General features: G+C 39.7%; 1 protein-coding gene across 3 annotated transcripts; it reads right to left on the reverse strand.

Moving 5' to 3' along the window:
- Window positions 1-8,803: 8,803 nt before the first annotated feature.
- LOC139468329 (transducin-like enhancer protein 1) lies at window positions 8,804-89,540 on the reverse strand. 3 transcript variants are annotated; one of them, XM_071250431.1, is made up of 22 exons: window positions 89,084-89,540; window positions 74,543-74,640; window positions 68,488-68,551; window positions 63,438-63,482; window positions 49,177-49,239; window positions 41,453-41,494; window positions 38,149-38,338; window positions 36,408-36,424; window positions 27,945-28,052; window positions 27,533-27,583; window positions 27,061-27,222; window positions 24,771-24,891; window positions 22,811-22,908; window positions 22,413-22,477; window positions 20,149-20,329; window positions 17,991-18,059; window positions 17,711-17,812; window positions 17,008-17,153; window positions 16,408-16,519; window positions 15,625-15,707; window positions 14,396-14,576; window positions 8,804-13,626 (listed from the first exon to the last, which is right to left on the reverse strand). In XM_071250431.1, the coding sequence occupies exons 1-22, from the start codon at window positions 89,102-89,104 to the stop codon at window positions 13,519-13,521; spliced, it is 2,127 nt and encodes a 708-aa protein (XP_071106532.1). In that variant the 5' UTR covers window positions 89,105-89,540; the 3' UTR covers window positions 8,804-13,518. The 3 variants fall into 3 exon arrangements, with proteins under 3 accessions (XP_071106532.1, XP_071106455.1, XP_071106371.1); XM_071250354.1 differs by having other exon boundaries at window positions 24,792-24,891; window positions 41,420-41,494; XM_071250270.1 differs by having other exon boundaries at window positions 41,420-41,494.
- Between the last annotated feature and the right edge of the window lie 54,639 nt (window positions 89,541-144,179).

Below are 144,179 nucleotides of genomic sequence, written 5' to 3' on the forward strand. Positions count from 1 at the left end.
ACAATTTGACACGTTGTTTTTTTCAATTTCTAGAATTTGCAGAGTAAAGTGCTAAACTGTCTTCTAAGATGTGGAAAAAGGATAACCTGGTAAGAGCTTGTATGTGAAGGCGTTTACATCATCCGTGACGATAGCAACACTTTGTACGTCACATTAACTTGCAGCCTTGACATTAGCATCTTTATCCGTGAATATCATTGACCAAGCGTATCATTGCGAAAAGGAAACACTGGATTAGTCTTGAAAACGTTTACAACTTAATGCAAAATTGTAAGTTTGCATTAAAATATCAGCGCAAAGAGGTCAATGTCTGTTAGAAATGTTGCGTCAATAAGGAGTGTGATTTTGTTCGCGCGTCGTGAAATAACGTCATGAGACAATCTTTTGCGTAAATGTATACAAACACATTAGCAAACTTATATTCTATGTATTAGTTTTGAAAACGTCTACACTATAATATAAACCTGTCGGTTTGCATTAAAATATCAATGCAAAGAGGTCAATGTCTGTTAGAAATGTTGCGTCAATAAGGAGTGTGCTTGTGATCGCGCGTCGTGAAATAACGTCATGAAACAATCTTTTGCGTAAATATATACAAACACATTAGCAAACTTATATTCTATGCATTAGTTTTGAAAACGTCTACACTATAATATAAACCTGTCGGTTTGCATTAAAATATCAATGCAAAGAGGTCAATGTCTGTTAGAAATGTCATGAGTTACGTCAATAAGGAGTGTGCTTGTGATCGCGCGTCGTGAAATAACGTCATGAAACAATCTTTTGCGTAAATGTACACAAACACATTAGCAAACTTATATTCCAACCCGACGTGTGCGTCTTTAACAGTTTAATGATTAATACTTATAACGGGAACACATTAGTCATAGAAAACGTCAAGTGCGATATGTTTATCATCCCTTGTCAATAATTGCTCCATAGAATGACAGAGGGGTGATAAACAAAGCAGCCGTAAAGTGAGTGAGTATGGTATACTCATCGCGGCGGGGCACACCAAAAATAGGCTTCACACCATGTCCCCATGTTGCTTTCGGCGTGACGAGCGAACGCTGTAACCATTAGGCTTCGTCACAGAACCCAGCTGTAAAGGGGAGGTGTGACTGATAGGTAAATGTGCATGTATATCGAGTGTATGTCATTGATTAGAATTTGATTCCTATAACCAATATTCCACTTATATCACGGCGAGGGAAACCAAATACAGGTTTCATACATTGTACCTATCTCAGCCACGCCGACATTTTCGGCCGTACCTCAAGGATGACTGTGTAATAAGACGATGAGGTGTACGTACACACGACCATGTGAGTCAATGGCTGAATGTGTTGAAACTAGCGTTCTTTCAAGTGTATGAAGTGGTTGTAAATGTATAAACCTTTTACAGTAGCGTGTGCCAAGCAATCATGCCATGCCATTAACTCAGTATCAGTGCAATTCAGTACTAGTATTCAGTACTGCAGAAGTATTTATGGACCTCTCCGTGATCTTGTGGTAGAGCGTCCGCCCGGAGAGCGGAAGGTTCAGGGTTCGATTCCCGTCAGTGTCATACCAAAAGACGTTAAAATATGGTACTTGTTGTTACCCTGTCTGGCGCTCGGCATTAAGGGGGTATACTGTGTCTGAGTGAGGTATTAATGTTAAATTGCGGCATGGGATCTCAGTGGGCTAGCACTAAAAATTTCGGCGTGCATGCACGTCGGTATAAAAGTAGAATAATCTTGAAACGTTAAACCCATTTCACCTCACCTCACAGTTATATTTAGATGGTTTTTTTTAATATAGTTGATTTTATATTTTCCCCCTTTTGATAATAGGTGTAATGATGTTTCACTTTGAAACCTTTTATTTGAAAGTGGATATTTAACAATATCATGCTGCGTTACGCTGCTCTCGGCAATATTCCAGGTATGTCACGACCGTCTGAATGTAACCGTGTCAGACAAACCAATTGATGGGTAACACGATCTACCAGTCTGGTCAAGCCACTAAAAGGCTTCGCTTGACACAGTGAAAATAATACATCGTTGTCCTCAACATGTTTATCTGTTACTGCTGCTGCTGCTTCAACTACAACTGCAGGAGAATGATGATGGCGCCTTTACTTCACTGGCGTCTCCCTGTTAATTCCACAAAACATTTAGGATGATGATGATGACATGTATGGTGATGATGATGATGATGATGACGCGTAGGGTGATGCTGTTGATGATGCTGTTGATGCTGTTGATGATGATGATGATGGTGACGTGTAGGGTGATGCTGTTGATGATGCTGTTGATGCTGTTGATGATGATGATGATGATGATGATGGTGACGTGTAGGGTGATGCTGTTGATGCTGTTGATGATGATGATGATGATGATGATGATGATGATGATGATGATGGTACTGATGATCCAAGGGAGACAACTCCGGGGGATATGGATGCTGTCAGTTAGGTAACCAAGTGCAGGGCGAATATCTGTGATAATCCTCTTATCGTTTACCTGCGATAACAAGCGACATTGTGGAGGCCCCAACAAACACTGCGTCCTTTTTACATCAAAGGTCAAGCTCGCCCGTGTCTCCTCCAATCTTTTACCTAGCATTCCGCAACTGATAAGTCACTTGTGTGGATAATTGTGTTTAAATTGTCCCGAACTACTGATGGGGGTCAGTGTACACAGCGACAGAGGGACGGCCTTTCATCTTACATACACCTTACATATTGCCGTAGTGGAGCAGATGTTGGACAGTTCATTGAAGTGTTGTCCGATCTGTCTCAGGCCTTCAATTCAAATGTCAATATTTCCCTGATGAAATTCCAATATGTTTCCAATATGTTAATTAATTTTAATAACATCGTCATGTCAAGATTACACGATCTGGTTTAGCGAAGTAATAATTTTATTGTTTTACGCCCAGTTTAGCATTTAGTCAAGAGCTATAACGATCTAGAAAACTAATGGAAGGTTCCAAACTATGTAGTTATGTAGGAATAGGGGTGTCCAAAGTCATGTCAGACTACCACCCGCCCAATTTCTTTGTTAATTGAACCAAATGTGAGATACAAATAGGTTTTATCCTTTCATTCTGAAATTCCATGATTGACATCTTTGACATCTTTTGTTATTTAGAATTTTAAAAAATCACGATTTTGTTGTTTCAAATGGAAAAGAGGTACGTGCTTCTGAAAGGGTCGGGCTCATATGTGGAACGGGTCTCAAAACCTATTCCAGACAATTTGGTAACAAACAGACGGCCAAAAGAAAAAAAATACGAAAACTTACAAACGTTATCCAAACGTTACTAGGCTGCGAACAGTGGCGGAAACACTGCAAACTTAGGTCCAAACCACAACTATGATACCCCTGTCAAATACATCTCCATCAAATAACTATTTCTTGTTTGTTTCATTTCTAGCCACCACCAAACATGGGTGGGTGTATACTTCCTTTTGCCGGCAGTTTATTTAGTAAATTGTCTCTTTGAGCTTTTTTTAACATTAACTCATTAAATAGTGTTTAACGGAAATACATATACAATAATGATAATATTAGCTTCAACCCGGGATCTCAGTTGAAAAGCCATTCAAGACATTTAATGAAGTGACAAAACAAGGAGTCGGTATACTGTGTGTCCGAGGGCCAGCGTGCCCATGTTAAACTGCGGCATGGTATCTCAGGACCCTAGCACTATAAAACCATCATTAGTCCGGATAAGTGCAAGCTAACACACTGTAACGTTATGATTCCCAAATTGAATTAATATGTTAACCCAGAAATCTGTACGTAAAAATGCTTATTGTGAAACCAACAAACAACCAACAAATGGTATACAATTAATAATTGTGTTACAAAATTAACTTGGTAGAACAATATTCAATGGCAATATATGATATGATGGTAGCGGTCAGTATCAAATACAAAAATGCAGTGGTGATAGCAAAAGTCAGTGATAATAATATTTTCACCCAGAAGCGACAGTGGGCAAATGTGTGAGAGATAGAGATATCCCCTAATATACAGTCCAACTAGCTACTGGAAATTTCCACACAGTGCCATCACAACATAGAATATTCTACATGTTTCTATAACTGTCTATCACAATCCATGATATTCTGGAAGTTTCACATTTGCATCTAAGCACAGCAACCTCCTCAAACTGCTGACATTAAACAGTACTACATTCCCGACAACCAATCACTGTCCAAAAACAATGCAATTGTTCAACAATAAAATACACTGAAATTTCCACACAGTGCCATCAAAACATAGAATATTCTACATGTTTCTATAACTTTCTATCACAGTCCACGATATTCCGGAAGTTTCATATCTGCATCTAAGCACAGCAACCTCCTCAAAACTGCTGACACTTTTCACCTCCCATTACTATACTATTGTAAACAAAAACATATATACAACCTCAACGCCAGTGAATAATAACGTTTTGATTATCCAACCAAACATTTATTCCATGTACATGTGTATGTATGGCAGTTTAATGTGACACAAATCCAGGCTCCATGACCACAAAAACAAATAAGTGATCCCTTATAGTCGCCACATGTTGTGTGACACAAATCCAGGCTCCATGACCACAATAATAAAAAGTGATCCCTTATAGTCGCCACATGTTGTGTGACACAAATCCAGGCTCGTTGACCACAATAACAAGTAAGTGATCCCTTTTAGTCGCCACATGTTGTGTGACACAAATCCTGGCTCGTTGACCACAATAACAAGTAAGTGATCCCTTTTAGTCGCCATATGTTGTGTGACACAAATCCAGGCTCGTTGACCACAATAACAAGTAAGTGATCCCGTATAGTCGCCACATGTTGTGTGACACAAATCCAGGCTCCCTGACCACAACAACAAGTAAGTGATCCCATATAGTCGCCACATGTTGTGTGACACAAATCCAGGCTCCATGACCACAATAATAAAAAGTGATCCCTTATAGTCGCCACATGTTGTGTGACACAAATCCAGGCTCCATGACCACAATAACAAAAAGTGATCCCTTATGTCGCCACATGTTGTGTGACACAAATCCAGGCTCCCTGACCACAATTACAAAAAGTGATCCCTTATAGTCGCCACATGTTGTGTGACACAAATCCAGGCTCCCTGACCACAATAACAAATAAGTGATCCCTTATAGTCGCCACATGTTGTGTGACACAAATCCAGGCTCCCTGACCACAATAACAAAAAGTGATCCCTTATAGTCGCCACATGTTGTGTGACACAAATCCAGGCTCCCTGACCACAATAACAAAAAGTGATCCCTTATAGTCGCCACATGTTGTGTGACACAAATCCAGGCTCCCTGACCACAATAACAAAAAGTGATCCCTTATAGTCGCCACATGTTGTGTGACACAAATCCAGGCTCCCTGACCACAAAAACAAGTAAGTGATCCCTTATAGTCGCCACATGTTGTGTGACACAAATCCAGGCTCCCTGACCACAACAACAAGTAAGTGATCCCTTATAGTCGCCACATGTTGTGTGACACAAATCCTGGCTCGTTGACCACAATAACAAGTAAGTGATCCCTTTTAGTCGCCATATGTTGTGTGACACAAATCCAGGCTCGTTGACCACAATAACAAATAAGTGATCCCTTATAGTCCCCACATGTTGTGTGTTCCTGTGTAAGTGTAACTTACTTGTCCCCTCTTTTTCACCGAAGTCCGTCCACTGAAGTTACAAGAAGCAAGTAAAACTGCTGTCGGCGGGCTGTTTCAGTAGCACCACACACGATTTCGCCGAAAATAATTTAAACAATATTAAAAGGAATTTTGAATAAAATTAATGAAATAGGTTACAAACATAAATCTAGATATACAGTGAACACTTTTTGTATAACCAGACAGTGTAATTACAAGATTACATTGTGGATTTGTTGACATGGCATTTCCGCTGTTACGTGCTCACGGTAATGTCTTTGCCTTGGGGGAAAAAACCCATCAAAACCCATTATTCCCTTCTACACGGGTGTGTTTTTTTTGGGAAACAGTGCGCACTATACTCAAGAAAATACGGTACATGTTTTTCTTCTCCACACGAAACAACTGAAGCAAAAATAATGTCACACTACCCAGGATGATGTTATGAGTATGAGTGAGTGAGTTGGGTTTAACGCCGCTTTTAACAGTATTCCCGTTATATCACGGCGTGTCAGATTAATGTGGGAGGAGAGATCGAAGTGATGCAGGTCTCAGACGTTTACCACTTTGGTGAAAACCACAAACACTGGTATGGTGCTGACAAACCTAGGAACATAATTGGGGCTAACCAGGATTCGAACCCACAATTATAGATTTCTGGGTTGTCCAAGGGACGCAACTCTGCACAGCGAATCGCGGCGCCTTAGACGACTGGGCCACCCGTGCCTCCCTTTGATCCTAGGAACCAGACCAGGTTTGGGTGAAGATAATCAGAGAAGCCAGCCACTTGCCATCCGGTAATAATCGTGATCGGATTGTTTTGATAACAATATCATTTTCTCATAAGGAAATAGTACAACAATGGACAAAATACGTTCCGAGGCGTATTTTTTGTATATTTTTCGGGATGGTTTAACTTTTGTATACCTATTTCGTAGCAGTAAAGAGTGAGTGAGCATGATTTTACGCCGCTTTTCGCAAGATTCCAGCAATATCACGGCGGAGGACACCAGAAATTGGCTTCACGCATTGTACCCATGTGGGGAATCGAACCTGGGTCTTCGTCGTGACGAACGAACGCTTTAACCACTGGGCTACCCCCTCGCCCTCATAGCAGTAACAAACTTTATTATATGTTATTGTTCACATACTGATATATTTATTAGATATAATGACTTGTCAAAGAAAACATTTACACAGTCGCGAATACATCTTCCCTATGGCCTGTTGATAATCAGTGTTCCAGATAACAAACAGGGAAAAGATTTCAATACTTGAAACACCAAATAAGAAGCACATTAAAAAGCAACAAAGAAAAACGCACGTTCACAACCGAGTTTTAAAACTACTTAAGGGTATATTTTAAGAGTGTTGTTGATTGCTTTATGTAAGTAAGATATCCTATCTTCTATAACCATTCAGTACTCAAACGCCTCGTAGCACACGCCATGAAACACCACTTAAGTATATCCCAATAATAGAACTAATAACCTGCACAAGGGCGTCCCCTGCAAACTAGGGTTAAGTACCAATATAGACCCAGGGTAAAGTAATAACATTAAACCGATGCAGAGTAAACACCATCTTTAAATGATCTTCTAACAAAGCTTAGTGTGGGTAGTCGCCTTGCCACTGCTATGATGATGAGTCAAGGTTTAGCAATGTGGCGATTTGACAGCAACGCTTGCAATAAAGTCACGTCAAGACACGCATAAGTAATACAACCATGGGCGTGACAAGAGCTCCGGTACGCACACCTAACATTTCCGTGTTGGGTATTTCATTTCTCCAATAACGCGTTCATATTGATTGGAAATGTCAATAACTTACGATAAGTTTGTCAGTGTAGAGAGAAAGAGCATTGTTAGCAATAAACGCCCGAGCTTTGCATTCACAACACTCCGGGGTCGCTTCTCGTGCTGTGTCAATATTAAACCTCAAATACGACGCAATTATCACGGCGGTCAAAATGGAAGTACTTGGTTCAGAAGGAGCGTGTTGCATTCTGATGCTGTCTTTGTTGGCATAAACTGGAAGTGAGTTAAAGGTTAAGGAAAGTACTAGAAACTTGGCTAGATATTGAGAGATGGGGATGACTTCTCGTCAATTGGGTCCAGTGTCAATAAAGCTTACACGAAAATGACTTGTCTGTTTGCTTTCTTGCTACTGTTGAAACAGGAGTTTTAATGGCGTATATGGCCAGTAAAACGATTCACGTTATAATATTGCGGTAAAGTTGTAGAAAAACTATTTTTTTCACTTTTAACTTCGATGGATTGATTGGTGGTGCTTTTTCCCCCAAAAGCTAATTTCCTTAAGGTGATGAGGAACTAACATGTCTCCGTTTGATTGATTGCTGTATCGAACTCATAGAAATTATTCAACAAATCGGAAGTGCATTAAAATGCGTTGGTGGCCTTCCAGGCAAAGACGTCATGTGTCCATTGACCAGGAACCTACTAAAATATATGCGGCGAGGTAACAACTTCAACTAAACTACCGGACAAAAGAAAGTATTCACCCATGTTTCATGATGGCTAAAATCAAACAATGGTTATTCGACGCTGGTGTATTTGATACGAGAATCATTAATGTGTTTTGGACCTTAAGTTTGCAGTGTTTTCGAAGACCGTTTTCAGCCCAGTAACGTTTTGATAACGTTGGCCAAATCCAATTTTCAAGTGTACATACACTTTTTTTGCCCGACAGTTTAAATAATTTACTATTAATTAGTCCAGTAAATGAAAAAGTTGGGGAATACTGATATTCGCATGAAGCTTTTTTTCAATTTATAGGTCATGGTTGCCTTCACTGTGTATACGTTTGGCATGTGAGGGCGTGACCGCATCGCTGGGACCACTACAATATAATGTATCATGTTTCTATGACAACCAGACAATTTGATCTTGACCTATATGTTCTGATAACCTTATAGTTCTGATGCCAAGTATGTAAACTTCATTTCATTTAGGACGTTGGGACAACTATGACAGCTATTTTGTACAAAAAGAATAACTATTTTCAAAATAAAATAATTTGAAACATGTTTGGTTAATTCTAAGCAAACAGCAACAACACAATTTTCAGTTTTTAAATATTTTTTTTATTTCTTTATGTGCCAACAAAACATGTCTGCCTCACAGACTGTGACGATGCTAACACCAGTATTATGCTCGAAGGTCATGTTCCTCAACAGTACGATTTTCAGTATGCTCAAAGATTTTATGAGAAACAATATGATACAGTGTCATAACTTAATGTTTAGCGAAAGTAGTCAAGTAAGTATGGAGCCATTAATTTCTCCTGTCATATCACACGATTACATTACGTGTTCCAAAGTGGATGCATCACTTGAATAGAAGATGCTGCTGCATAATTGAGTGATGGTAATTCAGTTAATGTCATTGCATGACAACTGAAATATAGAGATTAGTGGGTTGGTGCCATTAAGTTCAAATTGGGTCTCAAAAAAAGTGGCCAATGGGGTGTACACACTCTCACCACAAAGCTGACAGTCAATAATTTTGATCAGAGCTGAAAGTTATCTGTCCCTCATGACAACCAGCTTGGGACTCCCTGCTCATATGTCCTTGAGACAACTTATCTTGGGACTATTCATGTGTAGTTGTCATTGGGGACCATACAATTCCTGCTAGATTTGTCTCTTTTGAAAAGCAAGCTACCATGACCAGTTGCGGAAGGGAAAGCAAATGTGAGAGTTGTAATAAGACAATTAACAGTACTTCCTGGTTCATTGCAAGCCTCAATGATGGCCACTGTAAGCCTAATAGAACCTTGCATATCTACTGATGTTCATTACCAGCACTGCGGTGTAGATTGCACCAGAGTCAGTGATGCATGAGGGGACTATCAATGACAGTTCACGACACCAGGTTGTTAATTGCAAACATAATAGTGTTCATTGCAATGACGTCACTTACAATGAATGCTGTTAGTTCCAGCAAGCTATCAAACATGTTAATGTCTACATCGTAAACAGTATAAAGATAGACAGTTCACTGGATCAATAACACCATATTAGACTCAACAGGGAACTGGAAAAAATTGATGGTTGATTTATTGTTGAACACGTTAAAATAATTCTTCAGAAATTTGGATGTAAATGAACAGGAGAAGTTATATGACATTGAAGTTACCACAACTATTGAAGTTACCACACCTAGAGAAAACTACTTGCTTACTTTTAAAACTGATAAAATACTATAACACATGTTTAACATGTCCTTACTAAGGATATTGGCAGTAGTCTCCCATCTTATCCAAACGCATTGTTTCCTTTTCATTCTTGTGGTTCACATCACCTAAAACATCGTCATTTCATATTGCATAAAATTACTTAATTTTTAAAACTTCAAAAGTCCAATTCAAAAACCCATTACATATTCAACTTGTTAACAATGTACAGGTGTTTTTTTGGCAAATGAGTTCCACTTTATATTGACAACCAACCGCACTTTTAAAACTTTAGGTAATTTGAAACTTCAAAAATGAAAAACAAGCCCATAGCAATGATCTAATTCATATACATTGTAAATATTTCAGACTAAAGTACTACTCAAGTAACACCAAATATATTCAATCTGACATACAGATATTAAAAATTCTGTAGTTAGTATCTGTTAAAACTTGATGAGAAAATGACAGGTATGAAACATTCAGTCATCCCAATCACAACATGGAACGATGCTTCCACTCTCATTCCTATAACACAGTTTAATACACTAAATGTATATTTGGCTTAACAAACACACTGATAACCACAGTAATGAATATTTCAACATTTCACAACATCTCCTGGCACTACAGAAGTCTGTGTACCAATGGCCACTGAAATAAATATAAACAATTCACAATCTCAAACAGATTTAAACAAAAAAAATTCTGTTTCTTAATATTTTGAAATGTGACTGATATTGATCATAAACACTACCATTGATACAACTCATATTTGTTAGATTTGTGTTGCCATGGAAACAGTCACAAGATAACAGAAGTTGATATCCAGAACTATCTTGATTACATGTAAGAATTTGAAACATAAAAGTATTTTCTATATGATCCCCCTTTTTGTAAATAATATCTCTTTCTATGGAATTCAATTGGAATTTTTTTTGCTATTTCAAAACATGTTACTGCTATGAGCAATAATCGTGCATGACTTATGTTTAAATATCATACCTCCAAACTTATTAGTGAACTTGTTGTTACATCCAGCGTTGGTTTACCTTATGTTTCATCATTACATTTCTTTCTCAATATAAATAAAATGTCAGTGCTGAAGAATAACCTTCTTTATCAGTCTTGATTATCTGCCGAAATAGATTCCAGATTCCTAAAACCCATGTTTTCAACAGTGGCACTGTCAATATCTGTTCTGTTGATGCTCTTTCTGGTTCAACATATATTACTCTTCCCCCTCATACAATGTCAAACAAATTGTCCTCTCAGGCTCAGGTACAGATTCAAATACAAATCTGAATGTAAACCTTTCATTATGTCATTCCATGTGGCACTTTCACTATCAAGACATACAAGACCTGCTCGGGTTCTCTGTGGTTAGCTTACTTTCACATTGATGGCAGTTCTCAAGCATATATGTTAACAAAACGAAGCATGTCCTGAGCATGAATAAGATTGGTCAAATCTATGAGATCACTGTAATGCAACTGATAGCTGATTAGCATGACATATAGCTGAAGACTATATACATAATGGTAAGTTCCATGAAACTCTTGAAGAATGGCAATATGTACCAGTCCAACTGTGGCACTTCCTGTTCATCCAAATTCAGCACTTCCCATTTGTCCATATTCGGGCAATGTTCACTTCTCAATGACCCAGGTTTGTCCAGCGGGTCTACATGCTTCATGACTATGTCCATATTTAACTGGTGCTTCTTCTTCATTTGGACCTTCAAAGAAACATGGCAACATCTACATCTGAAACTGAGGATGGCAGGGTCCAACATTTTTTAAACATGTCAATCTTTAGGTCCATGGAGAAGTCCATATGGTTGAAACATGTCAATCTACAGGTCCATTTGAGAAGTCCATATGGTTGAAACATGTCACAATCAATAGGTCCATGGAGACGTCCATATGGTTGAAACATGTCAATCTACAGGTCCATTTGAGAAATCCATATGGTTGAAACATGTCAATCTACAGGTCCATTTGAGAAGTCCATATGGTTGAAATATGTCAATCTACAGGTCCATTTGAGAAGTCCAAATGTGCCAACCTTCATGGTAAAGCCAAAGCCTTGAGGTGCGAGAATGTTGGTATATTCTTCAAAGATTTGAAGGGAACATGGTTTTCTGGTTCACAGTGTTGAAAAATATATAATGTTGATATCCTTTGTTCCAAGTGAAGGAGGTGTTCTCCAGAATCTCCAGTTCCTAAGTCATGCCCAGTAGATTACTGACACCTTCCACACTGAAGAGGCTCCACAGAGGCTGACTACAGACAATCATGTACAGTAGAGAAAAGTCCACTAAGCACAAGACAACATGTCAATGTCATCACATGTCCAACATGAACATCAAAATAAACAAACTTCGTCCATTGAACACATGACACATTTTTTTTAAAACAGGATGACTGTAGATTCCTGTGTTAAACACAGTCACACACACACACACATATATATATATTTATATACTATGATGAAACACTGAAATGCTGTGAGGCTGAATCAATCACTTGTCACTATATACAGAGATGTACATTTCACAATGTCAATAGGCTGAAATAGATGACAATATTTATGTAAGTGAGACACACAGAAGTCTACTAAAATGACACGTGAACATGTCCTTGTATTTTGACATGCAGCATTGTCTGCCTACTCCGCATGATGTTAGATTCCACATAGACTATCCCTTGTGCATGGCTCATGCATGCTCGTGTACCTTTTGACAGCATATCAAGTACATGCTCTTGAATATTTCAATGTCATAGCTTGTTTGTACCCTTGTATATTTCCATGTACGTGCCTTGTATCATTCCATGAGTGGCTTGTTTGTATCCTTGTATCATTCCATGACTAGCCTTGTATTTCATGAGAGACTCATACATGCCTTGTATATTCCCATGGTTTGGCGTATACATGCCTTGAATATTCCCATGGTTTGGCGTATACATGCCTTGTATATTCCCATGGTTTGGCGTATACATGCCTTGTATGTTTCCATTGCTTTTCTTGTACACACCATGTATATTTCCATGGCTTGGCCATGCCTTGTATTTCATGAGAGACTCATACATGCCTTGTATATTTCCATGGTTTGGCTTGAACATGCCTTGAATATTTCCATGCCTTGGCTTCTACATGCCTTGAATATTTCCATGCCTTGGCTTCTACATGCCTTAAATATTTCCATGGCTTGGCCACGCCTTGAACATATGTTGTATGTTTTCATTGCTTGGCTTGTACATGTCTTGTATGTTTCCATGGAATGGCAAGGATGTTTTGAAGAATCTGTATCAAGCCGCCAATAGAAATATTTGATGACAGTGCAAAATAAATCATTTCTATACATATACAACTCACACACACACTGTTTGAAACACGCTGTCTCGGAGCATGTCAATGTCTGATCCAGTCTTTGTGTTCCAGACCTCGTCAGCATGTTCTTCAGTTCACTGTATACGTAGCACTTAAAACACTTGTATCCACAATCACAACATCGTACAAGCTGCTCCCCCTCCTCGTCCTGATGCTTCTTGACGCTGTGCCAGTTGCTGCAACAAGTAGGTGTTTTAGCCAGGTAGGAAACTGCCATGGAGTCCACACATGTTGGTTTAACCTCATCCAATCAGAATATGACTTCATATAGCGTGGCTTTCTTGTCACCGGAGCCAGTAACGATGTACTTGTCATCAGCTGATATGTCACAACTCAACACAGAGGAAGACTCCTTGGACTGAAACAAGAGTGCAATACATATTTTATATAATAACAAAATACATAATCCTTCCTTCATATATACCAAATGAAACCTTGGTTACACTTATGAAATATAACACTGATCTAAACCCATAAAAAGAAATGATTGACTCACATAATGTGAACCTTGACTTAAACACATGAAATGAGACCCTGACCTAAACACATGAAATGAAACCCTGACCTAAACACATGAAATGAAACCCTGTCTTTAACATATGAAATGAAACCCCGACCTAAACACATGAAATGAAACCCTGTGTTTAACATATGAAATGAAACCCCGACCTAAACACATGAAATGAAACCCTGACCTAAACACATTAAATGAAACCCTGACTTAATGACTAAATGAGATACAGACCACAGAGGGCCTACATATTGTGATAATATCGATGAGGGAGCACTTAAATGTTAATTGATACGAGTACCCACAGTCCGTGTCCCTATACTCATCAGGACAGTTATGATCAATACATTAAATATTAAAAAAACCAAAAACAATATGTGCCAATATTATCCAAAGTATTGACTGTCATAAAAACTAAAGATTTGTCGTGATGATGTGATGATGAATGTGATGATGTGATGATGGATGTATATGTGAAATGTTCTTATTGTAGTGTAATGATAGTAAGTGTTAGCATGATCGTGTGCTTGCATACATGTGTGTGGTGTTTCTGTTGATAAAAGTAAATAATATTAAGTTGCCATTATATGCATACTTACTGCACTCTGACACATACCTGGAAAATACTTGCTCCATATGGCGTTCTCCATGCGTTGAGGAGATTGTCTTTACCCGTGCTAACGAACCACTTGCCACAGTAAGCAAACTTGAGAGAGAGGACACAGCTCTCGTGGAGATGAAGCTGGTACTTGTCTGGCTTGGACTGATGGAGCACCTCCACGTTGCTGCTCTCCATGCTGGCAAGTTAATGGGATTTAATAAAATCAATAAGGAAATTCAGTACAAATCACAAACTAAGGAAGATAAGAGGTCTTTGCAACACAAATGTCAGCTTGGGTTAGGAACAGTAAGTGCAGGGAGAGCTATGATTCAGGGGTTTAGTTTGGGGTTAGGGTTAGGAAGTGTTGTGGGAAGAATGTGTAGGGTGACCTTTGCATCGAGACTTGGGTCGCTTTCTTTGAAGGACTTTAGTGCCATGACTGTTTAAACTCTCCTCCTTTCACAGTAATTGATTGGGTGCTGGTTAAGTAATGTGATGGTTTTGACAGTGGAATAGTTGAAGGAGTTGGGATACGTTTGGTCTGTAGTTAGGGTCAGGTTGACGCATGTTCCGGGGTCAGTGGAGAAGGCGGCATGGTTATAGTTTCAGGTGAATAGGGTGAGGCTGAGGTTTCAGTGAGGTGATGAGAGAAGGATGGGGTCTGAGTGAGGTGTTAAGGAGGGATTGGGTTTCAGTGAGGTGTTGAAAGAAGGATTGGGTCTGAGTGAGGTGTTGGGAGAATGATTGGGTCTGATTGAGGTGTTGGGAGAAGGATCGGGTCTCAGTGGGGTGTTGAGGGTAGATAGGGTCTCAGTGGTGTTCAAGGGATTGAAATCAGGGATGTTCAAGGGATAGGGTCTCAGTGGTGTTCAAGGGATAGGGTATCAGTGGTGTTCAAGGGATAGGGTCTCAGGGCTGTTTCATGGATAGATCTCAGTGGTTGTGTTCAAGGGATAGATCTCAGTGGTGTTCAATGAATAGGTCTCAGGGGTGTTCAATGAATAGGTCTTTGTGGTGTTCAAGGGATAGGTCTCAGTGGTGTTCAAGGGGTAGGGTCACAATGGGTGTCAGGTTGATTTCTGTATTTTCAGTTTGAATTTTATTAAAAACTCATATATACTGACTGCAACCAACAATATATGGACTTTTATAACAATATTGATTATTTCTGAAAACCTTTAGAAATATATACAAAAAAAAAAAAAATTCACAACTGGTCCTTTATTTATTCATCAAATACCTACCCGACAGCAAGCCACTCTCCTGTAGGGCAGTACCCCAGGGAGAAGATCTGCGACGTGAAGTCATGCTGCTGTAACTGACGGCCCTGGGGACACATAGATTAGGTATGTTAACATCCATTAACATCATCCGACTAATATGGCCACAAATTCATAATGTGTTCCACAGTTTTCTCTCAGGGTCAGACCATAAGCCCAGCTAAATGTAATTACTTGACCTATCTTCCACCATCAGTCACAGGTGTGCAGGTGGATTATGTTTCTGATGTTGAGCTGTGACCTTGACATTAGTTTTTTAGTGTACTTGGCAATCATTTGATGTATTTGGATACTTATAGTTCCACAACGTGTTTTCTGATTATTCTAGGCTGCCTGTAAACCATGAATTTATGTACATGCTATATTCTTGCCAAATTAGATTCTGAAATTGAGCCTGTAAATGAAATTGTCAATAGTCATATCTGTAGCATGGGATCTCTTGTACATGATTGTATTGATTAATAATGTTGTGTGGTACTGCTGTCCATCTCTAAACTTACAATAGCAACCGACATCCACGCAACTTGAAAATAGCTGTAGAACCTGACACAAGTTTTCATCCACATACAGACAGGGCGCATTATGAAAGATAGTGCTTTGATAGACATTAAGAGTTTGGAAGAACATGAAACATTTATGGATAACAGCTGCTTAATTGTTTGTAATGACTTTCACAGAATGATAATATCTTTTTGGCAGTTGATGGATACTAAGATGTGTATCAGGATTACAGAAGTTGGTACCGACCTCCCTCAAGTCCCAGGATCGGACCGTGTTGTCCAGACCACCTGTCCAGAGTTTCGTTCCATCCGTGGATATGTCGATACAACTAGCGCCATCTGTGTGACCTTGGAATTGCCTGAAATTTTGTTCACGTATATTATTACACGCTATAAAAATATGAATTAATGGTTGATACTATGATCGTATTTTATGCATATATATTCACCACCTTTAATTAATGAAAGCACACTTTAGGGATGTGTTTGATTCTGACCTACTTGATTAGAATTTGGTTGAAGGTGTGTTTGTTTCCGACTCACTTATTAATATTTTTCATTTTGTTTCTGGGTCTATTGTACTATTGTGCTGTGTATTGAGATGAAAATGTTTACATTATGGTTTGTTAAGCTATGTATTATTCCAGTGTCTGGTTATGGCTGTGTTTGTTTGTGACTTACCTAACCAGTGTCTGGTTATGGCTGTGTTTGTTTGTGACTTACCTAACCAGTGTGTGGTTATGGGTGTTTGTTTATGACCTACCTAACCAGTGTGTGGATATGGTTGTGTTTGTTTGTGACTTACCTAACCAGTGTGTGGTTATGGATGTGTTTGTTTGTGACTTACCTAACCAGTGTCTGGTTATGGAGATCCCAGACCGCGATGTTGCCATCACTACAACAGCTGAAGCAGACCTTGCTGTCGGGACTGATGGCAAGGGCATAACATGCAGGGGCACTTGATGTCAATTCCGCCTTGATCCTTGGAGTCGACTACAAACATTAGTCACCAAAAATGAAAATCTATTTCATAACACCTATCAATATTCTAAAACATATTTTGTCATATCAGGTCTTGAATGACATAGAAACAAGTGCATTGTTCTCTTAATGGAACACCCAAGCGGTGGATAACAGTTTTTGCTACATATGTATCTGAGAAAGGGAAGTGATATTCCCCCTCATTGCTTGTACAACAACAAAGTTTACATATTCTTCCTGTTCCATGAAAAATGTTGCACCCAATGATATCCCCCTTGCTCCTGTTTGAGGAATATCAGATGTATGCACGCTCATGCTGTAAACATATCCTGACATGAAACATTTGCTTTCTAGATCTGTTTATCATACAACAAGAAAATATACTCTACTTCCATGTGAATAATTACAAGCATATCTGAAAGCTGCAGGAATATTCTTTCTTCCCCCTGAGTCTATACACATATCTAATATAATGCCATTATATAAACCTTTCCTTAATTCCATCTGTTTTCAACAGGAAATAATCGCATACATGTGTTCTAGGCTTTCACAAGCATGACTCTACTCACTGCTGCCAGATCCCATATTGATAACGTGCTGGCCTCGCCTCCCACTATCAGTGTGCGGCCATCTTGCAATAACTTGATAGATCTAATGTAGTTATCTCTTTGCTGGAAAAAAAAGCATCATATGGATAAAATATGAAAGTTCCAAAACATTTGATAAGGTTCAATCTTAGACACGTATCATTACTTATCAAAGGGTATTTTGTAGAACTACCAAACATTTGATATGGCTTAATCTTTGACATATATCGTTATTTATCAAAGAGAAGTTTGTAGAACTCACCAAACAGTCGAGCTGGGAGACGGGAGACTTGTTCCCTGGTTGACTGATATCCCAGACCTTCACACAGCCCTGAAAGAACAGTCAGACAATCCTGACACATCCATAAACATCGCATCCTTGACTATCATTACCGACATCATCTAACTGCAACTGCTTGCGTAATGTCCACAAGACTGTCTCACTTGCAAGTTATTAACCCAAGGCCACCTGTTTTACATTTCTTTTGTTTTATGGATGAGTCTGCCAGTCTGCAGAAGGAGAAAAGATAGTTTGAAGAAAACAAATTGTTTGATTACTAGTTTGTTTATTTCTAGACACTCTATTTGTGATAGTTTCAACTTATATTTGAAGAATATATTTTCCATGAAAAAATGAAGTATAAAATTCAATAGTCAGTTTTCAAAACTGTTACCTTGAATTCTTACATTATCAACTAAATTTACATGCAAATTTCTTTGAATGTGAACTTCAGTCAATCCTGCCCATAAAAAAAGGAATTAAGATTTGTATATGGGTGAACTGAGTTCACTTAAGTGTAAACAAAACACTCATATCTAATGGTAATAGCTTACTTTTCAAGTTTTTGTTGTGGTGTTTGACATAAGGGATAACTTGATGGAGGCGTGACAAAACATTACATGCCACGAGAGGTGATTTCTAACAGTAGTCTGATTACAATGTCTAGAAATTTCAAACAGAACTCCAATTACAATATCTAGGGGTTTCAAACAGGATCTGATTACAGTGTTAATAGTCTCACAGCAGAAATCTGATTACAATGTCTTGAGGTTTCAAACAGGACTCTGATTACAATATCTAGTGGTTTCAAACAGAACCCCAATTACAATATCTAGGGGTTTCAAACAGGATCTGATTACAGTGTTAATAGTCTTCAAACAGAAATATGATTACAATGTCTACAGGTTTCAAACACGACTCTGACTACAATGTCTAGAGGATTCAAACAGGATCTGACTACAATGTCTACAGGTTTCAAAGAGGACTTGACTACAATGTCTACAGGTTTCAAACATGACTTGAGTAAAATGTTGAGAGGTTTCAAACAGGACTCTGATTACAATGTCTACAGGTTTCAAACAGGACTTGAGTAAAATGTTGAGAGGTTTCAAACAGGACTCTGATTACAATGTCTACAGGTTTCAAACATGACTTGAGTAAAATGTCTACAGGTTTCAAACAGGACTCTGATAAAACAGCGTCCAGACCTATTCTGGTAAAGGGCACCAGACATTGGAGATAAAGTCTTTAACTTTTTCTGGCTAGATAGGCAGATATAGAGGGGGGTAAAGGGAGTGTGTTGTGATGTGTTGTCTACATTAAGGGTGTCACCCCCTTTTCATACACTGAGCCCTATTGAGTAGTTTTCCATATGGTGCAGTCCAGTACACTGGATGCCATGAAATGTCTATCTGGTCTACAGATGCCAAGATTTCAATGCTGAAATTTATTTATGTCTGAGTGACCAATCAATAAAATAATTAGCCCCAAGCGTACCAGTTTGAGCATGCATGATCATGCATTCTGTGAGAAGGTCAAGGTCTTATTTACTTCTACCAGACATGTGCACTGATATGACTCAAGAGTTCTTAAATTAGTTGAAAAGAAAAATTGATATGCCAGGTGCTTAGAGGTTGGGAGTTGGAACCATTCACACTCATTTGTCTACACATGGTTAGGGCAAGATGCCTGTAACCCTGATGGTGTACGCAGATGAATATACACATAAAAGTCAAGTTATTCAAACACTAAATGTAATACTTTTCAAAAATCAAACATAAACAGGAAGGTGGTAATTAAAGATACAGGACCAGAATATTATGTGGAGGATTTACTCTATAACTTAAGGTGTCATGTGGGTAGTCTAGTGGCTAATGTGTTCGCTTGTTCAGTCAGAGCCTGTGTTTGACTCTCAACATGGTTACAACATGAAAAGCACATTCTTGGTGTCTTACAGCATGGTAATACTTGAATATTTCTCAGAACTGCACAAAACATTAAAAAATGTCAGTAATAGAGAGAGATTTCAACTGAATTAAATTGGTAATGGAGTATGACATATAAATACAAAAACATGATACGCACCAACCATGCAGGTCACTTCTATTCAAATTTTCTACAACTAGTTACCATTCCTTACCTTGCCTCCTGTATACACGTGTCTGGTCGGGTTGCTAACTGTAACTGCACACACAACCTCCCCATGATTCAATGTGTTGATCTGCCGAGCATGACGCGGAATGCCTGGACCAATCAGAGCGTCTGGAGGAAAGGGCACCGGCTGCATCTGACCATCTCCACTTACATGAAAGGAATATGCTCTGGAATCAGACAGATTAATTTGACTTCACGTAAACTGATATATTAAGAATGAACTTCCATGGCATTTGTTTTATAACTGTGTGTGGTGACAAATGAACAGCAACAGAAGAATATGTCCAAAATATCTCCTAGAAGAATCCATACTAGCATACTGGTACATTGACAGTGAGGTCTCATGGTACATTAACAGTGAGGTTTCATGGTACATTATGGTTACAGTGAGGTCTCATGGTACATTATGGTTACAGTAAGGGTGTCGTGGTATATTGAGGTTACAGTGAGGTCTCATGGTACATTATGGTTACAGTGAGGTCTCATGGTACATCATGGTTACAGTGACATCTCATTGTACATTGTGGTTACAGTGAGGTCTGATGGTACATTATGGTTACAATTAGGGTCTTGTGGTACATCATGGTTACAGTGAGGTCTCACGGTACATTGTGGTTACAGTGAGGTCTCATGGTACATTATGGTTACAGTGAGGTCTCATGGTACATTGTGGTTACAATTAGGGTCTTGTGGTACATCATGGTTACAGTGAGGTCTCATGGTACATTGTGGTTACAGTGAGGTCTCATGGTACATTATGGTTACAGTGAGGTCTCATGGTACATTATGGTTACAATTAGGGTCTTGTGGTACATTATGGTTACAGTGAGGTCTCATGGTACATTGTGGTTACAGTGAGGTCACATGGTACATTATGGTTACAGTGAGGTCTCATGGAACATTATGGTAACAGTGAGGTCTCATGGTACATTATGGTTACAGTAAGGGTGTCGTGGTACATTGAGGTTACAGTGAGGTCTCATTGTACATTGTGGTTACAGTAAGGTCTCATGGTACATTATGGTTACAATTAGGGTCTTGTGGTACATCATGGTTACAGTGAGGTCTCATGGAACATTGTGGTTACAGTAAGGTCTCATGGTACATTATGGTTACAGTAAGTCTCATGGTACATCATGGTTACAGTGAGGTGTCATGGAACATTGTGGTTACAGTAAGAGTCTCATGGTACATCATGGTTACAGTGAGGTCTCATGGAACATTGTGGTTACAGTAAGAGTCTCATGGTACATTATGGTTACAGTGAGGTTTCATGGAACATTGTGGTTACAGTAAGAGTCTCGTGGTTACAGTAAGAGTCTCGTGGTACATTATGGTTACAGTGAGGTCTCATGGTACATCATGGTTACAGTGAGGTCTCATGGTACATTGTAGTTACAGTGGGGTCACATGGTACATCATGGTTACAGTGAGGTCTCATGGTACATTGTAGTTACAGTGAGGTCACATGGTACATCATGGTTACAGTGAGGTCTCATGGTACATTATGGTTACAGTGAGGTCTCGTGGTACATTGTGGTTACAGTGAGGTCACATGGTACATCATGGTTACAGTGAGGTCACATGGTACATCATGGTTACAGTAAGGGTCTGATGGTACATTATGGTTACAGTGATGTCACATGGTACATCATGGTTACAGTGAGGGTCTGATGGTACATTATGGTTACAGTGAGGTCTCATGGTACATCATGGTTACAGTGACATCTCATGGTACATCATGGTTACAGTGAGGTCTCATGGTACATCATGGTTACAGTGAGGTCTCATGGTACATCATGGTTACAGTGAGGTCTCATGGTACATTATGGTTACAGTGAGGTCTCGTGGTACATTGTGGTTACAGTGAGGTCACACGGTACATCATGGTTACAGTGAGGTCACATGGTACATCATGGTTACAGTAAGGGTCTGATGGTACATTATGGTTACAGTGATGTCACATGGTACATCATGGTTACAGTGAGGGTCTGATGGTACATTATGGTTACAGTGAGGTCTCATGGTACATCATGGTTACAGTGAGGTCACATGGTACATCATGGTTACAGTGAGGTCACATGGTACATCATGGTTACAGTGAGGTCTCATGGTACATTGTGGTTACAGTGAGGGATAACTCTTTCCAACCATTTTGGTAAATAGGAAAATTTTCAGAAATACTTCAAGTTTAGTATTTTTTTAGAAATGTTTAGTTAGTATTTCCTCGGATGTTTTTTTTCAACTTACGGTTTTCCCCCTGGAATGCTGCCGAGTGCTCCCCGCATGTGTGCCGGAGAGCTTTCAAGTCCTACCTGCACCAACAAAGAATTCTACAGTATAACACACTGTACACAGAACCAACAGTCTCAGCTGCAATATAAGAACATACACTATGGGAATCCTATCTAATACAGAGAGCCTTAAATTCGTATTTATCTGTCAGCTCTTGTTTTTCAGCAAGGGTGGAAACTGGACTGCTATAGTTAACTCCCTTGCCTCAAGAAGATGAAGTATATACAGCTGTATGATTAACTGATGGTGACTGATTTCACAGAGTGTCTAGTCAACGTAGGCGAGTGTCTTATGGAAACCTCTGGAGGTGGGCTTAAACATGAGAGATTGTGTAACAGCGGGCATATACTGACCAATGGCCTGGAGAAGGGTCCAGGAGACATACTGTTATGGAGGACACCGTTGAAATTGTTTGGGCTCAGCTCTCCATGAGGCAGGAATGGGTACCTCTCTGTGAGAGAAAAATATGTGTCAGTTTGAAACACATCAAGTACTGAAGACACAGAACAATCAAACGTTACGAGATTCTTAATGAGCTAAGTCTTTTATAAATAATTTCATAACTTTATAATTTAATAATTTTTCCATATAAGACACTAAATGGTTTAAGTTGTCTCTAGATTATCATTCTTAAAACATTGAAAAACAAATCACATGAAAAATAGCTAACAACTATTATTCATGTCTTGGGTTTCACCAAAGTGGTAAATGTAACATTTGTGCCTTCAGGCATCTTGGTATCACCAAACTCATGTAATAACTGGCACACACAAGTCATGACTGTATTCACCACACTTCTTATACCCGACTCCTGTTTCCAGTCTAGCACAGCCTAACTTCACATACCCATCTACCCTGTTTAGTTCTAAGACAATAGTTCTACAATCCTAGCCACTACTCTTTACATTAAGTCAGAGACTATTCCTTCGGTACATGGTCTCTGATTAAGTCGACCCTGTCTCGTTTTGAGCGACACGACAAGCCCTACATAACTAGCCACTAGACTTTATGTCTACCCTATCTAGTTCTAAGCGACACGACTAGCCCTACATTACTAGCCACCAGACTTTACATCTACCCTATCTAGTTCTGAGCGACACGACTAGCCCTACATTACTAGACTTTACGTCTACCCTATCTAGTTCTGAGCAACACAACTAGCCCTACATTACTAGCCACCAGACTTTACATCTACCCTATCTAGTTCTGAGCGACACGACTAGCCCTACATTACTAGACTTTACGTCTACCCTATCTAGTTCTAAGCGATACGACTAGCTCTACATTACTAGCCACCAGACTTTACATCTACCCTATCTAGTTCTGAGCGACACGTCTAGCCCTACATTACTAGACTTTATGTCTACCCTATCTAGTTCTGAGCAACACGTCTAGCCCTACATTACTAGACTTTATGTCTACCCTATCTAGTTCTGAGCGACACGTCTAGCCCTACATTACTAGACTTTACGTCTACCCTATCTAGTTCTGAGCGACACGTCTAGCCCTACATTACTAGACTTTATGTCTACCCTATCTAGTTCTGAGCAACACGTCTAGCCCTACATTACTAGCCACTAGACTTTATGTCTACCCTATCTAGTTCTAAGCGACACGTCTAGCCCTACATTACTAGCCACCAGACTTTACATCTACCCTATCTAGTTCTGAGCGACACGTCTAGCCCTACATTACTAGACTTTACGTCTACCCTATCTAGTTCTGAGCAACACGACTAGCCCTACATAACTAGCCACTAGACTTTGCATCTACCCTATCTAGTTCTGAGTGACAGGACAAGCCCAACATTACTAGCCACCAGACTTTACGTCTACCCTATCTAGTTCTGAACGACACAACTAGTCCTTCATAACTAGCCACTAGACTTTACGTCTACCCTATTTAGTTCTGAGTGACAGGACTAGCCCTACATTACTAGCCACCAGACTTATGTCTACCCTATCTTGTTCTGAGCAACATGACTTGCCCTACATTAATAGCCACTAGACTTTACGTCTACCCTATCTTGTTCTGAGCAACACGACTAGCCCTACATTACTAGCCACTAGACTTTAAGTCTACCCTTTCTAGTTCTGAGCGACACGTCTAGCCCTACATTACTAGCCACTAGACTTTACGTCTACCCTATCTGGTTCTGAGCGACACGTCTAGCCCTACATTACTAGCCACTAGACTTTACGTCTACCCTATCTGGTTCTGAGCAACACGACTAGCCCTACATTACTAGCCACTAGACTTTACGTCTACCCTATCTAGTTCTGAGGTGCTAGCTAGCCTCACAACTCCCCATACCAAGAGGATGGACTTTGGCACCTGGTTTCCCGGCAACAGAAGGGCCTGATGGTCCGGGCGTAGCACTTCCTGAACTTGTGGGGGTGGCCGATTTTGAGACGGGTGTAGCAGCCTTGTCATTCTGGAAGACAAATTCGGTTACAAAAACATAATATAGAAGCAACACATCCTATCCAAGAATGTAAGGAGGCTTATGCCATGGCAGTCTATGTTAGGCTACACAACAGTTGGACCAAACATACTGAGTGAGTGAGTGAGTGGTGTTTAACACCGCTTTTAACAGTATTCCAGTTATATCGAGGCGTGTCAGCTTAATGCGAGAGGAAAGCCCGAAATGATGCAGGTCTCAGACGTTTACCGCTTCAGTGAAACCCACGAGCACAGGTATGGTGCTGTCAAACCTAGAAACATGATCGGGGCGAACCCGGGATTCGAACCCACAATCATGGGTTTCTGGCGTGCCCAAGGGACACAACTCTGCACAGTGAATTGGGGTGCCTTAGAAAACTGTGCCACCTGTGCCCCCCAAACAGACTGAAATTAAACAAGGACAGACAAAGTCCTACAACTCCAGACTTGCTATTTTCTGCTCGTGGATTATCTGATCCTTATCCCAGTTAACTTCTGTGACGATACAATGGATGTGTGTTGGACAATCTACAAACAATCCTCACAGGAGGGATAACAACTGCGTCACAACTGATCCCACTGTCAATGCACTGCAATTGACCATGGTCAGGCCATACATCGAAGACAAATCAAATATCAATACTTCGTAATGAGTCCCTGGTAGAGTGTGAATAGTTTTGACATAAATGACATGAAACGCTATGAAAAATCAATTTTGACTTGTGTTATCATTGATTTTATCCAGGCTTTCATATAAAGTGCCAAATTGGAAGAAAAGAAATCACTATTTTCAATTATTTTTCATTTTTAAATTCTTGTTTTCTGAAATACAGAGATTTTTATATTGCAATGCAATGACATAATGAAAGTAAAAAAACATATCCCATTACTGGAGCTGTTATCAGTGAAAAGTCTTATTATGAGTTTGGAAATTCTTATTTCCAAATTGGGAATGTTTACTGACATTTGTTGCAGAATTGGAGCTGAATCTCAGCTTCTGAGGATCTCTAGATAAATCCCTGGTTACATACTGGTAGTACATTATTTACTTATCATTCTTATCCTAAACATTCTTTGTTGACACCACCTGTGAAGATCCAGGTAAGAATAGGTCTTCAGCAACCCATGCTTGCCGTAAAAGACGACCATACTTGTCGTAAGAGGCGACTAACATGATCGGGTGGTTAGGCTCACTGACTTCGTTGATGCATGTCATTGTATCCCAATTGTATGGATCGATGTTCATGATGTCAGTCTCTAGATTGTCTTGTTCAGACTTGATTATTTACAGACCACAGTCATATTGCTGGATTATTGCTGAGTGCGGCATTAAACAACAAACTTTGTTGAAACACTTTCCTGATATGACATTAGACTGTATCTATATCAGTTAAGCTCAACAAGAAACCTCAACGGACACTGGAAATGGCAGACTAAATCATTACTTTCACATTATCCTGAATATCATACATAAAGTCTGCACTGTAGGAGATAGATAGTCCTCGTCAAAGCCATACATTACTAATAACACTACAATGGCTCCTTTGTCTTTGGGGCGGTCGGGTAGCCTAGTGGTTAAAGCGTTCGCTCGTCACGCCAAAGACCTGGGTTCGATTCCCGACATGGGCACAATGTGTGAAGCCCATTTCTGGTGTCCCCGCCGTGATATTGCTGGAATATTGCTAAAAGCGGCGTAAAACAATACTCACTCACTCACTCCTTTGTCTTTGCTTGTCACTCCTAATCAGCAATAAAATAAAATATTACAAAAAGGAAATGGCACTATTTTCATCACAATCCAACAAAACTGTAAGTATGGCTACCACAATCACAAGTCTTAACACGACTTTCTTTGTTTTATTGTTGTTTAACTCCGCACTCAGCAATATTCCAGCTATATGGCGGCGGTCTGTAAATAATCGAGTCCGGACCAGACAATCCAGTGATTGACATCATGAGCATCGATCCACACAATTGGGATTGATAACATGCATCAACCAGGTCAGCGAGCCTGACCACCCGATCCTGTTTGTCGCCTTTTACGGCAAGCATGGGTTGCTGAAGAACTATTCTGACCCGGATCTTCACGAGTCCAACGACTTTCTTAACTGTGGCCACCATTTGTTTTCTTTTCTTTGTCCATGCAACACATTGTTATCACCTCTTTCTGTTTGGTAGACGTTCCACTTCCGTGAGAAGACGTGTCGCTACGAGGACTGCTTCTGTCATCAACTTTCTTATTGTTGTTGTTGTTGTTGTTGAGTAGGTCTTTGCTAGCCTTCTCCCCTGGAGACAAGTCGCCATTCATCGGAGACGTGTTATCCTGTATAATATCAAAATATAGATAAAAAGTTTCCCTCACCTTTATGTCCATTATAACATATTATCACGACTTACAATTAATAAGATTGTGTATAAATTTATGGGTATTGAATCATATTCATACAATTTGTTCACACAAAAAATGTCAAAACTGAGATGATTGAAATCATAAATAAAATGCATGAAAAAATTAAATCTGTAATTTCAGAGAACTAATATTTTCTGGACACATTTTATGTTCTTTCCCAAAACAGAACAATCACATTTAAAGAGATTTATCCACATATTGATCTGGTGAAACTTGAGCTTACATCACCGACATCCACGACTAATTCTGCATCACTACCCTCTCCATCGTTTTCCTGCAGATGTAAAAAAATGAAATGTTAGTTTTTCACCCAATGAAAAATATTTCACAAAGTCTTATTCGATACCAATTTCAATAAAACTCACTATTAAATCCATAAACATAAAAATTATTCCTGACAGTTAAACATTAATGAGCTTAGGAAGCTGCACAGAGAAACGTTTCTACTTCATCTCTGTAAGTAAAGCCTATACAACCTCTGGCTTCTTGCGTTCATTTTTTCTGTAGAATTAATTACCAAGCTCGTCTAATGTGAAATTGACACACGGCAGCCTGCTATCCCTTCTTCTGAAATATTACTCGTACAAACAATTCAATTTGTTCTAAGGCCTTCAAGCATACATTGACAATCATACCCCATTTTTGTTATCTGATCTTTTCCTTTTTGCTGCACGATTGTTAACTTCAGGCGAACGACTACGGTTGTGGAACCGGTTGCGATCATGTGGAGACGAGGATGAACGCTGTAAAAAAACAAGAAGGATTTTTAATTTCCTGTGCTATGTAACATTTCAATTAGATCTATTCTTGGTTGGATTGAAGACGATGTTCTGCTGAAAAAAATAACGGTTGTATCCCCATTCCAGGTCTACAGACACTGCATGAACATCCAGTGACATCTCCACATCTCCACGTGTGCCGTCAGTGATAACACTACACTGTACCTCTAAACAAATCTTTTGACAGAAATTATTCTACTCTTTTTTCCAAATGTTGTATTAGGCAAAGAAACTGAATATGTTTTCCCCCTTACTCCAAAGGCTCAATTTCCCTTTCGCGTGCAAGGACTGCTAGAGCAAAGAAGTTAGACGATGTTGATTTCAATGTTTTTTTAAAACTCAGCCACAGGAAGCTGTCTCATCTTCTAATGGATATATCTTTTTTTCCAGATTGTAAATGGCAAATCTACTTTACATACGCACACAGGCATCATTTAAAAAAAAATAAATCCACACATGGTATGTATCTTATATTAAGATATGATCATAACACTTGAAAAAAGGTGCTATCAAATTAACAACAGTTACACAATTCCATTAAGTACCACGATAGCATAGCTTACTCTTGAAAAAGATTGTTCTTTTCAAGGCTTTCTCGTGTGAAACACAAATTAATCCCAATAAAATCCCGGACAATGGAACCATCAAAGGTATGGGCAGGTCCCAGTATTTACTTGTGATCAGTCGTCTTCCATAGCAATGGGAAAGGGAGGTCAAGTGTTTTACATCACTGCTAAAAACAGGTTGATAAAAAAAAGACAAGGCCGAGTACAACACTATTTGACCTACATGCTGCAACTGCTCTGGGAATTCCTGGCTTTAGGTGCAACAAGAGAGTTGCATAGGGAATTATGTCTTTTTTCTATGGCTGATAGGACTTGAGCAAATTACATTATAAAAATATTTCACAATTTCTTAAAGAATTTCTTTAATAGTAGCCTGTTCCCAGCTGTCAACTACTTCCAACAACTTTATCCCCTGAAGAGATGCTTTTGATGATTTATTCTGAATATCTATTTTTAGACAATACCTGTGTTGGAATTCCCTTTATTTTGAAGAACTTTAGAGTGAGGTATTTGCATTGCGATAGGAATTAGAACTAATGTTATTGTTGTTTCCTAAAAATTGTGACTCTGACCCTTCCTAAATAAGTGAGTAAATATGGTCCTACGTCATTGCACATATATTCCCATCCACAAATGATAATGTCTGGTCGTCAACTTCAAACAGCAAAGATCCATGCCAACATGATACACAATCAGACAGGTCACACTGTAGGCACCTAATCCTCTCTAACTTCAATATGCACTACAGCAACCGAGTGAGTGATGGTTAATGCCACTTTAGCAATATTCAAGCCCTGTTATGGCAGAGGACATCATGAATGGTACACCTTTCACCCATAGGTGCAACCAAAACTAAGGGTTTGGTGTCACAAGCAAACACATGACCCACAGGGCTATCCTGTAACCATAAGACACTGGGAGACACACGAGTGTGTGTCTGCAGCAAGACATTGTACTTGCCTTATGTCATCAAGAAAAGGTTCATGCTAAGATTTAAGGATACCAGACTTAATCCAAAAGAGTAAAACATTATTGAATACCCAAAGAAAACTATCAATGCCCAATTTGAATGATACCATGGGAGTGAATACTCAATGTTTCAATACAACATCTGGAGCTCTGTGTTCATTCTAACATGACAGTAATATATAACTGCAGTGCCCTAGCATCTTCCCGAGGCAAGGCAGTTAATTGACTGTTAAAGTCCAGCTTCCACCTTGCTGAACTAGGCTGCAATTTTATAGGTTGACTTTAGCGCCACCAGTGGCAATTACGGGTTATGTCCCTTCTATATCCCTCCAATCGACCAATCAGATTCCACCTCTCATATCACTTGTAATTGATTCAAACAAAATGGTGGCAGCCACTCAAGACAATCTGATCAATAATCAGGATCTTTTTGGTAATAAATGGGTCTTAACTCGCGAAGTACATCAAACCAGTTGAGAACCTTGACGAAAAGCATGAAAAGTTTTGTCGATGCCCATTTGACAGTACACATGATCTGCAAATCCTGCCATCAACATGTCAGTCGTCATGTTATTTATGAAACATATGTCGATTTTGTTCCATGATTTTGATTTGACCATGCATAGATTCATCGGTCTAGCCAAAATATATGTCCATAATTCTAGCCTAGTTCGGCAAGGGTGGAAACTGGACTTTTATAGTCAGTTATCTCCCTTGCCTCGGAAAGATGTGACTTAAAGGATGGAGCCATCCGTGCTCACAGTACAGGAATACAGAAGTGAAATGCATAAATTGCATCTATGGATTTATTGTTTTTATATTAAAAATGCGTCACAATTGTGAAAAAAACCCACTTTGCTACAAAGACTCCCATTACTATCGCCCCCCTCATGGCTGGAATGTTGCTAAAGGGATGTGAAATGCTATTCACTCATACAATGTATTTACATATGTATCTGGTTTCACGGTACCTATTTTTAGAACACTACACCATCATCATCATCATCAACATCATCATCATCCATGTGATGTCAATGTAAGTATACAAGTAACATAATCAATATATACTGCAACAGGTGCCAACAATGATAAACTAAGTAACAGTTATTAAATCTGTGCGTTTATTGAATACTAGATTTATGATATTCATAACAATATGCTGCCTCATTAATATACATGTGATAACATCCATTTTATCAACAAAGATCTGCATTATTATTGTTTTATATTCAATATAACGGGTGCTTAAAAAGTGGACTTCAGAGGACATGTTAAAAATGCCAGCTATGGTTGATTTGTCAAAACAATTATTTGTTCCAAGCAAAAAGTTCATAGTACTGCTTTGGTAAAATATATGAAAAGTCTGACATTTTGGTAGTAAAATATTTCTTACAATCATGCACTACTTGTTCACAAGTCACTCAGTGAGAGGCAATTCAGTTGATAACCACTGCTATAAAATGGAAACAAATTAATGTCTACAGAAAAAGGGATTAAGTCCAGACATAGGCAGTATGAGTTGCATCTGTTAGGCTTACCAGAAACCAATAATCATTGGTTTGAATTAAAATTTGACTAGGTTTGTCTGTACCAATTCCTGCTTGTGGACTTTCAACAATGTGGGAAGTGTCTAAGACCTGTGTTACTGTGAGCTTTCATAACATGACGACAATGATGATGATGATGTTGATGATGATGATGTTGATGATGATGATGATGATGATGATGATGATGATGAAGAAAAATGTGGACCCTCATGCTGAAAATCTACAATAAGGTTGAAACAGGCATGAAGTGCATCTCTGAACCATACACATCAACTATATGTGAACCATTTTAAATGTCCTATTATGGAGTAATCTAATGCAACTCAACGACCCCATATTGACACCTTTCCACTTCAATGGCCAATGATAAACCCTAATCCTGATAACTCAATCCCTTTCTTCTCTATCTAAAAACAACAGCTACCTCCTAGAACTACACAATCACTAAACAACCGGATACAGTCCCCTCAGCAGGGGACCAAACCACTCGAACTTTCCAATGGCATTGAACAGTGCAACGCAGTAATGTTAGACAGTATATCATTGCAAGGGGGAGTTTTCATTGGACCATATTAAATCTGAAGGAGTTTGATTGGATATATTTCCTCCTTGTAATAGCATGGTAACAGAAATTAAGAAAGACATTGTAAATTCTCAGAAGTCCAGAGTGGCTGAAGTGGAGTGTCAACACTCCAGCTGTGTTTGCACTTGGGGGTCGTAGAAGGTGCTAGGATATTCAACTGACACATAGCTTCCTCGCTAGTCTCCCAATCTCTACCAAGTCAGTGAATATGGCAACTAGGGAATATATGAGTGCCTGAGTAGGAGTTATGGAAAGACTAACCTGCCATTAATATGTATGGAAGCTTGGTGGTGCCATATCATCTAAATGTGATACTCTGCACTGTAATATATACTCAAGCTGTCGCAGGGTCAGAGAACTGGGCACCTTTTATGGTGACCTCATATACAGAGGTCAGCAGCTAGTCCTTTTGTTAGTGGGTAGTAGAATTGTAGAGGGTTTGTTATCTTAAAAGATTTTTGTCAAAAAACTTGCATACACTCATTTCCTTTGGTCCACTGCAAGCAGAAATACAAGAGATCTTGCTATGCTATAATGTTTTGTAAAATATTTCTTGCATTTAAGATCTTGATTATCATATGCCATATCATCCTACAAGGGTAAAGTTCCTTAAGTGAGTGGTTGAGTGGTTGAGTGAGTGGTTGAGTGAGTGGTTGAGTGAGTGGTTGAGTGAGTGGTTGAGTGAGTGGTTGAGTGAGTGAGTGAGTGAGTGGTTGAGTGAGTGGTTGAGTGAGTGGTTGAGTGATGAGTGAGTGAGTGGTTGAGTGAGTGGTTGAGTGAGTGAGTGAGTGAGTGAGTGAGTGAGTGAGTGAGTGAGTGAGTGAGTGAGTGAGTGAGTGAGTGGTTGAGTGAGTGGTTGAGTGAGTGGTTGAGTGATGAGTGAGTGAGTGGTTGAGTGAGTGGTTGAGTGAGTGGTTGAGTGAGTGAGTGAGTGAGTGAGTGAGTGAGTGAGTGAGTGAGTGCATCTGAACAGTATACTATGGTCAGCTGTAATATATCTGCTTAATATTGGAGCGAAACCCAAAGTACCATTTCTTACTACGCTAAAACCCACTAGCACAGATACGGTGTTGACATGGATACGATGAGATTCGAACCACCACCACTGGATCATGGCACATACAGCGAGGCACCTTAGCTGACTGAGCTCTTTCCACACCAATTAGAACAAGGTAGAACTGTAATAATACCCACGCACAGATGCATCTTCTTAACACTAAACCATCTTATTTCATCCCAGTGTTGCCATCACAGATTTCAGAAATAGATCACTTCACATAGAATTCTGTCGACGATTTATTACCATAATAGGACGTATCATCAAACTATAGACATTTATCAACTGTTGTCTAAAAAATACAACACATACTATTGTCTGTTCCTAATTAGATACTGCCTTCTTTGATGTACGTAAAAAATATGGAAATTTGACTGTGACATTTTGAAACATCATTTGATAATGGAATAATTATGAATGAAAGTTATTATGCTGCGGCTGGCCAAACTGACTAGTCACTTGCATAGAGCTCCATAGTTCCTTATCACAATAATAGATATGTATTAATCAGTCAGTTGTGAAATGAATGATTGAAACACTCATAGTAGTCGTCAAAAGATATTTCATGAATATTTGAATTACCAATTCTATTCTATTGGGGCCCCATGAGTATAAAGTTAATAACTGAATAAAAATGAAAAATAAGTATTTATATGGTATTCAGATATTTAGAATTATTACAATTATTGTACTATTCATACTCAATGAAACACAACATCAAAAAATCTTGTTTACATATACCGTATTCGACGTAATAAGCGCCCAGGGTGCTCTCAAAATTAGAAATGGGGGGCTCTTAATAGAATGTTATTTTGGTGAAAAAAAAACAGCCTTGAAAGATAAATTTTGTGGTTTATGCTGACAGCCTGAAATGTTTATATACGACAGATATATTTTTCCAGAACTTAATTGCGTATTATACACAAATAAATAAGTCTTTTGTACATTGATCAATCAGAAAGGGTGCAAATTGGGATTGTTCACCAGCAAATATATTAGTAAATATCGCCATGGGCGCTTATTAGAGCAGGGCACTTAATACGTCGAATACGGTATACACATATATATACATATATATATAAAAGAAAGGAAAAAATTCAATAAAACTTTTATATACACGTGACTTATGTTACCATGAAGTTCATCGTACAAGTCACGACCTCCATTATGAAACGAGCACATCTGTGCCAAACAGTGACCGTAGCATTTATCACATATGATAATAGCACTTGTCACAATTTCCTATCACATATCATCCCTCAGATAATTCAATATCCTCGGGATTTAGATCATCTGTACATTTTTCTCTATTTAATCACAAAGCCTCCAATCAAAGGCAAACAAATATTGCCCTAGTCACTGATCCATCTAATTGATGGGTTAAGAAAAATAGCTGCTGGCAATACTACCCCACAGCACTCCCTCGGTCTGCGCAAACAGTAGGACCTTTAAGTAAATATGGTCGCTCATTGTACAAACAACGATGCCTTGAAATATTGTAATTCCTTAGTGTTCCTCCCCCCTGTATAAATGCATCATAGCGGTTTTATTTACACTGGGATTTCATTGATCCTGAGCTTGGCGTTGGCATTACTTGGACTTCAGTCTCCATCTAAAGAGAATCAATCTTGCCGATTCATTTTCAATCTCTACTCAGACAAAGAAATCGGAGAAAGAAAGGACAAGCTTATCGGCAAAGCACACCTCCGAGAATTTCTAATCTTTGCGGGTAAACGTGTGGTGCGGGCGGAAGAACAAGAGACAAAAAGCCAGCCAATTAGGGAATGATAGATGAAGAATGGACTTCCAAAGCTATGGTATTCTCGCTTCCCTGCGAGAAGCCGCACGGCAAAGCAAAGCTCCTCACAGGGTTAGATTACGTGCAATTAATGAAGGCACACTAATAGCCATGATGTTCGGCACTGATAAGAGTTATGAGTGTTAATGGATGTAATTTGAACAAACAGGACTACTTTCGAAGTGGTAATGTATTCATACACAATTATTTCATTTTCATGTTTATATTATTAATGAATAACATATGGTATCATTCTATCACCTAAACCTGGATTCCTAGAATATATTACTGAATTTCTTTTGCCGATTACATTGACAGGTTGTCAAGCTCTTAAATGAAACTTACCGCTGACATTAAGTAAATAATCTACAAAAAGATTATCCTTAAATAAAGGCATTTGCTTTTTGAGAAGGATACCCTTGTCTTTCTGTTTATACAGATCCTATGGGTAAATCCAGGGAATTTGAAACCCAAATGGAATATTTATACAATGCAAACATGTTACTCCAATCTATAGAAGTAAACTCATTTCGCAGTGAAACGAGAGTAATCTTTTGTCCCCTTGTGAACAAACATCCCCATGTGTACAGAGGCGAGCCCTGTGTTTACTGAGCGTCCCTTGCATTCAGGTTTTGTCGAACAATGTCGCAGTCGGCAAATCGCAACCCACAGACATCAAATATTGTCTAAGCTATGGCAGTGTAAACAGTTAATATCTAAAACCAACACTCTGCGGCAGCTTGTATTTACACTTCACACTCTTCGCATGCACTACACATCAACTCAACAAAGACACAAGGGAGAAATTGGGCAAGTTTTATTTAAAATGCCCCTTGTATTTGCATAGCAACAAAATAATTTTCCCCCGAGGGCAAACTAATTTCTGACTTTAGTACATGCAGATGGTTTAACGTTATTTGAGCAGGGTGACAAATACAGAATCAATAGTGTGCGTAATGTCGCTCGCAAATGTAAGCAATAAAAACAATGTACATTGTACGATATCGCACACACGGGCAGGGGGATAAACACAGTTCTATACACGTTTATTTCGGTGTTCACTGATCCAGGCTGTAATGTCATACATGAAATTGTCGACATGGTTTGTGAAGTCATTGTGAAACAAAATCAATACAAATTCATTCCACCACTAACCCACTCATAAGATACTCAATTATTACAGGAAATATTTTTTTTGAAAGGACGGGATATAAAGTAATCACTTATAGAACACTAAATACAAGGCGCATTAGATCCCCTTCCTGGTGAATTCCGTTTAGTAGAGCTCATCTTCTCCAGTTCTGATTTAAGATGGCATCCTCCATCCTGTTCTTAATTAATCATTTACTTGTGCCCATACTTGATAATAGCTTCTTTACGTTTCCCTTTGAAACGGTGTGTTTATAGGCGAGGTCATTCATGTGTGTCACTATTGATTTGGAGTTAAATTTCTAACATGCTCACAACCACATCTGTTACAAAAGGCTCTCCATGAGAAATGTGCTTGTTAGTTGTTTAACGCTGCACTCAACAATATTCCAGCTAATGGCCGCGGTCTCTAAAAAATCGAGTCTGATTGATATCATGAGCATCGAGCCTTGCAATTGGGATACGATGACATGCATCAACCAAGTCAACGGTCTGACCACCCGATCGCATTAGTCTTACAACAAGCATAGTTGCCCCTTACGACAAACATGGGTTGCTGAAGACCAATTCTAATCCGGATCTTCACAGGTCTCAGCATGTATGAAATATACTCAGATGTGGTTCTTGCCTGCTAAAAAACTTATACTTACATGTTTCTCTTCTTCTTCTAAGGCAGGAAATATGAAAAGGACAACAAACGCCAATGAGTGGTTGGTTAACCATAATTAATCGCTTATAACATGAAAATACACGCCTACGTAAAGTAGTATACAGAAATATATTTATTCAGTTTGGGCTAAAAAATAATAATCGTGGTTCTCAGGCACCACCTGCATCATCATAAAGTTCACCGCACGTTTTGTTTTTAATTCCATTTTTAAAAAACACAAAAAAATCCTTAATTATTCCAGGTCCTATGGAAGTCAAATACTGTATTCCAGTATTTCCCTAATCAAGGAACACATTTATGTTCCCAGGTTGATTGTAAACAATTGTGTTTATTTGGTTGCACAAATGTTTATTCGGTCACACACTAGTTTGAACAACGCGTCATGATGGAATGATGACCACCCAATCCATTTAGTTGCCTCTTGTGACAAGCACAGGTACCTGGGGCCTACATCTTACCCAGAATCCACACAGGTCCTAAAGAAGGACCATCGTCAAGTCAGTCCACCTTTAACACTATTAGCCTATAGTGTGGGGACATGGAGATAAACAATGTGTTTCTGTACAAACTACAATGTACATGGATTGTTATTCAATCAGTTAATTAATCATTACATCATACCAGCACGTTCACACTATCATTACTTCCGTAATTGTCTGCATATTTGGATAAATAAAATAACAGGTAAGTGAAGGTTTTTTTCTTGGTCCCTTGAAATTTTACTTTACTCAAGCGTATTCCACTGTAGCTAAAGCAAATACCGAATTTGACGTAATAAGCTCCCAGGGCGCCCTTAAAATTAGAAATAGGGGGCTCTTATTAGATTGTTACTTTGGTGAAAAAAAACAGAGTTGAAAGATAAATTTCGTGGTTTATGCACACAGCCTGAAATGTTTATATACAACAGATATTTTTCCAGAATTTAATTGCCCGTAATTAAGGGTGCATATAGCACATGAGTGCATATTATACGCGAATAAATGTCTTGTGTAATTGGGATTGTTCACTAGCCAATATAGTAGCAAATATCGCTGTGGGCGTTTATTAGAGCAGGGTGCTTATTATGTCAAATATGGTACATTATTTATTGAAAATATGACCAGGTGGAGAGTTTTTCATTCATATCACGTGTCCCTACTCTTTCCACATGTTTTCAAGCACTATAAGATACAAATCAAATTTAGTTTTTGCACCAAATACAGACTAAGAGAGGTCACTTTGTACATTGAAATCAAGTTTATCTTTGTAACCTATTAATGAAATGAATAAAAACTAAAACACTCCTCCCACCCTACCCAGTTAGTTTTAAAAAAGGTTATGAGAAATGCTCATAAAAAGCTTCGTAAGGTGAGGTGAAATTGGGTTTAACGTCCCACTTGAGATTATTGCACTTATATAGCGACGTGCATGCACGTGTGTGTGTGGCTGATTGTACTAGTCCGGACTGATGCCGATTTATAGTGCTAGCTCATTGAGATACCATGCCACAGTTTAACATGAATACCCCACTCAGGCACAGAATACTGACTCCCGAGCCGACCAGTCCTTGTTTTAGCCCCTTAATGCCAAGTGCCAGGCAGGGTAACAACAAGTACCATATTTTAACGATTTTGTTATGACGTGGCCGGGGACCGAACCCTGGACCTTCTGTCTCCGGGCGGACGCTCTACCACTAGACCACGAAGGCGGTCAATAGCTTCATGACCATCTGTGCAACTCACCACTGCGTTTCTCTTCCTTGTGAGCGTTGAGAACACTGTGAGCATGAGCAGCAAAGCTGGAGCTCTGTGACAGTGCCAGCAGACCCGACCCTGACACTGTGGGGATGGGGGGCTGCAGCCCAGTGGGGTGGGGCGGCATCGGGATGGGCGGGGCATGGGCGTGGGGGAGGTGCTGGGCCTGCATCTGTTGCTGGAATATAAAACACAATATCCATCAATACCATTCCACACGTGTTTATCTACCTGACAGAACAACAGCACTTAACATCATACATAAATCATCACAATAAAACGTTTCACAAAATGTTGTGTCGACCTCACAATAATGTTTATTTCCATTCAAAATAATTTTCTAATTTCGGCTGCACCAACCAAAACAGTTCGTGGTTGGTGCACTTCATGTTAAGTCCTGAAACCTAACACATCACTGTTTGTCCTAGTATAAAAAAACACATTGATTTTCAAAACTGTATATCAATTATATGAAAAAATGCATCAAATAGAACTCTTTGTGTTGTTTTTTCGCCAGCTGTGGCGGAACTGTTGGATGTAGATCAAGCATAAACAAGGTATGTGTCTGTGTGTTTCGCACCATGCTTTGGTGGCTCGAATCTCTATGCTGACTATTATCTCTGTGTGATTTATTCTTTTGTTATCATAAAGCTGTCTCTCATAAAAAAACAGGTTGAAAAGAGGCCCCAATAGGATGGTTTTGTACATGTTTATTCAGTAAATCAACAGTACAGTTAACACTGAAATAGGAAAATATTGCTTTTATGCATAGAAATAGGAATATTAGCCAAATCAATTTAGCAGTAATTTTTTTCAAATATTTTAATACATTTTACACAAATAGATATATTGTGCGTGTTTGCATTGTGAGTCAAACAGTCCATATGAAATTTCTGTATTGTCTCTACAGCTCATGTTTTTCTCACATGCAAATTTTCTGATTTTGTACGACTACAAGCTATGCTTATTTCGATGTTAAACACACCTAATTAGCGTCATTCATTGCTTCATATAACCAGCTATGATGTCCCGTATACACAGGAGGGGCGCTTAGTGGTTAAAGCGTTCGCTTGTCACACTGAAGACCAAGGTTTGATTCCCGATTCTTTGTGTGAATCCCCCTTTTGCAGGCTATTTATGGGCTATTATTGTCAGCAAGCATTCAGCTTAGGTTTGCTTTGTATAACATATCTTATCTAAGGAAATAACATAACAATACTAGAACAAGGAAGCAATTTGGATAATTTTGTCAACAATAATTTTCTACATAAATTCTAGAAAATATATGTTATTTGGTGTCAAGCTTTGTGGATGTTATTATCACAGGGGTATGTTTAAGTGAAGTGATCATAGCATTGTCACTATTGTAACACTCGTAGTTAACACAGACTCATGACAGTCGTAGCCCTGAATTGTTTTGTTGATTGAGTTGGGTTTAACGCCGCTTTTAACAGTATTCCAGTTTTATCGCGGCGTGTCAGCTAAATGTGGGAGGAAAGCCCGAAGTGATGCAGGTCTCAGACGTTTACCACTTCGGTGAAACCCACAAGTCATGTATGGTGCTGTCAAACCTAGAAACATAATCGGGGTGAACCGGGATTCCAACCCAGAATCATAGGTTTCTGGCGTGCCCAAGGGACGCAACTCTGCACAGTGAATTGCGGCTCCTTAGACGACTGGGCCACCCTTGCCCCCTCTAGCCATGGGATGTGACTTTGATCATGAGGAGGGAACAGTTACTACAAAGGGATTCATATGATTAAGCAGTACCCCATGCTTGTCATAAAATTTAACATCGAACTATTTTGTTTGTTGCTCAATGCCGCACTCAGCAATATTCCAGCTATAACAGACAATTCAATGATTGCCATCATGAGCATCGATTGATGCAATTGAGATACGATGACAATCATCGACCAAGTCAGTGAGCCTGACCACCCAATCCCCTTCCTAAACATACATTTTATTGTAGAACTAACTGAAACTTGAACTAACAACAGCCACTTGCATTAAAGCACATTAGCACTACAACACTCTTAGCAGAGTTTATTTTACATAAACCTTTAGTCGTCACAGACCAAAAAGACTTTCCACAAGGTAGCCTGGAGTCTCCCTGGGACGAAACAGCTCTCAAGCAACCTGACTGTGTTGGTGTGAATTTGAACTCATTGACAAGCATGTGAGCCAATGTTTCACCACGGCTTTGTTTGTTTGGAATGATAGTGCCGTCCACAGTCTCACATCATTTCAAATATATGGAAAATCTCACGGAACTGTCTTTTGATATCAAATATATCAACAGAAGTCAATAAAAGTCTAAAACACTGAGGCTTGCCTAGGAGTTTAGGATTTTTATTGATGATTGTTGATATATTTGGAATCGAAAAAAAAGAGGTTAAGAATCTATTTATCATCCAAAATCATTTTTCCTACTTTTGTAAACAGTAATAACCAGTTTAAATGGTACAGCTAACCAGCTTCACTGCCAGAGATTAGAGCTGTCATTTGATTGTGACGTTAGGTAATTGACATTGCATGAACAATACATAACACGGTGAATAATATCATGTATAAATGATGTCACCTTGACATGACGCCATGAATATTGCTTCTGCCATGAATTAGACAATCAGCCACAGGTCTGAGTACAACACATATAGATATAAAACATGAATGCCAGAGAATAATCAGTCATGCATATCTGCCGAAACGGATTCCATTTGGCGTAAAAGGCAAAATAGTCATGCAAATTATATGAATGGATCACTGAAAATCAGTGATGACACAAGGTGTTCCCAAACAGGGTAAGCATGTCCTGCTTTATTGGAAGCTCCACCATTCACAAATTGTTCAAATGTTTTGTTTGTTGTTTAATGCTGGAGTTGGCCATATTTCCGCCATTTCAAGGCAACCTGTATACAATCTAGACTGGACCAGACACACCAGTGACTGATATCATGAGCAACATCCTACATCCATTGGGGTATGAGGATGTGCAGCCAACCATGTCTCTGAATCTCAACACTCAACCCATCTAGTTGCCGCTTGTAAAATGCATTCTTAAACTAGGAATTAGAATGCGCAACAAATGACATGTTTACAAATATTTATATCTTTAAACATAACAAATGAAACACACTGTTTATATCTTTAAACATAAATATGAGCAGTCATGTTTTATACATAATACAAATATTGCAGAACAAATTGCTGTTTGAACTGACTTAAAGATGTGAACACAAAAATCGAGGTTACCCACCCCAATGATTGCGTTAAGTTCCTGCATTGTCACCTGTTTGGCTCTCTCAACTGCTGCTGCCACCTGCTGCTGATGCTGAAAACAAACATCCACCAATCAGAGACCAGCTTACAAGAACACTGACCAATAAGAATGAAGATGACAGATGTCTGGTAGCTCACCTTCACAGCAGTAAGAATTAATAATGTAAACACTATTAATAGTTGATTACAGCATTATCAACCATGTTTAGAATCCATGAGATGATAGCATGCTGCTCTCCAACCATTAGCTTTTGAGATGATTGAATGCTGAATCAATCACTGACATGGTTGAGTGTGGCATCATTAATGATACTGGAAATATATTTACATTTTTTGTTTAGTCAGATCACGAATGATCTCATTGGTATTACAGTTTTCATGGATGTTTATATATTTTTATAGCATACGAATTTGAGAATCCGATGTTACTATTTGGTGAAAACTCCATAAAGTTGACACACTTGCACACAAAGACATGTCTAAGTAAACTTCATGTTTTGCTTTAGATGTTTTCTTGCCAGTATATAAAAAGGAGGCAACATTAAACAAATAAAAACTGTTGTGAGTTTTTTTTACCTAAACCATCCCTCTTGAAAGAAATGTTTGGATACATATGCAGAGGTCTGGTCTATAAAAATGTATGAGTTGAGGACATTTAGAATTTAGAGAATGTATGATGTTTGATTATGTAGTACTACAGAGCTCGAGATAACCTGCGTATTTGCGTAAAATGTGCATTAAATAACATGAAATATGCAGACAAATCAAATCCTAGCATATCAAATTCGCAAGAAAAAATATAAATACACTATTGAAACAAAATTAATGTGTATATTAGATAAAATGATTGTGTATCAACCGATCGCGAAATTTCCTTATCGACAGTTACATTCAGAAAAGCTTATGCTACAGACATACTGATTGATTCCGATTGAAAAGAACATAATTGCCTAATCAAAGTTGTATCTTAAACAGTCTCTGAATGGTGATAAAAAAAAATAACGCCCTCATAGAATGCTAGGTTTTTCAAACAAAAACAGCTTCCCGGAGAGGGAGCCGCATGCAGACACAGACTGAATTATTACTATTCACATAGTTCTAAATGATTTACAGGGATTGTTACGAAACAGATTTTCAAGTTAAAATACCCAAATGTCAAGAAACAGGTGGATAAAAAAACTTAAATACCCTTTAAATGTTGTGGATACCCGATCAAAATCAAACTATAGTATATCTACGGCAACAAAAATCATAGTATATTTTCTAGCATAAATTTCATAAAAAAGTCACCCCGATTCATTCCACAGCGCTAGCTGCCCACACTCATCCACCTTTATGCTTTGAAATTAAGAGACATTAACGCCTGATGACTTTATTCTGAGGTGTCTTTTCCTTTCTGTTTGTTTGTATTTCCGTTGCAGAAAGAACATCGAGTACAATTTTTATATTAACATTTAAACAGGTATAAATGTTACAAGGCTCATTGAGTGTTTTAAGCTTTTAAGTTCAGAGACAAGCCAGCTCTGTGATCTCTTCATCAATGAAACCATATCAGAAACCGATAAGTTTAATACTGATAATGTTAAGATCCCTGGAGAGATCCCATGGAAATTATTCCATTTTGCCAAAGATATTAGCCAGTGATATGCAAGGTTATCAACAATATCGGCCACCTGTGCATCAGTAATATTTGCTGAATGATTTAATACAGTGTTAGGAGCTTTCATCCAAGCCAAGCTGTAGTGATTACAGACAACACCTGTCTGCGAGTGGGAGTGCTCAAACTAAAAGGCAATTAAAAGGCTTCCTAGTTTAAAATCCATCTTTCATTATTTTTATGCAAGAACATTGTTATAACTTCTTTTCTGCTGTTTGGGCTATCTTTCATTGAATAATACCATTAAGGGATTACAGCAATATTGTTGCAATGGAAAGTTGATTTTTCTTTCTGGTTTAATATTGTCGACTAACAGCTGGTTTTGTGTAGCTAGTGTAACCACGTTTCAAGCACAGTCAGGTTGATGGATTAGGATATAAATCATCTCACCAAGCTTTGTACATCACAATATGTTGCACATGTTAATGCTTTCTACGCAATTCCAATGTCATTAAATATATTGTTGTTTTGTTAAAATGATATATCGTTGTCATATGTTCAGAACAGTATACAAACACATGCTCTTGATGAATGTGGAAAGGTTTTATTTGGTTGAAAGTGTCTATAGTCAGATGTAAATAATGATTTCTGATTTTTCTGTCATGGTTGGAAGTGTCTACAGTCAGATGTAAATAATGATTTCTGATTTTTCTGTCATGGTTGGAAGTGTCTAGAGTCGGATGTTAAAAGTGGTACCTGATTTTTCTGTCATGGTCGGAAGTGTCTATAGTCAGATGTAAATAATGAATTCTGATTTTACTGTCATGGTTGGAAGTTTCTAGAGTCGGATGTTAAAAGTGATTTCTGATTTTTCTGTCAGGGAAGTGTCTATAGTCAGATGTAAATAATGAATTCTGATTTTACTGTCATGGTTGGAAGTTTCTAGAGTCGGATGTTAAAAGTGATTTCTGATTTTTCTGTCATGGTTGGAAGTGTCTAGAGTCAGATGTTAAAAGTGGTTTCTGATTTTTCTGTCATGGTTGGAAGTGTCTAGAGTCGGAGGTTAAAAGTGGTTTCTGATTTTACTGTCATGGTTGGAAGTGTCTAGAGTCAGATGTTAAAAGTGGTTTCTGATTTTACTGTCATGGTTGGAAGTGTCTAGAGTTGGATGTTAAAAGTGGTTTCTGATTTTTCTGTCATGGTCGGAAGTGTCTATAGTCGGATGTTTATAGTGGTACCTGATTTTTCTGTCATGGTTGGAGGTGTGCATTCTACTGTTGTGATTCAAAAACAATAGCCAACAGTCTTTTATGTCATCAATTCATCATTTTTTAAAGTGAAGTTTATACAATATACAGCTTTTCAATGTGATGAGAGGCCATCACATGACCTGACACTGACATTTATACAGTTTGTCCCCTGGCTATGAAACTTCATACTCCAATGAACTCGCACAAAGTGTAATTCCTAATTGATATATCTGTCACACCTGTTTATTGTTAGGGAATCTCCAGCTTAAATGTATTTACCTGATTAATTAATGTTCTGCAGACATAAATAAAATCAATATGATGCATTAACCAAGAAGTTATCACAAAGACAGAGTCACTAGGCTCTGTAGCTCACCCGATAGTAATAACATCAAATTGAGAATTCTCAAAAACTTGCAACAAATTGACCTTTTGCAAACAACACAGACACTTTTTTTCCTTTTAATTTATACACGAATAATCGCCTTGGTTGGATAAAGTGACCATGTTGCCATGGCAGCCATGCTTAAAACTGGCTGAACTAATCGTCCAGGTGAGCTTGAATAGATATCTGACATGTGTCCATATTTACAGAGCTGTCTGATGAAGCACATGGCAGGATGCTTGTGAGATGGCATCTACCATAATCACCCACTGTCAACTGCACTCGGGGAATGCCAATTAGCCACAAGCTGTTAGATGCATATTAAGCCTATGTCTTTTGAATCATACAATAGTCTCACACAAACAATGTCACAACATATACAATATTGTTTGGCTACAATGTACTGCTACCAACTGATAAAGTGACACAAACAAACAAACAAAACAATAAACACACAAACACATGTTATGTATGCAATGATTTATATGTTATTTACATTTTTTTAATTTTTTATTATGACATACTAGTTGAGATTTGATTCCAACTGTACATCAAGTATAATCAAGTATAATCAAGGTGAGTGAGTGAGTGAGTGATTGGTTGATTGGTTGATTGATTGATTGATTGATTGATTGATTGATTGATTGATTGATTGATTGATTGATTGATTGAGCGAGAGAACATGGGTATGGTGCTGACAAACAGAGAATCTGGGACTGGAACCCACAAAGAGATTTCTGCTGCACCTTAGAACCAAATTAATTCTGTGTTAAAGTCACCCAAATTTTGTGTTAAAAATATAACCATTTCCCCCTAAAAAATTAATACATTTACTTAGCCTTTTTAAAACAATTTTTAATCTCTTGCATTTAGACATCACAGGTGTGGTTTAACACGACAAGTACATGAACTCATATTACCACAAGAACATCTAAAAGTGAAAATTATTTATTTAAAATTTCGTTTTATTGTAGGATTAATATTTTGCCAGTATGACTTGCATGTTGAATGTTTGGGCATATGTGATTGCAAAATTTGATTGAAAAAGTTGAAAAATAATGTATTGATTGATAAAAAAAAGGCAATTTCCATGACTTTTCTGCAGTAAGTCACATTTTTTCTGCAAATTGCAGATATCATCTGGGACTGCTTGATGGAGTGATCACCAACCACACTCAGGGACACATGGGTCCATTTGACAAACTATCCACACCAAGCTGTCATTGTGGCCACCTGATCCCCAGTCAATCATGACAAGAGACAGCAGGCTAAAAGTATCTCCAAGTACTACATTATTACTGCTTCATGAAACAAGATCTGTTCTATTTATCAGTTGAGAGTATTCAGCTGTCTGTGCCATCCTCCATTTCCTTCACCCATCTTGATACCATCCTCCCATCTTGATAAGTATAGCCTAGATGGATAGATGTTCTAGAAAACCTATCAGTACACCATGTCTCTACATAAGTTAATGTCATTTCACTTTACGATCTTGTGTATACTTATCAGTGAACATGTACATCATGATTATAGATAATGATATCATTTGTGACATCAATTAAATGAGCGCTGTCAAGATGAGGCTGAGTGACAAAGGGATTGTGAATCATAATCATGTTATGCTCTTCCTTCCACACTTTGTTTAAAAACCAATCTGTAATACACACTGATACAGTCACGTTGACTTTATAGACTAGAATTTATATGTATGAATAGCTGTACACTTCTTGAATACAATGTACCACAATTTTATTGACATGACATGTATATATATGCTGTACCTGTTGAGACGCTTAAAAAAGGAAAGAAGAAGGAAATTAAAAAAATAAAAAATAAATACAAATAATCGTGTTATGTTTGAAAAACTCTTTTCTTTAGTTCTTTATTAGACGTTCAGTGTGCCAGAGAATATGTGCATTTGATAATTTTATTTAACAGGTGTAATAAATTTTCACAACAAATATGACAAAAATATTCATATTTAGTTGGTAGATACAAGTCAACCAACTAAATATAAATAATATGTTTATTTAGTAAATATTTTAGATTAGATTATGACTATATGATTATAGCAATTTCCTTTTCACTGAAAAAGAAAGTCTTGTGTGAAATTATCTCATATTGTTACATTGACTTGCCTTTGCATGTGTTATGATGGAAGAATATGCCAACATCTGGTATCATTGCTGTTTGGTAGCGATTCATAAACATATGCTCATAAAATAGTCGGAATCATACAATTGGAATCTGCTTTTAACAGATTTCTTATGAACATGGAAGTGTGTTGGTGGCATCCATCTACTTCTGAAGATATGCAAATGCTTCACAACCAATGAACTTTATACAAGCACGTTCAGTGAAACTAAAAACAAATCTTGACTAAATCTGACAATCTGGATGAACCCAATGATCCAGGCCTATCTGAACAAGAGTAACGAGCGAATGTATATATAAAAGCAACAAAATAAATTTCCAAAATCATAAGAAATCTCCACTAAAAGCAGAGTATATTGTACAATACAGACTATATGATAAGGTTGTGTTCATGAATCACTACGAACTGGTGACAATCATGAAGATAATAATTAAATATTAAAGCTAAACATTTGTTTAGAGGGCCTAAGTCATCTGTCTTACAGATCCTGATACCGGGTACAAATATATCAAATACAGCCCGTGCAAGTCTATAATGTTTGGCAAGTCTAGATTACGGCAGTATCGGAAAATGAAGAGAGTCTATGGGCTCCTTTTTATTATATTTTTATTAAGATAATTCAACGACTATTTTTTTTCTGTACGCTATGTTCATTTCAGTTGCTCATGTTTTAGTCTTAGTCAAAATGTTGCAGCTCGTGGATTGTGTGAAAATGGAACATTGTTTCTACATAATTAAGGGTAATGGTAATCATTAGGGTAACTGCAAAAGCTATGACAGATTCACCATAGCCATAGGAAAACATCTTTAGCTTCCTTAACTTTTTTTGAGTAGCATATATCATAATGTTTGACTTATCAGTCAAGCAACAGTATATTCTTAACCACTTTGATTTAAACTGTTAACTTAATAAAACTGACAATCTGCTGAACCTAGTATTTTGGGCATTTAAAATCAATTTGGTTTTCACAAGATCAATATCATGTATATTTTCTTCTTCTCCCTGATCTTTTGTTACTGTTGTCTTAGAGAAAGAAAATAAAAGTTAACACTATAGGAAAGCATGCTCCGGGACCATTGAAATGTGTTAAGAGTTTTACACTCTGGGGAAAAAAGTGTGTTGGGGCAAAAAATGAGTGAATGATTGAGTTTGATATAACACTGCTTTGAACAGTATTTCAGTTATATCACTGCATGTCAACTTGATGTGAGTGGAAAGGATGAAGTGATGCACTTCCATGAAACCATCAATCATAGACATGGTGCAGACATACCTAGAAGGTGAGGTGAAATGGGGTTTAACGACACGTCCAAGATTATTGCACCTCCGTAGCGATGTGCATGCACGTGTATGTGTGTGGCTGCTTGTACTAGTCCGGACTGATGTCGATTTATAGTGTCAGCTCACTGAGATACCATGCCGCAGTTGAACATGAATACGCCACTCAGACACAGTATACTGACTCCAAGACGACCAGTCCTTGTTTTTGTCATTAATGCTGAGCACCAGACAGGGTAAGAACAAGTACCATCTTTTAACGTCTTTTGGTATGACGCAGCCGGGGAACGAACCCCGAGGCTTCCATTCTCCAGGCGGATGCTCTACCACTGGACCACGGAGGCGGTCAACATACCTAGAAACAATCATGGTGAATCTGGGATTTGAACCCATGATTTCAGGTGCCTGGTATGTATCAGGGAGCTGGCATTGAGAGACCCATCCACTCCTTACATACCCTGATGTGTCCAGTGTTCAGGTCCATATTTACACACAAAGTCATGCCAAATCATGAACAATAAAAACAGCAAGGCAAAAAGAACATTTAGTGTCAACAAACAGATATTTGAACCTTAAATGTTTAAACATTTTATTATTATCCTATTTGTCTGAAGAAGATTCACATTAATATATTTCAAACATACCAAGACTAACTTTCCCCAAAAGTAGAGAAATGTAATTTCAAGACCAGTAATGCATAATACCCTTGGGGAATTATTCTAGCCTTACTTGTAAATACATAAAAAAACATGAGTGAGATCAATAGAGAGATATTTATTCAAGGTACTGTCAATAATTCACAATGTGATGAACTAACCATCCATAAGCTGACAGGCTAGAAATTGAAACAGCCCAGAAAGTTATATGCATAAGAGTACTGTATAATGTGGATACAATTTTCAAAACATTGTCATGATAATTATCATTTTGAATTCCCATATAGCCATGGATACAGTGAGTAAAACATTTGCATGATCACACATTCCAGCTAATCAAAATGGACATGGTCTTCTTTCAGCTTGGGTGGTTAGTTGGAAACAGAAATTATAACATAACCTGTGAACTTACCTCTTGTGATAAAAACGGGATGACTTGGGCACAAATTGCATTTAGTCTTTTCGCTATTTCAGTCTGAAAGCAAATATTGAATAAAAGTATTAACAATTCACTCACAGATCTAAGATTTCATTAAAAAAACATTGATGGAAAAAGACCAAAAAAATTCCCACTCATAATAACTGTAATCCATCACTGCCTTCATCCATATTTATAGGCCCTTTACTCCCAGGAATATTTCTTCTTTCCTGACTGTCACGACTTTATTAGATCAAACGAGAAAATTAAACAGGAAAAAACACAATAGTGTGTTTGGAATACAACAGACCCAAAAACAAGTTATTGCTTTTTCATTTTTTAAAGCAGAGAAAATCCTGTATGCATAAACTTGTGTGTCTGAGCCATTCAGCTGACTGGCCAGCTCAGATATACACAAGTCTATTATATTGTGAATTTAAAGTGCTTCATATCCTCAGGAAAACAACAGCGCAGTTTCGGTTTTAGAAGGAGGCTGTCAAAACTTGAATTACTTCTTGAAGGTAATGTGGGTAGTAATTTTGATCTTCCATATGCATTCAGTAATTATCCTACAGAGAAGAACCATATATTTTATACAATCCTTTAGAGAGAAAAAGACAACTGATTTTTCTTCATTCATGTAAATTCTTCTTTTTATTCATTAATAAACATATATATTCTTACTGCAATAAAGACATGACAATCAGATTTAAGAAACAGAATTTAAAGTACAAAATGAAATGCCATATGAATTGAAATTTACATACTAAAAAGTAATATTTCAATATGGCTATCAAGTATCATTTTTTGGCTGCAGTGTATGTGAATAACCTGCCCACAGCAACAGTGTATGTTTAAGAGTACAACAAGATCATGTTGACTCTTTGAATATTCTGTCACACATTATTGCATGAAGTACAGATGTAATAAACTTTATTTTTTATAAAGGTTCCTAATTACAAATAAAAGTATAGAACCTAGAAGTTTGGAGTATATTATTAAGTTTATGTAATCATAAACACAGAAAATGTCATCTTGCATCTTTTCTCCATCCAGACTTTTTGTGGGTGTGTTCTAAACACCCATCATGATGGCAGTGTCTCATCTGTGCCTTGCTCCTATATTCGTGTTTGATTGGCTGAGACAGATTGGCTGCCCAAACTACAAGCTGCTTAATCTCAAGATTGCTTGTCTCAGGTTTGTACTTGTGAATGTTTTATGACATTTTATTTGTGTACATTAAAAACTTGTGGAACTGATATCCCATCCTCACTGAATACAAGATTATCACATTTTAGAAAAGCTTGAATATTTAAGTTATTTTTTGTCTCCTGGCACATTTGGATTAATTTGCATTTTTACCTTTTGAAATGAAAATAATACCTATAAACTATTCAGTGATAATATGAATATATCTCATAAAATAATTACCATGGCAACATTTCAGAATCCTGCAATGTGATTGGACCTCAAGCAGTATCAGTATGGATTTATGCTGTTTTTAGCAATATTGCAAGAATGGGACTTAAACTGAACCCAATTGGTAAATTGAACACAGTTCTTGAGAGTGACGAGCCAATATCAACCACTGGGCTATACAGCTGCCCTTAAAGTATCTAAAGAATAATGAACTACTGCTATCCACTTAAAGAACTCCAACATACAACACAGTCTCGGAGTTCTTCCATCCAATTCTCCACACTGCTATGATCTTGCTTAGGAAAGATTCAATGGCACAACTATCATCCCACATTGTTCCATGCCAGATTGAAGCACATGAGGTTTTAGCATGCATTTTTCATGCACTGAATCATTTGAAACGTTTGCTTGAAATAAACATAGACAAAACTTCCACTGCAGCAATCAGTCAAATACTCGAAAGTATAGGCGATAAACCTTGTTCCCAGTAAAAATGAAACGTTTATCTGCTTTTATAATTATTAAGACAATTTCACATTTTCAACCTTTTGAATTCACAAAAATACTCCACCAAAGTATTAATTTAAAAAGTCACAATTTTTGCAAGGTATTTATTGTACTGAACATTATTCCTTTCATCTTTCACTTTCTAAAACAAATATAGGCAGTCTCCAACTTAAAAACCCAGTTTTGTAGTTGAAATGAATTTGTGAATTTGGCCAATATATGCAGCCTTTGCTTTTATTCTAAAATGCATAATTTAATCTCTTCGTTAAATTGCCTTTTCCTTTTTTACATTTGCCTAGTTCAATTTGTGGTAAATCTTCAATCTACATGTATGGCTATTTGATCTAGAACTCGGGAGATTTGCAATTCTATGGCAGATGATGGCCATAACTTTGTCTCTCTATCATAGAACGTACTCAGCGAGTAATCTAATTTTCTCGTTCTGTGCATCTCCTCGAGTACATCGCGTGGTCGAGACAGATATCATTTATTCTGCAATATTCAAATAGAAAACATTTGCTCCCTCTCCAGACGATCTTCTTTCACACCATTTATTCTGTGCGTAATCCATAGCATTGTGATTCCGAGCAATAGCCTTTCCTGACGTTTCGGTCAGACCTGGTCCCCAAGCGTGCCATCTCTAACAGAATTACTTTTCTGCTGAAATCCCCTTTCTCCAAACCAATCAATCATGTGGTGTAGAAGGCAAGCTATTCTTCCAAATCCCACGTCAAAATCCCACTTAAGCATCCCAATATGGGCCAAGCATTGCGAAGCACCATGCTGTTTCTCTGTAAGGTGACCATCGAAGTAACATTTGACAGTGTGCCAGAGAAAACTATTATTTGATCAAGTGGGGGAAAATGTACAGTGTAGTGTTTATTTCAGAGTTCGGTAATCAAGTGTGCACATCCCATTTGATGATGTATTAATTCAGTTTGGATTCTGTTTGGGGACAATAAATGATCAATCTATTCTGAACTTCACAAACAATCACCGTGACAACCAGAATGTGTGGGTAGGTTCGTTTGGTCCTTGGTGGTAAACGAGTGAGTGGGGCTTTATCCAATATTCTGCATCATTGGAATAAGTACCTGTGAAGGAATTAATGTCATGTTGAAGGTGTGTGTGTAGGTCAGAGGTTAAAGGAATTTATGTCATGTTTAGGTGAGGTTAAAGGAATTAACGTCATGTTGAAGGTGTGTGTGTAGGTCAGAGGTTAAAGGAATTTATGTCATGTTTAGGTGAGGTTAAGGGATTAACGTCATGTTGGAGGTGTGTGTGTAGGTCAGAGGTTAAAGGAATTTATGTCATGTTTAGGTGAGGTTAAAGGAATTAACGTCATGTTGAAGGTGTGTGTGTAGGTCAGAGGTTAAAGGAATTTATGTCATGTTTAGGTGAGGTTAAGGGATTAACGTCATGTTGGAGGTGTGTGTGTAGGTCAGAGGTTAAAGGAATTAACGTCATGTTTAGGTGAGGTTAAAAGAATTAACGTAGTGTTGAAGGTGTGTGTAGGTGAGGTTAAAGGAATTAACGTAGTGTTGAAGGTGTGTGTAGGCGAAGGTAAAGGAATTAACGTAGTGTTGAAGGTGTGTGTAGGTGAGGTTAAAGGAATTAAGGTCATGTTGAAGGTGTGTGTAGGTGAGGTTAAAGGAATTAACGTAGTGTTGAAGGTGTGTGTAGGTGAGGTTAAAGGAATGAACATAGTGTTGAATGTGTGTGTAGGTGAGGTTAAAGGAATTAACATTGCGGGTGTGAGTGCACCCGACTCAGACACAGCACACTGACTCTGAGTCGACTTGTCATTGTTTTATCCCATTTATGCCAAGCATCAAGTACCATCTTTTCACATCTTTTCGTACGAAGTGGCCGAGGATCAAACCACTGGCCATGTGCTTTCCCATCACAGTATTATCTCCATGGGAGTTAATGCCAACTTCAAATGCTCTGTTAACCAATCCCCAGTTGGCTGAACAATTGACTTGCCTTTACATGTGTTTGCACCGGTGGTGCAGGATAAGCTGACCCTTTTGCAAACACCTGATATACGTTGAATGTAATTTCAACTCCCAGCACCCAATTAGCTCTCTCCATTGCCTACCAAATCCTTTCCCATTTTTTGGAATTTCAAGAAAACAAACTATTTCCTTTCTGCTGTACTTTGTCTTGTGCTTTTTTGTCATCATAAAGAATTCAGGAGCTTACTGTTAAAACAAAGTTTTTAACATGAGACCACTCTCTGAAGCTTACGTTCCATTGGCGCTTTATACATCAAATACATTACCATTATTTGTTTTCTTGGTTCGTCAACATCAAAGGCATAAAATTTGCTTTTTTTTCAACCTTGAGTATGATCACATCACTTTCAAGAAACACATCGGGGAGATATGGATTTATCTCCCTTTAGTACGAAATGTGATCACAGTAATGCTGTTTGGGCAAGCTATTATGCCGTCCCAAATGCCTCCCATGTCTATCGGTAGACATCCCATAAATGTCACAAACCAAGCGCGCTAATCTGTGATCGGTTAAAACCTGTGGGTATCCTCTTCATGCAAACCGCTAGACAATATCAAATAAAACTCTACTTGGGCCCGTAACGATGGGTTAGACATGTGACTTGTGCTATCTTTGATTGGACGTTCCTAACAACACCGAGGTAAAAGATTGAATTATTTCTCGTAGCCAGTTTCACTTGATTACTCTCAGACTAATACAGTTGGAAGTGACAGCCATTAACGACTGAAGTCGAACAGGGATGGACCAATGATCATTGGCTGGATTCAATGCAATGAATCATGGGAAACATGGTTTGAACTTAGATTCGGTAATTAATATGGATTTGGGGCCTCTTAATTGGTCTCTGGAAAATTTTGTTACTTGTCTGGGAATAACAGAAGAATGTCTCTCAGACTCGCTTGATGAGACATACATTGACATTTACATTGATTTGAGGATTGGAATGTTTTTGCTTCTAAATCATCCTCTAAGTATAATTACTAAAGGACTCAAACATTCACATATGAAAAACAATTTTGGAATGAATGGCTCCTTGAAAGGACTTCCTTTAAACCACAAGAATATATGAGCGCTTGTGATAAGTTTGACAAAATCTTCATTACAGTCTCACAATATCAGTTGCTATTTGATCAAGATTAAGAAGCACACCTTCACATCATGAAATTTAAAAAAGTCATCCTTACTTTTTGTTGTTGAAATAAGTTGTGTTCATCTGCATACAAGATTGACTTGCACTCAACACCAGCGTCTCATTCCAAAGTGAAAACCAGAGCTAACTTAATCACCATGTTTGATAACTCATGTTTGGAATAACAAGACAATTTATAAAAATATTATTATGTTGTTTACAAATATGTTGCAATTTGTGCAGTATTAGATAAGCTTATCTCATTGTAAAACAAAGTTTGCACTTAAGCACTTGTCCTATTATGTGCACATTTTGTTTCATGGTGAACACATTAGTTAGAATTCATCTGAATAAACAAAATGGTGCTCTTTAGAATTTATCCTGTTCCCATTTTTCATTTTTAGGGGTCATCAGAATCCACAAACCACTTTTAAAAAAAAGGCTTTCCTTGGAATGAGTTCACTTCAGCATAACGCTAAAATTGAATGAAAGGGAAAGAAAAATTGTTTTACACATGATCCTCACCCACTCAGAAGGTGTTTCAGATCCTTATCCTTGCCTTATATGCGTGTTAATTTAAGTAGTATTTTCTCGAGAACTATTTCCAATAATCAAATCTTTCTATAAAATCATGAAGTGAAAGGATCCCTACTTCCATCCACGACATGTCTGACATTCGGCCATGTGTAGGCTGAAAATAATCCCTTTGAAAATCAATTCTTTCTCACAAACTCATCAACATGTATTACCATTTCTCCACACTAAAATGGCACGCAAATGCCATATTCATGACTGCAGGCATTCCACTTTATGCACACACTGGTCCAGAAAAACAAAGTTTGCCAGACTTAATCTTTTTTCACAAAACGATATCAGAGATCGTAATCCAATATGTATAGAATCATCTCTCTTTTTCATGAGACGTTGTCTTTATAATCTGCAAATCCATATATCACCAAAACCAGCACCACACACTCTGGTTATAGTGTGGCTCAAGGGAGGTAACTCCCCAAAGATTTCATCATAAATGCTATTTACAAGCAACCACTTGGGAGAAAGTAATGGAGGTTTATTACACAGCAGCTGATTACCAGCTTGCGAGGACAGTCATCAAGAAGATATCACGCCTGGGGAAAAAAGAGAATGAGACTTTTGTGATGATACGGTGTGGACAATTTCCATCTGCGTTAGCTAACATTCATGCTGGCGGCAAAAACGTAACATAGAAAATGCCGTGAAGACTTTGGGGAAATAGTGACAGAGTTAATGTGACTGCAGCCACTGACAGCTGATAGATCTTCGTTAGGAAAATAGTGCCACACTTACACTGCCCAATCTCTCATCCACGCATAAAAAAAAATCTCAATTACTATATAAAATCCCCAAAGATTTTTACTTATTACAAAAAATGGGTTGCTGATGGAAGTATTCTTATCATGACTACCACCAGCGTTAGATGCTTCAATTTGGAAATTCATCTTATGTCTGGTCTCACAAAATTAACAACAGATCTGCAGAGATAATACTCACCATTATCATTATTATAAATTACTATTACTTGGATCATTAATCCACCTGATCTGATCTTTTAAGAAAGTAATTATTTTTTTATAATTTTTTTTATTTCTCCACTGACCAAAGAGAGACTTCCCTTTTTACAGTTGTTGGCCTGGTATGGCATTGTTTAGTATGAAGCGTGGACAAACAGAAGTAAAAGATGTCAGAATAAATGTTTTTGTTCATAATGCTTTTTGTTTTGTCAGGACCATAAAAAACCAGGTCATTTGCTCTAGGATGAATTTTTCTTCATCTTTACATTCAACACGAGATCCACGTAACAGAACAGTTCGCATTACCATAATTATTGTTGTTATTATTATCCTTCAATTTATTCTTTATCCTCCAAATTCACCTCTGAATAAGTCTGTGATACAAATGAAAAGTTTGGCTTTTATTATCATCATCATTATTATAAATCAAAATATTCCTTTTCCTCAAAATGCTCCTTTGAGTTAGCTCTAACTGTACCGGTATTACCCTGTTCAGAGAGTTAATAGAGTTAATGTTGCATTGGCATTCACAAGACCGATACCTTTAATCAATATTATCATTATTAGATAGTTTCTTCTTTATTCTCCAACTGTATGGTTTCCTATCCCCTTCCTTGTCATCCTTGTCCATGTCGTCGTCGTCATCATCTTCATCATCAACCATGTCATCGTCGTCATCGTCATCATCATCATCATCATTATCATCATTAAAGAGTTTTCTTCTTTATTCTCCAACTGTATGGTTCCCTATCATCTTCCTTGTCATTGTTGTCCATGTCGTTGTCATCATCATCATCATCATCATCATCATCATCATCGTCATCATCAAACCTCTTACACAAGAACTCAAGGATCACAAGAGCTGAGCCTCCTTCACAAACTGAATCAGCTGCATCAATTGAGACATAGACACCAACTTACTTCAAGTTCAAGCATCACCCTAATCTAAAGCTCTTCCTTTAAAGAAACGGAAACTCTTTCAAGCCCCAGAACATGAAGGAACCGGCTCTTGGTCTTCACCTTCCTTTAAAAAGATGCTAATACAACACGCTCATTCAGTGCTAACTTATCCACACAGAAATTCTTTTCATTTTTTAACTATTTTTTTTGGTGAATAACAAGTTCTGACTAGCACAAAAGCAACATTTTCGTTGTTGAGGTGTCAATGCAATGCGTGCATTTGCACAAATGACAGACACCCAAACCACCCTAGTTTTGTTCCTTTATGGAATATAAGACTCTTTGATTCCTTTTCCCTCTAGACATTGTCAATACTTCACTAGGCTTGCATACACTACATTCCTCCATCGCACATGAAACCGACATCTGTGCTGTGTAGTAGAGACGCGTGTTTATTTGGAGTTTACTAATGAAACAACTAACTAAATTATGCCAATTATACTTCACAGAAGTCAAAGGAGGTCTACTCCAAGTACAGACTGTGTGAACTCAACTGTTGCCTGACACTGAAGCAATATGTGGAGTAGGTGTCCACAGGACGAGGACATATGTTGCACAAAAAATATTGTAACCTGAGTGTTCATTGGTCTGAGCCGGGTTCCATCTTGTTGGAACCAGACCATGGTACTAATACACTGTATGTATTCACAGGTGACGGCGGGTGACAAGCCCATCAAGTAGCGATAATCATCTTCGACAACAGCAGCAAGTTTTCTAAAAGTTGCTTTATCTAATGAGTATGAGTGAGTATGGTTTTATGCTGCTTTTAGCAATATTCCAGCAATATCCAACAGGGGACACCAGAAATTGGCGTCACACATTGTACCCATGTGGGGAATCGAACCCGGGTCTTTGGCGTGAAGAGCGAACGCTTTATCCACTAGGCTACCCCACCATCCTAACGAGTATAAAGCATTATCTCCTTATGTCAGGCTCCATCCCAAGATTATAATGCATTCAATCCCACAGATAATGCTTTACTACAACTTCAAACAATTGTATAAAAAACATCACATTAAATTTAAACCATAACCCTTTGTTGTTTTGTTATTGATTATTGTCAAAGAAAAAGTTCTTTTCAGGTTTTACCATAATTCAACATCACATGATGCAACCAGAGGCGTTTACATTTACCTGCAAAAACAGAAGCAGTCCCATCACTACCATTTCCTCAAAACTCGAAGTCTTTATGTACAACCCTGCATTTCCAGTCCAAACACATTACTTCCAGACCTTGACCCTAATTAACACAACTTCTTCAGGTCCAACAATTACCGATGTCTCAGGATAGCCCAAATAAAAGTGCAACAGTAACAATAAATGACTCAGCCATATTTCACAATAACCTCAAAGATGACCTTGACCTGTGATGACTTTGATGTGGTAGGATTTGACAAGATACATGCAAATACATTGTATTCATATTGTTATGTTACATTGTTAGCGGAATATGTTTTCTAATCATGTTTCTAATGTATGACTGATTCGAAATATTTTTATAAGCATAGTCTGGAATCGAAGTCACCAATTTGAAACTAGTACCGCAATGCTTAAGAAAGCTGCTTTCTTAGTGGCTAATGTTGACTTCCTGTTAGTAATTTCATTGGTTGGTCAAAGTTTGCGAAAGGTCGTTCTGACGTGACCTGTAGTGGGATGTCCTCAGCAGTAGTGAGAACTTTTATCCGATTTTATGAGATTCAGGTAATCTAGGCATGTGATTAATCCTGTTCTGTTTATTTAAAGCAGTAATTGTTTGTTAAGAAAATTTATCGCTGCATCCATGGAAATATACAGCTACTCGCCGACTCGTTTCGCATCAAAACACGGGTCTGTGTAGTCGCGGACAGATGACCATGGAGTAAGCTGATCAGTGTTGGATTAACGAGACTGATTAATGAGTGATTTCGGTAATTCCTTGCAAATTAGGTGTGTCGGACTGCAAGACTGTCGCATTAACGGGTCTAAATAGCACTGATTTAATTTGTTCCCACCCTTAGTGTCGGATAAAGCCAATTGTCGGATTAACGAGACTTGACTGTATAAGGTTTCATTCCTGAAGAAAGATAACCAAGACTCATATATTGACAATGATGTATGTTTTACAAAAGGCCAAAAGATGATATCTTATATTGACCAAATCCTTTTCAAAGCAGTACCCCATCCTAGAGAAGGTACATTACAAGTTTGATGATCCATGAATCAATACCTTTTTGAGAATGTGTAACGGCAAACTTAGTTTTTTCTCTTGCATGACCTTGACCTTTGACCTTCATGACATGTGCCAAAAGACTCTCCAGTGCCAAGTGGAAGTCCATGGAGGAAGAATCTCTGATGTCAATAATCTGTGTGCAGCAGTTATCAGGAAAATCACTGGAGGATGCAATCAAATTCCAAGAATAACTTCAGGCAGCCCCGTTTCACAGAGTTCTAAATAGTTCTTTGTACAAGACAATATTTCCAAGCATTGTTTTCATTCATGACACTATGGCAAAACCCTGTTCATTAGGACAGTAATGTCCCCAGGGAAATTGTTTGGATTAACATATTTCTGTATCAACTAATCATGGCTTCATAGAAATGTCCCTTTAATTAATTATAGACATTCTTGACAGCAAACATCTGGATGGCAACATCCAAGGTTTGTATTAAGTAAAAGACGTTTTAATGGTTTTGATCATATGGCCAAAAAAGACATCATGCAACATGCTTGTTAGATGCAGATGGAAGAAGATTTGAAGGACCTTACAAAACACAAAGCTCAGTAATTGATCTATTATACTAGATCAGAAAGGTTAAACAAGCATAAAGTCAGGTGAGCTAAACAGCAATATATGTTCTTTAACATTACTGTAGCGGCCATAAAATTTCCAGTGACTCCACGCCCTGCTACATACTACCCCGTCAACAGAGTGCACATCTCGGGATGCATAGTAGGGTACTGAGGCTTATTTTGCTCGAATTTGATATGAACGTGCTTAGACCCACGTTGGGCGCCAATGTAGCGGCCATAGAATGTCCCAGTCCCATGATGGGATTCGAACCAAGGACCTTCTAATCCGAGATCGGACGCCTTGTCCACATGACCAAAGAGGTTAAGCTGACAAGGTAAGGATGTCATCTGTGGGATGACTCCACGCCCTGCTACATCACCATGACAACTGCAAGGTACCTATTTAGACACTGACTGACAAGCAATAGGGGAGTGATTCATAGACACATGCTCCTAATACAGTCAGAATCGTACAACCAACTATGCTATCTTATAAATATAGAAAGGGTTTTGTTGCTTATATTTACACATACACAAAATGTCATTTCCTATTTGCGGATATGTTTTAGTATACGATCCCCAGATATTTCTTTTAGAACTTACATGAAAACATTGTAAATGCAATACAATTTTTGAATATTTCCATACGCTCTCTTTCTACTGTCATCAAACAGGGATCGAACCCTGAACCTTCCGCTCTCAGGGCAGACGCTTTACCACTACACCACGGGGGCGGTCTTAGATATGCAAAGAAACTCACAGCATTTATTCCACGTCTCACATGTCCAAGAAGTAGCGCAGACTGATACACCAGTCATACAAGAAGAAGCATTAAGTATGCGGAGATTCATTTTTAGATTCCTACAGATTATCAAGAAATATAAGATGATGTTTCAATCTGATAAACATGCACCTGTTGCATATATGTTGCATGTTTTTGTGTGCACCTGTTAAACCTCTGAAGAAACAAGATCAGCATCCAGATGTGTTAATTACTTTGTTTCTTCTGACGAGAAATGAAAGAAGTCAGAATCTAAACCCAACTTTTCTACAAATGCTGATATTAATATCATATATCATTTGCAATCGTGAAAGTTTTTACTCAAAGAATATATATAAGAAGAATATATATATATATATATATATATATATATATATATATATATATATATATATATATACATATACATATATATATATATATATATATATATATATTGTTTTATGCATCAGTTTACTAGGTGTTATGATTTTTTTGATATTTTTAAGCTGTTGGAAGAGTGTAATATTGCAACCTTACTACAATTGTAAATATGATGCTTGTATAAGATATCCAATGATTTAAACATGTTAAACAAGTATCAAAAAACCCAAATCAATAACCTTCAAATGACCAATGATGAACTAGTGTCTGAGAAGCACAAAACACCACTTTCAGAGAACAACCAGCATCAATCATCCGTTGACACAGACCCCAGCAGGCGCCAGGCCAAAAAATATCCAGGAAAAATCAACTTCAAACATAATCCAAATGTTTGTTTAAAGCACAAAAATTAAACATCTGTCGTTCAAACTTCAATTATATCGCTTCCTTTCAGTTCGCCAGACATGGACCTTTGTAACACTACACTGATACTGCTATTTAAATGAGATAGATGTGTCTCTTTACTTCAGCTTTCTGCTCTCTGGGATGCAGTTGCCTGCCTGCCCGCCTGCCTGCCATGCTATACCCATATGAAGACTCTTAATATGTGCTCATATTCAGCTGTTGTAATTCACAGGGTAAGCCAGACCAGGAACTGCAGCCACATTTGCGAGGTGTGTTTGATGATGCTTATATAAAGCTGAGCAAATAGTCTCACATATTGATTGTGTAATCTGGGTAAATTTAACATTGGCAGGGTCCATATGAGGGCTGGCAAATCAAAACCAGATCATGGAAAATGATAGGATTCTTTGAAGAAACAAAATTACTGTCATAGAGAAATATTGTGAGCTTGGAAATATTCTGGAAGTATTTGGTTTTTGCCATGTGTTTTTTCTGAAAGAAAGAAGCAACATGATTGTCAAGGCCATCTGAAATTGTTTTTCGGAAGATACCAACAGATCATACACACGGATCACATCCACTGAAGATATCTACTGATCATACACGGATCACATCCACTGAAGATACCAACAGATCATACACGGATCATACCACTGAAGATACATAACAGATCATACACGGATCACATCCACAGAAGATACCAAAAGATCATACACACGGATCACATCCACTGAAGATACCAACAGCTCACACACACGGATCATATCCACAGAAGATACCAAAAGATCATACACACGGATCACATCCACTGAAGACACCAACAGATCACACACATGGATCACATCCACAGAAGACACCAACAGATCACACACGGATCACATCCACAGAAGATACCAACAGCTCACACACACGGATCACATCCACTGAAGATATCTACTGATCATACACGGATCACATCCACTGAAGAGGCATCAGCATCAAGTGCCATCGCCCCCTGGCCATCGAACACGCCATACGCTTCCAGCATGTCAATAACACTACAACTCCACATTAATCATTCCTGAGACTCCTAATGGTAGCATCACTAATAGGCAACGTGAAAAACTGTTTACAAAATTGAGCAAATATTAACTAAGCCGCCAGTTTGGATGTTCACTGCCTCTTCCTCACATTTTCTGTTTTCATTTTATTCTGTTTGTTGTATGTCTGCAAAGTTTACCTCTGTGTACAAACAGGGGGCAACGTGCTTTCACCAAATTTTGCGTGTACATTTGGTTCGTGTTTGTCGTGCTTGAATGTGAAGAAGTCATATAAAATCAATTGCCTGTTACACATAGTGCGAGGCCCAAGGCTTTCATTTACATAGCACCTGATAAAGGTGATCTATTAAGCTGATGGCAAATATTAGCAATACCAACAAGAAACAGTTCAAAGTTTTACAAGTGTTTCTGGTCATACATGTGCTTTGTTGTCATTGATCTTGGGGCGTTCTCCCATTCCTTATATCATCATGGCCTCACAGCTGGATCTTGCAGCTAGTACTGATTGTAATGAAGGATCAGAAAATGCACACTGACGGTCATGTGAGAATAAAACTATTCAAGGAAGAATTTTGGTTTTGATTTATTGTTTAGTTATTCACCATAAACAAACATCATTTCCGCTGAATGTGTGGGTGGGATTTAAATTTTCATGCTGTTTAAAAACAATACACACAAATGCTGTCTTAGAGGTAAATATTGTAAAATGAATGTTGACAATGCAAGTTGCTTTTGAAGTTTACTTTTCTTTTATCAATCCTTATTTTGAAACAAGATAATGCTTATGTTAATATCAAGAGTGAGTGAATGTCTTATTTTGCAGGCACCAATATTCCAGACATATCGTCACAGCCTCTAACCAAATAATTGAATCTGATTCAGTTTGTTTGTTGTTGACGCTTGCACTCAGTAGTATTCCAGTTATATGGCACCAGTCTGTAAATAATCAAGTCTGGACCAGACAATCCAGTGATTGAAATCATGAGCATTGATCTAAGCAGTTGTTATACAATGACATGCATCAGTTAAGTTAGCAAGCTTGACCACCCGATCCTGTTAAGAGTTTCTTTCAAAATCTGATCCAGACAAACAACTGGTTGATAGCACTAGTAACGTGTCAGGATGTCAGACATTTTGACCACTGGGTCTGCATTTGTTTAGCGGTTCCTCAATACTAAATACACAATCTCACTAAAATCAGCTCTTAGTTCCTGCTACCGCTAAACAAAGATCTTTGTTTATCGGTAGCGCCAACTAAGATCTTATTTTAATGAGATTGCTAATTACATGAACACATATGAAACTAACATACCTGTTTGTGCATTTCCACATTGAGTCCGTAGGACATCTCATAGTACTGAAAAGAAAAGGAACAGCATTAGCCTTGAAAGTATGAAAATCTACAATATCAAATCAGTTGGACTGGTGGTGAAGGGCACTGTTCGTTCAGTGGTCTAAGATGCTATAACATGCAGATGACAACATATTACCTTTGATGCAGATGACATATATAGTCAACATATTACCTTTGATGCAGATGACATATACCTGGTATAGTCAACATATTACCTTTGATGCAGATGACATATATTGTCAACATATTACCTTTGATGCAGATGACATATACCGGGTATAGTCAACATATTACCTTTGATGCAGGTGACATATACCGGGTATAGTCAACATATTACCTTTGATGCAGGTGACATACAATGGATATAGTCAACATATTACCTTTGATGCAGATGACATCCACTTGGTATAGTCAACATATTATCCTTGTTGCAGGTGACATATACCAGGATATAGTCAACATATTATCTTTGATGTAGGTGACATATACCAGTTATAGTCAATATAATTATTATCTTTGATGTAGGTGACATATACCAATTATAGTCAACATATTACCTTTGATGCAGGTGACATATACCGGGTATAGTCAATATATTATCTTTGACGTAGATGATATTTTCACCATATTACTTTGTTGCAGATGATATATACTGTTATAATATTACCTTTGTTTCAGGTGATATATACTGTTATAATATTACCTTTGTCTGCATATGATATATATTGTCAACATATAACCTAACTGCAATATTACTTGTAATACATGCACATAATATATACTACAATAATCACTGGTTGTCACAGAGACATATTCTAAAACTAAACTTTCAAAATGTTTAAGTTTTCATTAGCAATAAAGGATGTAACAATTCATTGTTTGTATGGTGCTTCTCGATACTCTGTGATATGATACATGTACTATATACAAGTATTGTATCATGAGGTCATGTATCGATACAAAGCAATATAACAAATATCAGGTTGACATGTATGATTTAGGAAATTTCAACATAATGGACAGTGGTGTACAGGAGGTCTCAAGCCAATGTTTCATGAATTACATCACTAAATATCAACAGCGTTTGGTTTCTTTTCATTCGTATCGACTCATGACAAATAATATTGAAACACCCCTCGTAGTTACTTAATTAAACAACTTACTTTTAGCAGCCCAGAAAGATGTGGTAAAACTCTCATAATGCAGGGTATGTGACTACTTAACAACATTTTGTTTGTTTGTTGCTTAAGTCATACTCAGCAAAATTCTACTTATATGACAGCAGTCTGGACCAGGCAACGTTGTGATTGACATCATGAGCATCGATCAATGCATCAACCAAGTAGCAAGCCTGACCACCCGATCCCATAAGTCGTCTCTTACTACAGCCATGGGTTGCTAAAGACTTATTATCCGGATCTACACGGGGTACTGATCAATAACATGAAAAACACCACTATCATCTTTGTAAGATTAAAAAAAGACATGTAATTAATCCAAAGGTCAAATAATGAGAGATCTGTATCCAGGTAAAAAACCCATTACCTGCTCATCAAAAATTGAATTTCCTCATGAATAGTAAAACATAATGTTTAATATTTACGGTATATCCTGATATCACATTACTAAAATATCAAATATGGATGTATCTGGTACTGTTTTATGACTTCAAATTAAACAAAAAATCCTCTCTTTTTTTCTGAATGACACTGATAGGCAGTAGACAATTAAAAAGCTTACATCAGCAAGGCCCAGTTAAATATCTTAAATCACCTAGCACACAATATACACTATTATCATTATATTATTATCCACCTTCATCATTACAAACAGGTGTAATTCCTTCAATCAAAACCTATGAGGATGAGCGATGATCTGGGTTCGAACCCAGCTTGGGGCAACCCTCTCCACCGCCCCAGGCAGGCGACATTTCGTGTTAGGAACAAATTAATTCCATTTTGGAAGCCAATATGCACGGCCCGATATAATTATTGAGCTGACATGATTGGGTTGAGCAGGGAAGGAGAGAGATGAAAGCGACAACTAAAAATCAATATGGACAGCTCTGTTTAATGCATCCAAGACTAGCCTTGGCTGTAATCAGAAAATTAAGGAGAAACTCGGGCCCTCTGCGTTGCCGATATCGACAGCCGGGGTATGAGCGCTCGCCATCTACAGATTAGGCAAAACCAGGAAGGAAGGGAAGAGGAAATCTATCTAGACGCAAGATAAGGGGCCTCTTGGACGAAATTATCTCGGCTCATATGCAAGTTGCTACATCTAAAACAAGGCAGAGTTCCTAAATTATTCATTTAGCTCTTGAGATACTATTCTCACTGATTATAAGAACAGACGTGTCGTACACTGTAATCATGGACGAGGATGGAGATGGGAGGGGGGATTGATATTCCTGATTGGGGGTTGTACAAAGTGCCAAGGGGACGTCGAGGGGGCCAATCATGTAAGTGAGACGTAAAGTAAGTGAGACGTAAAGTAATGGAAAAGACGCAAGCTCTAAGTGATTGTATTCAGTAAAGCATGTGCTTCTGTTGTAATTACTGCTTTTTGAAATATCCACAGTAATTTTATAGAATTCATGACTCTCAACTCTGACAAAAAGACAGGAGTATGTGATAACCCCTTTTGGTTAGGAATACATTAGTACTAGGTCAGGGAATCCATCGGGATTTCATCACCAATCTTGGGTCATAACTACCTTGTGAAACCAATCAATTATTGATCATAATCAGTTGGTAATGTTTTCTGTAATCTAGCAATAGTATCTCAAAGAACAAGTTTTTCATTATTTGAAATATCAAGGATGTTATTCCATCAGTGAAAATAAATATGGGTTGCATATTGACATGAATGATTATGAACGATTTTTTGTGTAATTAATAACAGATCAAAGAAACGTATGGCTGTACATTTTGAATAGAAATTTTATATCCAAAAGCATTCATTTATACACTCTATTATGAGTGAGTGAGTATGGTTTTACGCTGTTTTTTGCAATATACCTGCAATATCACTGCAGGGGACACCAGAAATGGGCTTCACTCATTGTACCCATGTTGGGAATCGAACCTGGGTCTTTAGCATGACGAGCGAATGCTTTTTTTCATTTCATCGGTAGAAGGCACTGGATCAAGGACTGATTGTATCTGAATATCACTAATTAATATACTAAGTTTATAATGATATAGAAATTAATAGCATTATTTAAAAACAAGCCATATTTTCGAGAAATTCATATAAATTTGATCATTAATTATGTTAACTACATTGTCTACATGAATCAACAGTATTGCAATCTGAGATATCTTGCACAGCCTGGGTGATACTTGTAAAACAAATACATCCTACTGTAACTTTTTTACAAAACATTAGTCCAAAATGCACTATTTTCTTTTTGACAAATAGAAACTTATTTAAGTTTCATCACAAAGACATCTAGGGGTGGTCGGGTAGCCTAGTGGTTAAAGCGTTCACTCGTCAAGCCGGCGACCCGGGTTCAATTACCGACATGGGTACAATGTGTGAAGCCCATTTCTGGTGTCCCCCACCATGATATTGCTGGAATATTGCTAAAAATGATGTAAAACCATACTCACTCACTCACAAAGACATCTGTGCATACAAAATGTTAAACGGCCAAACTGCCAAGAAAATCTAAAATAATGATGCCAAAATGGCAACATATTCAGTTAACTACGTGAAGACAAAAAATATGGGACAAAAAATACCAACAAGGACATTGAATAGCACACAGATGTCTTTGGTGCCATGGAGGACAGCTTTGTAAAAACTGACTTTATCTGACAAGCTGTCGCTCTTATTCAGTGTTCTCTATCATCAAATCGCCTGTTCTGAAATCTGAGGTAAGCAAATATATACTTAATACCAATATGGAAAATATCTGACAGCTTCTCGCAATAAAAGTAATTTCTACCAGCCCTGGACTAACATATATGAATGTATGTCAGTAGGTTTCTCTAGCCCAGGAACAATGTTAGCTCCTGACATGAAACTGGGATCCATATCAAACCATGATCTTAGCAGCTTAGTGCTACGACACTTATAGGTCTATGGCATGGGAGTTACGACAGTCTTAGTGCTAAGATCACTTTGTGAAAATGGAACCCTGATATGTGCTGTATTGGGAGGTTAGCTGTCAATTTTTAATACAGTGAACCTCAGTAACTCAGTGGGTTTCACACAAGAGGGTTTCACATGACCTGGTTTCACACAACACAGGGTTTCACATTACCTAGGGTTTCAAATGAGTCTCACATGACAAAGGGTTTCACATGACAGAGTTTCACATGGCACATGGTTTCACATAACACAGGGTTTCACGTGACACAGGGTTTTACATGACACAGGGTATCATAGGACACATGGTTTCACATGACAGTTTCACATGACCAAAGGTTTCACATGACACAGGGTTCCACATGACCTGCGTATTTGATGTGGTTTTCATCCAATAGAGGCTTAATTATATGTTTGCAGAGTCATATTTGATACAACATATATATACCAGTCAGTACCATTTCCTACAGCAACATCAAAGGACTGACGCAGAAATTGTTCTATTTGCACATGTGCTTCAATCAACAGAATGTTTGATACTGACAGGCATTTCCATATTCATGATGGGTAGGGATGAAATAAAAACATATTCTGTTTGAAGTTATTTCTTGTTAATAATCTTGTAGGCTGAACATTAGCATGACTCTTAATTGTGTTCATGACTCTCAAACAATATGTAGTGAGTCATGATGACTCCCAGTGTCCACCGGTGAGGTGAAGGCCTGATAGTGATGAGAAGGTCTGGGCCAAGTCCTGCTATTGGCATTATGGTCCTAGGTCATTGCTCTGCTTGTCCCAAAATACTGATATATCTGATGGCCGTATTGACAATTGTGTCTTAAACCTAGGACAAGTGCAGATCTTGGGACAATAAAGGGACACAACTGCACAGTTTGTGAGATTGAATGCTTACCATCACATAATGTCTCTGCATCTCTGTCTTCTCCTGGGCCAGCTTCTCACACTCCAGCTTCAGGCTGAAACACGAAGAATTACATCAACTTCTGCACAATACATCAACTGCCAAACAATACATCAACTTACACACAATACATCAACTGCCAAACAATACATCAACTTACACACAATACATCAACTGCCAAACAATACATCAACTTACACACAATACATCAACTGCCAAACAATACATCAACTTACACACAATACATCAACTGCCAAACAATACATCAACTTACACACAATACATCAACTGCCAAACAATACCTCAATTTCGGCACTATACATCAACTCCTGCAGAATACATCAACTTACACACAATACATCAATTTCTGCACAATACATCAACTCCTGCAGAATACATAACCTTCCACACAATACATCAACTTCCACACAATACATCAACTCCTGCAGAATGCTTCAACTTCCACACCATAAATCAACTACTGCACAATACATCAACTTCTGCACAAAATATACAGGATATGGCCTGTATATAATCCAGTCGGGCCCAGTCAAACCAGTGACTGAAAATATAGGCAACGTGAACACCATTGAGGTTCGACAACACGCTGCCAGTCAGGTGACACAGCCAGGTGACACAACCAGGTGAAACAGTGAGGTGACACAGCCAGGTGACACAGCCAGGTGACACAGCCAGGTGACACAGCCAGGTCACACAGTCAGGTCACACAGCCAGGTGACACAGCCAGGTGGCACAGGCAGGTGACACAGTCAGGTGACACAGCCAGGTCACACACAGTCAGGTGACACAGCCAGGTGACACAGTCAGGGGACACAGCCAGGTGACACAGCCAGGTCACACACAGTCAGGTCACACAGTCAGGTCACACACAGTCAGGTCACACTACCAGGTCACACACAGCCAGGTCACACAGCAAGGTCACACAGCTTTACCACCAAATCCAATTTATGCCTCTTATGACAAGCAGGGGTAGCCATTGGTCATATCCAACTAGTCTGCAGGTCATTTAGAACTAGAGTCAAATAACTAAATTTGTAGAAAACAACTATTCCGTCTAGACTGTTTCTAGTCCCGGACTAACGGACTAGTGGCCGTGTTTATCCCTGACAAGTAACAGAGTCCTGGGGACCTATCCAACCAGGGTCTCTTACAAATGATAGATATATTTATCCCTCACATTTTGACAAATCCACCTGCAACACTCTAGGGGTGGGACGGGTAACTCAGGTACCCGGGTCGGGTGGGTACTGAGTAGGACCCAGGTACCCACAGGACTGCCCGGACCCGTGTTTTGTCACATGATATATTGTCTAATGACTAAAATAATCTAGAACTCTATCATGTCTATGGTTACACTACAATTCATTAATGTTTGCATTTCTTACTAACTGTGCACCCATTCCTTCTGATTTTTCATATGGTTGAATAAAGATATAACTTAAATCAAATTTAGTGCATGAATGACCAGATTGTTTAATACATGTATCTAAATACGTTTGCCAGGGTTATGCTAAAACTATTCCCAATCGGACCTACAGTGGGTACCCGGGTAGTGTCAGGTAATAGGGGAGGGGGGTGTACTATTCTATTTGCTTAGTTTTTATCAACCTTAATTTCATTAATTCCTCTGTGTATTCACAGAATACTATCCAAAGGACACGACTTCCAATGTTTACATTAACATCAGTGCCAATACCTCTGCCAGCTCCCAGAGGAGAATCCCATGGTAACTGACTGCTGTACACTGTCAATAACCCATGTTCACATATTTGTATGAACATCCCACTGGGTACCCATCTATACAACAATGTCAACTAATATCACTGAGAGTAAAAGAAACTAATAAAGCCAATATATTGGTTAAGAGCCATACATCTGGACTATGCACTAAGGATTGTAATTGTTAACAGAAATTATTCTGCAGTTAACCATCTCTTATTTGTGCAAGAATATATTTTCCAGTTGTTCAAATTCAAAAGCCCTGCTATCTGTGCCCCTCAATCACAATGTTATTGTCATGGCACAGCTGTGATAGATAGTCAATGTCGACATTAAATGTCCGTATTCCAAATGGTAAGGTATACCATGGCCATTACAGTATTACAACGTTCACAATCAGGTACTGCATGCCCTAATGCACATGTAGAAATAACCATATATCCCTGATGTCAAGAGAATGGACCATCTAATGAAACTAGAACACCATATGGTGCCTTCTAAATATCAATTTTGAAATTAGAATTTCAGAGTTTTATGAGGTATTTCAGGTTCACACTCAACAGAACACAGAGGGTTTGAATTGTAACAGTCTCCACAGTTTACATATCATTTTGAATATTTGAAAACTGTTTGTAAGAAAGCAATCAACACAATTGAAAAAAATTGTAATTTAACCTTGTTGACCTTGACCTTAACCTTGACCTTTAACATTAAAAAACTTAAATGTATGACCTTATGTATGAGTGAAACATAATAGATGATAATGAATAAGTTATGAATAATTCCTTTTATCTATTGAAAACAGACATATACCTGAATGGGCAGTAATGGACAGTGTCCTGTATAATCAGACAACTTGAAATAAATATTCCAAATGTTTAAACATTTAAATTCTGCTGACCTTGACCTTTGATGGAAGTAAGACCAATTCTAGCAAAATGGGGACCTACTTTGAGACCCAGAGTTTCAGAGCTGGAAAAAAATACTTTATTTTAAAACAAGCTATTTTTAAAGCTTCAAGCAAATGTACTAAACTTTACTAATTTTGCCAGAGAATTAAACTCTCCAACATGTGCAACCGACTTTCAGTTTGATTGTCGACTCAAGACAAAAATAGCAGTTAAATGAGTGAGGCGCCTTTAAGCTGCTCTTTGCAGTATTCCAGAAATACCTCAAAGGGCACCCAGAACTGGATTCACACATTGGATACATATGTGGGATACCAACCTAGACCTTCGGTGTGACCTATCGATGCTATATAACAAATACATGCAAGTTCGGCCCTATGTCCCACTTGGGTCACATTAAAGAAGAAATATCTTATTGCACATAACTGGTAGTAATACTTAGTAACAACATAGAAAGGAATGTCACTAAAACGAAACCTTATAAACTTTTGACTAAAAATGTTTCTGACACCATTCACTTATCCAGAGCTCCAGATAAGCCGTGTATCTGTGTAAAATACGCATCAGAAATGCAGAAATATGCAGTGAAATAAAATCCAAGCGTATCAAGTACGCAACGAACATTACAGATACGCTACAAAAATATAACTTTAGCGTATCATCACAATATTGTGAAGTAACTCTGCGTATTCGATTAGCAAATCAGCAACTTATTTTGAAATTATAAACGGGCATTCCCTCAACCTTGCCAAACTCCACGATGACAGTTACATCATGATCATTTGCCATCACACTTTCTTGTGGAAGTATCGCAGTATTTTTTAGTCCTATAAAGCTCTCGAACCACCACGACACCAGTTTGCAGGGACTAGATTAATAGTGTTTTTATATATTTATGTGTAAAAACTAGTGGGTAACAGAAATTTGAATACCCAGATAGAATTACTGATACCCAATGATTTTAATATGCATGGGTAAAATACCCATAACACCAAAAGCTTATCTGGAGCTCTGCTTATCATAAGATGTCAAAGTTAAACAACTGACAAGAGAACCTGGAAAGATTTGTAAACTCCATGATAATGTTTTCACTTGTAATCCATCAGAACATGAAGCATATCAGTTCATCAATGACTGGGCACCACAGAACTGAATACTGACAGAACAAAATGAAAATCAAAGATCCAATAGTGAGAAGTTGATATTTTTCAAAATGGTCACCTCATGAAAATAAGATCTCATTAAGTGAAATTGGATAGCAATCTCAAATTATGCCCTAAATCTGATGATGTGGCATTGAGAAGCTTGCAACAGTAAGGGATATGTTCAGTTGTAACTGATGACTAGCGCCCGATATCAGACTTCCATACATTCATCACTACTTCATACACTAATTTGAAACTAGAACCAGATTAAAAAAGGATGAAAAAGTTGCTTCTCTGTTTTCACTTATAGTTTTCATGAGCCCTAAATCTAACTGGCATGAATCAGCCATGTAAATTAATTTTAAACATTTACCAAAATAGCAAAAACTGTCATTTAACTGCATCTGAACCTGAGACTCTAATTCACTAAGAGTATAACAAATTAACCAAAGCGGCCCAAACAATTTAATTCAAAATCAATCAATAATAAACCTTTTTATTCCTAATTGTAATTGATTATGTTAAATTACTGAGTTCTGCCAATCAAATGCCTATTTGGGAAACTCACAACAAAATACGCCTTCTGCTTTTACCCATGATGCATCTTTTAGTCCCTTAGTGACCTGATCATTGATTTATTAGTCATGAGCCCAATTGCATGATTTGCACCAATGGACAATGGTAAGACACAACTCTGAAATTGACATGACATTTGACCTCCGCACCAATTTCCAATTCCAAATCGGTGGTCCGATCATGCATGACCGAACATGTCGGATGACCAATCACAATGCATTATCACACTGATTGACTCGTCTCTGTAAGGTAGCCGTGGAGTCGCATGTGGACAAGATTTACCGTTTCTTTGGCAGACCACAATTATTCCTGACTGATAGTTCAGCAGTGGAGACTGTAAGTGTTCCTGAAGGTCCACACAACATAGCCAAGCTTTGCAACCTGTCTGTACTGAATTACAGTAATTAGGCCCTGACAAGCATCATGGCGTTCACAGCCCTGGGGTTGTTATAAAGTCTGCTTCAGTGAATTGACCGGTTGTAACTCGACAGGGCAAACCTCGTAATAATGGCCTTTAGCTAGAAGATGTGAGTTCAATGCTGAAGCTGACAAGTGCTTCAAAAGAATAAACATGTTCTGCTCTGTGGGCTCTGGCGGGTTTTTCCCTGAGTGGAATCTTTCTCTGGAGTTCTTTATTTGATGTTCGCATTTATGTACATTTCAAAGACATGAAACGTGTTGAATACTGGAATCTGTGTTTAAGGGGTAGTTTGTTCATCACTGCAGTTTTACTTCATTCATTTGTTCCAACGGTTGGCGGTAGCAGATTCACATTGGCTAATGTACCAGATCAGTGTATTTTGACTTTCAATAGGAGTCAATATTTGGAAATGAGGCAATAGTTTTTGCATGATTACAAACATTGAGTACTTGCTCTTGATGAAGGTTAATCACACATCTAAAGTAATTATGTGTTTGTTGCTTAATGCCTTAGTCAGCAAAATTGCCAGTTTGTTTGATTGACAGTACATTGACTTTGATGTGGAAGTATTATTACTTCATGTATATAATGTAAAACTCCATCAACTGTGCAATATGTTCCAAAGTATAAAGCAATAATAAACCAAGTATAAACACTGATTTGTATAAAAAAAAATAAAAAATTGTATCAGTTGTCAGACAGTTGTTGATGAAAGGACTAGTCGATTCGGATTTAAGGGAATATATCACACACCTGATGTGCCCTCAACCATAAAAGTTGTTGTTTTTAGCTGTCTGACAAATAGAGTGTGAACAATCGATTCTGACCCAGACAAACCAGAGGTTGATAGTATGAACACCTGATTCATTTACTTTAGTTGCCTTTTATGACAAGCATGGATTGTTGAGGACCTATTCTAAACTGTGTTCCGCTTTAAAGGCCCACAACGGCTGATAACATTTATCAGCTTTTTAATCAAAAGCATTCATCAGGAATGTAATACTTTTTTAAGCAAATTAAAATCAAAATGAAAACAGCTCCTCATTTTTTAGGAAAAAAAGACAAATTAATAATCACATTTAATAACCTAACTCAAATAGTTTAAGAAAATTAATCTTGTTCATCAAACATGTCAAATTTTTATTACAATTCTTTGAAGACCCAGAAGCACTCAAAGATTAACTTTTTGTAATGGCGGCCATGATGAGTGTGTGATGATCATGCGGCTGTCAGACAGGGGCCATGCTTGTTCTTACCTGTGATACTGGGCTTGCAAAAAGCTGAATTCCTCCTTCACCCGATCACATGACTCCGACACCGTGAACTTGAAAGGTTGCCCTGGCTGAGGGGGACCCTGTAGAAGAATGAGGGAGAGCATTATTGACAGTTTACAAACGCATTATGTGTTATTAGCCTGAACTTGGTTAACCTTAGGCTCTATAATGAAGTCAAAGGGCCACAGTAAGATAGAGCAGGTCGTACTTATCCCTGAAATATAGGCACAAAGAGATTAAAGCTTGTAGGGTGTCAAGCTAGCGTTATGAACACTATACATTGTATAGGCCAATATGTTTGTATTGAAGGCAAGGATTCGATGGATCATGTGGAGTCCACACAGGGGGCTCATTATACCAAATCAACCGAACAGCTGTAAAAGGCTACTATACAGACCATGGTCCAATATATATCATCCGTGTCCCAGAGATTTCGAATACTATTTGTCAATGAAGCCCATGTTCCCAAGGCAAGGGCGTTAACTGACTATAAAAGTCCAGTTTCCACCCTTGCCAAACTATGCTCAAATTACAGAGATACATTTCGGCTAGACTAACAAGTCTATGCATAGTCTAATCAAAACACGTAACGAAGAAGACATCCGGTTCCTAAACATGGATTTCAACGTGCAGATTTCGGTAGACTGTAGGATTTGCAAAGCATGTGTACCGCCAACTCTGCGTTGACAGATATATTGCATATCTTTTCATTAAAGGTGCTTAATTGATTTGATGCATTTCGTGGGGTAAGACTCAATTTATTACAATATAGATCTTGATTATTGATCAGATTGTCTTGACAGGGCACTGCCATTTTGTTTGAAGCAAATGCAAGTGATATGAGTGATGGAATCTGATTGGTCAATAGGAAGGACATAGAAGGGACATAACTCGTAATAGCCACTGGTGGCTACGATCGAGGCTGGTAATTCCAGCATAGTTCAGCAAGGGTGGGAACTGGACTTTTATAGTCAGCTCCCTTGACTTGGGAAGATGATGAAGCCAGATAAAAGCTGTATATTTCAGAGTCAGTATTCTTGATCTATCAGATGTGCATGTGCTGTAAGGCTGTAACCACTCACTTTGTCATGACATTAGCATGACAACTCAACAACTGCCATGTCAGGAGACATGTTGCATCTTCAAATTGAAATAACAGTATGGAAATTCAAACAGAAGTAGAAGATTGTGTTAAATTATGAAAAAGTGGCTTGAGGCTTGTATACTAATGGATATATTTCCATTCATTTCAAACGATTTGACATGTCACCCCCAACAAACATCCCCTTAGGACCTGGGGAAGAATATGTCCCCAAGTCCCAATTTCCAGAGGACTACATTGATAACTCCTGGGGATTTCTGGTTAGCATTGGTCCCAACAACCCTAGACTGGCCGTTGTTTGTTTGTTGTTTAACACTGCACTCAGCAATATTCCAGCTATATGATGGCAGTCTGAAAATAATCAAGTCTGGACCAGACAATCCAGTGTTTGACATCATTTGTGTGTTGTTTAACACCGCACACAGCAATATTCCAGTTATTCCGGCAGTCTGAAAATAATCAAGTCTGGACCAGACAATCCAGTGATAGACATCATGAGCATCGACCCACGCAATTGGTATCGATGACATGCATCAACCAAGTCAGCGAGCCTGACTACCCGACCCCATTAGTGGCCTCTTATAACAAGCAGTTGCCTTTTATGGCAAGCAAGGGTTTCTGAAGGCCTATTCTACCCAGGATCGTCACAGGTTCGGCTGGTTGACGGTGTGTCATCATACCCCTTCCCACTTCACATCATCTTGTCATCCTGTACCGACAGAGGAAGAACATTGCTGTGTGTGTTTCCTTCCTCCTCTGCTTGATGAAATACAACATATTTAGTCCAGACACAGTGAGCACCCTTCATGGGATTCTGACACATGAACAGCTAAAGTACATAGATGCCTTGAACAGTTTGTTAAAACAAAATAAAACATTACAAACAAAATATATCCCATCTTACATTTTTTTTAAAATGTGGATGAAAAAAAATCATTTCCTTTTATCCCAGTCTGCATCCTTGGAGGAATGAATTACAAATATTACGCAGTTAAAGTGAAGGGAAGTTGCCAGGTTATGAATTAGATGAAAATGGTTTTAATGAAGATAAATTATTCAATAAGAGTGCTTCCTACTTTGTGACTATCACGGCCTATCTCTGGGTAGGGCTTAAGTCTCAATCTACATATCTAAAGCAACATCAATTATTAAGTATTACTTCCCCGAAAGTAGTGATAATTCATCATTTAGTTCGGGTCACTACGCTGACATACAAATCTTACCGCTGATCCTCGTCGTCTATTACGAAAAGCTTAAGTTACTGGCGACACATTCTACCCAGAAACCCCGGCGGTTTCAATGATCTTCACATGTCAGCCATGGCCTGTTTCTCCTACATGCAGTAGAGTTGTTATTTGACATTACAAGTAAAATGCTTGACAATACTATCAATGTGTTGCACACATGTGAAGCCATTGCATTCACCTGCTGCATGCACTGGCGAGACTTTGTCTAGTGGAAAATGATGTGGGTAAGCTTAGAAGCTTAGGGGATTGTTAGAAGCTTAGAGTGAGTGTGTGTGTGTGTGTGTGTGTGTGTGTGTGTGTGTGTGTGTGTGTTTGTGTGTGTGTGGGTGTGTGTACGTGTGGGTGTGTGTACGTGTGTGTGTGTGTACGTGTGTGTGTGTGTCTTGTATTTGTCTGGTTTAAAATTTGTTTATTAGTGCACTGAGATACCATGCCGCAGTTTAACATGAACACCCCACTTAGACACAGTATACTGACTCCAAGCTGACAAGTCCTTGTTTAATCCCCTTAATGCCGAGTCCCAGGCAAGTTAACAACAAGTACCATCTTTTAACATCTTTTGGTTTGACACGGCTGAGATCGAACCCCCAACCTTTCACTCTCAAGGCAGATGCTCTATCCACTACATCATGGATGCTGTCGTCTGTGCCTGGATTGCAAGCAGGTGGGACAACAGTATAGTAAGCTAACCTTCATGTTATTGTAGAAGCAGCAGGTAGCCTAGTGGTTAAAGCGTTTTCTTGTCACGCCGAAGACACAGGTTCCATTCCTCACATGGGTACAATGTGTGAAGCCCATTTCTGGTGTCCCCTGCCAGGATATTCCTGGAATACTGCTAATAGCAGCATCAAACCATACTCACTCATTCACTCATGTTTTGTGCTAGCAACAAGCCTGAGTTTTATCACCTTGTCCACATGACAAGAGGTTAACCTGTCATGGCCAGCTGACAATGTAAGAATGTCATCAGTGGGAAGACTCCACGCCTGTCTTGGTAAACAAGACAGAAAACAATATCAATAACAATTAGGAGATAGTCCTATGGCACCACAATCACACAATATTAGATTTCAACAAAATGATTGATATTCGTATAATAATTGTTACTTTTAAAAATATCACTTTTATTATAATCGTTATCATCACAATTATTTATTGTCATTATTACTAACATACTATTATCATCATTAGTTTTTAGTAATTGAAAGCAACAAATATATAAATAAGAACTATTATTTTTGCATTCATTTTTATTCTAGTAATTGAAAATATAAAATAAAATATAAATAAAAACTATTATTCTTCTTCAAGTAATTATCATGATAATCACATTTTTATAGCTATTGCGATATTATTATTACTATTATCAACAACGATAATAATAACCTCTCTCTCCCACAACCTCTGTGGGGACAGATTTTATATATAGGTCGTCTACTTTCATCTGATATGATCTCATCCAGAACGTTATACAGACATATCGTATTACCATCGCAACACACTATCACTGTGTGACGTAAGTGTTTCATCTGCTATCAGCTAATCCGCGGGTGATCATCTCTGTGTAACACTACGCCGATAGTAGAGTGATTAGACAACCGATTTACTCACTTGTTCAAGCGTGTCATTCCGCTAGAAAGAGGAGATAGCAACGGTCGAATCAAGTTACCGCTGCTTTTATCAGTTTAGGGGAAATTACCACTGATATAACGTTGTCATAATGTTCTCTAATTTCATTATTCATAATTCAATTCTCAGTTTAAAATATCGCCAGTAATAAAAACACACCCAAGGCCGCACTGTTGGATGGATGTCGTTAACAGAGAACAGACTGCTCGTTCGGAAAGTAATGTTCTTAAAACACTGGGTATAAAATTTATCTTTTGAGTCGAGGGGAAAATCAAGAGACGAAAATCAAATTAGCATAGCTATGAAGAGAGCCATTTCTGTTTAGATTTTTAAATTCGTTAGCTTTGAAGGATGAAAAGGGATTTAGAGTGTTAACAATCGACATATAAGAACACACGAATAAAACTTCAAACATCAATGGAGAATTTCAAATCGTAATCGCATGAGCTGAAAAGACCCCCGCTGTCATGGGTCAAATGAGGTAAACGTTGCATCAGTATTCATCCAGCTAACCTAGGAATCAGTCTGCCTACAGATGCCTCTTATACTCGTCTTGATGGTCAAATAGCTGCTATTTGTCGGCCATTCTTGCATACATTGTCCTCGTACAGCATGCCGTCAATGGTATGTTCGTGTATGTGAATAGTGGGAAGATCTAAAATGGCGGACACGGTTTCGCGAGTTACGACCTACGTATACAGCGAACACACTTCAACGGTGTACACATTTAAACAGTTCCGTGGAGTTTGTAAAACTCATGTTTTACTGTCACTGTCTTTCTATTGTTGCGTGTTTGATAGATCCCTACCATGGTCTAAGTTCTGGGCTTGTATTGTTTGTTTGTTGTTTAACGCCGCACTCAGCAATATTCCAGCCATACGACGGCGGTCTGTAAAATAATCGAGTCTGGACCAGACAATCCAGTGACTGACATCATGAGCATCGATCCACGCAAATGGGATCGATGACATGTATCAACCAAGTCAGCGAGCCGGACCACCCGATCCCGTTAGTCGCCTTTTACGACAAGCATAGTCACCTTTTACGGCAAGCATGGGTTGCTGAAGACCAATTCTATCCCGGAATCTTCACGGGTCTTCTGGGCTTGTAGTTGGAGAGAATATAATTCATTACATACGTAAAGAGGTGAAGAAGCCAGATACAAGTAAAATATACAAACGCAGCTTAACGCACTTGGGTACTTCGCCACTTTCACAAAGTAAAGAATTAAACAAAAACGGATGGCGAGAATCAAACGTTCAACCAACGGACATGGACTAAACAAGTCACTACATGTACACGGATTGAAATACTCAACAAAACGTTGACGGGTTAAGTGAGCTGGGTTTTACGACGTTTTTTTAGAAATATTGCAGCATTATACCGGCGGGCACACCAGAAAGTAGACGGATTGAACAGCTCGACAAAACGCACATGGACTGAACAACCTACCAAAACGTACCCGGACTGAACCACTCAGCAAAAACAGACTACGGGGATGAACAATTTGACAAAACGCACATGGACTAAACAACCTACCAAAACGTACCCGGACTGAACCTCTCAGCAAAAACAGACTACGGGAATGAACAATTTGACAAAACGTACATGGACTGAACCTCTCAGCAAAAACAGACTACGGGAATAAACAATTTGACAAAACGCACATGGACTCAACCACGAAACAAACCACATATTGACTGAGCCGCTTAAAAAGTGAACATGGACTGACCCACTCGGCAAAACGTACATGGACTGAACAAACCATACAGGGACTGAATCACACAACAAAACGCACGAGGAGTCTGAACAAGGCGGGTGAGCCATTCCGCCAACAGCGGAGGTCCAATGCACAGCCTTCATCCCGTCGTCGACTGAAAGCGATCTATGCGGCAGTGATAAAACACAGACCACACCACTGGCATCGTGTTGCATATTACCTACAACCGATAGCACTATCACATCGTCCATCAACGTCGCTCCCACATCAGAGCAACAGGTGCTGCAGCCTAACCCCCCAAATTGAAGGCGATCATAAATCGCAGAGCTATAGTCGAGAGCTTATATTCTCAGGAAAGCCGGATAGATCGGCGCTCTTAGTCATCGTTGAACTATGCTACGCTAAATTATACCTTTTGGTATTTGCAATCATTTTAATTGAGGTTCGTCGTTTTATAAAGTAACTTATTCTTCGCGCATTGATAACCATCTGAGCGAGGCGTGGGTTGTCATATCCCGCCAGTACATTAATAAATGTGTGTAATCGACGTTTTCATACGACTTACTGAGAGTGGCTTTACATTATGTATACAGATTGATAGCAGGAGGTCCTCACAAAAATCACGACCCAGTACGACCTCAGAATATATCAATATTTATTTGTTATAGTCAGAACTTCGAAATATGAAATCAGATTGCTTTGAAATGCTGACAAAAAATAGAAGGACGATAGAGATGTGTTGTAATAACGAATAGGTCCAAATATTGTCATAATTTGATAAGTCACACACCGAGAGACAATTTATTTCTGTAGAAGGCCACAGGCCCATAACACATTAATATGGCACGCTAAATCACGCATGCGGGTGTAAAGAACATGTATGTAACTATTTCATTCATGAAAAAAAGTACATGTACTTGGCGTTTCTTAATTTGTAGGCTTTTGCTAAAAACACACCAACATTAAGGACAAGATCATCACCTGTTTGCATTAGCTGTGTGAATTTCATAAGAGATGGAAATTCAGTGTAATACTGGATAGTTGATGCTTTGAATGGTATTTCTGTTATATCACGGCATGTCAGGTTGGCGTGAGGGGAATTCCCGATGTGAGAGAGGTATATTATAATAACTAGCATGGTGAGGTTGATCACGTCTGGATAGATTTCATATGTAGAGTGAAACTCAGGATGTTGGCTATGGTAACACAATTGGATGTTTGTTGTTTTACGCCGCACTCAGCAATATTCCAGTTCTATGATGGTGGTCTGTAAATAATCAAGTCTGGATCAGACAATCCAGTGATTGACATCATGAGCATCGATCTACGCAATCGGGATACGACGACATGCATCAACCAAGTCAGCGAGCCTGTTAGTCGCCTCTTACTACAATCATGGGTTGCTGAAGACCAATTATCCGGATCTTTATTGGACACTAAACAATACCATGAAGGCCACCAAGGGATAACACTGTTGCTTGACAGAGGGTCCGACAAGTGTGTATTGGTACGACATTTAAATGAATTATACATAGTTATGTGAACAATCCCTCATACATGTATCCTACCATCCCCCATAACCTTGTAACTCATTTCCTAGCGGGTTTTTTTCTGCTCCCAGGGTATTTCAGATTGATTTTCTATGACAGAATTTGGGTGTGTTGGTCAATAAGTTTAATCTTTCTCATTTTTGTTATTTAAAAACGTAAGTTGTTTACATATTAAAGACTACCATCTGACCAATTCAACCTCTATTTTAATCCAATATAATTGATTATTCGTGTTTAATAGCTCAGAAACGAAAATCTTGCGTTGTCTCCGTTTTGGGGCAAGAATCCCCAATATTCTTTTCAGCGTGTGCTGGTCCACTTTGTGTAGTCAATCGCCTGCTCCATGTTATATCGACCCCTTTCAAAGACGGTTTGCGATATTCAACCAAAAACGTTCCCGAAAAATGGTATATGGGACCATGGTATATGGAACCAATGATTCTTCCGTTCCCGCGTAGACGTAGGTACGACGGATCGACTGTAAACAGCTAGCGGTAATGTACAGAAGATTAACTCCACCTTAAAAAGTAAAGCCATTTTCGTATCATTTCATCCCATTAATCTTTAACGTTAATGTTGGAAAGATAACGACCATATCTATCAATTATTGCTGCAGTAATCTTGTATGAAACCTAGGCCCAATACGTCTCGGTGACATTTGAACGAGAACTCCGGATTTGTAATGTGTTTACAGCGAAAAAACATTGACTGGCATTAAGTGTCGCCATCAATCTAGAAACAGTCGATTTGAGTGGCCATTTTTTCGCGAATTACACACTCCATCACTACCACGTGCTTCTTGTTAATGACAAGATGGCGGCTCGGAATCTTCGGGGTTGTTCATTTCAATATGGAGTGTTTACAATTCTCGTGACCCACGTGGGTCTATTAAATAATAATTGGTCCGATTTTAGAGTAATAAGATTTTTTTAAAGGATTGTTTATATACAGTTGCAAAAATAAGGTTAACGCGTGTATATATACACTTCTGATGAAGGAGAAATATATATATATAGTTGAATAACTCTTGTAGCTAGCTTTGAAACTCCCGTTGATTCTAGTTATCACATGAGGGTTGTATCAATAATCACTTTATAAAGAAATTAAGTTACGATTGCATGAGACGCCCCTTAAATGTATCAGCTTTTATCAGGACAAAACGACTTATATCGTGTACATTGGACATAGTGTTAAAACACAATTTCTTTCCTTTCCTCTCCAGTAATAATTCAGACTGTATGATGTCTAACCAACAAATGAAGTCTAGACATGATTTTTTATAGTCTCCCCCATCGCAGGTTATGCTCTCAAAGATTTTACGATTAATGAACCTTCGTGTTTTGAGACGGCCCCCTGTAGTCGTGTCAATCACAGCCTGACATCCGTCCCCATTAATTAGGCAGCATTTATCGATACCTATATGTTATAGCGATTATTGGAATAGACGTCAACAGTGTTTTCTTGTACCAATTAATATATGATCAACAAATGTCATGATCAAAGGTCACAGACCTCTGATATTGATGAAAGTGATATACGAGCGCTGATAAACACCCATGTTGCTGTTATGACGGATTCAGCTGCCTTCTGATGAAGGAGAAATGAGAAAGATGTCTTTTATTGATTCGCTGTTGCGTATTTTTCAGAAGATGAGCTCTAGGAGTGTCTTAAATAAAAGTCGATGCGTTGCATGCTGCAAACACAAACCGTTGTCCATCACATATATATGTATTGGTATATGATATATTGGTATTTCTCCGTCCACGAAATTGACTGGATCGGAAGCGGAGGTAAAGCCGATAAGTGACTGACTATATATATTGGGAGACAAAATTAAATCAGTGGGAAAATTGTTGCGAGTGGAGTGCATGGGTGGATGAGAGAAAAGGGGTTTGATCAATATGAAATAGACTAAATGTCTGTTGTTTTACGCCGCAATATTCCAGCCATATGGCGGTGGTCTGTAAATAAACGAATGTGGACCAGAAAATCCAGTGGTTGACATCATGAGCATCGATCTACGCAGTTGAGATACGACGACATGCATCAACCAAGTCAGCGAGCCTGGCCACCCGATCCCGTTAGTCGCCTCTTACGACAAGCACAGTCGCCTCTTTTAGAGGAAGGGTGGTAGACAGTGGGTGAATGGTTGAATAGATAGATTGAAAACTAGATGGATGGATAGAAAAGGGTGTTAATAAATAGACCAGAAGATAGACAGATAAATGGATTGATGGACGGTCGGGCGGATGGACAACGGACAGAGGCAGACAGACATAAATGAATTCATAAATAAAAAAACAAAAACAAGTGGATTACTGCCACTTCAAACAAAAACCCCGACACTGTACAAGCGCAATCAACAATCAAGTGTCAACACGTCTGCATCAATCAACAGTCAACAACACGAGGTAAATATGTAAATAAAGAAACCGACATTATGCCGCGAGGCATTGACTGCTAACACAAACAGTTCCACGCACTCTCATTAAAGACATATGTTAATGCAATAGACATCGACCCGCTTTTGTTAGACACACACCGAGTGTAATCGATTTCACCCACGAGATATAGTATAGACATGTTGTGTGCAAACATTCAACACTAACGCATAAGAAATCTCTAGCATGTCACAAGATCCCAACTTGAACTCCAGATCGATAATCGATCATTGTGAGAAAGAATCAATCAATGTACATCTTTCTCTTTATGCATGCTTAACGGTAGTAGCTGACGAGAGTGAAGGCAAGATGGCACGACTGGCTGGTCTGATTGAACAACTCGTCTAGACGGGCTGCTTGAGCTGATGGGTGTCGGGGGGTGTTGTTGCGTCAACACGGATTGACGTGGGGGGAGGGACGGGGGTTGCGTCAACATGGCTGTATGAGGGTTCGAGTCGATAACGCTTGTTGTTAAGTGTAATTGAGGATGTTACGTGTCTGTCGGACAACAAATGAGGCATTAATAAAACGCATGGAGACACTCCAAATTTGAAATTAACATTTTATTGATAAACACTTATAATTGTACAATACAGAGAAGGAATAATTAAAATCATTGGGAATGTTATAATAGGGCAAAAATTCTGGGAAGACACTAATGTACTGTACGACAGGGAACGTTTTATCACTCCAGTGATCTCAAAATGATCTTAAACAATGATATTTTTAAAAATTTTATTTTATTTTTATAGACGTTTTTCTCTGCATAATAAAGGTACAAACACACCAAGAAAAAGTGCACGATGGATTAAAACGAAAGAATTCAAATTCATGTGTTTGGCAAGTGAAATGTCGGTGCTTTACACGTGTAAAGCAAGTTTGTGTAAGCACTTCAGAGAATGACCACACGCAGTAGACAGTGACTCGTCCGACTTAAACCTTAATCCCTTGTGCGTTCAATGACACTGGCGAATGGGTGCAAAACACGAATATAACACTTTTCTCGCTGACATCTCCTCTCGTCATCGATTACCTCATCAGAGCAATATCGGAAACCAATCGGAGGCGGTAATGGCTGATGTTGTAGATAACACCGCCCGAGACAGACGGACAGGGATCAATCACGTGATGTCATCACAAGCGTGCACCTACACTGAAGAAACATGACGCTTGGCACATACATGGCGTGTAGTTATTACATGTGTGGCGTGTATGACAGGCAACGGTCGTGTGTTCTTTCCAGCCATGCCAACAGTCACCTTCAGAACAACCACTGTGTTGTGTGTGTGTGTGTGTGTGTATGTGTGTGTGTGTTATCATACAACACCAGGTAGGTGTGTTGTAGATGGCAATCAATGACACGTGTGTTGTATATTGCAACCACTGACACGTTTGTTGTATATGGCAATCAATGACACGTGTGTTGTATACGGCAACCATGGACACGTGTGTTGTATACGGCAACCACAGACACGTGTGTCGTATATTGCAACCATAGACACGCGTGTTGTATGCGGTAACCATTGACACGTGTGTTATATATGGCAACCACGGACACGTGTGATGTATACGGCAACTGTAGACACGTGTGTCGTAGATGGCAACCATTGACACGTGTGTTTTATACGGCAACCATAGACACGTGTGTTGTATATTGCAACCATAGACATGTGTGTTGTATATGGAAACCCCCGACACGTGTGTTGTATATCGCAACACTACGCATGTTTGTACTCGTGAGGATTCCAGGTAAGAATATTGGTTCCCAGCAACCTATGTTGGTCACATAAACAACGCAAAGAGACATGAATGTTTATGTCATAAAAACAACTCAAGAGATCATGAAAATATGTCACATTGCCTAGAATCACGAATGAATACGTCACATATACAACACTAGAATCATGAATGTATCACATGAACACTAGAATATCATTAATGTATGTCACATTAACACTAGAATGAGGAATGTATGTCACATAAACACTAGAATGAGGAATGTATGTCACATAAACACTAGAATGAGGAATGTATGTCACATAAACACTAGAATCATGAATTATGTCACATAAACACTAGAATCATAATGTATATGTCACATAAACACTAGAATCATGGTTGGTCGGATGGTTTGTTGTTTAACGCCGCACTCAGCAATATTCCAGCTATATGACGGCGACTACAATCATGAATATGTCACATAAACAACACTAGAATCATGAATGTCACATACACACTAGAATCATGAATTTATGTCACATAAACACTAGAATCATGAATTTATGCCACATAAACACTAGAATCATTATTGTATATGTCACATAAACAACACTAGAATCATGAATGTATGTCACATAAACATTAGAATCATTATTGTATATGTCACATAAACAACACTAGAATCATGAATGTATGTCACAGAAACAACACTAGTCACGTTTGTTTGCGTCATATAATAACACTGAAGCCACGCTTGCAGGCCTCCACAAGAACACCACTATACATTGACATATGTCATTAACAAGACATCCCCACGCTACAGCCGTCATCACCTCATCTCCGTGTACACAACGCGACATATTGTTACATACACTGGAGAACCCTCAGCCCTGAAAGACGAACCTACACACAGGCGCTTACTATATTACACGCAGTGTTTACCACATCCGAGTCAGGATACTCGAAGAACCCGACCATATAAAAGAAGGAATCAAACACGAAAGAAAGGCGACTCTGGCGTATGTTACAACTGAAACCTACGTATCGAGATTACACAAATGATTTACTTAAATTACCAACATAACGTCTAAAGAGAAAACGTCAAAGATATTCATGGCCACAAGAGTCATATTTACGACATTTGTGTATATTTCTTGATGGCGATGAGGATGATTATGAAAGTGATGATGATTATGAAAGCGATGATGCATCACTGATTGGTACTCTGACGCTGGTCATCGCCAAGCAATATCATTCCCTTCATACAGTCAATATGACCTATATAGTTATTCGTGGATGGTGTTCACCCTTTTACTGTTAACCTTACAATGAACGAGCCCGTGTATGCAAGTACCGTTAGCACCTTCCTGAATGAACTCATCTGAGCAACATCATTGAATGAAAGGTCAATAACGCCCGCATGGATACTTCCCCATGTGCTACACATCACTGCCAGTCAACCAGATACTCATATTCCAACCAACAAGCACACGTGCGTGTGTGTATGTGTTAGGACGTCGTGACGAGTATAACAGTTTCTCTCTGTGCGGATGGTGTGATATAGTGTTGTTGTCATGGGCAACAATTCGCTGTTGACCTTTCAAACTGTGACACCCCACCTGAGACATGTGCCTTCCTCTTCATAAATCAATGTCCATCAGACTTCACAAACCGTCTGCTTGACCTTATTGAGCACCCCTCCTCGGATACGGTCCACGCCGTGTACACACGTCCAGTAAAGGCCATTTCAGTTATTCGCGAAGAGGTTACCATGTTTGATGTTTGTTTGTTTGTTGTTTAAGGCCGCACTCAGCAATATTTCAGCCATATGAAGGCAGTCTATACATAATCGAGTCTGGACCAGACAATCCAGTGATTGACATCATGAGCATCGATCCACGCACTTGGGATATGATGATATGCATCAAACCAAGTCAGCGAATCTGACCACCCGATCCCGTTAGTCGCCTCTTACGACAAGCATTGTGACCTTTTAGGGCAAGCATGGGTTGCTGAAGACCTATTCCAACCCGGATGTTCACGGGTCTGTTTGATGTAATTACTGAGTTACATACTCAACATCATAGACGTGTGTTCGTAACAGAAGAAAGCCATGTTTGACCGTCCAGTACACTGGTCAGTTATTCGTGAAGTGACCATATTAAATGTAATTATTGAGTTGCATACTTAACATTATAAACATGTGTTCGTCATAGGAGAACGTCACGCTTGACCGTCCAGTACATTGGTCAGTTATTTGTGAACAAGTGACCATGTTTAATGTAATTATTGAGTACATGCTCAAAATCACGAAACAGACAAACGATTTACATGACCGTGCTCCAAGCAACAGCGATTTAATCGTTGAAACATTTTATTTTAATTAAACCCATCTGCACGAGGAACGCTAACTACCTTTGCACTAACACTACATCAATCAACAGCAGCAAGTCATCAACAACACCGTCGTTCTCTATCAAGGTTAATACTGCTATTCAATAACGATCAATAAGTTGCTTGCCAGTTGCATATTTTCATGAATGTAACCTGCCTCGCATGAACGTATATCATTCGCTGACACCACTTGAGAACTACTCTTTGGCCGAATAAACGCGAAAAACACCAGCTATTAGTAATTGTATTGTTTTAAACAGGCAATCGAACAAGGCAATCATATTGATCTCTATTGATGACTGATACCGTTGCAGAACAATGATATCAGATATGAATGTTTTCAATCCTATTTTGGTATGCAGCAACGCGTTATTTATTAATAATTGCGATAGGTCAAAAACGTATCAGGAACTCCACCCATGTCACAGCACTAGTATTTGGTCCACTTGACTCATATTTGATTCCACTACTTCCGCTACAAGCCTACGGCCACCCCACATCCTGCTATCGGAGAGAAGCAATTACCCCACCCCTGTCCCCATACAGCGCAGTCTGCAGCAAAAAGTTCAACGAGGCTCCCGCATTTCATAATGTAAACACATCGGTTGTATCACATGATATATGTGCTGGAGTGTTTGGTTATAACAATAACACTCTCGGTTCAAAGAGTCAGCGTGCGGATACAAGCAACGGTGAGTGTTAAGTACTAGAAACCACTTACTGGGTGCCTATTTGGGTACATCTTGGAGGTAAATCCTGCCCGCGATGAGAGGGCGCCTGACCGCTGTGAATATCCCTCGATCTGGACCGGGTAATTTCCGTATCAAAAAGCCACTATCCAAGTCTGCCTTGCTTGAACCGCCAAGTGGCGTTTTTCAGACCTCTCTCGAGACGACAAGCTATATTCCACTTGCGTAAACAGCGAGCAAAACCAGGCCAAAGGTCATGATATCATCACCCGCATTGCAACATTATCGGTCACTCTCAGCTGCTTATACACATCGCCGAATCGGGTAGTCTGGCCACCCTGTACAATTCAACGGTGGTACATCCAAAGCTCTCCTCGTCGTCTCAGTGCCAGAATGCTTGTTTACGGTGCACAATACCTCTGCAATATCGAGCACTGCGATAGAAAATGCCGTGTGAACAGGCTGTTAAGATACCACACACATGAAGGTAATCCGCCACAGCGCATTAGCCCCAAGTTACAATGCCAGTCAGCAAATAGAACTCTCCATATAAGGGGACGAATGATTGGCCCTATCAACAAACACTGCCATCTTCCTCCACGACCCACGTGAGCTCATTACATATGCGTGTAGTTCCCACACATTCAGCCAGTGGTGTGATAAGGGCGGGGCTTGTTGTGGAAGTTGTGAATAATCAAACATAATGTGTGAATATATTACTGTCACTCAAAGTAACGTGACTGGTTCGGTTCTCGCTTGAATCGATATGCTTTAGGGGATATTTTTGCAAGTATTAGACAACTTGTCATAATTTGATTCCGTTTGCAACGGTGAACTTGTTTAGATTTTTACTTTGACAATGCTTTAAGAAAGGTGTTTACCTTCCAGGTCTCGTTTAGGTTTTGGAAAAAAATACTTGAACGGTCTCGTTGTGTATTCAGTATCTTGAGCAATACGACCATACTCTTTCCAAAAACTACGTATTTGAAACAAGCAACGTACCCAATATTAATTCTGAATAGTTTCTAGAGCCCGTTTCTTTGAGCCAGTTTCTACTGTTTACATTCTGTTCCTCGACGCTCGCTGTTGTAAAACAACAATCTGATTGGCTGGTTCTGTGTCTACTCCACGTGATTTTGAGATGTACTTGACAGCTAGAGACCCCGCCCTCTCACCGAAAACCGGGTTATACGAAAAGTGTGCTCGGATCAGCAGTGGAAATCGGATTAAATTTGTGATAACTCAAAATCGGTTTGAAAGCAGGCCCTTTCCAGTGACACACACCCTCCGCCGTGACCTAGAAGAACTGGCTATCTTAAAGACACATTGACGAATATGCCAAATATAACCGGCTCCTCGGTTGAACTTGCGACCTGATCTCCTCTTGGGATGGAATTGGAGATTCGAGACAACGTTTTGAAAAAAACAAAAACAGTAATTGTATTTGCAATTGCACACTGGAACACTAATAGCGAACTAGTTTGCACGTAATTAAGTCCATGACTTAATAATGATTATATTTACTTGTTTTTATACAAACATGCGTAATATGATAATAATAAAGGATTGATATTTCTCAACAATCATTTGCATTTAAATATCTTGTTAAACGTATTATTGCTAAGGTAATAATTGGTAAGACGCGTTGCAGTGGCCTCTTTCGAAATATACTTCTAAATACTTTTAAGTTTGAACCAACTTGTATTGTATGTTTTTAAAAAAAGGCTATTTCGTTTAAGGTGAAATACTTTTTTTCATGGGGCTGGTGATTTGCAAAACACTGTACGGCGGCAGGGGAACGGATCTTGATTGGCTCTAAGGGATTCCGCTACAGTCAGGTTCCTTTGTGATTATAGATCTGAAAACCTCGATTCCATTTTCACATTTTTTAGTATCCTCCGCGGTCATAATGCTGAATTGTCGCTAATATTGGCGTTGAAAAACTCACCCACCCACTCACTTACCCCACCCTCCCACTCACTCACTCCACCCACCCATTCACTCACTCATGCATTGTCATGTAGGATAACTGACAGAACCAATATAATAGCTGTATTTGGTTATGCGAGGTTCATAAAGGTATCCAATTATTATGCCCCGGACACACGAGGATGGTAAAGGAAAGAATAACGTAACCTTTCCACACACAGATTTTTTTTATATCAATCTCACAAACTCTGTCTTTATCATTCTAATTCGTGTTATTGACAATATTCATTTACATCAAATATCATGATTTATATTGCAGATGCCTCTTCAAGTGGAATGTAAAGCTTATCCTAAATGAACAAACAGAAGCCCGAAGTTCACAATACTTCATTTATTATACCACTTTGTACAACACCATATATAGATTTCCGACCGACGTCACAGTCTGTTCTGAATACTTGTTCATTTAGAAAACACGAATTCAGATTGTTACCTCATATATCACTCGAGACCCGTCAATGATTCTTTGTTCGTTCTTTGTTGCATCATTCCTACTTTTATATCAGCTCAATACCTTATCAGCGAAGGGCGTCTGTTACAACAAGTCTTGTGAATAAAACTGTCTTTTCCAAATGGATAACCATCAATTTCTGACATGATCGCAAAGAAGTATAAAAACCAGGTCGATTCCCATCAGCCTCCGAACAATGATTTTGCGTCCTGTCTGCTTTTTGAAGGCACAATACAATATCGAGGTATTTCTATGATCCGAAATCGACAGCTCAGACACGCGTATTTGATTTCAGAATTCTTGTTTACCATCGACCAAGTCTCAATAGTCAGTCGGCGAAACAGCACGCGCCACCACGAGCTTCTAATTGCAACATTTACATTGGATATCGATTTCAAACACACATAATATAACATATCGCTTCGGCGACCTGTTCGTCGCTGTTTGCTCAATTTTCAAAACAGCTTTCCAAATATTAGCTTTTCCGCGAAATGCATATAGCCTGTCATTTCAGATTTGTCTTGGTCCAATAAGCCGACCAAAGGGAACTCGTAAGATAATTTAAATCGTGGCTTTTTGTTCTCAACTAGCTGACCCGGTGCATATAGAGAGTCGCGTTGAGCACCCATATAGTGTGGATAGTTGTGATTCTATATTTGTATGTAGGCAGCAGTTGGCTGGGAAATTGATTAAATCTTTATGTCTATGTGACATCACATCTCGACGCTTTAGCTGAATTAATCACAGCGTTTGCTAGCTGTAATTGTGTCCCTTCACCGGAATTGATCAAGCTAATGGTCAAATCTGGCTAGCTCTTAATTAATCTTGCTGGTCAATAATAACTGACCATACACGAACAGCGTTCACTCTTTGAGGGACAGATATAGGTCATTAATAGTCCCATCAAATCTCACGATGACAGACTTGTTAGTTTTGCTCATGAAACTCCAGTAATTCATTTGCAGAAAAAATAAAACCATGGAATCAGTCTGCGAGCAGTATGTGCATATAAATGGAAATGAAAACATTTTTACGGGATAAACATCAATTCTTACAGTCAGCTGTAATGGACCGTCGAGACATAAAATAACACCACTTTACGTTCATAAAGGATGTGAAGTTTCATGTCTACCGCCTGGTGAACGTACCATCTCCGAGAATCTGTACATCTGAATTAAAGTTGGGTGAAATTTAAAAAGACAACACACGTGTAGAAATTTAGCATAAATTGAAAGTTCCACTACATTGATTTAAACTTGATATGTTTGCCGCATTCCCTGGGGCATTTAAACACGAAGCAATCTCTTTAATGGGTCTAGCAAATCTCCCCCTTCCCGCATAGTTACCATACATCACTGTCTGGCGGGGATCGGTGTAAATTCTTGTGAACGTTTCAAAAAATCGTTTTACGTTTTCCCTCACAGTGCCACGTGTGACATATTATGTTTTTTCATCATTGCATCTACAATATATTCGATGGTATCATTTGAAGTTTTTTAAACAACTTCAAAAATAAAGTTCATGTCTTCTTTATTGTTCTCTTATACGAGAAGCAATCTGCTTTAAACTTTTAATTCTACTCCATAATAAACTGAGCGATGGGAAGGGCTAAAAAATAAACCGAAAGTGTAGTGAACGGCTACATAATTAACCGAACGTGTAGTGAACGGCTACATAATTCACCGAAAATGTAGTGAACGGCTACATAATGAACTGAACATGAAGGGAACGGCTTCATAATAAACCGAACGTGATGGGTACGTTCAAAGAATGAACTAGACGTGATGGAAACGTCTAAATAATGAACCGAACATGATGGAAACGTCTAAATAATAAACAGAGCGTGACGGAAACGTCTAAATAATGAACCGAACATGAAGGGAACGGCTTCATAATAAACCAAACGTGATGGGTACGTTCACAAAATGAACCGGACGCAATGGAAACGTCTAAATAATGAACCGAACGTGATGGAAACGTCTAAATGATAAACAGAGCGTGACGGAAACGTCTAAATAATGAACCGAACATGAAGGGAACGGCTTCATAATAAACCAAACGTGATGGGTACGTTCACAAAATGAACCGGACGCAATTGGAACGTCTAAATAATGAACCGAACATGATGGAAACGTCTAAATAATAAACAGAGCGTGACGGAAACGTCTAAATAGTGAACCGAACATGAAGGGAACGGCTTCATAATAAACCAAACGTGATGGGTACGTTCACAAAATGAACCGGACGCAATGGAAACGTCTAAATAATGAACCGAACGTGATGGAAACGTCTAAATAATAAACAGAGCGTGATGGAAACGTCTAAATAATGAACCGAACATGAAGGGAACGGCTTCACAATAAACCGAACGTGATGGGTACGTTCACAAAATGAACCGGACGCAATGGAAACGTCTAAATAATGAACCGAACGTGATGGAAACGTCTAAATAATAAACAGAGCGTGATGGAAACGTCTAAATAATGAACCGAACATGAAGGGAACGGCTTCACAATAAACCGAACGTGATGGGTACGTTCACAAAATGAACCGGACGCAATGGAAACGTCTAAATAATGAACCGAACGTGATGGGAACGTCTGAATGATAAACCGAACGTGATGGGAACGTCTAAATGATAAACCGAACGTGATGGGAACGTCTAAATGATAAACCGAACGTGATGGGAACGTCTAAATGATAAACCGAACGTTAAGGGAGCGGCTAGGGAAAGAAAGATCTAGATAGCATGTGTTTTATACAAAAGTTCCATCAGATACATGGCGCTCAATCAGTGAAGCTTTTAAAGGCTAATGTCAGGAGTTTAAAATCTATTCCAGCTTTAAGAGGCAACCAATGCAGCGACATCAGTGAAGGAGTTATGGGTGTCCATTTTGAAGTTCTCGTAACCATATGTGCAGCTGTATTTTGTATGCTCTGAAGCCTCTTGAGCAGTTTATCTGTGATATTACCCATCAGACTATTACAATAGTCAAGCCTTGACAGGACTAAACATCTGGCCATGAGACGTGCAGCATCGTTTATGTTTGTTTGTTTGTTAGTTGTTTAACGCCGCACTCAGCAATATTCCAGCTATATGACGGCGGTCTGTAAATAATTGAGTCTGGACCAGACAATCCAGTGATTGCCATCATGAGCATCGATCCACGAAATTGGGATACGATGACATGTATCAACCAAGTCAGCGAGCCTGACCACCCGATCCCGTTAGTCGCCTTTTACGACAAGCATAATCGCCTTTTACGGCAGGTTTGGGTTGCTGAAGACCTATTCTACCCCGGAATCGCATCGTTTGTGAGCAGATGTCGAATTCTTCTGTGTTCCGGAGATGAAAGAAACACGTCTTGGAGATGTGACTTACATGCTGTTCCATTGTAAGGCCGCAGTCCAGATGAACCACAAGATCTTCCACTGAATCAGAGGAGGCAATGTTGGAGTCCCCAACCAGAATGTCGTTAACTCCCACCTGTTTAAGCTCTGAATATGTTCCAACCAGCATTGACTCCGTCTTGTTGTTTAATTTCAGCCTATTTTCAGCCATCAACGACTTGGTGGCTCTCGTGCAATCTTCGATCTTTGGAAGCTCCGTGGCAGCTTCAGATGGCTTGAAATTCATTACCAGTTGTGTGTCATTGGCATAGCAGTGGTAACTCGTGAGACACTTGGAGATGATTTGACTCATACCTTTCATGTATAAAAGTGAAAAGAATTGGCCCGAGAACTGATCCTTGGGGAACAGCACACTTGAGGACTATTCTTTCTGATATTGTTTGATTGATAGTGACTGATTGACTGCGTCCATTCAAGTATGAAGAGAACCATTTGAGAGCAGTTCCTTCTAGTCCTATGTGATGGTGTAAACACTCCATAAGTTTAGTGTGGTCTATAGTTTTTGTTTGTTTGTTTGTTTGTTGTTTTACGCCGCACTCAGCAATATTCCAGCTATATGACGGCGGCCTGTAAATACTCGAGTATGGACCAGACAATCCAGTGATTGACATCATGAGCATCGATCCACGCAATTGGGATCGGTGACATGTATCAACCAAGTCAGCGAGCCTGACCAACCGATCCCGTTAGTCGCCTCTTACGACAAGCATAGTCGCCTTTTAGGGCAAGCATGGGTTGCTGAAGACCTGTTCTACCCCGGATCTTCACGGGCCTGGTCTACAGTGTCAAATGCAGCAGACAGTACCAGTAGGACAAGGAAGCCTATGTTCCAGTCCGCTGATGTCAGGAGTTCATGGAGTACTCTCAGTAGTGCAGTCTCTGCGCTGTGACCAGAGTTGTATGCAGATTAGAATTTAACCATCTTGTTGTTTGCATCCATGGGTTCATAGAGACGAATTTTCGCTGCCTGTTCAAGCACATTAGAGATGGAGGGTAATTTTCATACGGGTCGTAATTTTCCATAAGATTTGGATTAAGTCTATGTTTTGTATAAGAGGTTTCACATTAGCCTTCTCGAACCATCGTGGAACTTCCCTAGATGAAAGACTTAGATTGATAATCTTTGTTATGACAGGAAGTAGAGTACCAAGGTGATCGATGCCTATCTTTGTTGGGATAGGATCAAGTCGACACGATGTTAATTTGGACTCCATTACCAGTTTCCGTAACTCTGACTCTGAAAATGGTTAACATTTCTCCATGGTGTTGCCGATTAAACCATCGTGCAGATCAGGGCTCAGATCCTTCGGAGACTCGCCGCATGGACAACTGAACAGTGTCAGTGTGACTGTCAGATGGAGATTGTTCATCAAAACTATGTCGGAATTTCTGTATTTTGCTGACAAAATAATTGCTGAAATCAGTGGCGATTTGTCGGGTGCTTAGTGATTTGGGTAGAATATTGTCAGTCTAAACCTGTAAAGATCGCCTCGGCGATCATCACTGTCCTTGATTCTCTGTCGGCATTAGGCACTTTTAGATGTTCTTATCTGTTGAGTAACAATATTACGTGCTGATTTGTAGATCTGCCTATCAGCCTATAGTTTTGTCTTCCGCCATTGCTGTTTAGCAGGGGGTACGGGTGGCCCAGTCGTCTAAGGCGCCGCGATTCGTTGTGCAGAGTTGCGTCCCTTGGGAACGCCAGAAACCTATGATTGTGGGTTCGAATCCCGGCCCGATTATGTTTCTAGGTTTTTCAGCACTTTACCCGTGTTCGTGGGTTTCACCGAAGTGATAAACGTCTGAGACCTGCATCACTTCGGGCTTTCCTCCCACATTAAGCTGACACGCCGCGATATAACTGGAATACTGTTAAAAGCGGCGTTAAACCCAACTCACTCACTCACTGCCGTAAAGCAATACGACGTTGGGTTTATGCATGCGCAACCGTTTCGCAGTACCAGGAAGTTGGCATTCTGCTAGGAGCTGCTTCTTGACCGCTGGTGAAAGCTGATCTAGTAGTTTGGTAAGGGAAGAATTGTAATATTTACAGATGTTGTCATATGACAATGATGAATCTGTTAGTAAACTTGGTTCTTCTGAACGCGATTTTGTGAGAGCTAAATAATGAACCGAGCGCGATGGGAATGTCTACAATGTGAACCTAACATGGTACAAATGACACCAAATGGCATACCCACGTTCATTTCATTCTGACATGTGTCAGTCAGGACGATTTCACTTGAAAAGGTACTATACTAACTTAGTATACTGTCCTGATAAACGGGCTAAACTGCCTAGATAAACAGGGTATACTGTCCTGATAAACGGGGTATACTGTCCGAATATATAGGGTATACCGTCCGGATAAACGGGGTATACTGTCCGGATAAACGGGGTATACTGTCCGGATAAACGCGATATACTGTCCGGATAAACGGGGTAAACTGTCCGGAAAAACGGGGTTTCGCAGTACAAAAGTATATACTTTGCCACAAATCACCCCCTAATTTACGATGCCAGGTTAACACGACGTATTTATACTCAAGTATTAAATACACGGACGTAAAAGCAACAAAACTCTTTCATCTTACAGAATTATGCGTTTGCATACTCTTACAAACACTGGCTCAGCCACAAACAAGAATATCAATGTAGCATCTCGGCGTCTGTTTGAAAAGACGGAACGTTTAAGAAAAACATTGATCGCTCTCCAAAACTGACACAGTTGCTCTCAAGCCAACGTAACATGCTGAATCATTACGCTTAAGCGATAGTCCGACATATTTTCCTATAAGAACACGCACGTATTTGCATCAGTTGTTGAGCTATAATGTTGAGTGTGTCAATGCCAAGCCGCTGCTAACCTTTAAACATCAGCTGCGTATAGATTCGTTCGTTACTCGGGCTGGCAATCATTCCATGAATATAACATTAGCTTCCTGATAGCTGTAAAGGTATTTTGATTGACAATATATCGACTTTCCGGAACGTTGTATTCTGGGCCAGTGGAACTTTAATAACCGGACAGGATGTTACACGCGCGTGGCATATTCAGTGAAATTGAGTCCATGTTCGGTGAATATGTCTGAAATTGACAACCAATGCTGTATGCTATAAACAAAATTTAAGAAACGATTATTCATGGCGGTGTTATTATCGGAATAAACACTATTGATGCCCTGTATTTGTTGCCCTCTGTAGAAATAAGATTTGGACTGATTAAATTTGTTTGAATGGATACTGCCACAAAGAAGTCTTCTTTGGAATGTTTTGCTTAAATCAGAACTCACTTTGGTGTAGAGATGTGTGACACACTGACGTGAAAGTTGGTGTTACAAACGTATTGTTTTGTCACACTTAATAGGTTTGTTTGTTGTATATCGGTGAGGTGAGGTGAAATTGGGTTTAACGTCGCGTCCAAGATTATTGCACTTATATAGCGACGTGCATTCACGTGTGTGTGTGTGTGTGTGTGTGTGTGGCTGCTTGTACTAGTCCGGACTGATGCCGATTTATAGTTTGAGCTCACTGAGATACCATGCCGCAGTTTAACATGAATACCCCACTCAGACACAGTATACTGACTCCGAGCCGACCAGTCCTTGCTTTAACCCCTTAATGCCGAGCGCCAGACAGGGTAACAACAAGTACCATCTTTTAACGTCTTTTGGTGTGACGCGGCCGGGGATCGAACCCCGGACCTTCCGCTCTCCGGGCGGACGCTTGTTGTATAACGACGCACTCAGCAATATTCCAGCTCTATGACGGCTGTCTGTAAGTAATCGAGTTTGGGCCGGACAATCCAGGGAGCTGTACAACCAAGATAATTTAACATTTTAGGATATTTTCTCACTGAACGTTAACCAATTTATGACGCACGTTTTTTCTAACTGTGTAGATCTTTCAAACATGAAACATATGAGAAACATGTAATTTGTTGAATGGATTGTGTAAGATGTGACGAATCGATGGCATGTACCATAAGTACCAGAAGTACCCTTGTGGTACCAGAAGGTTGGCCACCAGGAACTGTGTAGGAGGGTGTCTGATCATGTGATTCCCCAGGGTGACAGTTGGCAGCAATGTGTTCACTGTATGTATATGTATGCTTGGAATGAATATTGGCAGAAGCAGAATGAATAAGGCTTGACTGTAACATAGCCTTGAAGGGAATGTGAGGAAGGTTTGATATAACGGGTTAGTCATACAGGATGGCAGAGTTGTGTGCAACATTGTGAATGTCAGTTTCAAATTACCCGATGTCTGTTTTAATACCTCTTAATTATACATTTGAAACCTCACACGTAAGCGCTCGGTCTCAAATTAAAATAAGTGGTATCTAATCTACAGTTAGATTACCCAAAATCTCAAAACACAGAATGGTTTTTCTCCTTATTTAAAGTGTATACAAATGGTAGGCTTTTGTACGCATTCTGACATCATTTTCTACACTGATGACTTGTATCTCTTATTTAGAAAGGGGCGGTCAGGTAGCCTGGTGGTTAAAGCGTTCGCCACGCCGAAGACCCGCGTTCGATTCCCGACATGGGTACAATGTGTGAAGCCCATTTCTGGTGTCCCCCGCAGTGATGTTGCTGGAATATTGCTAAAAGCGGCGTAAAACCATACTCACTCACTCACTCACTCTTATTTAGAAAAGATTTTTGGTGTTACCAAGGGTATCTTTTGATGCTGATGAAATCATAGTCTTTGTCTCGACAAGCGAGTTTTGGGCATGGTACATTGTCCGTGTTTTCCACACTTGAAGGGACGAAATTTAGAGTGAAGACGTTTTTTGACGAGATTTGACATTTTTTCATGACAAAAGAAATAAGCGTTAGGGCTTGTGTTGACCAAAAAATCAAAATGTGAAATGTTTTGAGAATCTCACATTTATCGACGAGCGTTGATAAATTTGATGCCTAAAGACACGAAGGTGAGATTCTAGTTTTCATCCCAAATCGTATACCATCTTCTTCAGTTTGTAAACAGTAGTAACCGGGGTGTGGAGTGTCAAAAGCCAACCAGCTTCAGTGACTGAGAGATTACTGTTGTCATTTGATTGTGCCGTCATAGTAACGATGACGTTACAATGGTCTTCAAACCATTGTGATGCAATTTTATCACAAAAGCGATATCCCCTGTGGAAGCCAGTTTGAGATGATATGTTGAGGTTATCACGCGAGTGTACATTCATGTTAACTTACCACCCTATTAGTCCAGTAATTAAAAGGACCAGGTTCAACAAAATTGACGGAAAAGGTTTATTGCTGGATTTTGGTGCCTTGGCACCTATACATTAAAATAAAAAATAGTTTACCAAAATAGGACATGGGGAACCATCCGAAAATAGGTCAAATCCAAGATGGCCGCCAACAAAAGTAATAATAGTCATAAACGTGGAACCAATAACAAAAAACCCATTTATGATGAGTCTATCTATATTAGCTTGCCAGGATAAATGCAAAAGAATGTATATTTAACAATTTTGAAAGGAAAATTCACATAGAAATTTAAAATAATGCTTCAAAATGACGAAGAAGTAAATAAATTTGTTAATATCAGTAATTCTTGCAGAACATGAACCGATTTATTATTATGTTGACGTTTTGCATATAAAATCATGCAGTTTATTGTCTTCACGTAAATAATCAAGTTAGAAACAAATATAATTGAAAAAACCCAAAGTATTCCCTTCTTCAAAATGGCGGCCGAGCATACAATGTCTTAAAGATAGACCTCAAGAACATAAAGGTATGTATAAGCTATTTTTCTTTTATAGCTAAAATGAAAACTTGTATGATATATAGTTGATTGGCTCTAGAGAGGAATAACTGATGAAAATATGAACAAATATAAATATAAAATTTGAAACAGAGCCTTAAAATTAACATCAACATTTGTTTAAAGGAAAATCAAGGGAGATAATCCAAACTCCGGGAAGCAGTTATTTTTCTCAAATGGTATTAGCTTCTCAGAAACTTTATTAAAAGTTAATTCAGAAGTTATAATCAAGACATTTAGCACAAAAATCATTTGCTATAATCGGAAAAGCAACATTTGTATCTGGACACATGTCAACCATATTTCTATCAACTGTTACTATTCGCAGGTGACTATTCTCAACTGAAGGTGTCCTATGTAGATCACAGATGGCGACTTGTTTGCTATGTATGGAACCAGTTAACCTGGACAAACCCCAGGATTATGTGAAGTTGACAGCAAAATGCTGCTGTAAATTCGATGCACCAGACATCATATACAACTGTAGCCTGTTGGTACACAGACAGTGTCGAAGTATGCATAAAAATTCAAAGGCAATCAAAGTAGCTGAAACCTTTTGATCATATGTTAAAGCCTTAAATTTTAAAACTCACTGTTTTCTATGTAGTACTTGTATTGACCAGGATGTTGCATACAAACATCCATATAGAAGTGTACTTCAGCCCTGCGATGGCTCTTCAGTTACTCAACATATGTCTGCAACATACTGTGTCAACAGGCAAGATGATTGGACCAAGATGGTACAGTCAAGTATTGTGCCCATATACAATCTACCAGCTGAAGAAGCTATCCATCACCATGCTTGTGATAAGAATTTTCGGAGAGGGACAAGTATACCTGCAGCATGTATTGAACATGGAGAGGCTCCACCAAAGAAATGGAGACTTGGTCGACCGAAGTGTATGTCCTAGATGACAGCATTTGAGATTGCCATTTATTACTTGGAAGAGAATGATGATGAAACGATTCCTTTGGACAATTTGCATCACATTATGAAGTCAATGAGTGCACTGAGTGATAATCAACTACACACTACATCTCAGCTGAAAAGGGAATTCATGAATCACTATGGGAACAAGGTATTCATAACAAATCAGGCAACAACCTAACATTGCATCTCTTACGGCATATGAAAATGTTGCAAAGGTAGACAAATCCGACATGGACAGTTTGATTAAAGTTGGAGGAGGATACATTCATACGCAGGTAGAGAGCATGTCGAAAAATGTTGATGTGTATCTCGACAATGAGCAGATGCCATTGATTGACACCAATCTTGATTACCTCCCACATGCATTACGCATCTTCCTTCAAGCTATCATCAAGAGCTGAGCTGCGTCATTGGGTCAGGCAATAATGCATTCGAAATGTCCCCATCATTTCTGCCTCCTCGACAAGTTTGACAAAGTATCACACTATAACACATATATGGTCATCGTAATTTAGTGGATATGATAAGCCAACTCGGTTTCAGCTCCTCGTAAATTTAGATCAGAGACATTGCAGATACATTCGTGCAATACCAGGCTGGTTATATAGATCATGCCAGCAAAAGGTTTGATGGGACTGGCTCAATCCATGCTATGGGCGAGATGGTGAGACGGGGGGTACCAAGAGTTAAGGTGGACTTGGATGATGTTAAAAAAATCAACAGTGTCAAACCATTCTCACAAAGAAATCCAAAGGCAGTGCTGGCGAACATTATCTATTCACCAATTGGTGACTTCTGTCGTGATGAAAAGAATAGCAAACTAGATAATTTGTGGAGTGCGCCACTTCTGTGTGTGTTGACCACTGTGTTCCGGTTGCATGCAGTTGCTCCATTCTGACATTCCATACCCCAGGAAGAGCTCTGAGATATTCTTGTTGATTATCAACGTGACACCATGTGACGAATCCTGTGTCAGATCAATGCTGGAGTATGCCAGAAGACATGGAATCACACCGGTTATTACAATCGACCAGCAACTTTGGTGAATTGCATACATGATCTTCGAATCACGGCCAGCTGAGAGCCCCTTGCATCAAATAGCCCTGGTCTTGGGGGGATTCCATACTTAGATGAGTTTTGTGGGTACAGTTGGGAATCTGATGGCTGGATCTGGGTTAAAGGAGATCATCACTCAAGTATATTCAGAGAGTAGTACAGATCAGATGTTGTCCGGCAAATTTGTGTCACAAGCTGTGCGGGCTCATTTCTTGAGGAACCGCTTCTGCAATGCTCTTATCGTGTTTGATGGTTATTGAGGTGTTTTTTTTACCAAGGATGAGACCCATCAGAGAAGAACTGGAGGCCATCTTTCTTCAGACAAGTACAAAGATCACTGACATCTTCATCCTACAGATGATCCTTGATCCTAATCTCAGCCATTCTTTGCTCTTTGTACATGCATTGTCAGGGACCGACACAACATTGAGGCCATATGGCATAGGGATGGTCTCAGGAATATTCAAAGGTTTTCATGGTGACAGGTGGAAACCATGCAGAAATCGAGCAGGCTGGTAATCAGGCACTTGCAATCCTCTGCGGCTGTATGCCTGGCTTGGATTTGAATTCTGAACGTGTGACAAAATTCACTGAGAAGGTATCTATCAAGCTCAAATAACCTAACCCTTCGACACCTTCCACCGACATCAGATGCTGCCAGATTGCCCAGCCAACGAGTCTGACTCCAAGTGCAGACCTGGCTAGGCAACAATATGTATGCGACAGAATGGGGCTGGACGTTTCACAAGAGCAACAAGGGCACTATATTGAAACCAATCACAAGGCACCAAGCTGTCACTCATTTCTGTTGAAAATAATCAGATACAATTGCACTGGAAAGTGTGATGAAAACACATGCTCATGCAGAATTTTTTTGTCTACAATGTACCTCAGCATGTGGTCAATGCAAAGGGATGACATTTTCAAATGGACCAAGTCATGACTTCTCTGACATTACTGAATAATCGTCTCTTCATGTCCAATATATGAGTGTGACTGTCTTGAACTTTAGACATTTAAATTGATTGTAAGTTTGACTTGTAAACTGTAGTATTGCAGGGTTATTCCCTCTTTGCTCATGCTCATGCAGAATTTTTTTGTCTACAATGTACCTCAGCATGTGGACAATGCAAAGGGATGACATTTTCAAATGGACCAAGTCATGACTTCTCTGACATTACTGAATAATCGTCTCTGTGTGACTGTCTTGAACTTTAGACATTTAAATTGATAGTAAGTTTGACTTGTAAACTGTAGTATTGCAGGGTTATTCCCTCTTTATAAGGCCGTGTTAAGTATTTTGTAGTCCGATATGGAACAATTGCATTTTTTTCACATTTCGGGCAGCCGTAATTTATTTCTGTGTAGGATTTCACTTTAAAATTGTTAAATATATATTTCCCTGTCTTAATCTTATGAAGTTGATTATAAATAGAGTCATCATCCATGTTTAGATTTTGATTGATTCTTTTTTTTTTACTTTTTCGATTTTCGTTTGTATTGATGGCGGCCATCTTGGATTTGACCTATTTTGGGTGTTTCCCCAAGTCAAATTTTGGTAAACTATTTTTTTTTTTAAAGTAGACCTATCAAGGCAGTGAAATGTGTTAAAAAACCTTTTCCGTCAATTTTGTTGAACCTTCATGAAAAATAAACCTTTAATTACCGGACTATATACTGAAGACGTGAAAGTCAACAAACTCAAGTCTGCTTGCATGTCAGTGACAGCTTCGAACGAAGGGCAAGGTCACGACCGGAATAAGGAAAGACAACCGTGATCTACTCACAGCGTTTTAGGCTGGAGATAAGGAATGTTACTGTTCACATTTGGGATGTTTGGGGCCACATTAACAAAACACTTCTACAGAGTTTTCGAATGATTTGTATCGGAAATGTTCACTTTTAGTGATCTGGTCGTTCATTCATGAACAAACACCTTCGGAAGCAATGTCACAAAATACGCTGCAAATGGCGACACCGATGGCACATCCGGAACATCGAACGTAAGTCTAGATATCTGTCCAGATAGTTTCAACAGACTTCATTTCACCACGCTTAACCTTTTACGTTAAATCAAATTGAAAGTCGCGAAGGTGGTCGGGTGCGTCACGCTCATTGGGGCCTTTGATCCATCTGTAGACATTGCATATCAATATGGCTCGATTATATAATGTCTGCAGTAGCTCTATGCATAACTAATATAGAATGCAAAGCGAATTTATGCATGTGACGAACTTCTTTGGTTTAATAAAGTGTGTGTAAATGTCTCTCGCTTTCGTGAGATTCCCTCAACCCTGCCTTGTAGTTGTAAAAGTGAATGACGACTCGCGACCTTTTTATGAATGAAAAAGGTAGTCCCGGTGTGAGAGAGGTCACGGTTATCTAATCAGAACGAATAAAACGAGGTCAACCTTGTACGACAGACGTGTTATGTGCGGATTTAGTATCTCACCACCTGTATCTTCACCACGTGGGTAATAACATGGGGTAACTTCCACCACAACACACACACATACGCGTGGTCGAAAAACGTATTCTCTTCTCTTACAAAACGATACCTAATCATTGCAAATTATACTGCAAGGTGTGCATTAATGTATTACGTCACAAGGTCAATGATTAGTCAGTCGGACAGTTGAGACAGTAAAAATATACTGACGATCTTAAGAAGGTATACCAGGATAAAGTATACCAGTGTAAGTGGAAGTATGAAAGGTCAGATAGGTGATAGTATTGCTCGACAGAACAAATAAAAAAACCGTTGGTACGTTTGGGCAATGCTGCAGGTGTAAAATAACGCTGTGTAGCAAGTTTGCAATGCACGTGAAACAGGTATCCGTGCACATAAGGTTATGAAAACGGTCCAACGGCAATAAACAGTAAATTACCCGAGAAGATGGCAAGGCTAACTGCTGAACAACCACTACTGAGAAACGCTGAAACATCATCTGCAGCAATTGACGTGGACGTGTCATCAGTCGTCACACCCGACGTCGCCGACCTCGAGAGCATGGTATCAGGAACTATCGACCATTCAGAGGAATGACGTTGAAGAGAAAACAATGGCTTCGGCGTTTACGTTGGCCATGCCAAGTTCGACTTGTAACGTGTGTTACTCGTATTTTCTGATGTGAGCAGGTTCCAGCTGTAGAGCGCCGTCGGGAGAACAATGTCGTGGGAGAAAGAACGTCTCCTTGTTGTATTCAACCCCCACCCTCCCCCTTCCCCTGTATTTTAACCGTTCTTATAAAACCAGGATCTTGCACATCTCGTGTAATACAACGGTATCCGGCGACGTACAACGACGTCAATGATTGACATGGCCAGCCCTTTCTCCCATAGAACAATCTCATTAAAATCAGATCTTAGTTTTCGCTGCCGCTAAACAAAGATCTGAGGACATCCCATTTCGGGTCATGTCAGAACGACCTTTCGCGAACTCTGACCGACCACTGATATAACTAACAAGAAGCCGATTAAAACGCAGCTTTATCGAGCTTCACGGCACTCGTTTCAACCTGGCGACTTCCATTTCAGACTACGCTTGAAAAATATGTTGACACCGTTCTCGATTAAGATTTTGAAAACTGAACAAACGAACATTCCAGAATGTCTAATATATGGTTGAGATTGTATTGCAGTGCTTCCCACGTACTGTGCAACGCCTCCTCCGTTCAAATGTTTATCCCAACGTAAGCGAGAGATAGACGATAATTTTGACGGAATCAGTCGTACGGGCCGTAACTGTCGTTCGGAATACCCCGTGTTAACGTTTTCGAGGTTGCATGATTAGAAAACACATTCCGACTTTCACGATCTGGTTAGCGACGCTTTGATTGGTCGGAAGAAAGGTTGTTCTGACGTGACCCGAAATGGGATGTCCTCAGATCTTTGTTTAGCGATAGCGAGAACTGATGTCTGATTTTAATGAGATTGCCCATAGAACATCTTTGGCATCATCTTGACCAGAACATCACACGCCGTCCTATTCCTCCAATGAAAGGTGAGAAACCAGTTGGTACAAGCACTGAGAGAGGAATGGAAGGCAATTCCAGATGACGTCATTGGACGCCTGACGAATGTCATGTGCACGTCTGTGGGTTTGCACGTGGGGGTCATACACATTACTGACGCATTGGGATTCATTTTGTGACAGTCATGATCATATTACCTCACATGTCGTCCTGGGCTTATACTGTAAAATCGCCCATTTTACCCCCAGTGCTGTGCGGGATCAGTTAAGGTGACACTTGCTGGTCAATAGTGTGTTCATCAGAGTTTATATCTCGCCAAATGATTATATTTTCGTAATACAACATTTACATCAACATGTGGTTTGTGTTTTCTTTTATCATATTGGAAGACTGGTCAGTAAACATTCTTATGATAGTCAGTTTAGTTGAAACTGAAACTTACTTTTAAGACAGTGACGTAACATTCATGTAGGCAAAATAATCACAACTGCTTTCACATAGTTTTCAATGTCAGTGATCGCCTTTCGGGGCAATGGGTCCGCCCATTAGAGTACTTCGCCTTTGTCAAAGGGAAGCTATTCTTGTCTAACTGTCATAACGTTACGAAATGCAGTCAGATGTCCCACACAGACACAATGCGAAACAAGATAAAATAGTTGGACCAAATCCAACTGTTTTAAATTTTGGAGAAGACCCCAAGACATGGAAACTGCTCACACTTGTATAAAGGTCACAGATATGCCCTTGTTAGACACTGGTTTGTGGAACTTAAGCCATTTTGATTATGATAACAATTTTTACAGTTATTTATCCAGATCGCCGATTTTCACTTCTGACTCGATCGGTTATAGACAATGCCCCCCCCCCCCCCCCCCCCCCATCCCCACCCACTTTTTACATCTGATGACATGCGTATTGCCTACCATGATAACATGCTGATTTGATTGTTCAACAAAATTTAATATATGCTTTACATATAGTGATTTTGATTTTTTTAGGTACGATCTTGGGTAAAGTTTAGACACACGACACAATGAGTGAGTATGGTTTTACGCCACTTTTAGCTGTATTCTAGTAATATCACGGCGGGGGACACCAGGAATGGGCTTCACACATTGTACCCAAGTGGAGACTCGAACCCTGGTTTTTGGTGTGACGGGCGAACGCTACCCCGCTACAGAGAAGTGAACATTTCAGTGGAAGTGTGATGGGTTAGATTAGATCCCCAGCACTCGGTGACTTGGTTATTTGTGTGTCATCGTACCCCGGCTCCATGCATCGGTGTTCATGCTCATAATATAAATCACTGGTTTGCTGGTCCTGTTTCGATTATTTACAGACAATCGTAACACAGATGGACTCCTGCGCGTCGCGTTAAGCAAAACACTCAAAAAGAGCTCTCAGAGTTAAGCAAATAGTTCTTAAATATATCATTTCTGTATATACGGTTATCAAAACAATGTTGTTTAAACGTTTTTGGTGCTAAGGTTCTTTGAATGTTGCCCATGCTTGGTGTCTAATAGTTGAAATGGCTAGTTAGGGTCTCACATGCCGTGTGTTCTGTCTAGTGTTCAGAAGTAGAACGTTTAGTTTTAGAGTGTATAAACGTATTAATATATGGCCTCCAGGGGATCTCAGCCGTTTCCCGTTACTCCTTTAGGTAGACATGTGTTATATGACAGTGTATTTAATTGTTTAACAATGATTGTAACTGTTTTACATTGTTTCTGCTTAGATTCGGTAGATGCTCACTGCACTGTGTTTGGACAGTGAATCAGTTGTCAGGAAGTTACTATATTGAGAGGCCGTGTGTAAACTTCCAGTCCGGTGTATCGTGGACGATGATAGTGTGTTACCGAATTTCTGTAAAGTTTTCTGTTGTGAGGGCATTGTCATGAACTTTCCAGTGCCTGGGTAGGTTGTATATAAGGGGACAATAGCGTGTCTACGTAGCTGTCACGCATTTCATCGCTTAGGAACCAGCTTTCATGTGAGGATCGCTCATCATCGATGATAACCTGCCTGGCCCATCTCGGAAGCTAGACTACTGTCGCCGCTGGGTGAATATATATTATTATTACCGACCTTTGTATTTTTATTTTACCACTGACATCACATTAAATATGGCCATTGAATAGTGAACTACCACACTATTGTGTACTGCCATTGTAATTGCTGTGCAGTAATTTGCATTACCGGTAATTTGTAAACTGAATTTGTTGATTGAATACCACTTGCTGGTTGTTTGTGGGTTTCACACTAAGTTTTTTTTACGTACAGATTTCTGGATTAACATATTGTTTCAATTTGGAAATCGACACGTGACACAGGTGCCCAGTCAACAACCATCGCCAGTTTCCGCAAAATACGATAACTCTTCGGGACAATGACGACCTCCACGTAACAAATATAAAAACTGGACAAAACCAACAATTATTGAATAAAAATCGCTCACAACAAGTTTCAAAAACTTTTAATTTCTAATCACAATGACTACTGTCTACATTGTGAAATGCGACGTGTAACATTTTGATGTGAATTTCCAACAAAGCAGGATATAATTATGATACTCAACCGTGTCTAATACACTTGTCATATGCACCTTGTACATCCATGATATTAACAGCATGTTATATATACATCTCGCATAAACTATCCAATATGTGACAGTCGGCCACAGTCAAAGCTCAAATAACGTTAGACAATCCAGCAGCAGATTCATTTACGTGGAATATAAATTGTATGGAAACAGAATCCCTCCATCAATATGAACGTTAGATTGCCTGGCCTCCATCTGAATCAAGTGTATATTTCACAGTGAATGACATTTCCAACATGTAATCTACACACATCCATCATACAGACGAGTGATATGGATGCGATATGATGTCATTGCGATATCGGAGAACATGTGAAATTCAACTTTTCTTTCTCCTGAAATACATACACATTGACTTCACTCATGGAATTTGTGTCACCCATAATGTCATTTATTGCTTGAAGTTAGACGGTCTATATTGGTAGTCAACCCCCACATTGTGACGTCATCAGAAACTAACAGTTTTTGTCCACTAGTCCTTATAATGATAACATTTAAAAGGGCAAATGTCTACGAGTCTTTATGATGCCTTACCTATTGGGCAGATTGGCAAGGACCACAGGAATAATGCCAATTTCTAACGGTGCGTCACATTATTGAGCTGTGTGCATTTTGTAGTGACGCCACCTATAGGATCCACCTTGTCGGAAAACGTGTAGAAATTCAACCTGCAGGAAAGTTACAAGGTGGAAATATGTTCGTTTGATTGTCTGACTCATCGGCTACCAAATGACTGTTGCGTAAACACAGTCGCCTAGTTTATTATACAAGGAATGCGTATGGACATTCACCTATACACCTTCAAAACAATTACATTTCAAACGCCGCCTACTTTATGTCTGCGTGATTTCGAATATTGATGTATCCATTGGTAATATCAGCTCTGGTAATTGATCATATTTTTATAAATGTCTACAATACCACCGCTACCTGTACCCGGACACTGTATGTTTCTCCTGGTAGTCTCAGGGCTACGTCATCTGGTACAAAGATGAGGAAGCCACTGATCAACATTGTTTGTTTGTTGTTTAACGTCGCACACTGCAATATTCCAGTTATATGACAGCGGTCTGTAAATAATCGAGTCTGGACCAGACAGTACAGTGATTGGCATCATGAGCATCGATCCACGCAATTGGGATACAATGACATGTATCAACCAAGTCAGCGAGCCCGACCCCTCTTACGACACGCATGGGTTGCTGAAGACCTATTCTCTACCCGAATATTCACGGGTCCCTGATCCACTAAAGTGTCAACTAAGTAATGACATTGAACAGTTACAAAACATGGCTTTGGGTATTATATTTCGGTTTCGGTTTTGCGATATGAATATGTCAAAATGTAAACAAAAAAGAATTTGATTCGTCGGCAAATTATATAGGTTACGATTTAAAAAAAGCTATTTGATACGGAAATATATATACTGAACAACAAAAATTAGCGATCATAAATATTTTTTGGGATATAGTTTTTGTAGTGAAGACTGAGCACACAATTTAATAAAAAAAAACATATCCCTCATATTAATGATCCCGAACTTATACTGACGGAAATTAATAAGGGAACACTTAGTTTTTGACACAGTAAAATGATATGCTGTTATGGGTTCCGATCCTTGTCTACCAAATACGCGTTGGAAACAATGCACACAAACACATCTCAACATTTGATTCTGACATGTGTTGAATTTGCATGCGCGCTATTTCAACTGTACGGACAGTAAAGCTTATTTCCCTATATTTTTCACTGTTCTCTTATTCGTTTTCATTAGTTTTTATGTTCAGTATAGTATAGTATGCTTAACCTTAGTCGCCGATTAATGCTTAACTTTGCCACCGATATATGCACGCAACATTATATGTGATATTCTTGGATTTGTTGTTTAGGCTTCGTATATTTTCTGGACCATACAATCCAGTGATTGACATCATGAGCATCGATCTACGCAATTGGGATACGATGATATGCATCAAACCAAGTCAGCGAACCTGACCACCCGATCCCGTTAGTCGCCTCTTACGACCTATTCTAACCTGGATCTTCCCGGGTATGTCGTTGACTGAGATAGTTCACCTCTTTATGCACTTCAATAAATCCGTGAATAATTCAAAATAGGTATTTGACCATGTCGACTCTATTATAAGGGTAACGCTATTTTTCAGTCAACGACATACCCGGGAAGATCCGGGTTAGAAAAGTGTATAGCCATCCATTTTAGCTATAATAACGGTAACGCTATTTTTCAGGGCATTCTCATTTGCAGAAGACCTCGGTCTTTTCAACTGCCCCCCTTCGCCGGGCAGTTAATAGAAGACCTCGAGCTTCTGCAAATGATAATGCCCTGAAAAATAGCGTTACCCTTATAATACCACACGTGCAATCCTCGACTTAGATATATCATCGTACAATGAATGGAATAATAAGCTGACATGCAATGATATACATTGCACGTCAAGTAACAATGACAAAAGCTGCGCTAAATCCAACTAACTCACTCATAATGGCTCTATGGTAATAAGTAAAACAAACAATATCAATGTAATAGTTGTATTTTAGTTGTCTTTTTAGATTTGGTGCCCATGATACCAGTTACGTTCATCGCGTTACACGTTCTGAAAAGGGCAATTCACCAGTTTCATGCACATGCGCGTCTAACGGTTGACTCTCTGCACTAACGGTATTGCCAACGAAGGTCAGACCTCTCGAAGTATAATAGATCGTGTACTTTGCATTACATTATGTCTAAGACTCCTTCCGTTTACTAGCTTCCAAATACATGTAGTTCATTTTGGTTGTTTATATGTGATTGACCAATCAGTTAGCCGCATTCATCAGCACGTACAGGTTGTCGGTGTAGACAGAACGACAATATAGAACCAGTTTAGCATACGGTGTCCCTGACTTCTCTGTCATAGTGAAGACGAATGGCTGAACGTGTTACTTTATGAAGCCAACCAATAGAATCAGAGTTCACGGTCTGTATCGGAACACATCGGCTAATTGAACTCGTGGGAGGGGCAAGGTGAGCCGTCTGTTCAAGATTTGCAGTTAATAGCAGAAAAGATGCTGGTACTATTAGTTTATTGTCTGTGCAGCAGGCTAACCGTACATAATCGTGGAAGCGAACTGTAAATGCAATAGGGTATTTTTCTAACCCTTTTCTCTCAAATAGGTTTAATTTGATATAAAGGACGGAAAACCCATTCCACGAAAATATCGTGTCCTAATTGGTTTTGGATGTTTGAAAAAAGAATGTGATAGAAAATAGAGAAACACGTTACTTAGACTGGCGTCTTCTATTTAATGACATTTTATAAGAGCAAGTGATATCCCTGGTTATTATAGTTAAAGAAAACAGAGCGATCCTATTACCCGTGTGAAAGGATCGCTCACAGGCCTAAGGCACTCCGGTGTCAGCGCAATAATACAAATGACTTGCTTCTCCTCCAGGCTTTGTTACCAGAAAATTGGAAGCAAGATTTCTTTTGATGAGGGTTTCTTTAATCACGCCATCCTTGACAACCATCAAATGACAACATCAACACTCGGGAGGATATAACGGGGCCTCCCTCGTGGTGTATATCGATCTCCTTACTAGAAGAGTTCCATCCGCCATGACAGGCCAGAGATGCAGATGTATAAATGCCTTTAAAGCCCAGACAAGAGCAGGGGAAAGTCCTCATGCTGTCTTTTTAAAGAGTACTTCAACTGTCCTATCGGATAGAGAGCACTCCAAGGCCTACTGCAAAACGCCGATGTCTTGGGTCATTTGAATCGACGAGTTCGAAAGCGTATAAACGGAGCTCTTGCGCCATCGTTTCAATCAACCAGCGAGTCCCCAAGGCTACTTCTCGCGAGAAGTGTCCGCGCCCGAGATCTGAAGGGCTTCAATAGGCTCTTGCCCCAAAGAGAACCATTCTAGAATCCACACAAATACTGCTCTTCAAGAAAGAAGGGGCGAAATTAAGAAGATAATGATGAAATAGTGTGGTGGTCACGTGACGTCTACGGCACTCGACATTTATGTCAGAGCACTCTTGACATCGTGTTGGGATTAGCGGACTAGTCACGGGGCAGGAGACGCCAATTGAACCACCTCGCAACGCCGATGTCCGCGTCGTCACAGTTGCCGTTGGGTGAGGGTAACCGTTGCCGTTGTGACTATAGACTCATTTGGTCTTGAGCAGCCCGGGGGTAGGGGTGGGGCGTGTGTAGCCTCATCTAGTTAGCGTCACCCCGGGGGTTAACACAATTCTATCAGGCTGGACGCATGTCTGGCCCACGGGGGGTCGTTTGATCCGGTACGTAAAGCTTAATGTAGATAGAAGTGTCGACATCGATACTCGAGTGCATTGAATTGTAGGTGATGAGAATGGATTAGGATATCTAGTGTTCGGGACAAAGTGCTGCTTGTTTTATGGGTGTGTGTTTTTTAACGATTAATGATCTTCAGAGTGCGTAAACTCAAACCTGTTCAAACTATCTACAAATTAGTAGTCTACACCATTCGATTTCCCCTCTTGCCGTGGTATAAGATCAATGTATCTCGGCTAACCTTTATTATACTGTAGACTGGTCTGGGGAGAATTGCGGTAGTAGCGCGACTATTATTCGACTTCAAGTCAACTGTAAACAGAAGTCAAATAGGCCTGCTGCCTGGAGACATGTCTATAAGTCAACATCATCGCGAAGCCACAAAAGAAAATAGCTGTTAGTTTATAGGGTGCATTGCTGCACCAACAAAGGGGTTGCCCGTCATCATCTTCTGTTGTTAAATGGATGATACAATTAGTTATTTACAGAAACCGACACGTTTAAGTTTTTTACCGATTTTAATTGGAATTGTGAATGTTTGTCCTTATGTATTCTGGTATGATGGAGAGTGTTGGTGTTTTTAGTGAAAAAATAAATTAAAACAAAATAAAGAAACTCAAAACATTCAGTGCTTCCGTTGTCATGTTTGACTTGCTATGGGTGAGAAGTATGGTTTTAGGCCGCATTCAGCAATATCACGGCGGGGCGCACTAGAAATGGGGTACACGTGTGGGGGAATCGAACCCAGGCCTTCGGCGTGACGTATCCACGTGGCTACTAAACCTCCCCTGAATTACTCTGAACTGATATTCCTCAACCATTAGCTACAGCCTCAGAACCCACAGTCACACGCACTTCCGGGTTATTTTATAAGACATCAAGTTATACAGCTGTCAAAATGTTAAAGGTTTATGAAATACTCTCACGTTAATCTCTTGTAATTACTCCTGTTATTCAGTTTTGAATATGGAGAAAAATGACCGAATTAGCATAATACATACATGTATATTAAAATACAATACAAAAACAAGGAGCATAATTTAATCAAGATCTTGTTTGACACTGTTTTTGACAAATTTATGTGTTTTTCTTTTGTTGTTTTTTAAGAATGAAGGAGGTTTATTTGATGTTACGTCATTATACACGGGAAAGCGCAGTCCAAATCAAACAGCGAAGAGTAAGCTCCCTTTCTTTATGTCGAACCTGGCTTTACTGGTAAACAAAAAGAGATCCATCGTACCGGTTTTAACCAAACTGATTAACATGAATACACTTCAACATCATAGAGGGGGCGGTTGGGTACCCTTGTGGTTAAAGCGTTCACTCGTCACGCTCAAACCCGGGTTCGAGTCCTCATTGGTTCAGCATTTGAAGCCCATTTTTCGTTTCCCCGCCGTGATATTGCTTGGATATTGCTAAAAGCGGCGTAAAACCACACTCACTCACTCATGGAACACTTTTTTTCAGTTGCGCAGCTGATATGCGCCATATATGAGGACACAGTGAGTGTCTGAACGGTTTTCCAGTAATAATACCATGGTCTGTAATTATTCCAATACGGACCAGGCATACCAGTGGTCGACAGCATGAACGTAGAAACTCGATGACGCAATCAGCGTACCGATCCTCGTAGGACAAGCATGGGGTACTTGAGACCATTTCATTGTAACTGCATGTCCAAACCACAGCGTGTGTCGTAACAACACCATGCTTGCCATTAATCTCTACTAGCTATAGCATGTTCAGTGTGGCGACGGATGCCATTGTTGCCAAACTGCAAATTAGTGCCTAACTGGTACTTGGGGAATCCACCCATCCATAGCCTGTTATTAACAGGTAAGGTGATAATTGCGCTCGTGTTCAATACGTGCTGGCACGTGGACCTGTGATCTCACGGGTTATGTAACAGGTTAAGTTAAGTAGCGTTGGTCGCTGAGATTTGATGGATGGATCACCGCGTTTTTAGGGTGTTGGCCCTGCCCCACGCTAACGCACATGTAATTCTCCTTAGGTTAATGACTTTGTACGAAATATACCCCTGTTCACCGAGTAGGATGAGAAGGTAATATGACTGTTAACCTCCAAGCGCCTTACCGGCAACTTGGGTTGTATACTCCCCGGGGAGCTGAGAATGAAAATCGAGTGCACATCGTTGACAAGGGTAATTTGTAGCGCTGTGAGTATAGTTTAGGGTGTGGATTTGGCGCATAATAAATGTGCACGTTATAATTATAAATTTTCCGCCAACGTTATCGACAAGCACGTCTCCAGCGGCGCAAGCCACGTCGTTGGTCGACGTTATTACAGACGGACCCAGATGTGATGGGTATGCGCGACAACGCAGTCAGCGGTATGCAGAGCCATGCATGTTGGCTGGAGATGTGTCGGTCACACAGTCGCGGTCTGCACAACGACCTCATTACCATCAGAAAACACTTCCAACAGTCAGATCACCAGGCGTGGATGTCTTGGTAATGTTATGCAAATGGCGCTCATTGACGCAGTGACTGACCATTGTCTGGACCCACGTGTAGCGTCAATGGGGCTGCTACATTAATGGGTAAGGTAATGTTTGGGATGGTTAAACTGCTACATAATTATTGGACCCGTGAAGATTCCGGGGTAGAATAGGTCTTCAGCAGCCCATACTTGCCGTAAAAGGCGACTAACGGGATCGGGTGGTCAGGCTCGCTGACTTGGTTGATACATGTCATCGATCCCAAATGCATGGATCGATGCTCGTGATATTAATCACTAGATTGTCTGGTCCAGACTCGATTATTTACAAACCGCCGTCTAATAGCTGGAATATTGCTGAATGCGGCGTTAAACAACCAACCAACCAACCAACCAACCAACCAACATAATTATTGCATTGTTCCAGTAGATGACTTAATGCTACTGAAATAAACCCCTTCGTGATTCCTGCCGTTTCCTTTTTGCGTGGGAAGAATACTAGCAGTAGTAGTAGTAGTAGTAGTTTGTTTGTTTGTTTGTTGTTTAATGCCGCACTGAGCGATAATCCACCTATATGACGGTGGCATTTAAAAATCGAGTCTGGACCAGACAATCCGGTGATCGATAATGTGAGCAACGATCCACTCCGTCGTGGTACGATGATACACAATTAACCAAGTCAGCGAGTGTGACCATCCGATACAATTGGTCCCTTAAGAGAGGCATAGGTTGTTAGGGACCAATTCTAACCTGAATCCCTACAGACGTTTTAGTCGTAGTGGTAATAGTGGTAGTGGTGATGGGAGAGGTAGTTGTAGAAGGAAGAGTTGCGGTGGTGGTGGTAGTAGTAGTAGTAGTAGTAGTAGCAGTAGTAGTTGTTGTTGTAGTAGTAGTAGTAGTTGTAGTTGTAGTGGTAGTAGTAGTAGTAGTAGTTGTTGTAGTAGTAGTAGTAGTAGTTGTAGTAGTAGTAGTTGTTGTTGTAGTAGTAGTGGTAGTAGTAGTAGTGGTAGTAGTAGTAGTAGTAGTAGTAGTTGTAGTAGTAGTAGTGGTAGTAGTAGTAGTAGTAGTGGTAGTAGTAGTAGTAGTAGTAGTAGTTGTTGTTGTAGTAGTAGTAGTAGTAGTAGTAGTAGCAGCAGCAGCAGCAGAAGAGGCAGGATTGTTTAATTGGTCGAGAGTTATTGTTACAGCGTGTCAAGGTTAATTTGGGAGGAGCGAGTCAGTCTTGTATTACGTCACCGCCAGCAATATTGCAGCAATAACACGGCGGGGACACCGGGAATGAGTTTCACATCAGCGAACCCTTAATATATGTGGAAACCCGATCTTGACGCAGGTGACATGCAGCGTTTCATAATTTGTGCCAATATAAAGTAGCCATAGCAACAGTAGAAGCACTGAGTGCGTGAGCAGCTGTGGTGGTGGAGATGAATGTGTAAATGCCGCCTTATTGCAGTAACACCATCACGCGTCATGTGGGAGAAGTGAATGTGGTTTTAAACGCCGCCATCAGCAATATTCTAGCCATCGCATGGAGGGAGACACAAGGTTTTCACAAGGTGCACCCAACTTGGGAATCGAACAAGGGTTTTCGGTGTGACGAGCCAACGCTTTAACTACTAGACTATCTCACTACTCCAGTTGCAAAAGCATAAGACAACGATCTCTATTCTTGGTGCAAGCTCTTTTAAATCAGATCTTTTAATGGATAAAATATATCCCTACGAACCTCATTAGAGGGTCGCGTGTGTTGAACCCTGATCGAACTTTGACCGCCCAATCTAAATGCAGGAATCGTAAGTTCGTGAGCCAATCAGAGGTCAGCTTTATAAAACGATTGTTTCATTGATTCGTAACTTTAATACGGAAATGTCGATAACAGCCACAAACAAAAACACACAGAACACAAATATTCTTTCGATGGTAGTCTCTTTCGGGTGTAGACGGCATGACGCTCAGATACGACAGAGTGATATATAATATCCACTACAAGATAATGGCGCGGAATTTATTGCTTTCATTCGGAAGAAGCTGATTAACTTCGTTTTCAAAATGCCGAAATCGGACACGCGAGTCTGAATGTTTCGCTCATTCGTAGCAAGGATTTAGAAGCCTAGACGCAGATTGGATGGCGCAGATATAGAGGTGTCCTTAGATGTCCACGGAGAGAGGTTAGGTATCTGAGTAAAAGATCTGATTAATGAGATTGATTTGTGTCAAATGACATATTGCTAAAAGCGGCGTAAAACCCTATTCACTCATTTGCCAGCAGGTGTTTCATTAGCTACGTACGTACACGATAACAGTAACGGATGTAGCATGTGCTGCATAATGACAAGTGATGAGAGATTAACACCGCCCAAGTGAACAGTGCTATCGCATCATCTCTTATCACTGCAACCGTCAGTGGGGTAACACCGTACACTCGCCAGTTCGCGACAACGTCACGTCCCCGCACGGAATCCACGACCTGTCATAAACATCATTCCGTGCATATATCGGTCACAGCAGTGCCACTCTCACCGAACAGCTGGCAACGACGTCACACCCGAACAACGTGGCGTGCTGGTCGACAGCGTGGACGGCTACGAACCAACGCTAAATTAACTGTTTGCTATTGTCCAGATTCTCGACAGCATGTTCCGACATACGACCTCCGCAGATCGGTCTTTCAATAAGCATAAATTCTAGTCTATGCCACAAAATGAGACAATACGCATCACGCGAGAGAACGTAAGGGTCACGTGACTTACCATCACTGACACGTGACTGCACGTGCGCTATTCACGTCACAGTTGACATCTCATATTGTCTCAAGCGCGTGCAACGTGGTGATGCCACGTGACCAGTTAATTGTCGATTCCCCTTTGGTGTCTGACACGCTCTTGGAAGCTTGCCTGCAAAGCGGAGAGGAGAAATTGCGTCCTTAAGTGTATGGTATTGGTTCAAATCTGCCGCCGACGGCTGAGCGCTATGCAATTATCTCATAATAATCAAAACTAGTCGTATGTCAAATAGCATGCACGTGCCTCACGGGTCGGCTCATCTTGTGTTATCGAACAGCACGTGGGAAGAGTCAATACCCAAACAAAGCAGGTCACGACACACAACTGTTTACAATATACCTCGGAATGATTTGCTGGGACTTGATAGGTTAGGCTCCATTTACAAATTAAGTGATAATGATTCGCGATTTATTTGCCTGAGAGGGATGCCAAGTAGAGAATCAACATTAGATCAATGGATAAAAGCTTTTACGCTTCCCATTACCAAAAGAGGATCCAAGTAATGTCTGTGTTACTCAAGTTTTAACGCGGACAATAGACTCAACACTAGACTACGATGTATTATTTTGTATTTGCTTACTGATCGAGAGAGACAAAGAGAGTTATGTTACCAGTCTTAAATTATTCTCGCCTAAGAATCCATCCCTTGATTGCATGCACAGATCTTGTTCTGGTGATTTATCAGGGACATATGTGTCGTCACCTTGTTCTTGTGATATCAGGACCATATATACTCTGCGAAGAAAGAAACGCAAAGGTAATAAAATCGTAAATATTTGACAGAGTGTTGCCGACATCCATACACATTTAATAAAATTCCATTAAATCTAAAAATGAATTGGTCATTTCTGAATGGATTGGGATTGATTTGTGTGGAAAGAATAAAGTCCTGTAGAAATTTGGTAAAAGGTGGAAAAATCGAAACACATTAACATGACATGCACGTGCAACAACACTTGTTGAGCTATTAAAACGTTGGGTTTTCATTTGCGTACCATCACAATCTTACAGCAAGTGATCAGCGAAAACATGCCACGACTGACGGAAGCCCAACGCAACAATGCTATCGGCCGACTCCAAACAGGAGAATCATCTTTAGCTGTAGCCATGCAGGTTTTTCCACGTAGCCAAGCATCATTACAGGACTGTGGAACCGTTATTAGATACACGGAACAAAACGTGATCTTCCAAGGTCCGGTTGATCACGGGTCACTACTAGAGCACAGGACAGATTCATGCGGCTAGTTACGTGAAAGAACCACCACGGCCACCTCCACAACTGTGGCTAGGCGAAAGATATCAGCCCAGACAGTGAGGGACCGTTTCGCGCTATACGATCAGTTCGAGGTGTCAGTTAGACGGACCTGCATAATCGCCAGCGACGTCAACGGTGTCAAGGTAACGGAGTATGGCCACAACTGCGATGGAGACAAGTTTGGTCACCAGTCACGTTTTATGCTTTGATGTGCGGATGGGTGAGGTGGAATTGGGTTTAAAGACACGTCCAAGATTATTGTACTTATAGCGACGTGCATGCACGTACGGACTGATGCCGATTTATAGTGTCATCTCACTGAGATACCTCGCCGCAGTTTAACATGAATACCCCAGTCAGACACAGTATACTGACTCCGAGCCGACCAGTCCTTGTTTTAGCCCCTTAATGCCAAGTGCCAGACAGGGTAACAACAAGTACCATCTCTTAACGTCTTTTGGTATGACGCTCTTCGGGCGGACGCTCTACCACAAGACCACGGATACAACCTCGAAAACTTATGCATGGGGTATTCTGAACGATAGTTACGGGTTAAACGACTGAATCTATACAATCTAGACTATCCACCAGCCATTCCAGAATGTTATTTTGTTCAGGTTTCAATTTTGTAATCGAGAATTTGTCAAAATATGTTTCGAAGCGTAGTCAATATATCAAAATATGTTTCGGTAGCGAGAACTAAGATCTGATTTTAATGAGATTGGACGTCTCCCGCACAGGACCGCCTCCGTGGTCTAGTGGTAGAGCGTCCGCCCGGAGAGCGTCGATCCCCGGCCGCGTCATACCAAAAGACGTTAAAAGATGGTACTTGTTGTTACCCTGTCTGGCGCTCGGCATTAAGGGGCTAAAACAAAGACTGGTCAGCTCGGAGTCAGTATACTGTGTCTGAGTGGGGTATTCATGTTAGATCTGATTTTAATGAGATTGGGAGAAATCGTGTTTACAGGCGTCGCAGGGAACGCTATGCACTAAACTGCATACGGGAAGAGGACATATTTGGTGGTGGTAGTGTGATGTGTGGGAAGCCATCTCCTACACTGTTAGAACAGATTTGGCGCAAGTTCTGCGGAAGTTAACGGCACAATGTTCCACGAGTGCGATTCTTCGGCCAGGCGTCCTTCCCATTATGCAACAAGCGAACGTCAGTTTCCAACAATGCAACGCTTGACTTCACACGACAAGATTGACAACAGTATTTTTCCGGAATCACAACATCCAGGTCCTGCCATGGCCTTCCAGGTCTCCAGATTATAAACCAATCGATCTTTTATGGGATAGATCAACGACTGCGAGCACGTTAGCAACAACCACAGAACCTCCGACAGTTGGCACAAGCACTGCATGTAGAGTGGGTGAACATTTCCCAGGCCACAATTCGGGATCTGATTGCTTCCATGGGACGACGATGCCAGTCAGTTTTGGACTCTAATGGTGGCCGTACAAGATATTGAGAACAGATGACCTTCAACTTGAAAATGTACTGTCCCAAGTTTGCCGTATATAACCTGGATCAATGACAATGACATATGCCAAGTTTGAACAATCGATTACCATCTGTTGTATGATATATAAAATATACATAAAAAAACACAGTTGCGTTTCTTCACGGGGTCGGTGCTAGAATGATACACCGCGAGAAGTGGTTCCCCTCCTGTATGCATATAAAAATAATATAATAATAAGAATGATAGCCTCAGTAGCACTCTTCATGAACACTACCTAGAAGCAGGTTGAATTTCAGGTATAAAATGGCGGCCATATTTGAAATGGCAGCCATCTTGAAACTGGCGGCCATTTTGCTTGGCCTTATAGCCAAACATAATCACCATAGTTAAAGCTTAATTGTAACAAGTTTCATGCTTTTAACTCAAAGTGCACAATTCGGCCCTTTTCGACACTTAACCCCTCCACTGGTATAGGCAGGTCTACTTTGGTGTCCTCGAGACGGACAGATGACTGTGAGCCCCCCGCATTTGGTTATATCAATCCGGTTGTGTTATTACTATAACGACGCCCATGTATCCAAGAAGGGTATTGATTACAGACCCGTACACATGGGATTAATCATTGTTTCTAACTTATACACCATGAATCATAAGTATATGTGTAGACACAGTAATATATAACATTTCAACAGTACCATGTATATGGGATTGTGTTTTTTGTTTTGTTTGTTGTTCAACGCCACACCCAGCAATATTCCAGCTATATGACGGCGGTTTGTAAATAACCGAGTCTGGACCAGACAACTCAATGACTGATATCATAAGCATCAACCCACGCAATTGGGATATGACACGCATCAACCAAGTCAACGAATGAAGGAGTAAGCATATACACCGAAACGTTGTATTCTGTGCAAATTAGCGTAATATTAACGAACACTAACCAAGATAACCTAATGTGTGTTTATTTGTTTGTTTGTTGTTCAACGTCTAACAGCGTTAATCCAGCTATATATGGCGGCGGTCTCAGTGTAAATGATCGATTCTGGACCAAACGGGCGGTCGGGTAGCCTAGTGGTTAAAGCGTTCGCTCGTCACGCCGAAGACCCGTGTTCGATTCACACATGGGTACAATGTGTGAAGCCCATTTCTGGTGTCCCCCGCCGTGATATTGCTGGAATATTGCTAAAAGCGGCGTAAAACCATACTCACTCACCCACTCACTGGACCAAAAAGTCCAGTGATTGACATGATGAGCTTCGATCCACGTAATTGGGATACGATGACATGCATCACCAAGTCATCGAGCTTAATGAAAGAGTAAGCACATACTCCGAAACGTTACCTTCCTCATAATAAATTAGCTGACAACAATAAACTCCCTCAGTTACTTGTATCACTTCTAAATGCCATTCAAAGACTACATATTTAATGTTCCTTGTTCTAATTTACACATACACACGCACGTACATTCATTTCCCACGTACACATATGCCGTTTTGATACCTAATTTACACTCGTTCACATCAGAAGCAGGGGACCTGAGCCCTATCACAATAAATATTACCGATCTTGGTTTTAATAGAACTGAGTAAATCTAGACTTTTCGGTACGACTACCTTTCCCTATAACCACTACCGATTCAATAGCGATGGTGAAATCCCCGGTGTGTATCCTGCTGTTCCTTGCTGTAGCATGAGCCCCTAGATTAGAAGCATCGCGATGGTCGCTGGTGTCCTACAGCTCGGAGTTAATTCATTAGAACACACAGTTAGGATCAGTTAAATGTTTTAGATTGATCTGGTTGCGTGTTATATTTAATCTGTAATTTTCCGCAGTTTACTGCCCTTTATCGACAGCTTTTTAATATCATATAAAATGCTCTCGTCGCTTAAAAACTGAAAATTGCTGTTGTGACGTAAAACTTTAAGTGCAGACTATTCGTTTAAAAAAAAAGAAGCAATAATTACAAATTTAATCAGTGTGGCTTTAACTTATCTGTATTAACGCACTATCGGGATATGAATACGTGTTGTATTGGAAATCCTCTCTCGGCCTGTTGCGTTAAATAATGAAACAGTCTTATTGTAAACGAAGTATAACTTGACAAATGGTGGCTGCGATCTGAGTCATTTGTCGATGGCGTGTTTCGCGTAATTACAGTCGCCGCTACCCACGGGATTATTAACCCGACTCCCCGATGACCGCACTCCAGGCCTGGTCGGTCCATTCTAGGTACAGCCTGTCACAGATGAATGATGAAAGACATCTCTAAATGTGTGAATTCAATTTTGAAGGTGGAGTGGTGTTCTTGATGTGCGAGTCTGCCCCAGATGTTACAGATAATAGATTTGAAGAGTGCAAGATTGGCAGCACAGCGACGACCGGCCACGTTGTGAACGTGCGTGCACTCACAGGGGCAAGCCAGATGATCTGTCTATTCTTCTGATGAGAGATAGCTCAGGCCAACTCTGTCGATCGATGACTATAGTAAAAGACTTTGCGAGACAACGGTGAACTATTCGAATCAGACCAGGGTTCAGTTAACCTCTATTGAAAGACTCCAGTACTAGACCTCTTGATAGTTTCGCAAATATTAGCATCGGTGGTGTCGGGAAGATGTTGTTACCATGACTACGGATGAGGTCGCCATTGATCGCCCGTGCAAAGCGATCATGTCAATTTTGTGAAAAATGGCGTAATGATCGCGCCTCACCCGCCATAATAAAAGACCAATCGTGTCTCCCACAACTCGGCCATTTTGGAGAAAGTAATTGCTATACCCAACGGCAATTGCTAAGCCCATTTTGACACGCTGAAACCGTTTTCATGTCTATTTACATAGTCTGGGAGAAAATGTGCACGATTGACACTTAACGACAAGTGATCTTCCGCAAGCCACGACCCCTCGCACTAGACACAAAGACATCCTAGACATATCCACAACCTAACAAGAGGTAATTTTCATAAATCAGATCTCTACATCGATTTTCGCTTATAGCAGACATATTAAGATATTCCGCTTTTCCTAGCGGGAAATCCAAACAGCTCTGGAGAGCAGCAACCGATGAATTTAGTCTCCTGGGAGGGCCGAGAACGCGCGGGGGAGGGACTGAAGCACCCAGGCGTGACCAGATAGCATTATAATTACTTGAGGTCTCACGGCGCCGATCAGGTGTGGGGGATGTCAATCATCGCCAAACACAATGCAATGTATATGATTACTCCATTACCATGTGCATGTTTTTGATGTCGTGTTTCATTATTGGTGTCTGGCTAAAGGTGTTATTTCGCTTAGAGCCGGAAGGTAGACCGAAGTATTTTTCCTTTTATGTTTTAAAGTTACAGCCTGTAATTATGTAAGTACTAGAAGTGATAGTGATATATGTAATGTATAGGTGCAGCCCCTGGGACATTCAACCTCGGGTCTTCGTGGACTATTCACGAAAATTGTTTCCAATTTTGAAAGCTGACATGGCAAGGATATCATGTTTAGGGTGTAACAACGCCTCACTAATGTATTTATACACAGCATGTAAACTGCCGGGCAAATGAAAGTATACACTTGAAAATTGGAGTTGACAAAACAATTACACACGTTATCAAAACGTCACCAGGCTGAAAACAGTCGCCGAAACAACAATGATCGCCGTATCAAATACATCACCATCCAACCCATGATGATTCGGGTCTTCTGCAACCCATGCTTGCCATAAAACAACTATGTTTGTCGTAAGAGGAGACTAACGAGATCGGGTGGTCAGGCTCGCTGACTTGGTTGATGCATATCACCGTATCCCAATTGCGTGGATTGATGCACATGATATCAGTCACTGGATTGGAAAAACGATAGTTTTATTTTAAGTCTGTTATTTTACGTCACAGTCGGAAATATTCCAAATATACCACGGCGGCCTGTAAACAAGTCAAACCAGTGATTGAAAGCTTGAGCTACGAGCGACGTCATAGGAGCTCGGTGATATACAATCAGCCCGACTGCCGGATGCTCCTTAGTGGATTCTGACGACAAGCATTGCATATACTATGGACTCACGACAGGGCAATTTACTTATTAAATCACTTTCAGGGCCTGGATGGTGGACGTTTTCGGTGTTGACATTTATGATTAATATTTTTTTCGTTCTTTTGTTTTTTTTAAACCCATGTAGATTCAGAAACCCTGCTTTATACGCAATACGTTTTATGTATTCAACAGTACAGTAAAACTATTTTAATATTTCTTTATAGCAAATTCCAAAGATGCACAATCGGTTCCATAACTATACTGGCCAAAGACAGGGTAGGTAAGTCGTACTGGTTAGAGTAAGTCGCTTTTCGCTGGTTACATACTGATCCCCAACATGTATTGCCATATTCATCTATTTTTAACTGTATTTCGTCACGTTCGTAACCGGTCTGTAGCTTAGTGTTTATTGAGTGTTGTCGTTGTAAGTCAGGAATCAGGTCAATAGCAACCCACTGTCACATACATAATAACCAGTGTGAAAATTCTTTGTCAAATTATTCTAACTCAACTTCAGGAGACGGACCATAGATCAGTCCACTTTCACCGTTGTGTAGTATTATCAAGGGACCCGACAACACATGGTATTATGCAAGATAAGTATCGCCCAAACCGACACATCCCCCGGGTTTTCCTTCGAGTCTATCATCATGTATACATGCATTGCAATATGACTGTCTAGTGGCTAGACAGCTCAATTTCATTTCCATTTCGGCTGTCAGTTGTGAGACCGACATGCTAGGGACGTGCATTATTTATGTCACCGAGAAAGATCAATTATCAGGGGAAGCCACGAGCATTCTATACTGCGTGGTTATTACGTGGATGTTGGCGGGGGGTGTTGTGAACTTAGTAAGCACAGGTAATAATGATAACATTAATATTGCGTCATTTGTGAATACTAAATGCTGTTCGTGTCGGGATCACGAACGTACACACTGCACACTGGCATGAATTTAGTCGTGGCATACTGAGCATCTCATATATACCAATGCCAGAATTCCCCGTTATAATGATTTTACCCCTTTAAATGAATGCCGTATATGCAGTTATGCAAAGAGTCCAACAAGTGCTGAAGCTGTATCAGGTGAGCAGGATCCGCTGATCGCTGTTTTAATCCTTGATTTTCCATGACCATGGTGTAAGGTTTATCAGTGTGAGTGAGTATGGTTTTACGCCGCTTTTAGCAATATTCAATCAATATTATGGCAGGGAGGGCAGTAATGGGTTTCACACATTGTACCCATGCGGGGAAGCGAATCGGGCCTTTGGACGAGCGGACGCTTTAACCAGGCTACCATGGCCACCATGTTGCTTAAGAGAACCACACCTATACATGTGGTGATAGATGTCAGCGCTACGGTGGGGTTTTCTCCAACATTAAACTGACACACCGAGACTTAACAGGAATATTTTCAAACCGACGTTAAACCCAACTCAGGCACACACAATGGGCGATGAGTGTACCAGAAGCCATCCTTTCGCAAACCAAGAATATGTCTATGACACTGTGATCAGTGGCCGTAGTACGGTACACGCTGTATGGTCTCAGTGTCTGAAATCAGAGCTTGTTTTTTTGTTAGTTTGTTGTTGTTGTTGTTTAACGCCGCACTCAGCAATATTCCACATATATGCCGCCGGTCTGTAAATAATCGAGTCTGGACCAGACAATCTAGTGATTGACATCATGAGCGTCGATCCACGCAGTTTGGATAGGATGACATGCATCAACCAAGTCAGCGAGCCTGATCGCCCGATCCCGTTAGTCCCCCCTTACGGCAAGCATGGGTTGATGAAGAACTATCTATTCTAACCCGGATTTTCACGGGTCAGAGCTTCTAATGACATTTTCAGTTTGTATAATGGCATTGGCAAACCGTCCTAATGTGAAACACCCCGCGGGAGTATGTTAAAAGCGTACCTAGTATTACAAAAAAATGCTTAGGACCGAATGACCGCCATCCCAAGAAGCGTAAACAATTTCCTCTGAACTCCTTTATCACATTGCTCCGTGAAGCTTGGAGACCAAAACTGTCTGTCCTGGGCTTGACTCTTTTAGGTGTTTTGTTGATCAACATTGAATGCTCCGTTAAAAACAGTATTGATGTGCCAATCCCGAGGGTCGGTCCGCACGCTGATAGACTAAGTCGTTGGATTTGCCTGCTTACAGAGTTAATTTTAAGTCCGCTAGTTACGGTGAAAGGGTTTTCAAGTTCATATTGAGGGACACCAGTCGATCATTTAGACAGAGCTTCCGGTGAGTCCGAGGTAAATGATGCCGCCACCGGAAGCTAAGACCCTGTTGTATTTACCTTATTTGGCCCACGAGGCTACGAAAACGCATGACCTTGAGGTGGTAGCTCGAATGGTGCTCACTCTGCAACGCTCTCTTGGTAGGGATGGGAGAGAATTAATTTAATCTTCCAAACACTGTAAGATCAGATTAAAATCCATTTTCTGGTATTTTTTCCGTTATGTGTTCTCAGACGAGAAACTTAAATACATTTTCACATTTTTATTATCATTTAAAACTGTCGGACAGGGATGAATTGAGCCACGTCACCACGGCAACCAGGTCATGATTGAGTTCATCTTTCCGAATACCCGATCCCATTTTCTGCTGGAGGTGCCAGGAATGACGATCGTACAAAGAACATAGGTACCAAAACATCAAGGAATACCGCATCCAAAACACAGGTGCACTAAAATTGATTAAACTGCCGGTCCAAACAAAATACACCTAAAAATAGATTTGACCAAAATATTACAAAAGTTATGAAAACTGTTGCCCAAAACACTGCAAACTTAAGGTCACAACTCTGGCACCATCGACCCGGGTGTATACGTTCTTTTGCCCGGCAGTTTGAAGGGGTGCAAGGGACCACACCGTACTCAAAGGGTCGAGGAGATTACGAGATGCCACAAGGGCTCTCACCGTACCCAAAGGACCCAGGGAAAATTAAAAGTACCAAAACACTACCAGGGAGTACAGGTAATCGCGAGGGGTTAACGAGGTACCAAAAGGCACAAGGGTCTACAAGGGCCCAATTAATATTGAGGCCACTTGTAAAGTGCTGTAACTCCACGCCTCGTGGGCATACTCTTAGCGCATACAAAGACACAGTCAATAGATGTCAATATTGCTGAAATAGATGGGTCTTTAGTTGGAATTTAAAAGCGGCTAATGAAGGGGTGCATCTGAGGTGGAGGGGGGAGGGGGGGGGGGGGGGGGGGGGGGAGGGGGGAAGGGAATTGTTCCATAACAACGCGGCAGAGTGCTGAAAATATCTGGTACCAAGGGTCTGCAACTTGTAGGAAGGTACTGTAACGGTGAATTTGTCACCTAAACGAAGACTTCTCGAAAGCTTGAATATATATGGAAGGTAGATCTTGTGTACTGAGAGGTATGCAAGAGAAAGATTTTGAACTGTATCGCCTCCTTGACTTGAAGTTAGTCAACAGATTTTTCAGGACAGAATGGACGTGGACACAATGCCTAGTATTAGTGACAATCCTTGTATCTGTATTTTGTAACATTTGCAATCCCTGAAGTTTATGAATTAAAGATCATCAACTTTCACTTTACGACAACGTACCGAAAAGACTCGAATGACTACGATTCGGTTCCAGCATGATTCACGGCCCCACGATGGTACATTAAAGTAAGAATCACAAGCGTTCATCTCCACAGCATGATGCCCAGCAAGTGTCATGGCTGTAGGGGTGTACCATCTTGCCATTGTACATGCCAGTGGGCTAGATTAACTAATAATGCATTCATAAAACCAATTGTTTTGTTACAAATTCTAACAATTATTGTCTAACAACTTCTAACATTTATTGTCTAACCTCAGACGAATAATTTCGGGCTAATTCTTGATATACAGCATATTTGTTGTTGACCAAATCACAGCTCTCTCTCTCTCTCTCTCTCTCTCTCTCTCTCTCTCTCTCTCTCCCTCTCTCCCTCTTAATATATATATCATTCAACATCATTCTTTCAACTTTTTCAATTTGTAGACAGTAAGTAGCAGTGTCTTCAGTGTAAAAAGTACTGCAAACAGCTTCAGTAGCAGAGCCATTAGTAATGTCATTTGATTGTGACGTCAGGGTAACCAGTGACGTCACAATGGTCTCAAAGCATTGTGATGTAATTTCATTGCAGCGATATCTTGATCTCATCCAAGCGATATCTCCTGTGGAAGCCAGTTTGGGATGATAAATATATATATATATATATATATATATATATATATATATATATATATATATATATATACCACTTACTTGGCAATTTATCAACTATGTCAATATCTGTGACAGATAAATATTTGTAACAACGTGTACATCAATAATCAAAAACTTCTAACGTCATTTTACTGCAAACTAGTCCATAACATATTGAAAAATAATGATATCTTACGCGCCAGTGCTCTTATTCTCGAAAGGGTGAAGCCAACAAAAACACGTTTTGTGTAATGAACATGACGGTAAAATTCAAACAGTTGTTAATCTCCGACAGTCAAGCAGCTTTGCGTAATCGATTAGAAAAGTACGAACAAGAAAAGCCCTTCCATCCAATTAAGAAAACATGCGGCGTTTGTCAGCGACCGCGTTCAGAGGGGGTCGTTAACTAAACGCTAGGGGAAAACGAGACAAGGGGGGAATAACTCCGCCCGACAAGACCCGAGAAAGGGACGAATCTGTCCGAAAGGGGGCGCTGCGGTACAGCAGATGTGACTCCAGTAAAACCAGTTCCAAGTCGGTGTGAAATCAGATTGCCTTTCCATCGATCGTGGAAGAATCATAGTTGGCAAGTAATTCGAAACGTGTAATTAATAGTGATGTGATCACCGCTTTGTTGGACCGCGGCCCCATCTCTGCTGAAGCTTTCTTGATCAATACGGAATCAATGCGCTCGAGTCGCAGGGCCATGTTGTCTCAACTCCGGTCTTATCCAATTTAACAGACGGGTGCCACGATCCAAATCGTTAAAATATTGAGTCGCGTTTTTGAAGACCAAGCGTTGCACTTTGGAATTCCGACAATCTGTGAATGGGGGACTGTTTTTGTTTGCGTTCATCTTTTCAACGTTTTAATGTTTGAATTAAGGCAATAAAGTTCAGGTGAACTGCTAGTATAACCGCACAATTGGCAGTTTGAGTTTCAGATTTTTTCATTGCTTTTTCAAACGTCAGGTTCAACATGCTTCAGCTACGGGAATGTCTTTTTACTCGCTTAAGGGGCATTAAGAAAGCTTTTTTGCTGAAAACAAGTGTTTTATCGAATGATCCTATGAAATATTTCGTTCAAACTTAAACACTTTTAAACAAATAATCGAATTCGATAAATATAAAACAGAACTATATTCTGGCCAAGCTGTCATTGTCGCCCAACAGTATCGGTTTTACCCGAAACGAGATAGTTGAAGTTTCTAATCGGATTGGCTCTGTGAAAAAACTCCAAGAAGCTTCGAGAAAACTAAAAAAAATCCCGCATTCTTAACACCAGTAGTTCTAATGAATTTTACACAAAAAAAGGGAGATTGGCGGTTAAAGGGAAGTAACTCTTTGTTTCAGCCGATTACCAAAATCCTTCGACAACGAGCGTCTGTTTTTTTAAGTTCGATTCTATCGAAAGACCTTATTTGACAAAAATATTTGAGATTAATCAGGTAAAAGCATGATATTTTTTGTATTCAAAAAAAGAAAAGAAAAGTTGAATATATTTCCGGATCATTACGTATCTTTAGTTATATTATACGTTGCAAGTCCATTAATTGCTTCTGTCAATTACCTCAGGTCAAAATTCAGTTGTATGAACTGTAAAATTAGAATTGAGCCCTGATATTGACTGAATAGGTATTGTTCGATATCCGGAAAAGCCAATGATTTATTCACAGAAACGGGAGAACAATTAGCCGGGAGCGTTACACATACAATCCTTGGCGGTGGCTTGTTTCATTCTTGCAAGGGGAGACAATAGCTGGGCACCATTGCGACCCCTGGGGCCACACAGCTCTCAGAGTCAGGATCTAATCACTGGTTTGTAGTCGTGAGCATCCCGGTGAATTCTATCGATCACAAATCGGACATTTAGACTTTCAAATTCCCAGACAAAGAATTGCGCGACACGGACCGATGATTACAGTATTTCACTGCTGATTAATAAATTCTCGCCTCAATTGGCTAAAGCGTCTGCTGTTTTGAAATTCAAATTTCTCTATCCGGGATCCGTTCCTTTATTAGAATGAGAGAAAACAGGAAAATATTGTGTTTCGTCAAATAACAGTGTGATTTGTATGCGAATGCTCTTGAGAAGGGGCCAGCTTGAATAGCCAAGCTGAAGCTAAGTGATAGAAGATTATATTACAGTTGCGACAGACGCAATTACATTCTTAATGGATATAACCTAGGGGTGGACGCGAGATTAACCTTTCTAGCAGTATAAAAATGCTGTAAATTTCAGAGTCGTTTTCCTGAACGGTTTATAATCTTCTTCTTGTCTCCCCTTGGGGCGCTGTGTCAGGGCGGTTTTGCGACATCATCCGGGCATTAGAAAATTTGGAAAGTCCAGTGAAGTTCGGGCATTTTCATTTGAACATCAACTGTTTTAAAAATTGGTTTCAACTTTGAAAGAGGCATGTGGTTATAAAATCTTGTGAAGTGACACATGGGAAAATTGCGAATCGCCGATCAATTACTTGGGATGCAATTAAACGTAAGAGATGAGCTTCATCATTAACATTGAAGCATTTTTACTGATTGTAATCATTCATTCCATTTTTTCATATTTATAAATCTTTAAGGCAACGATACACTGTGAACATTTATTCCGAAATCAGTCAGAATGAAAGGCATCACTTCAAAGCCGGTAGAATTCGCTGTACAGAATTGTGGCCCCTAGGCGTGCTAGGATCATGTGTTTGTGGGTTCAAATCCAGGATTTACCCTGATAATTATTCTTGGTTTGTTAGTACCATATACCTGTGTGGGGTTCACCAAAGTTGTAAACGTGCAAGACCAGCAGCTCTTCGGAGTAACCTCCGACATCTCATGTTGAGCGTAAGAGGCGACTAACCGGATCGGGTGGTCAGGCTCGCTGACTTGGTCGATGCATGTCATCGATCCCAATTGCTTGGATCGATGCTCATGATATCAACCACTGGATTGTCTGGTCCAGACTCGATGTTTTACAGACCGCCGTCATTTAGCTGGAATATTGCTGAGTGCGGCTTAAAACAACAAACCAACCAAATCAAAACCTCGTTGAGAGCGTCGCGATAGTAGGCTAACTGAAATACTGTTTCAAGGAGCGGCGTAAATCCTAATTCATTCCAAAACATGCTCAAGTCATAGCCAAATATTTTTATATGCGAAACAATATTTATCCGTCAGGGTGACGTTGTACGCGTCATCTGTTTTCAACATCATTGCAGATACACTCGTTCGCGCGTCATGCCGAAGGGTGAGTGTGGGACACCAGAAAATGGGCTTCACACATTGCACCCATGTCGGGAATCGAACCCGGGTCTACGGCGTGACGAGCGAACGCTTTAACCACTGGGCTACCCGACCGCACCTCATGCCGAAAAAGGGTTTGACGCACATTTCTATGGTTTGTTCTGGTGTCCCCGTCGTGATATTGCTGGAATATTGCTAAAAGCGGCGTAAAACCATACTACTCCCTCTATGGTGTGTCCCTCCGCTGTAATAATACCGGAATATTGTGTAAAACGGCGTGAAACATTACACACTCACAAGAATGGTGGAAATGTCCCCGAATCACGAAGTAGTTTGTATGCACACCTGTTTGAAATTTATTTTTTGATATGTTAGAAACATCCCCCGCCGTGATATTGCTGGAATATTGTTATTAGCGGCGTAAAAACCATACTCACTCACTCACTCACGTCACAGATTAGGTCCCCAGCAACACATGCTGGTCGTAAGAGGCGACTTAATGGACCGGTGATCAGGCTCGATGACAAGGTTGATGATGTGTCCTCGAACCCCGGTGGCGTGGATCGGTGCTCATGATATCAATCATTGCATTGCCTGGTCCAGATTTGATTATTTAAAGGCCGTCCCATGTAGCTGGAATATTGCTGAGTGCGTCGTTAAACAACACACACACACACACACACGCACGCACGCACGCACGCACCCACCATTCATACACGGAAATGATTGCATGTGCCTGTTTGTTTGTGTGGTGATGATAATAAATGAAAATAAATCAACATTTCAAGTTGGATAAACAAAGAAATATCTGATCTTTAAAGTTTGCAATATAATGTCGAGACATGACTATACTGTCTACATTGATATAAAACATAGGACATGCGATATACCTCACTATTTCAGAAGCATGCAAATATATATATATATATATATATATATATATATATATATACGTTGGGTTTTTAACGTGTATGTCTGGTTGCCATGGATACTGTCACACGTTAGTCTACTTATTAGCCATTTTTAGAATAAGATAGTTTTCCCGGATGATTGTATATCACATTCAAGCCATAACCAGACACTTTCCTTTAATGTGTTAATAATGGTGACATTAACAAAAGCCAATATAATTCCCAATACAGAAAACGTTTCACTTTATTCTATATATATACACAAACAGTGAAACAATGAATAAATATGCGCTAATGATATAAACACTTCCACATATCCTTGTCCGGGGCCCCCTGGTACGTTGTGTAGCCATCTTGATACGTGTGGTATGTCGTGTAGCCATCATGATACGTGTGGTATGTCGTGTAGCCATCATGATACGTGTGGTATGTCGTGTAGCCATCATGATACGTGTGGTATGTGGTATAGCCATCATGATACGTGTGGTATGTTGTGTAGCCATCATGATACGTGTGGTATGTGGTATAGCCATCATGATACATGTGGTATAGCCATCATAATACATATGGTATAGCAATCATGATACGTGTGGTATGTCGTGTAGCCATCATGATACGTGTGGTATGTCGTGTAGCCATCATGATACGTGTGGTATGTTGTATAGCCATCATGATACGTGTGGTATGTGGTATAGCCATCATGATACGTGTGGTATGTCGTGTAGCCATCTTGATACGTGTGGTATGTGGTATAGCCATCATGATACGTGTGGTATGTCGTGTAGCCATCATGATACGTGTGGTATGTGGTATAGCCATCATGATACGTGTGGTATGTGGTATAGCCATCATGATACGTGTGGTATGTTGTGTTGCCATCATAATACGTGTGGTATGTGGTGTAGCCATCATGATACGTGTGGTATGTGGTATAGCCATCATGATACGTGTGGTATGTTGTGTAGCCATCATGATACGTGTGGTATGTGGTGTAGCCACCATGATACGTGTGGTATGTGGTATAGCCATCATGATACGTGTGGTATGTCGCGTAGCCATCATGATACGTGTGGTATGTTGTGTAGCCATCTTGATACGTGTGGTATGTTGTGTAGCCATCATGATACGTGTGGTATAGCCACCATGATACGTGTGGTATGTCGTGTAGCAGTCATGATACGTGTGGTATGTCGTGTAGCCATCATGATACGTGTGATATGTCGTGTAGCCATCATGATAGGTGTGGTATGTGGTATATCCATCATGATACGTGTGGTATGTTGTGTAGCCATCTTGATACGTGTGGTATGTGGTATAGCCATCATTATACGTGTGGTATGTCGTGTAGTCATCATGATACGTGTGATATATGGTATAGCCATCATGATACGTGTGGTATGTCGTGTAGCCATCATGATACATGTGGTATAGCCATCATGATACGTGTGGTATGTTGTGTAGCCATCATGATACGTTTTGTATGTGGTATAGCCATCATGATACGTGTGGTATGTCGTGTAGCCATCATGATACATATGGTATAGCCATCATGATACGTGTGGTATGTGGTATTGCCATCATGATACGTGTGGCATGTCGTGTAGCCATCATGATACATGTGGTATAGCCATCATGATACGTGTGGTATGTCGTGTAGCCATCATGATACGTGTGGTATGTGGTAAAGCCATCATAATACGTGTGATATATGGTGTAGCCATCATGATACATATTGTATAGCCATCATGATACGTGTGGTATGTGGTATTGCCATCATGATACGTGTGGTATGTCGTGTAGCAATCATGATACGTGTGGTATGTCGTGTAGCCATCATGATACGTGTGGTATGTCGTGTAGCCATCATGATACGTGTGGTATGTCGTGTAGCCATCATGATACGTGTGGTATATGGTGTAGCCATCGTGATACGTGTGGTATATCGTGTAGCCATCATGATACGTGTGATATATGGTATAGGCATCATGATACGTGTGGTATGTCGTGTAGTCATCATGATACGTGTGATATATGGTATATCCATCATGATACGTGTGGCATGTCGTGTAGCCATCATGATACGTGTGACATGTGGTATATCCATCATGATACGTGTGGTATGTCGTGTAGCCAGCATGATACGTGTGGTATGTCGTGTAGCCAGCATAATACGTGTGGTATGTCATGTAGCCATCATGATACGTGTGATATATGGTATATCCATCATGATACGTGTGGTATGTCGTGTAGTCATCATGATACGTGTGATATATGGTATATCCATCATGATATATACTTTTTGTATGTCGTGTAGCCATCATGGTACGTGTGGTATGTCGTGTAGCCATCATGATACGTGTAATATATGGTATATCCATCATGATACGTGTGGGATGTCGTGTAGTCATCATGATATCTACGTTTTGTATGTCGTGTAGCCATCATGATACGTGTTGTATGTCGTGTAGCCAGCATGATACGTGTGGTATGTCGTGTAGTCATCATGATATATACTTTTTGTATGTCGTGTAGCCATCATGGTACGTGTGGTATGTCGTGTAGCCATCATGATACGTGTGATATATGGTATATCCATCATGGTACGTGTGGTATGTCGTGTAGCCATCATGATACGTGTGGTATGTGGTATATCCATTAGATACGTGTGGTATGTCGTGTAGTCATTATGATATATACGTTTTGTATGTCGTGAAGCCATCATGATACGTGTGATATATGGTATATCCATCATGATACGTGTGGTATGTCGTGTAGCCATCGTGATACGTGTGATATATGGTATACCCATCATGATACGTGTGGTATGTCGTGTAGCCATCATGATACGTGTGGTATGTCGTGTAGTCATTATGATATATACTTTTTGTATGTCGTGTAGCCATCATGATACGTGTGATATATGGTATATCCATCATGATACGTGTTGTATGTCGTGTAGCCATCATGATACGTGTGGTGTGCCGTGTAGCTATCGTAATACGTGGTATGTCGTTCATCCATCATAACACAAGCATATATCGGTTAGCGACCATAACGCTGTCAGGTAGTGTTTATCCTATAACAGCAACGTACTTTGTCTCAGTGAAGATCTACTTCTCATGAAGACCGTCAACATGGCAGCTGAACTCACATTAACCGATTAACAATTCGAAACATATGGGCCGTTATCCCTGTATACAATGATACAATAATTGCTTTCTAAAGTCTTTATTGGTCTCCCAGGTACCTTTTCTGGAGTGAAACAAACCAATCAAGTGGTGTGTTCATGTTACACGGGTGATTGCGGAACAGCGTACAGGAATCTTGTAGCGCGACTCATCCCAGCTGCACAGAGCCGCGGGGCGTCACGCACAACAACGCGATCACGGGAGCGAGACAATGATTTTCTTATCAAAATAAGCAATAAAAAGCCACGATTTGTACTTTTCATTACTCTCCACTTCTTGTGAACTGGGTGACACGCATGGGTAGTAGTTAATGCCTGTTGTCAGTCGGCTTGCGGTGATATCCCAATGCTTAGGGGTATTCATATCGCTGCGGGTCAGTGGTGATTCATGCTAGTACTATTGGGAATAGACTTGTTGAAACTGATTAGACGCATAATGTTCATGCTTGCTGTGGGTATGTCATTAAAGCGGTTATGTTGACTTATAGTGGAATGTCCCATGTCAAGTCAATATCACCGATGTCAGGGGAGACGGATGGAGTCATATTAACTGTGCCTATAGCAGTGTTAAAATATATCGTGATTAAATTTACCTTTCCTCAACTCGAATTGTCCTTGCTTTTTTCATTATCGTATGTTTCTGTTGGTTGTCCGAAGACGTTTCGTTCAAGTCATTCTGATCCCTCTTCTGCAAACTCATATTTTATTACAGTAAACTACGGTTATAACGAACACTCTTATAACGAACTGACGGATATAACGAACTTACTTTTTTGTCCCGACTATTTGCTGTAGTTATGCTGTATATATGCATATAACGAACCACGGCTACAACGAACTAAAATTAGTGGTCCCTTTGAGTTCGTTATAACCGTAGTTTACTGTATGTAAATATAATCGCAGTTAACGATTAACCCTTTAAGGGTGATGGTTCAGGTTATCCGCGAAATCTATTCTATAATAATAAAGAGTAAAAGAACAAGATGTGTTGACAATTAATTGTTTTTGCAAGTTATTACGCCTATGGAAGCTATCAATAGTCGATCGTTATTTTAACTTCTCGATGTGTTGACATAGGGAACTGAACAATGCTAATGCATCGATCAGTCATTACGTGTATACCTGACCTATCACTATAGGCCGTGTCAAATTAATTAAGTGTTCATCGACATCTCTGTTTTTTCTTGTCACAGGATGTGGAAAGCCTATAGCGAGGGAAGAAGCGATCTTTAAGGGAGAAAACCAACATTCATCATCATCATCATCATCATCATCACGTACACGGTGTTTCAGTCATATCACAAGGCTTGCAGTCCTATTGTAATCGGCCGATTTATTATTATTATTATTATTATTATTATTATTTGTGCATGGAGATTATATCTATGGTTGATTTAAAAGGACATCGTTTCCGTTATATCTATCATCGTTGTTATTATTATCAATATTATTATGACGACTGTGTAAATAATGACATTCATGGTAAATTTATGAGGAAATTATTTTCGTTTATTTTTTTAACGATAATTGTTATCACCATCTGTATTGGAATGATTGCAGTACTTGAGCGAAACGTTCCCTCGTTATGACATGCATGTTATGGCACCGATTTGTTTCGCCTCATTTCTTATGTACATACATAGGATGTTCTGATGAGCTATTGTGTGCGCGCCAGGAACGCGGGTTATACAATATGAATGGAGATGCTGTTATCCCAAGATTGTTCTGTCTCTACACGCGATCAGGAGAGCTTGGCAAGAGACTTGTCAAGACAATAAAAAAGATTAACGTTAAAAAACAGGTGATGCTGAAAAATATTATACAAACTGGGAGGGAATTCATATGCATTATGGAGAGGAATTGCTTCCTACTCCACAGAAGTGTAAAAAAACATGTTATGCAGCGGGTCGGTCAAAGGGAGATAACTATTGGCGCAACCATATTGAAATTTATTTCTGGAACGATGATGCATGTGGGTTCGAGGCCACATTAACACAAAAAGTATTAAATACACGGAATATCAAAATTACATATTTGTACTTGGAATAGGCATGGCTTCACGAGGGACGTAACCATCTCAGTCTCCGCGTGCGTCATGCTAGATGCAGCGTGTGGTAGTTATGATTCAATCTTAATATTCGCCAAAAAATAACTTTCCGTTAAGAAACAAGACAATATTTAGACTGGCACCGTCATTGAAATAGAACACTAGCCGAATTCGTTCCTTACAGTCATCGACACTGACATTTGAAGTGATTGGACGGGCGCATGCAAGAACATCCTTCGGGCTTCTCCATGTAAGGAATAGCAGTAAATTACGATCAAATTGCCGCTATCATTGCTTCATTACCTCTTCTAGAACCGGAAAATGCAAAATTATTTGAGCTTAGCCGCAAGAAAACGCGAAATTGACATCAACGTCGATGATTGATTCCGTTCTTTGACCTCGGGAAATGAAGTTTATTTTCAAAATCTCGTTAAGTGAACCCATCGATAGCCATTGTATCTTTAACCATCATTGTATTAACCCCGTGGCAGAGTCAAGGCGGGAGGGTAGTTTATAGAACTGGGGAGTTTGGGGCGTAGGGGGAGGTGGTGGGGGGGTTGGGGGAGGGGGGGGAGGGGGGGGGGGGGGGAGACGGAAAGACACCGGTTTTCTGCGAGAGGGATATAGACTGGCGAGACAATGACATCCACAATCCCCTCCGCTTGCACAGTCTGATGGGTTATTTAAAGGGAAGGCATTTTGTGAATTTCTCTCAAAGACTGCTGGCAATATTCATCTTATATTATATTACAAGACAGCATGGGTTGTAGTCTTTCAAATTTTGACTATTTCGCAATGGAATAAAAAATTTCCCACATTCAATTTCTAAAAACTAAAGAGAGACTAAAATGATAATCAGATTTACATATTTATCATGGCCTGTATTTTTAAAAATTCTCTTTGAGAAGTTTCCCATATAGAATGGTGACGTCATAGTTTTGTTGCACATGTGACCCTAAACCCATGCGTCATTCAATACCGAGAGCGTGTGTCACCATTTGTGCAGTCTGGAGCCTTGTGTTTTCGTAGCGTTTGTTTTACGCCACACTCAGCAATATATCGGTGGTTTGTAAATAATCTAACCTGGACCAGGCAATCCAGTGATTGTATGCATGTTATCGTATCCTATTTGTGTAAATCGATGCTCATGATGTCAATCACTAGGTTGTCTGGTCTAGACTCGACTATTTACAGACAGCCTTCATATAGCTGGAATACTAAAATGGTCAACAGACACACAGAGTTTATTAGAATATTACCTACGAGTTGCGAGGAATTACGAATGCTTTGAATTACGATTGAAGTTTGTAGGTCCCGAAACTTGGCGAAGAACTAATTCTAATAGCTAATATATAATTCTAAGTTGCAAGGTGTTTCCTTATATTAACCATGGACTTTTCTTTCTGAAAACAATGTAGAAAGGTGTTCGTTTGTTTGTTGTTTAACGCCGCACTCGGCAATATTCCAGCTGTATGACGGCGGTCTGTAAAATAATCGAGTCTGGACCAGACAATCCAGTGATTGATATCATGAGCAGATGAATGAACAGATGGATGAAAAAGTTAAGCGCCACTTACCAACTATTACCATGTTAAAAAAAGATATCCATTCATTAAACTAGTATACTCTATTGAATTGTAAACAAATTGTGATATATTCACACTGAAATACGAAAAGCGAAATCGGTTATCAATGGATATGTTTTGTCAGTGTTCCACGGAAACAACTACTTGACTATTCCTTCATCTGTTTCTTTGTTTCATACATGATGACTCGGTACTTGTACCCCGTGGAGATCAGAGTTAGCATTGGTCTTCAGCAACCCACGCGTGTCGTGAGAGGTGACGTAATGGTTGACTACACGTCATCGTATTCCAATTGCATAGATTAGTGCGCATGTCAATCACTGGATGTATGGCTGGAATATTGCTGAGTGCGGCGTTAAATAACAAGCTTGCCACCATCTGGATGAACACACAGTGCCCAGGTAACATGGTAGTAGGTATCAAGGTGAGGTGGAATGGGGTTTAACGTCGCGTACAAGATAGATTATTCGCACGTGCATGCATGCATACGTGTGTGTGTGTGTGTGTGTGTGTGTGTGTGTGTGTGTGTGTGTGTGAGCTTGTACTAGTCCCGACTGGTGCCGATTTATAGTGCTAGCCCACAGGTATACCAGTTTAACATGACTATCCCACTCAGACACAGTATACTCCGAGCCGACCAGTCATTGTTTAAGCCCCTTAATGCCGAGCACCAGACAGGGTAACAAGTACCATCTGTTAACGTCTTTTGGTATGACACGGCCGGGGATCGAACCACGGACCTTCCGCTCCCCGGGCGGACGCTCTACAACTGGACCACGGAGGCGGTCCTCTGATATCAATGATATCGGACATATTTTTCAAAATGATAGCAATAAAAAATGATATATAGATATTTCTAACGATACAGTTAAAATTAAGATACATGTATATGCAAATAGAAAAAGGCCGCGCTTAAAGCTTTTCAGGTGTATAGTTATGATATGTTCTTAATACTGAAACGTCATTGACAGATGACCAAAATATGATTCATCACCTGTATATTAGATTATATTGGAGTTCTGTCGTTTCGCGGCGCTACCTGAGTAGTCTCCAAGGATAATTATTCTCAGTGGAAATTTTCAATAAAATGTTTTATGTGTCTGAATCCGTTTTTCTCCATTATCGACCGATAATTGAAACTGGAAGCTTTTAAAAACACCGAACACTTTGGATTAGCCTGCTCCCGTGAAATCTCGTATTGCATTGGAAACAACTCCCATCCAAGTCGTAACTTTTAAACATGTAAGAATATTAAAGTTAACCCTGTCGATGTTAAATATCCGAAAAATAAACTGCACGCAAAGTAACGCTCTGTTGTGATACACATTATTGGGAAATTTATTCATAAGCTGAAATGACCGGAAACGTTGAAATGACAAACACAAAATCACCTCGTAATTGTTCACAAATTCCCCACACCTACGGTCAGTTGAAGGTTAAAGGTTAACGCGGGAAATTAAAAGAACGATCACCTCTTCATGTTTTAAAGTTGTTTTGAGGCGCAGTTCTTAGCCATAAACATGACAGTGAAACTATGACCCATTCTGACGTTCGTTGATGCGGTGATAGAGCTCTATTCCAAGCTTTCGCCGGCCATATTACAGAATTTGATCGCAGATCAAACGAAGCCTTTGGCTGTAATTTACTGTAGGGAGTATGACGGATGTTTTCATCGGACTCTCGTCATTAAATTCAAGGCCTGTTTTTTTCACAGATGGGAAAAGCGGTACCTGCGGGCATGTAGTTTTGCACTCAACTATTGAATTTCACTGGTTTGATGTTGCGAGGCGATTTGACGTCCAAACGTCGACAGAGACAACAATTTTGTGTTAGTGTTTTTCACCTCCCGTTTTTATCCAAACTGGAGACACGAAGGTGCGCAATGGCGGCCGATGTATGTGAGACTGATTTCCCCGTTATTATCGAAGTCATTTCTTCTCTAAAGCACATGGAATTAGAGTATAACTTTCACCGATTATTTTCACAAGAGAGCCTGATTTTTATTATTTCGGCTTGACGTAGTGTTAACATGTCATTCCTGGAAGTCCCTCGATATTATTTGATAGACACGTCAAAATGACGTTCACGCCACAAAACTGATCATGCCCATCTCCCGCGAGAATTGCCAACATACACGCCTACGGAAGCCCTCCAACACATTTGGCGTTTCCGTCATTTTTGACAGATCATGGACTTATACACGAGGACCAATGAAACAGGCTACACTACCGTATACCGTTAGCTATTTCGGCCATATGAAGCATTATCACTCGCATACAGGGCCTAGATTTCGAAACGTTAATTAAGTTCCCCGTGCCTGGATATTCTGCAACACATGCTCTGATATGAAGGCACTGCTATCTGTAAAAACGTGAGTGAGTTGAGTTTAACGCCGCTTTTAACATTATTCCAGTTATATCACGGCGTGTCAGCTTAATGTGGGAGGAAAGCCCGAAGTGATGCAGGTTTCAGACGTTTACCACCTCGGTGAAACCCACGAGCACGGGTATGGAGCTGACAAACCTAGAAACATAATCGGGGCGAACTGGGATTCGTACCCATAATAATTGGTTTCTGGAGTGCCCAAACGACGCAACTCTGCACAGCGAATCGCGGCGCCTTAGACGACTGGGCCACCCGTGCCCCCTGTTAAAACGACCAGAGCAAAACCGGAATGGGTGAATCAATATAAGGTGTAATTGATAAATCCCAAACACGTCAGCAGTATACAATGCGAGTGTTGTAACAATCTTAGTTAGTTTGTTCCCCTGATAAAGTCTCTAGATTTGTCGTTAGGTCATACGTAATCGTTATGACGTAGTTTCACATGCTAACGTGAACGTCTTAGATCTGTAGCGAGTTTGTGGGGACATCATCGGTCAGTCTAACTCCATTGTCTGGTGAGAAAAAGGGTATCACATGGCTAGTGAGGTCTAGCTGTGTCTTACTGGAACAAGACTAATCAAGTCTATCAAGGGAAGGACACCATCACGATGGCAGCCACGTCAATCAAATTATACTTCCGACAAAAATAGGGGAACTGATGAAATTATAGTGAAGAATTAATGACGATATATGTCTGTAATATTAATTTCTGGCGTGTAAAACAAAATTCTAGCGAAAGAACGACATGTTTCGGTAACAGTCAAATGTCTATTCACAATCACCAAATCAGTTCGCCTGGCATGTGTAATACAGCCCCACATCATGAAACTACCGCCCCCAACCGAACATGGTCAAAATGTGTTGCCCTGGAATACCGCTCGCCGCTACGTCGCCAACAACGCTTTCTGCCATCCGTGAATCGGGGGCAAAACCATGAATCATGTCTAAACGTAACGCCACTGGCGCAAAGCCCGTCCCTAGTGTTACCTTGCCCACCCCAATCTTTGCCGCCAAAGGTAAGTTGTTAGGGTCATATCCTTCACAGGACG

Source organism: Haliotis cracherodii, unplaced genomic scaffold (genome assembly GCF_022045235.1).
Source record: "Haliotis cracherodii isolate W230 unplaced genomic scaffold, xgHalCrac1.p SCAF_1, whole genome shotgun sequence".
Lineage (NCBI taxonomy): Eukaryota > Metazoa > Mollusca > Gastropoda > Lepetellida > Haliotidae > Haliotis > Haliotis cracherodii.

Excerpts from the sequence above, each read along its gene's own strand:
- LOC139468329 (XM_071250270.1), bottom strand. The coding sequence starts at position 89,104 with ATGTACCCAAATAGGCACCCA. Across the intron at positions 22,909-24,770 it reads TGCCAAAGTCCATCCTCTTG|AGAGGTACCCATTCCTGCCT; the intron begins GTATGGGGAGTT and ends TTTCTCTCACAG. Across the intron at positions 13,627-14,395 it reads ATGGAGCAAGTATTTTCCAG|TCCAAGGAGTCTTCCTCTGT; the intron begins GTATGTGTCAGA and ends CTCTTGTTTCAG.